The sequence below is a fragment of the Stegodyphus dumicola genome, chromosome 8 (genome assembly GCF_044657685.1).
Source record: "Stegodyphus dumicola isolate Sdum_Otavi_A_Nest chromosome 8, ASM4465768v1".
Lineage (NCBI taxonomy): Eukaryota > Metazoa > Arthropoda > Arachnida > Araneae > Eresidae > Stegodyphus > Stegodyphus dumicola.
In genome coordinates, this window is record NC_140775.1 from 55,441,536 (window position 1) to 55,585,714 (window position 144,179).

Here is a 144,179-nt window from a genome sequence, read left to right on the forward strand (position 1 = left end):
TCATACATTTTTCAGTCTGATGCGATATGGAACCCACATAAAAATTTTCGATAGAAAAATAAGCTAATTCTGTTTCATTATATCAGCAACAATGGCACGCAGTTTTGAATGATTTTTGTTTTTCTTATCAAATAGTCCTAAAAGCTTAATTTCCATTCAATATTTCACCTATAATTAATTTTAGTTGATTAAATGTGGCAAAATCTTGACCTTTATTCATCAGAAATTAATAACATGAACAAACAAACATACATTCTTCTTTATATGTATAGATTTTGTAAAACTTACAAATTTTTATTAAAAAACTCCATGATTTGAAAGCGAGCGGTAGCAACACTTCGAAATAAAGCATTTTTATCTCCAAAGCTCGAGACTGTTGCCACTCGGAAAAATGTGTGCAAAAATCAGCGCTTTCAGAGTTTCTAATTAGTATGTCAGCTGATTAAATTCGAAAGAAGATGGGACCAGTCGAAATGGCTTACCACGGATTTTTGGAATCGGGAATAATGTATTTAATGTTTGGCAATTCTATTTTTATTTCATTGTCAAACTTAGAAATTTTTTATTAATAATCTCTAGGATTTGATTGCGAGAGGGATGCCACTCAGAAATATTAGGGCGAAAATTATTATTTTCCCAAGTTTTTAATTAATATCTCTGATTTTAGCTACTTCATTTTGGAAAAAAGTGGTGGTCGACCTTTGCAAGACCCAGAAAACAATTTTAGAAAGTTTGGTGAGAAACGCACAAATTTTCTTCTTTATATATATAGATGGTGTGAAAACAGAGTTGTTGTGTTATCCAGCTACATTGACCTATGAGCAGCCGTGCAATAATGATGCTGAACACTGGTACTTCGACCTGAGCTCGATTCTAGACAGACGGGCTGATTGCATCGGCGTTTTCATGATTTGTCTACTGTTTAAGGAATATACTAGCTAGTTTCCCTTAAAACTCCTTCCAAGAAGACATTTCCCCTTAGGCAGACAACCCATGCATGCTTTGTCGTAATCAAATAATATACATATTATGTTACACAAATCATTTTGCCAGTGGGTATATTTTTGTCTTAAAGATATAAATTGAACGAATAGAAAACCTCATTACTTGCAACCGTAATGTATAATCAATACATTGTAAATAAAGGTTTCTCTTCGACAGACTTTCTTCAACTACATATAATTAAGTAAATATTTATTTGCTTGTATAATACACTGCTGACAAAAAATTGACAAGAAATGCAATTTTGAACGTTAAATAAGTACTTGAATTTCATTGCCATTGCAGAAAGGAATACTGAAGTATCATACAATATTATCAACGCAACTGGATATTCTTCACAACTACACATCAACAGCATTCAGGGCAGAGATACTTTCTTGATTTGAAAAGATGTGTCAAATAATGTTGCATCTTGAAATTTTCCAAAACAGATAAATACGTCATCTTGAAAGACCCAAATAGAATAAAAGTATTGTTTTAAAGCTGAGAAATGTAAACTTAAAGTACATGGGCATTTGGCATTAAAAACTATAAACGGCGAATCACTTTTCAAATTGTTCCCACCCAATATTATCGCCCTATATTATATTTAAAGAAATTAAATAGTGAAGAATCTGCATAAATGTATGTATATTCCTCGCACTGTAAAATAGCGTAACCTAAAGCCACTGAAATTTGGAATAACGTAATCTTCCATAGAATATGGGCATGTGGAAGCCCTAGTTTGAATTTGAAATTTGTTTTATTATCAATTTCTTGTTCAGAAACACTTCAACGTGTTATTGACCAAAACACTAAACGATTTGAAGCAAGTAGTGACAACACTGTGCGAAAGAAAAACATTTTTATCTCCAGGGCACGAGACTCTGTATCGGAATTTCTAAAGATATACTCATTTAAAAATTATTTTGTGATATTGCTGTTGAACTGAGTTTCATGGTTTGAATACAAAGAACATGATATTTAAAAAATAAGGAAAACGTTAAAAAAGTAATTTAACGCAATTAAATTTTTAATTAATTTAAAATCTGAAACCTTTGAATTTTTTTTCTTACTGCTTTTAACCTTTTTTCCACTTTTCACTTCACCATATTTCTTCATTCGCCTCATATACTGGTGATTATTTTATTGTCGGCACACATATGCAGTTTCCAGTGACATAATAATTGTTACTAACGCTGAATACTGTAATTTTTTTATTTCATTTTACGTAATATTGACTTTCATAGACTAATATGGTCTTTCGTTGTGTTTTGCATCGGAACGCATATATATTATACGAATCACAGCCAACTTATAAGGAGATTTTGAAGTATAGAAGATATTCCTCGTTGAAATCGTCTCTGTTAAAGACAAGTCTGAAAATGCGAATGTTGTCCGTTTTCAGACATACAAAGATAAATTTTGAAACATTTTAGAAAATTATCGAACAGTTTTGAATCGAGCATGAATAGTTATTCCTATAAGTTATTGTACAAAACTAAGCGGAGAGATTCCAGATGAACGTTAAAATAACCAAAGAAATAGTAGAGGAGGTATTAGTGCAATCGCGATGCGCGTGTGAAGGGTCACAGAAATATGGCTCCACACTTAACCATTCCGGTCGCAGTTCAAAGCTGGCTTTCAGCATAATAAACCTCATACAAATGGCAACCACTTCAATCGAAATGAACATTAATTCATTATTTTCTCAAACTTCGAAAGTAACTCAAATTTTATGGGGTCTAATCATTGCCGCTGAATTTATTATAATGTTTTATGTATAAAATGTCAAACAAGTCAGCAAATTAACTCGATGTTGCTGCCATTACTTTAATGTAGGGTTCTTCAACCCGTAGCCCGCTGAAGGTGTTTTAGTGGCCCCACATTTGAATTTGAAGAAACATTGAAGAATTTTTGATTTCAAGAAAACTTGCCTTGTCAGCTTTTTCTCGTAAAAAAAAATCCCTCCTATTCTTGATATTTAAAACATTTTATTGACATGCCTCATATTATTTGAGGTAAAATTTTCTGAAAATGACGAATTTTAGGCAGTTTGCCTTATTTGCAACGGCAGTGTATCTGTGATGAAGGAATACAACATTAAGAGATATGATACTAAGCACAGTGAGACACATTCTGCACTGGAAGGTCATTTTCGAAGTGATAAAGTGAGTGAATTAAAATCAAAACTAAATTTTCAGCAGTCTTTCTTCACCACAGCGAATAAAGAATATGAAAATAGTGTTCGTGTTAGTTACGTAATAGCAGAAAAATTGCTAAGGGTGGAAAACCATTTTCTTATGGAGAATTTCAAAAGAATGTCTTCAGAGTGCAGTTGATGTACTTTGGCTTTCGAGTCATATCGAATATTAGCTTGTCTGGTGTGACAGTAGCCAAGCGCATATAGGATCTCGCAAGAGATATATTCAGAAAATTAAAATGTAAATGCAAAAAATTTGAGTCTTATTCTGTAGTATAGATGAATCGACAGATGCAACAATTTAGATATTGCACAAGTAACCATTTTTATTCATTGCGTTGATAGAGACTTCACAATAGTAGAGGAATAAGCCAGAGTTGTTGCACTTAAAAGTACAATACGAGGAATGGATTTATATTCCAGTCTGACACAAACTTTGGATAAATGTAATGTTGACTTCGGTAATATATCTGCTATAACCACGGATGGTGCTACATCTATGACTGGAGACAAAATGAAATTAAGAACATTACTCATATCTCATATGAAGGCTAGTGGAAATAATACTATGATGATTTTCCACTGCATCATTCTTCAAGAAAATTTGTGCAAGAAGTTATTCTCAAACTTTGAACAATGTGATGAGTGTTGTTGTAAAAGTGGTTAATTTCATTCGGTCTAGAGGACTTAATCACAGGTAATTTGAACAGTTCTTGATTGATTTGGAAGCTGAATATGGTGATGTTGTGTATTATGTGGAAGTACCTTGGTTGAGGCCACTCTTGTTTGATCTTGTCCACTCTTGAAGAAAGATGCTTCAGCGTCTGTTTTGTTTGAAGAGCGAAATTCAACAATTCATGGAATCTAAAGGAAACTCTATTCACGAGTTCAGTGATGAGATATGGTTGAGAGACTTTGCATTTCTTGCAGACATTGCAGGTCATCTCAATGATATGAACTACCGCTTACAGGGAAAAGATCTACCTATATTAATTTAGAAGTCAAACAACGAAAATCAGCGTTATATTTTCAAATATCGCAGGACTAGTTTCGATGGTTTTACCGAACCATCATATTCAGCTGCAAAAGAGCAAATGAACGAGATAAGATATAATGACAACATAAGACAAGAAAAGCCAGGACAAGAAACAAGCTACTGGCGCCATCTGTTGAAGAAACCAGAACTAAAACATAATTTCTTTAAAGGCTGAAGGCAAGTGGATTGGAATCAGGGTCATTAACTAGAACAGAAAGATTTTTTTAATGTGAAATGCCTCTAGAAAATCCAATTCACCAATGGAAGATGCTTTTTGAATAATTTTGGCAGCAGAAACATTTAAATTGTGATTTTCATACCAACAATGTTGGGCAACAGAAGACTTCTGTGTTTCCTTTTTCCTAACATATGCCTCATGTTCTTTAACGCGAAATTTTAAGGCTCTCTTAGTTTGGGCGATGCAATTTAAACCAAACTGGCAAGGAATCCTATAAATACCCCAGGAATTCATATCCGGAATGGGGTCCTTGAGTATAGAACTCGGAATTTTATTGATCGGAGGATAAATGACCCGAAAGTCAATTTTCTGCAAAATACGTGCAACCTTATAGCCAATTGATGGAAAGAAGGGAATGGCAACGGAATTTTTATAATCTCCTAAAACAAGAGTGGGCTTTTTTGTGTGTTGAGATGAGAAGTTTTTAACTGCTTCATTAATAATGTTGGGTGAAAAGCCCCTGTCAATAGCTATCGCTTTTAAATAATTTAGTTCTTCATCAAAGGATAGTTTGGAGGAGCAAACTTGAAGAGCCCGGAAAACATAGGAATAAAATGAAGCTAACTTTTGTTTAGTCGGATGACATGATTTGAAGTGAGGTGGAAGGCTTCAGTAAACCGTAGTACTGAAGATGGATGTGTTTTGCGTGACTAGAGTGTCGAGAAACGGAAGAGATTTTCAAGTCTCAAGTTCAAAAGTGAATTGAATAGCAGGATCAATGGAATTCATTGTTGAAAGAACTTTATTTAAATCATCTTTATTACCTTCAAACAGGGTAAAAGTATCGTCTACTATATTTGTTCGACGTTTTATTGCGTCTTAATTAAAAGATCTACTTGTTCATAATCTTTGTTATATTGTAAAAAGCTTTTAATACAAAATTAATCCTCTGGGAAAGTCAATAGTTAAATAAGAATCCCACTCACTTTTCTAAAATTGGTGGAGTGTGCAAAGAACTCTACAGCGTGGAATACAAATAATTATGTACAATGCATTTCAAATTTCAATTCAAAAGCAGATTTTGTGATTTTCGTAAAAATGAAATTAGATTGTTCTCCTTACCATTTTCAGTAGACGTTGCAAGTGTTTCACCTGAACTTCAATTAGAATTTATAGATTTAGAGTGTGACTGCAGTAAAACACAAGTTTCTTGAAAATCCTACACTAATTAATTTTTATTCGAAGTACGTGACCAAAGACAAGTATCCAGGGAATTTGTAAACATACACACTTCTTGTCTTCTTTCTTTGGCAGTACCTACATATGTGAACAGCTCTGTAGTAAAATTAAAATCCTAAAATCGAAAACAAGAACACGGCTGACAAACAGACATTTGGAGGAAACTCAGCAAGACAGATTAAACCGGATATTGAAGCTCTAATCAAGCAAAAACAACGTCAAATTTTACTTTAAAACTAAAGTATCTACCATATCCCACCAGTAATGTAATTTGTTTTCTTTTTTTATTGTAAATGCATTTTGTAACATCGTTCCGTACAATCATCTTTACGCTTTTTTTTTCATAGTTAAAAAAAAGTTCCAAAACGTTTTAATTCAATTTCCATTTGATGTTTTGGTTCCAAAAAGTCATATATATATATATATATATATATATATATATGCAAATCTGTAACACTATATCTTTGGCTAGAATGAGTTATAGTCTTACAAAACAAAGCTCCCTTTTTTATAAATTTTCAGACTACACTATTTTTTTGTCAGACACGTGGCCCGCGGATCTTTATGAATTTATCCATGTGGCTCTCAGGCGTGAAACGTTGAAAACCCCTACTTTAATGGAAACATGAAATAATACAAAATTTTAATTTCTTAAATAAATGTTTGATTTTTCTTATCAGATATCGTAAGTGACAGGCAGTGGCGGCTTGCCATATGGATCAGGCAAATGACTGATTTGCAAGTTCATCATTAGATGTGGGAATTAAAGCAAATATGTGGAAATATATTAGTAATTAATTTATCTAGCTTAATGAGCTGCATGAGGTCTTCAGGTGGAGAGGTAAAGTGTGATATTCTTTGGGGAGGAAATCCCATCAGTCATGAAGTTCGTAATTTCTTGATCCAGAGGGTTGTTAGCTGGAAAAACGTTTGGCTTGAACTGATTTTTGAGAGAGTTGGCAAAAAGCTCTGCTTTTTCTTAATCAGTGCAAGCAGTATTCTTGTTTCTGGCAAATATTTTAAAATTTAATGGGGACAGCTAAAGGTTTTTCTTTGAAAGGAAATATAAGCAGTATTGATATTTGAAATCACTTTCAAACTTCTATACAGTTAAATGTTTGATATAAACACTCTATTCACTTCTCAACCCGTAGTAAACATGTTTCAGTCAAAGAAAAATAATCTGCGAAATTATTTTAATTGTAGATATTGGAAAAAGTAATTCTTCCATAAAACAAAAAATATTTTAGATTCCCATTTTTAATGACTTTACATGGAAAAGAACATTACCATCTTATAAAAGCATGTCATATATCAGTATAATATAAAAATTCACTTTCCTAGAAGGACATAAAATCTGCAAAAATTTCCAATGCTGTTATTTTATTTATTTTAGATATCATAGACCAAGAAGAAATTGCAGCATCTCAGATGCTCATTTAAATCGTCAAATCGTTTTTCCTAGAGAACTACAGTAGTCCCTGAATACAGTTGCAATACATTTTGCAACTGTATTAAAAAAAAAAAATGGCACTCAAAAGTCAAATTTAGCATCATGTAAAACAAAAAAGTCTGTTTTTAGCATGCAAAAATTCCACAAAAATTCATAAATTCAATTCAACTCAATAGAAAAAGACTTTCATAAAGGATTTAAGAAAAATGTCTTATTTATGCAGTTAGGAAGCATCTTGTGTCAAATCATAGTCCTTTCTCAGCACAAGGGACAAAATTAATTTAATAACAAAGGAATTCTGGAATGCTTGTTGCTAGTTTATGAAAGATTCCCTATTAACGCAATTTGAAATTAACCAGGCCTTTTCTAAAAAGAGTTTGTTATTGAGAAAAGATGGAAAAATTACTATTCCAAACGTTTAGCTTATAAAAGAAAGCTGTTCATGAAAAGTACAAAAAGAAAAAGTTAAAATAAAGTATTAATTTTACCCAGGTCGCTCCTTGGAGGCACATTTTGTGTCTCAGTCCCAACTCGAGGGGACATCGGTGGTGTCTCCTCTGGATCCTCACATCACCTCCTACGCCACCAGGTTTTGAAACGACAGGGAGTCTAACATCCTGCCTGGCCTAAATTACACAGTATTATATTATAATTCGTTTAAACAGAAGAATTTGTAAAGAATACTGTTCAGCAATTGTAAAAACTACAATATGAATTATAATAACATTAATACATACTCTTTTCTTACAGAAATACTCAATGGATCAAGAAAATAGTTAGCATCATAGAAATTAGAGATGAATTTATTAGCCCAAATGGGCCAATAGTCTTGAAATGCAATTTTTATGTTATTTTACTTTAACACATTTACTAGCCTATGGCCATTCGAAAAAATACAAGATAATTATGTTTTAAAGTTATTTGGTCTCCTACTGATGAATAAACTAAGACATTAAGAAACAGATTAATAATATTAATAACAAAGCAATAGATTAATTTTTTTAACTTTTGAATATAATTCAGTTAAATAAAAATTCACAATATAGCTAATTTAAAACATTTAATTCATGCAGATTTATAATATATATTTTCTCCCTTTTTAGGTATAACCATTGTTCCCATGTTAGTCTAAACGCATATTCATCTAGCTGCTAGCACAGACTCTTCATCTAGTAATGCTACCGAATGCCAAAGATTCATGTTACAATCTCGAAGCATAGGTCACTTCCATAACGTTCAATGAATGGTTTCTAAACATATTTGTCCCAGATGTCAAAAATTATTTAAGTAAAAAGGGATTGCCTTTTAAGACTCTTCTTTTAATTGAAAATGCGACTATTCATCTTCAAGATTTACAACACAAAAAATAGAAATTGTCTTTTTACCCAAAAAATACAACTTCCTTATTACAGCCATTGAATCAAGTAATAATTCCGACTTTTATGACATTGTATATCAAACAAACCTTTGGGTACATTTGAGAAAAAATGGAGAATGATGAATCTCTTACACTTATGGATGGCTTGGAAGAAATTTACAATCTTACATTGTGTTAAGCATGTTGGACTGCCATATACTGAGATTAAACAATCAATGCTCAACGCATGCTAGAAAGCAATATGGCTGGATGCTGCTAAAGATGAGAATGATAGATTTCCATTAGAGTATGAATATTCTCAGATCACTAAATTGGCCCAAACTATAGGAGGAGAAGGTTTTTGAGGATTTAGCTCAAGCACATATTGAAGAAAAAATGGTTGACGAAGAACTAAATGAGGATGAGTTAACATGATTCCCGAAACAAATAAACATGACGAAGACCAATTCGTACCAGCTGCATTCACAGCTAGAGTCATCAGCGTAGGACTTGAATTGGGAAGAAAATTAGGTATCATTTTTTGCAATATGACGCGTTGAACGAGCTCTTCGATTCCAATAGCAGCTTAGTAAGAGTTTAAATCAATATGAGGATGTTTACAAAGATTTAGGGGAAAAAATGATAGTATTTGTTTATAAAGCATAATTTTAAGTTTTAATATTTTGGCAACATTGATAGTAAATTGTAAAATGAATAAGTTAAAAATGTATCTGGAAGACGGAGAGTTTCATTATAACTTTCAGAACATTAATGTTGTTTAGGCTTAACAAAATCGCCAATTTCTCTAAGAGAAAAGTTAGACTTGTATTATAATTAGTGAATATAAATCAGAAAATATGGCATATAATATGATAAATTTGAGTCATACAGAAAAATTAAGTGATGATAATTATTTTATTTGGGCCAACAGAATTGAAAGTGAATTAAAAAGTTTAAAAATATGGAGAAGTATGATAGAAGCTGATGAACCACCAAAACCATATAAAAAGGATGATGTTAATTTCGAAAATGAAATAAAAACTTGGGAAATATGGGATGATAATAACGCGATAGCAAGAAATATAATGAATCAAACTATGACAGCTCCACAAGCGTTAAAACATGCGAATGAAAAGAACGCAAAGAAGTTATGGGAGAAAATCAAAAATGAAATGGCGGCAAGAACAGACATTTCATTCATTTGGTGTATTTAATTATGGCAAAGCACACTAGGGCTATCTGCCTAAGAGGAGGGATGCCTTCGTGGAAAACTTTCTAAGGGAAACTGGCTCGTATACATGTTACACATGGGGAAAACCACAAAAACGCCCATGCAGCCAGCCCGTTCGCGGGATTCGAACCTCGGACCGAACTACCAGTGTCCAGCGACTTTACTGCTCGGCTGCTGGTGGGCCCACAGCAAGAACAGAAGATATTCAAATCAAATGTAGAATAGAATTAGTTCAACTGAAAATGACTCAAAATGAATCAGTAGATGATTATATGAATAGAGCTGTAATTCTAAAGTAAAAGTATTCAAGTTGGAGATGAAATAAGAGATAAAGAATTAATTTACTTCATACTAGAAGGACTTAGAAAGGAATTTGATGTTAAAATTATTAAAAGCAATAAAGAGAAAGATCTAGCTTCAATTAGACAAGCTTTAAAAGAAACAGAAGGAAAAAATAAACAAAGAGGAAAAGAAATAGAAGTAAGTTCTAAGGCAAAAGAAAACTGGATAAAATCGAAATATGAAAGAAGATGCTTTAATTGTGGAAAATTAGGACAATTAATAAAAGAATGTCGAAATAATAATAATATTATAAAATGCTTTTGCTGTGGAAAATTCAGCCACAAATCAACTGAATGTAAAATGAAAACTAAACAAGAACACCGACAGCAGAGAAATGTAACAAATAAAACTTATAGAATGTCAAGGAAAGAGAATATGAATCAGCTACATGCTTATTTGAAGTACCTAAGAAAATAGAAAGCACATATCTTAATCAAGATAGAAATGATGGAAAGAATAAAATAAATGAACAACAGAATAGAAAAATTAAATGGATTATTGATTCAGGAGCCACATCTCACATGGCAACTAATAAAGAAATATTTACTCATTTTAAAGATGAAGAATGACAAATAATGACGGCTGAAAAAGGGGCCATGATCAAATAGAGTTGTATTGGTAACATTAAAATGCAAACTGATAGAAATAAGAACTGATAGAAAATGTTCTGCAAGTACCGAATTTAAGGGAAAATCTGCTGTCAGTATCAAAAATTGTAGATCATGATTTAAAAGTAATTTTTATCAAGAATAAAGCAGAAGTGATCATAAACAGGGAAACATTCTATATATAGCTAACAGAAATGGAAATAAATTTGAAGTTGAAGGAAATATTGTTGAAGAAGCTAAAATTAGTTATGTTAATGATGTACTATGGCATCAGAGACTAGGTCATATAAATTATCAAAGGCTGATAGAAATGAAAAAACACTCATCGGTCATTGGGTTAGAAAATGTAAAAATTTCTGAAAACAATTGTCAACCTTATACATTAGGTAAAATAACACAAACATCTTATAAAAGTGTGAAATTTAAGCAATCTGAAGATATTTTAGAATTATGGCACATAGATTTAGTTGGACCAATTAAGAAATCAATAGATGGAAGCTGTTATTTTTTAACAGTGGTAGATGATTACAGTAATTTCATATTTGTGATAACAATTGAGAAGAAGAGTGAAACTTGAGAAGCTCTAATCAAACTTATCATTCAAGTAGAAAGACATACAGGAAACAAACTAAAAAGAATTCGTAGTGATAATGGTAGTGAGTTTTTAGCTAAAAATATAAGTTTTTTTTTTTTTTTTTTTTTTTTTTTGAAAAAATGGGAATTAAACATGAACTTACAACGCCTTATACTCTGGAAAGTAACGAAAAAGCTGAAGGTTTTAATCGTACTATAATTGAATCTGCTAGAACTATGTTAATTGATGCAGAATTACCGATAAAATTTTGGTCTGAAAGCGTTAAGGTAGCTGTACATGTGAATAACAGGAGTCACAAAAATGATAAAAGGTTTACACCATATGAACTATATAAAGAACGCAAGCCTAACATTACTTATCTTACAAGATTTGGATGTGAAGCATATGTTCATATAAGACGAGAGAAACATAGAAAGATGGATCTAAAAGCTAAAAAAGGAATTATGATAGGCTATAGCATGAAGAGAAAAGCATACAAAATTTATAGCCCTGAACTAAATAAAATTCAAGAAGTGAGGGATGTAAAATTTGATGAACAGAAACATAGATCACCTTTACTAAAAGAAAATTATTTAAAATTCGATAAAAATCAAATATTAGAAGAACTTATTATTTTTTATAAGGAACAAACTAATGGAAATGTAAATAATTCAGAAATAACTGACAGATACTATAGAGAAGATAATACAACAAATGAAGAAGCTGAGAAAATTTTGCCATCCAACAGTGATGATGAACACGATGATAACAATTCATTGGAAAAGCCAACCGAGTATCCACAAATAAATGAAGAACCTGGAAATGATAGTCATGGAAATTCTGTACAGAAAAGACCAGCACGAACTATGAAGCCCCCAGAAAAATTAAAAGATTCGTGAGAAAAAGTCGGGAGAAATATATTGTAAATCGGATTGGCGGGAGAGCGGTCGAAAATCGGGAGTCTCCCGCCTAAATCGGGAGAGTTGGCAACTCTGCATTTCACAAGTGATTTCAATATACACATTCCAAAATTTTCCAAAAAGTTAATGTGCATTGGATGTACACGTATTATGATGTGTATTTTATAAACTATTTGTTATTCTTACTTATTCATTGCATTAAACAACAGTCTGTTTCTTATTCTATCTTACTGACACACACAGTTATACTTTATATTAGATAATTTTTATTTTTTGCCATTTACTGTTATGTTTAATGTTTATCAAAAGAAGCTTTAATGATATGCATGGACTGGTTAACAGACAAAAGCCCACAAAAAAAAGGCCCACTATGATAATTGACCATGCGACAAATACCCACAGCGATGAAAGCGCACATTGATAAAAGTCCACACAGATATAAGCACACGCCGATAAAAGGGGCTTATTTTTTTATTACTAAATCGTGTATTTATAATTTTAATTATAATAAATGGAGTACTCAAATCTGAATTTCAATGTTTCAAATATATGTCTAGTTTGTATTTTATCACTTCTTTATTTGTTTAATTTATTACATTGAAAGCAAACTTTATACTCTCTGATTAAGTGATTAGCTATAACGTTTGGATGATAAATCTGAAATTGCATTTTATTATTTATTTACTTATTTAACTTTGGTATGAGTATGTGAAAATGAAAAATATCATTGCGGAGTTTCTCACATGCCATTTTTAAGGTAATATGACTGAGATTAAATATAATTATGTTTCATTATTAAAACCATTAACTTTTTAATTAAAAACACTTGAATTTTATTTTTAGTCCAAAGGGATTTGAATCCCGAAGGACTATTAGTTTCGTTTTGGCATTTTGCGTCGGACTCATAAACGTCGGTTCACTTTTCAAACTGTTGCCACAAAATGTTAGAGTCCTGCATTATATTTGAAGAAATTAAATAATGAAAAATCTGCATAAATGTATGTATATTTCTCGTATTGTGATAAAACAATGGTACATAGAGTCATCGAATTTTGAATAACGTAATCCTCCAACGAATATGAGCATGTGGAAGACCAAATTTGAAATTTGAAATTTGTTTTATGATCGATTTCCTATTTTTTAAAACTTTGACGAATTTTTGATTAACAAACTCAAGGATTTCAAAGCGAGCAATGGCAACGTTGTGCAGAAAAAACATTTTTATCTCCAGCGCGTGAGTCTCTGTATCGGAAATTCTAAAGATATGCTCGTTTTAAAACTACGAGTATTTTGCGATATTGCTGTTGCACTGGATCTTATGGTTTAAGTGCGAGGAACATAATATTTGATAAAGAAAGGTAACACACAAAATGTTAAAAAACGCCCCTTCGGACGTAATTTAAAATCTGAAACATTTCAGATTTTTTTTTTTTTTTTAAATTTCTTTTTAGTTTTTCCTTTAGTTCATTTTAGTTCCTTTTTAGTTTAGGAATATTAAAACAGTTAAGCACAATGAAAACTTGGCTAAGAGATACTTTATTCTTTACTTTAGACTGAGCTTATTATCAAAGTTTAAACATATTTCTCACTGAAAGCTTTTTTGAATGTAACAATTATAATTTGGTGATTTTCTAGAAATAGTTTCTTTTGGACTTCAGAATAAATTAAAATTGTCAGCTGACACCCTGTCAAAAAAATGAATTCCAAATGTAACCTCTTAATCTTTAAACTACAGCAATTCGGAATAGTGTTTTTAATTTTTATTTTATTTATTTATTTATTTTGGGTGGGGATGGAACAACTCTCAGAAGTCAGCATATCTACAAATTTAAGTAAAATCATCTCAAACTGTAGTAATAAATATGTAACATTTCATTAGAGATTGGGAAGATTATAAAGAACTATGCATATAATAACATCTAATAAAATTTTGTAACTACATAAATATATATTTATAGAGTCATCAAAGTTCATCGCTTTTAGATTCTAAGTATACATATTATATAAATTCATCATTCATTAATAGTATTATATATAGTAATAGAAAAATAGTATTAATGTTTCAAATTGTAATTTTTTAATAATTTCTCTTGCATTTGCTGTATATTTGTTCAAGATTTATGGATATCAGTTACATAACATGAAAAATACACAGAAACCAGCTAATCTTATATTACAGCTGATTGTGAAGGAACAATTACAGTGCTCTTAATTACAGTTATAGTGCTTTTAAATCTCCCTACGGTAAATAGCTGTTTTCTAGTCATTAGATTAAATTAATTCCATTATCCATTAGAAAATAATTACAGTGAATTATATCTATTGACGACATTTCTAAGAGGTCACCTTTTGAAAGAAACCTGTATTTTTTGTGAACATAAACAAACATTGCCAGTGAATATCACATTTCTAAGATCACCATATCTACAACCAAAATCCTTTAAAACCATGAACAGTTGCGTTATAGAGGGCTCGCTATATTTTTAATAAAACATGTACATCTTCGTTATACACTTGCTACATTTTGATTTTCTGTCAAAGCAGAGGAACAGGCGTTCTATTTTTATTTAGAAGTATGTGAAATTGAAAAAAAAGACACTATATGACAAAAATGGAATTACATTCAAACACACACCTCTTGAACATGTCTGAAATTCATTATTCTGCTCAGAATAAATTTATCCAAAGAAAATGTTTAATAAATATTAGAACACAAAGGCTAACTTAGGTCAAAGTAGTAAGGGTCAGTTCGTTTGAATAATATCTTTTCTTAATCATAATGTGACTTTTCGAACATCGAATGAAATGGGAAAGACAGAATAAGTGCGAATGGCAGCAGACGAACGACACTATTTCAAACTCGGCATGAAAAGAGAACGGACGAAATGACACTAAGCCAAGGGAAGGCATGCCTTCGTGGAGGACATTTTAAAGGAAACTCGCTCGTATACATGTTACGCAAGGGGAAAACCACGAAAGTGCCCATGCTGTCAGCCTTTCCATCGGAATTTAAACCCCGGACCGAGCTACCAGTGTTCAGCGTTTTTTAGCATGGAGGTAGGAAAGGGAGGAGGGGCCATTCCGCGGTAGAAGTGAAGCACTGCTTTGAAGCTTGGGTCACCAGACGGGGTGTTCTTTGTTTACATTCAGAAGCTCGCTTGACAAGATTCTGATAGTATTTCGACACACGACAGTTCCATAGAAATCGAAAAAGGGACACTTTCGCATGAAAGAAACATTCATAGTGTGATGGATAATAGCAATTTGTATAGTTTACTGACATTTACGCAAAAATCGCATCTTGGTTATTTTTCGATAACTAACAACAGCGATTTTGATTATGAATTTGTTTTATAAAATTCTAAGCTGTTGCACTACAAAAATATAGATTTTAAGAAAATTGTTAAAAGAGATCTGCCAAAATTTATTTTCTAGAAGATTTGAAAAGTTTGAAACTTGATGGCTAAATGTAAATATAAAATTATGTATGTTAAAATATTTGTAATTAGGCACATAGGTCAGATTAAGTTTTTATTAAATAGAGTAACGCATGCAAGGGCTATCTGCCTAAAGAGATAGATGCCATCGTGGAGGAATTTTGAAGAAAAACTGACCTTTGAGTGGGTATTAAAAATAATTCTTATAATTTTCATTCAAATTATATTCATATATATTTTTTATGTAAAACTTTCGGGTGTATGCTAAATTAGTGTAAATTACTTTACACGAAAAATATAGTGAATGCACAGAAATTAAAGATTTGCACATGCCGGAAATGATAAATAGGAAATATGTATGGGTATTTATGCACGTGCTTGCAAAAAGCATATATCTGCCTTTGACAAAATACTTAAATATTCATTAAATTATTTATAAATGTATTTGAAATGAAGAATTTATTCACTTATAAACAACTGTGAAAGTACTGTGAAGAAATCTAATGATTAAATGTATCTAATTTATAATGATTATAAATGTTATCTAAATATATAATAACTTTAATATTGAATTGTAAACATAAATTGAAATCCTGTTGACAAATACGTTATAAAACTATTTAAGCAAGAATTGTTCGTATTGGAAAGCAATCTGCTAAAAGGTATTGTAAAGCAAATGCTATGAGATGTGCACTTAAGAACGTAATAAAGAGTTTTGGAATATGTATTGTTGAAATGAAGGGTAAAAAAAAAAAAAAAAATCTGATAAGTATAATTAAAAGAATTATTCCCTTTTCGCTAATTCCTAATAATTCTCTAATTTAAAATGAACCGAATAGAGCATTAATTATAAATTGACATAGAATTTTATGTTTTCGATTTAAAAGAAGCCAAAAAACCATGTCATATTTAAGAAAGAATTTTAGGAAGAAGCTCTATAAATAGAAAAGAAATAATGCATAATTTTAATATTAATAATACAATAAACTTTGATCTTAATTTTTGTACCTTAACCGAATAAAATCGAATTACCTTAATTTTTTTTCCTAATGTAATTAACGAAAACTTGTGAAAATATTTCATTCAAATTAAACCGTCCTGTGAAAAGTATAGCATTTAATTCAGTTCAGAATGAAATGCTGTTTAAAAATATGTTGTTTTCACATACTTAGGACTCTGAAGTGTTGTAGAAAAAGAAAATATATACATTTATATGTATATTTGCGACGTAATTACAAAATATTTACACCAGAACGCGTCAAATCCCATAGAACTCAATGGTAAATGACCCAATTTTTTGGTCACCACGTAGGGATCGCCGGTGCTTCAGAGCAGGGTACGGAGAAACTTGTTTAGGGCGACTCCATCTTACTTCCTACCTCCATGTTTTTTACCGCTTAGCCGCTGTTGAGCCTTGTGCCTACATGAAAAGCTTGAGAATTGGATGACTGACGCTTGCTTAATGTACAGCTTTTACTCCATTATTTATTAATTTTTATTTGTCTAACTAATTATTTATTTTTTCTGATATTTGAACTTTTTCTCAGATTTATTTTCAAAGGAACAATGTCTAGAAAGTTTTGCGAATCCAAAATAAATGATTAAGTCTTAGATGAGATACGTTCTACCAATCAAAAAATTTTTTTTCACGTTTAGAATGTAACATATGTAAGTTGTTATGCATACTGCTTATCTCAACTATTCTTATCTCAAAAAATGCTAAATTTTTTTTTCTCTTTTGAAATCAATAGAATTTTTTTTTATGAAACTAACCCCAGTAGAACATAGAATTTTATGTTTGAATGTTAGCTTCAAGAATGGAGCTAACAAACAAGTTATAATCCTTCACAGGAGCATGCAAACTGTCAATGACCTTCTGTAAGATTGCTGGTGACTTCTCACTAGTCAAAAGAGCCCGCCAAGCGGTAAAGTCGTGGAACACTGGAAGTTCAGTCAGAGTTTCCAATCCCGCAGACGGGCTGACTGCATGGGCCTTTTCGTAGTTTTCCCCATGTGTAATTTGTACATGAGCCAGTATCTCTTAGAAAGACTTCCACGAAGGCATCCCTCTACTCAGGCAGATAGCCCTCGAGGCTTTGCTGTGCTCACATACACTAAACCAAACCAAACTCACTAATCAACTTGATGTTCAGTAACAATAGAATAAGGTTAAAGGTTGAAACCTTTTATCCAAGAGTACACCTTGTGCTTAACATATAGACTACTGCTTGTGATGTTATGTTACATAGAAGTAAAGGAGCCACCTAATATTTACCTGAAGTAAGTACACATTAGCTCTAAACACAAACTAGAAAAACAACAACATTCCGGCGTCTTCGAGTCACAATGAAATTGTGACTCCAGCCAACACCGCAAGTTCTGCACCGTCGAGCGTTAAATTAAAATGCATTACATTACATGATATATATAGCGATACATAGTTGTACATGTATATGTTTTATGGCATTATTTATTGTAATGGTACAGGCATCATCTTTCAGGACATTGCATATTGCAGTAGATAAAGGCATGATGTTGATGATGTTCTTTTAGGGCGTGTTTGCAAATATGATCTGTTTACATGAGTGTTTGCTATCAAAATTAAGTTAGCTATAAAATTGTTTACAAAGCTTACTTCATTCTGCATATTTATGCTTACTGCTTACATTTAAATATTGTTGTACAGATGTGCTGATACTTTAGCTACTCAATATTGACGAATGAGTTGCTAAAGTTTCAGCACAACCATACAACAATACTTAAATTGTTGTGTTGATATTTTAACAACTCAATCGACAAAATATTGAGTTGCTAAAGCATCAGCACAACCAATAAACCTAAATTTTCAAGGTAATAAATAGAGGATTTCAAGATTAGCCTAACAGGCCTTTTCAGAAAATTAACTTACTGGTCCACTTAATGCAACGGCTAAACCCTGACAGCAAAAGTTGACATAGCCAATTCTCGCAATTCCTTTCAATCGCAAAAGCTTCGCCATAAATACTCTTCACTCATTTGCATTCTAAACATGTTTACTTACTAACTTATTTACATCCGGGTGAGGAAGCGGAAAGTAGAATTGACAGTACAGGCTGAAATAATACATAACAGGATAGTATTTTCTCCCTCCTTCCAGCATGCCTTCGCGGTGTAATGGTTAGCACACTCGGCGCGTATTCGAGAGGTTCAAGTTAAGAGTCCAGGCAAGCACATTGCTAAATTTTCATATCTCCTGCATGATGCCTGAACTAAAAAAAAGGTGGTGGATGATGATTCTTCTCCACCAAGATTTGACGACTGGGTCCCCTAATACCCAGTGGCCTTTAAAAGGGGGAGTAAATAAGGTATTTTCTCCCTCCTTCTAGAATGCCTTCATGGTGTAACGGTTAGTACAATTGGCTCGTATTCGAAAGATCCAGGCTCGAGTCTCGAAGAGGGCATTGCTTATTTTTCCTTTCTCCCGCATATATATATATATATATATATAATAATTTATTTCCTAAACAGTATTGATTAATTGATTATATTATCTCCTAAGTTTAATTAAAGTAGAATTATTTTAAAAGCGTGCATCCATACTGGTAAGTTATATTTTGAAAGATGTTTTGAAGTAATTTGAAAGCAAAATGTTAATAATGTTTTAACGGGGACTGGAGTTAAATCATCATGAAGAATAAAATTTCAATTGTAAAAGGAAAAATTAAAACATGTAATCATTGTCATTGATCGGAAATTAGTTGACTTTCAAGGGGAACAAACCAACTCCCGTTCAATGAACAATAATTGATAAAAATACGTAAATACGAAAGTGTTCCGTCTTTACTCGAGTTATAAGTTAAAGCCAAACCGGCAATTCTAGTCAGGCCAAATATTTCCGCGAATTCAAGGGGAACAAACCAACTCCCGTTCAATGAACAATAATTGATAAAAATACGTAAATATGAAAGTGTTCCGTCTTTACTCGAGTTATAAGTTAAAGCCAAACCGGCAATTCTAGTCAGGCCAAATATTTCCGCGAATAGAAGGAATTATGAACCAATGCTGATATTCAAAGAACTTATTCTTATGAAGCATTTTAGTCAATTCAATTTGGAGTAAAAATCAATTACTGTAGAGAAATCCTATTTAACTCGAGTAATCGTCCCCGACACTTTGATGTTTATGCATTTGAGTACTATATTATTTGTAGAAATTAAACATTGGAAATTGTCATTATGAAATCGAATTCAAAGTAAAGTTGAAATAAACATAGAAGATTATAAAAAAAGATAAATAATGCAAAATTTGTAAAAACAAATCAAAGACAATATAAAAATAATATAAAAAATAATATAGAAAATAATATATAATAAGAACAGTGAATGTACAGGACGATATAAAGGCCAGAAAAGGTATTAAGTAACTTACATTCTTTCTAGTGGGGGAGTTGGCAAAGTGTTCTCTTCGTGTCTGACTCAGAAGTGTAGGGTGTCCGAAAATTCTTAACGGCAGTAGGGGCTTTGAATAATATCAGTCGGTAAAACTTGAAGCAATTTATGGTAGTGGGTGGGACTTGGAATTCTTGAGGGATGTATTTTGTGGAGTTCTTATCTGAAAGACACCATCTGTTAAGATTTTTTTGAAAATACTAGTGAATGGAAATTAATTAATTTCTGGCTAATTGTCGTGTCGCAATGATTAAGAATTTAAGAAAGGAAAAAAGCATTTTCACTGTCCAAGAGCTAATAGACAGTTACTTAATACCTTTTCTGGCCTTTATATCTTCATGTACATTCACTGATCTTATTTATATTATTTTCTATATTATTTTTTATATTATTTTTATATTGTCTTTGATTTGTTTTTACAAATTTTGCATTATTTATCTTTTTTTATAATCTTCTATGTTTATTTCAACTTTACTTTGAATTCGATTTCATAATGACAATTTCCAATGTTTAATTTCTACAAATAATATAGTACTCAAATGCATAAACATCAAAGTGTCGGGGACGATTACTCGAGTTAAATAGGATTTCTCTACAGTAATTGATTTTTACTCCAAATTGAATTGACTAAAATGCTTCATAAGAATAAGTTCTTTCAATATCAGCATTGGTTCATAATTCCTTCTATTCGCGGAAATATTTGGCCTGACTAGAATTGCCGGTTTGGCTTTAACTTATAACTCGAGTAAAGACGAAAACATCGCGGAGAAAACAACGCAAGGCGAAAACATCGTGGGAGAAAACATCGCAGTTCTAAAACATCGTGGTACAAAACATCGTCGTCGAAAATAAAGCGGTTCAAAAACTTCGCAGTTTAAAAATATCGCCGTCGAAAATATCGTGGTAAAAAATAAAGTATCTATTAATCATCGCATGACGATAACATCGCAGACATGCTTTTTTCAGGCTTTAATAACTGTAAATGGATATTCCCATAATGATTTGTGAGCGCAAGTGATGTAAGGAAGGATAATTTTTACTTTCACATTTTTTTATTAACTAATAAATTTTTGCTGAAAAAATAAGAAGGAAACTTAAGCATAGAAAATTAAATGCAACTTAATAGATTATACTTTTTATGAAAAATTACCTGTAAAATCTTTATGAAAAATAATTTATTATGGTCTTTGTTAGTTAACTATGTCGATTTAAAATTCTATTAAGTGCTATAAGTTGCATTAATTTTCTATGCTTAAGTTTCCTTTTTATTTTCTCAGCAAAAATGTATTAATAAAAAATATGAAAGTAAAAATTATCCTTCTTACCCTCTTGCGCTCACGAATCATTATGGGAATATCCATTTACAGTTATTAAAGCATGTCTGCGATGTTATCGTCATGCGATGATTTGTAGATACTTTATTTTTTATCACGATATTTTCGACGACTATGTTTTTAAATTGCGAAGTTTTTGAACCGTTTTATTTTCGACGACGATATTTTGTACCACGATGTTTTAGAACTGCGATCTTTTTCTCTTTGCGATGTGTCTCCCACGATGTTTTGTAGCACGACGTTTTCGCCTTGCGTTGTTTTCTCCGCGACGTTTTCCTCCGCGATGTTTTTGCCGCGATGTTGTCGGCGGACACCAGACGAAACTTTCGTATTTACGTATTTTTATCAATTATTGTTCATTGAACGGGAGTTGGTTTGATTCCCTTGAAAAGTCAACTAATTTTCGATCAATGACAATGATTACATGTTTTAATTTTCCTTTTACAATTGAAATTTTATTCTTCGTGATGATTTAACTCCAGTCCCCGTTAAAACATTATTAACATTTTGCTTTCAAATTACTTCAAAACATCTTTCAAAATATAACTTACCAGTATTAACCAGTAACTTACCAGTTATAACTTACCAGTTTTTAGAATTAAAATAAGCAGTGTGGCCAGTATTCCCTTTCACCTCCCTTTGTCACACTGATACAAAGGCACTTCCATTTCTTGCGTAAATATAAAAACAAAGATACACATACATGTATATGTATGTGTATCTTTGTATACCTATATACAGTATAGATTCACACTTTTAAAATAATTCTACTTTAATTAAACTCGGGAGATAATATAATCAATTAATCAATACTGTTTAGGAAATAAATTATTATTAACTAACTTTGCAGCAATTGCGCAAGTAATAATAACTTGTATTCGCACTAAATGGATTTAAGATCATACAACATTATATATATATATATATAAAACCTAATGACTCTACAGTAAGAACTAAAGATTCGTATAAAATTCTATATAGAGTATAAAATTCTATATTTAAATCAAGTTGGCTCAGTCTAGACCAGTGATTCTCACCAGCTTTTTCCCCATATACCCTTTCCACCATTGCTAAATGATCATTCAACCTCTCCTTCCCAAAACTTGAAAAGTAGATATGTGTTTGTTTAAATACGGATTATTTTTTAAGTAAATTAAACAAGTATCAAACATGTTGGTAAATACCAAAATTTGAATAAATGTTCTATTTTGTATTCATAAACTAAATCTAAATACTTAATACGTAAAGAAAAGGTGGACTAAATTACTCTCTGAAACTTTGAAATTCCCCTTAGGGCTATTCCTCCTGATTGAGGACCCATAGTCTAGCCAGAATTCGTTTTTAATAGTGACTAAATATACAGATAATTTAATTTGTCCCACTTTTCTTATACTAACTTTTGTCACAGAAACTTCGGATTACGTGCATGTTTTTTGAAAATAAAAAACACAAATTTAAAAAAAAATATATGTTTAAAATTTGATGTTGAATTCAAAAACAGTTATTTGGTAGCCAGACCTAATAAACCTAAGAGATCAAATTTGAAGTACACCTTACTTGTTCTTACTAACTTCTGCTTAATGAATTAGAATTATTCTTAGAAAAGAACCTTAAAAACTGGTGAAACATTTCATGCTAGAAAACAAGATATTAGAAACTTTGAACTCATTCAATAGAAGAAAAAAGTTATTCAAAACGTAACTCCATAACAAAACATTTTTTTTCTACTTGATCGTCAACACATGAGGCTTTTAAGAAATACCTCCTACAAGATATGTGGCCACTATTTCTGTGCTGTCAGAATATGAAATTCGTATAAGGAAATCAATGCACTTCGAGGAGAAGAAAATGACCTTAATTTGATAGTTTTTCTACCTAATAAATTTTTACATGTTATGAGTTTCTTTTTCTTAATCTAGGCGAAATAATATTCAACACGTAATAACAGCATAAAACCCACAAAAGAAGTGTTCCAGTGAATTTTCAGTTTCTAAATGCTGTTTAAATTTGCTTCAATCAAAGTTTTTGTATATAAATAATTATGGTAAATTGAAATGAACTGTTTTTTAAGCGTTTACAGTTAATCGAGTAATATAATATTTTTATTGAAATAAAAATTATTTTTAATGTGCAAGATTACTTTTCTTACAACGCTGGGCTCATGGTTCTTAAATCCTCTTGTTGCTAAGTTCAGAAACCTGTGTTATTAAAATTATTCGAATAGTTTAACTTTTATTACGGTTTCATATTTTTCATTTTAACTTTCACATGGTTGCGTTTTCAACCATATGAAAGTTAAAATAAAAAATATTACTTGTACGTAAATTTTAATATATGTAATAATTTAATGTTTTTAGAAATAGTTCAGTAGTTTTACTTTTAAACAATGGCTTTGATATAACAAGCATGTTTAATTAGTTCATCAAAAAGTTGTTAGAGACACTATCAAATCAGGAACTAGCATATTTTTCCACTCTGCAGTTTTACTGCAAAAACAGTGAATTATCCCTTTAAAAATGGTTAAAAAATATTTAATTCCTTTCATTTTCCAATTATTGAAATTTTTAAAATAATTGAAATTCTAACTAAATCCTTAGACAAAAGGTTATTCAAGAACTATACTAAAGAAATGTAAGAAAGGGGTTAACTTCAGTTACAAGCGGAATTTCAGATAATGTTATTTTCTAGTAGGTAACTAACAAAAAACATTTAAAATCCTCTTTAATTGTTCTCCTGCCACACCCTCCCTTCTGAGGCCTTCTTTGGCGCCCCAGGTTCCATAGGGAATAAAGCAATTAAGCAAGGCTCTCCTCTCTTTAACTGCTTTTTCACACAGCTGGGGGCAAAAGAAAAGGAAGGCAATGGTTTCCTGCCTGAATAGCCAGCGGCCAGTTAGAAAACTACATGACAAAAGCCCACAAGACGAATGCCCACTTAAAACCAGCACACATTTTCAGGAAATCCAAAATAACTATGACTTCCTGAAAAATTTTACGAGTAATTATTATGATTAAAAAAATTAAATTTCAAGTGGGAATGAAATTAATTTATGTAAAATCCAAGTTGTCAAAATTTAACTGGATTATTTGAAACCATGCTTTTTATTCACCATTAAAACGGTGTTTGTGCTTAATCATAATAGAATACTGTACTTTTATTTTTTTTCGTTAAAATGAAAGTTCGGCTTTAATTCTCCATATTAAATTCATATAATGCAAAATTTTCTGTAGTGTTAAATTATTCATAAATTATTCTCTGTATATGATGAAAATTTACATACATATTATACTCCTTATAATTTTGTAGAATTAAAATAAGCAGTGTGGCCAGTATTCCCTTTCACCTCCCTTTGTCACACTTATACAAAGGCACTTCCATTTCTTGCGTAAATATAAAAACAAAGATACATACATGTATATGTTTTTAATTATATTATTTTGATTGACTCTCTGTACTATATATATATATATATATATAGGAATTTAATTCAGCCGGAGACGAAAATGAAATGTGTTCCGCTACTTAAATTTATTGTTCAATTATTTCTTATTCATTTATTTTTTATTTTATCTCTATTCATGACGTATATATCGGTGTGGGTTTTTGTTAGTGTGGACTCTTATCAGCGTGCGCTTTCATCGGTGTGGGTATTAGTCGCGTGGGCAATTATCCCAGTGGGGTCATTTTTGTGGGCTTTTGTCGTGTGCACTTTCGTCCTTTTGTCTGGTCACCGCATGGACTTTATGTATTTCCTTCACAATGCATTTTGCTGTGAAATGACAAACATTGTACAGTTAATAATTAAAAATAAAAGTATGTTTTGACTAACAAAACTAAAGAAAGGAATATTTATACATGATTAATAAAAATTAATTATTCATGTAATATTATATCTAGAGTAAGGTACCATCCTTATACTCATTATTGGAATTGTCGTATATTGATACTTTGATACCCCCCTTACTTTGTTTAAAAATTTGAAATTAGATTCCATTTACTCAAAAACCAGTATTATATTTATTTGTTCCATCTGCTTAGTTACACTTAAGTGCTTAAAGTTCTAGTCATTGTACAAGGCATATATAATAAATATGTTTTTCTCCTATCTAAAATATCTATTTGTAAAATATCTTTTGAAGTAAATCTTTTAATTATAATAATGATTAATCTTTTATGTGGTAAGATTATGTAAATTATGTATGGATATTAGATTTAAGTGACTGAAATTTAAAAATTTCAATGGGAAAGTGGTGTTTACTTGGAATATTCCCATGATTCTCGAGTTACCTGGAGTCTTGTTAGACAACAATGCTGCATAAATGTACTAGACCGTTTGGCAGATGAAGCTACTATGTATTTTTCTGCATTGCATGGAAAATAGAGGTGTGTTCTTATACCTGTTACCCATCATCTGGCTCGTAAGTATGAATAAAATATTAAGATACTTATTTATTGATCTATTATTTATTGAAAAATATTTTTATGATATAAATCCAGATGTATTGCATAGTTACAAGAACTATCTATTAGTTTTCATGTTAGTTCTAAGCTTTATTGTAAATTTTATTTTTTTACTTTGAAAAAGAATAATTGTGATGAAATATTATATTCTGGACGATTATATATCTCTAAACCACAGAATTTCTAGCAGCAATTTGCCATCAGTGTCAACATTAAAAAATCATTATACTGAATAATTCACCTTATAGCTGTAAACTGCTAATATTTTGATACAATTGGACATATTATTTTAGGATATGTCTCTTAATCTTCTCTTAACTCGTTCCATACTCAAATCATCCCCTTAGAAGCTAAGATTGAGAATACTCGTCTCCTCAAGCAACAATTGGATGCTGTACGAGTCGCATCGGACATGGACCAGCATACACCTCTTACGGCAAAAGCAAACTGTGATACATTGAAAGTACTGGAGCCCCTTAAGGGTAAGTGTGTTTTTAAATATCTCAGTATGCTAAAAAAACCCTTAGATAGCCTTGCTAATGCTTTTAATGATAATTTTAAGTTAAATATAAAAAGAAAACAACATGAAATCTCGGATAATTCAAACGCTAATTCTAACCACGAGGATGGTAAGCCTATAAGGCATACATACGTATAGTATATTTTTCAGTTGCAATACCTTATTACCACTGAGAATTTTTTGCGATTCCCAGGACGCCATAATACAGTCAAAAAGTCATTAATTCAGACACCCATAATCCGGAATGATCTATAATCCGGACCTCAAAGCTACAAACTTTCTGCGCATGCGTCGCGTTTACGTGTGCTCGTAAGACCTTTACGGCTGTGACTTTGCCTGTGCACATGCGCATAATACGTTTACGCATGCGCGTTTAACGTATAACGGACGGTATAAGCTGAGCTAAAATTATCTAATTCAGTTAATGTTGCAGATTGCGTTGTTCCTTAATCTTCGAATTGGATCAGGCTTATTATTTTTTGCAGACTGTTAGAGCAATTTTATAAAAGTAAGCTTGAACTTTCGATTATGTCAAACAAAATTTCCGATATATATTTACTAATATGTACAGGATCTACAAAGCAAAAGTATGTTTCGAAGTCCATTAAACAAAAAGTGGAATTGCTGCAAAAAATGGAAAAAGGCATATCCTTTGTTTCTTAACCATTCCGAAATCTGTTTATCAATTTCATGCTGCTCTGCGGGGGGGACATCGCAGCGCGCAATGAACTGGAAGTTGATTTGTCAGCACTATCCTTATCTTCAGGGCAAATGTTTTTATTTTATTCGGCTTATAATTCCTTACTAAATGTAGTATTTCATCTCGATGTATTCCGTCTTTGATATGATTTAAATCAAATTCCTTGTCATTATAAATATCACAAGTACACATCAAATAGTTTTCTGGTTGCAATTTTCTAATTTCGACTATGCTTAATGTATGCTTTACGCATGTGCTTGTTGAAAGAAATGTTTAATAAAGTAAACAAATAAATATTAAGCTTTTTTTTGTAAATTTTGATACCCTTTAGATCATAATTGTTCTTTATTTCATAAATAACGGTTTCATATTTTTAATTTTAGAATTTCTGCATGCCATCTTACGAGATTTAAACTGATGATCTATAATCCGGAATCGCCAAAGTCCAGACGAGTCCGGATTAACTACTTTTGACTGTATTTACAAAAATTCTGTGGAACCCAATAAGTACTGCGCAAATCCGACACATGCGTGAGTGAAACTGTCAATTTTTTCTTTTGTACACTTGCAGTTTTAGGTCACTACATTTAATTTCTAATTTTAAGACATAGAACAATGTGAACATTTTAAATAAGTAACAGATGAAATGACAGCGTCACGTGCAAAGCAAGAAAAATGAACGTTTCTATTATAAAATGAAGGCGTCGAAACGGATTCATTTTTTTTTTTTTGTCTGTATTGCCATATCTATTTTAAGATGTATTGTATTATGTAAAAATATTTGGTAATTGTAAAAGTATTATAATAAATTAAAGAAATATCAAAACTGCTAAAATTCTAGGCAACCCCCTGCTGCAAGTCCAGCGACTCCAGTTTAAGAAACCCTGGTATAGACAGACAACCCGGCGAAATTACGCCCTAATTGAGATACAGACATAAAACTTATATCAAAATGATGGGGCATGCATTTGCAGTTGAAAGCAGCAAAACGCATCAAAATGGATCATTAACTTTCGAGTCGTGTGATTTTGATGCGGCTTGCTGCTTTCAAAAGCATTTTCCCACAACTTGCATCCTATTTGAGATGCAGATATAAAATTTGTGGAGCATGAAATTGCTATTGAATGCAGGAAACCGCATCAAAATCGGACAATCGGTTCCCGTGTAAAACAGATTTTAAAAAACTGTAATTCTTAGAGATGCATCAAATTTCATTGCCATGAAAAATATATTTCGTCCTCTGGACCCTGAAAACGATACTAATTATGTCCAGAATGCAGTTAACACTGTAAATCAACGAAGCACTTCAAGTCAAAATTTACCTACACCACCACAACCAAAAGTTGTTCCTCCAGTCAAAAATTCTACAATGATACAACCAGGGCAAACAAGTCCACAATACCAATTTTAAATCATATCAAATCTGAAGAACACAGGAAAAGGCCTAAAACCATCCTCAGAGACATACAATAAAGGTTTTTGATAAACGTTTAATTACTGTAAAGGCCCTTATTTTTGCAGGCCGTAATTTTCACAAAAATGAATATATCAGTGATTTCGCGAGTTGAAAATTTCACGAATTTTATATGAACAGAACAGAAAGTTGAAAAATTTTAAAAGTACTTAAGTAAAGTTGGGGGGAAAAAAAAGTATTTCGCAAAGCTTTGATTTTTGCGATTACGACGGGCTCACGAAAATAAGGGCCTTTACACCAGTTTAAAAAAGACCCAAAAAACTAATTAATTATTCTTTAACTAATTATTGTAATATACCTAATTGCCTAGCTTAGCACCAAAAATTGGGAAAATTAAAATTTTTATTCCTATCAGATCACTAATTAATATTGAAGCAGGCTTAATTTAATTTTTCCATCATGTCCTCTACCCCCTCATTCACTCAGCCACCCCTTTAAATTAGTATGGATTGAAGACAAGAAAGAATTTCAACCAATCACAAAAATGCTGGTGGAAAAAATTGAAATAAGTGAGAGATGGAGCGCTTAACGAGGATCCTTAAGCGCTCCATCTCTCACTTTGTAATCACAGTTCAACAGCTTTCGGCCATGAAGGCGGTAGCTATCATAATCATACCACACACGCTACAACCAATCACGTTCGTCTCGATCTAGTTACTCAACCGTAAACCACAGAAGGATTTTTCGCCGATTTAATGGCTATATCCAAACTAAGCAATAAAATTATCATAGGTAGAGACTTTAACTCACACCACAAAAATCGGAACTGCAGAAATGATAATTCAAATGGTCACATTGTTAATCAATTTGCCTCAACGGCCAACTTTACTGTTGTAGCTCCCTCCTACCCAACATGCTATAGATCTGCAAGCATTATTGAATTTTTCCTGCTAAAAAATATTTATCAACCATCAAGGATAGAAAGATTACGTGAACTATTCTCTGATTATAACCCTGTTTTAATGGAGGTGAATATCAGTAGCTATAGTACATCACACAAAAGAGCCTTTATTATGAACTGGGTAGCTCTAAACAACACTCAGTACCCGTTACCCGCGATACACAGTGAAGACAAGTTAGACGCAGTTATCGAAGATTTTACTAGCAGACTTAACCGTGCTCTGAAAAATAGCAAGGCGGTCCCGTTGACTGGTAGGGCCAGAGATCCTGCTATTAGAGAACTTTTAGCTAACAGAAAGAGAGCTAGAAAAATATGGCAGAGGACCAGATGCCCAGAAGTTAAGAGAATTTTAAATCGGCTGAATCAGGAAGTCAGTACACGCACAAAACAAATGGTCTAGATATTTAGAATCACTCTCTACTGATGATCATGTATATGGAAAGCTGCTTCTAGATATAATAGATGCTACACAAATATTCTGCCCCTTAATGGCCCCTCTGGGATCACATACACAGAAACTGAGAAAGCTGAGTCACTAGCTGATCACTACGCTACTCAGTTTTACATTAACATCTCACACCCAGACACAGAACGCACAGTTAGTTACACTAACAATTTATACTTTTCATAACCAAAAACAGACAACATCCGTCTTGCTAAACCTTCGGAAGTTAACACCGCCACCTCCATACCTGTCCCTTTCAATGATGTTCGATCGATTATTGCGGCTTCCCCGCTCTCTCCAGATGAGTATGCGATGAGAATCGCTACTCAGACTGAATCTGCTCTCATCTGTAAAGAGTACTCGTCCCCATTCATTGTCTCTCCAATTCCGGTGTTCCCGGCACCACAGAGAACGCCTTCTCCGATGGGCAGGCGTTAGAGGTACACACCGTACAGGGCGTCGTGCAAACAGACCACCACCCTGCAGTCTTCTGGCCACGGTAAAATGCGATATCTGTCGTCCAGTCGCCTGCGTCGTGTGTCTAGCGATTTCTCCCGCTGTCTGCCGCCTGTTTCTTCTGGCCTGTAAGGCAATATACCGGTCATCTGCAGGTGTGGTTCCTCGTGAACGACCACTACTGAACCCCCGGATAGCTGTTCCTGTAGTTTTAAATTGTCTCCAAAGTCGTGAAACGATGCTGTGAGCAATTCTGATCTCTGCAGCCACACTTGTCACACGGCGGCCTTCCTCCAACTTCCCAATGACCTCGGATAAAAGCATCCAGATGTCATCTAACAGATTGATTATTCGCCATTTCTCGCCGAAGCAGCAACTCAGTGTGATTTTAACTGCTATACGGTGTGCAATCTCTTTGCCAGAAATACTGATCTTTCACCGACAACATGCTTTATACAACTCAGACACTCCCCCATTATGTCTACCTGCATATCTGCGCAAGTGCTACCGTAGATCACCTTACTTAATCTCGGGATTGGTCTTTCTGTCCGCTCTGCCTCTTCGTTCAGCTGATATGCTAATTTTTCGACTTCGTCCTTAATTTTTGCACACCAGTGTATTTCACGTGCTATACACAGGATAAGGTACAACCCAGGAACCTGGAAATGATGTGTGTCTTTGTACCCTTCTAAAGGTGTATGGATTGAAAACAGCCTAGGCCTTCCCCGTAGCACACTGTAAATCACACTTCACCCAATAGGATTACTCCTCTGCCAGCCAACAGAAGTTCAACAAGCTCCCGCCTACCACCTGACTACTGAACCATTCAGCCTTGAATACTCGAGGAGAGGGGGAAGAAAAAAGAAGAAAAGGGCTTTTTCTTCTCTCTCCGCCCCCGATTGCCTCTGCTGCTCACACTCCAACTAGCTCTAGGTTTTACCTTCAAAACTCATCATCTTATATTTGCTGCAAACTCTGCCATTACTACTGATTATAATGTCACAATTGCTTTCATTTCATTTCACTGCCATAACTGCTCTTCGAATTTTTATTTTTACGAACTTCAGCAACATTATTTCTTTAACATTCGTAAAAGTATTAACTTACTACACTGGGATAAGGCTATGCCCAGGAACCCACTACAACTGAACATTAGTTCATCGAGGAAGGGCATACTCTAAATGAAGCTGCAGATGTCCAAATAAAAAAGGAAAAGAAAACCTATTCACAATAAATTGTTTCAACAAAGGAAACGATTGTGTGATTTTAGATGACAGTCGGAGAGTATTAGTATCAAATATTTTATTTCATCATACCACCAACAAATATTTTCTTTTGTTTCAGAAGCCCATCAAAAACTTACATGACAGCAAATGCAAATCTAGTATAAATAACGTTTATGTTGCTAAAATAAATTCTGATTTCCAAAGATGGCCTGTTTCTCGCATTGTTGGTAAATCATGGTTGATGGGCATTAAGAATGGTCTTTCCTCTAATTCACTGGACACACACAAATTAGCAGCACGTTGGTGTTAATTCTTTTTAATTCTGTATTAAAATATACAACTTTAAACTTAGTTGACATATGCGGCATTTGAAGTGCAAATAATAAAAATTTTTCTTAAATACTATGCTTTGTTGCTTATCTTTTAGAAATTTAAAGACCTGGAATTCTGCAATTCTGAGTAAAAAATGAAAATAAAAAACAATTAACACCAACAAAAACTTGTGGTAACATGACAGACAAATTATTACAAATACTACAAAAGATCATGCCTTTTCATTTTATTTAACCATATGTTAAAGCAGTATTCTTTATTAGACCTGGAAAAGTTAGAAACAGGAATATATTTTACTACAAAAACTACACGACAATTTTGAAATTAGAAGCTTTTCTGTATGAATTCCACTCTAAAACAATGCAAGTGCAGTCTTGACGATAAGAAAGTCAAATTTATTGAAATTTAAATTTGTATTTCCATTTTAATTTTCATTTTCCTAAAAACATTTGTCAACTTTGCAGGATTTCATCTTCAAGTATATATGTACAGACATTTAAAGTTCTGATGTATTAACATCTCGTGGAAATACACCTATCCCTCGATTTATACAGTACTTACCTGTTTTACATGATTTCAGTTTTACACAGTTTAAAAATTAACAGATTTCAAAAACTTAGTAAAATAGTATTTGCTGCATAAATGCAAATACATACATTTGAAGTCATTTTTTAATCTCATTTCTTTGGTAACACTGGTGGCAACAACAAGGATGGGGATTCCCCGTGTTAGGGGAATCTCAATAGTATGTATATGTATTTCATAACAGTAAAATTTTAAATTATATGGTTCACGCGAACTAATGCAGTATCAGTATTTTAGCAGCAAGGATTACATCATTTTTATCTACATATCTGAATGTTTACTAGCAAGTTTTCAACATTTATAGTTTTTGTGGCATTTTTTATAAATTATGTAAATTTTTTAAAGTATTATAATGCCAAAACGATTTTTAAAAAAAAATCAAAAATGAAATTAGAAGCAAAAATTAAAATATTAGATCATCTATGTAATAGAGAAGGAGTAACAAATGTTGCTAAATTTTACTCCATGAATGAAGCCACAATAAGGACAATTAAAAAAAAAAAAATGAAGACTCTACTAGAAAAAGAATTAGATATGGGTAGAAGACGAAAATTTAAAATGGATTCCAATTGATACTGATGCTATTAGAAACAAGGCTTTAAAAATTTATAAAGCACTTAAGAATCGGTCACTATCGACTTTGTCAGATGAAAAAAAGGTATCTTTTTCCACAAGTCATGGTTGGTTTGAGAGATTTAATAATATTTAAACAAAGGCATTCTTTACATAATCTAAGATTGAAAGGAGAAAGTGCATCTGCTGATTCGAATGTAACAACAATATCCAGCAAAATTTGCTGAAATCAATTGCCACGATCTCCTACATTTCTGATCAGATCTTCAATGCTGACGTGTCTACGTTGTTCTGAAAAAAAAAAAAAAAATACAGTCAAAAGTCGTTAATCCGGACTCGTCGGGACTTCGGCGATTCCGGATTATCGATTTTTCCGGATTATAGATCATCAGTTTAAATCTCGTAAGATGGCATGCAGAAATTCTAAAATTAAAAATATGAAACCGTAATTTATGAAATAAAGAACAATTATGATCTAAAGGGTATCAAAATTTACAAAAAAAAAAAGCTTAATATTTATTTGTTTACTTTATTAAACATTTCTTTCAATGTAAGTTGTTTAAGTTGCTTCATTTTATGTGATACTAATACTTTCTCTTTAATTCTATAAACAGACATAATTTCTTTTCAGTTAAAAAGTTCTGCTGTAAGTCCCGTTAATTGCTGTGCCGAGAATACCGACTAACTGGTCAATGGAAATTTTTTCGTTTTCACTAACCTCTCTGTCACATTCTTCATGTCTTTATCCATTTTTTTCAGCAATTTCACTTTTTGCTTGTTGGACATTGAAACATACTTTCGTTTTGTAGATCCTTTGGAAGTTCCAGCATCGGAAATTCTATTTGACATAATCGAAAGTTCAAGTTTACTTTTATAAAATTGCTCTTACAGTCTGCAAAAAATAATAAGCGGGATCCTATTCGAAGATTAAGGAACAACGCAATCATTAACATTAACTGAAATAGATAATTAGATAATTTTAGCCTACACCGTCCGTTATACATTAAACGCGCAGGCGAAAACGTATTCTGCGCTTGCTCACACGCATATGCGCAGTAGTCAAGTTCTTACGCGCTCGCGTAAAACGCCTGTGCGCATGTGCTAACGCGGCACATGCGCAGAAAGTTTTTAGCTTTGAGGTCCGGATTATAGGTGTCCGAATTAACGACTTTTGACTGTACCTTGCAAATCAGCTAGTGGTCATAAGGTAGTGAAAAGTCATACAATTTTTTTCTGTTGCAATGCTTCAGGCAATTATATAATGAAACCATTGGTTATTAACAAATCAAAAACACCATGTTCATTTAAAGGAACAAATATAAATAACCTTCCCTTTTATTGGATGCCTAACAGGAAAGCACGGGTCACTGCCATAAGGTTCAATGAATGATTTCTTACCATGTTTGTCCCAGATGTCAAAAATTATTTAGGTAAAAAAGGATTGCCTTTTAAGACTCTTCTTTTAATAGATAATGCACCTGGTCATCTTCAAAATTTACAACACAAAAAAGTAGAAATAGTCTTTTTGCCCAAAAAATACAACTTCTTTATTACAGCCATTGAATCAAGTAATATTTTCTGGCTTTTACAACATTGTGTATATCAAACAAACCTTTAGGTATATTTTAGAAAAAATGGAGAATAATGAATCTTACTCTTATGGATGCTTGGAAGAAATTTACAATCTTAGATTGTGTTGGACTGTCATATACTCAGATTAAACAATCAATGCTCAACGCATGCTGGAAAGCAATACGCTGGATGTTGCTAAAGATGAGAATGATAGATTACCATTAGAGTGTGAATATTCTCAGATCACTAAATTGGCTCAAACTGTAGTAGGAGAAGGTTTTGAGGATTTAGCTCAAGCATATATTAAAGGAATAATGGTTGATGAAGAACTAAATGAGGATGAGTTAGTTAACATGATTCATGAAACAAATAAACATGATGAAGACCAATCTGAACCAGCTGCATTCACAGCTAAAGTCATCAGTGTAGGACTCGAATTGGGAAGAAAATTAGGTAATCATTTTTTACAATATGACACAAATGTCGAATGAAATCTCCGATTCCAAGGGGAGCTTAGTAAGTGTTTAAATCTATATACGGATGTTTAAAAAGATTTAGGGGGACAAAAAAACAACAGGCAATTGTTAATTATGGATTTCATCATGAAGTCTAGTCGATGTGAGATCTCCCCTAATTTATCATCTATTGAAGCAGAATCGTATCACGAATACTCAAGTGATGAAAGAGACATCATACCAATCAAGAAGAAAAAACTAATAATTCATGAAAGTGATGTCAGTCCAAAATCAACTCTAAATATGAGAATATTTGTAGAAATTTCCTGTTCTTTCAATTCGAGCCACAATTTTTCATAAATGCTACATACTTTCATTACATTATCAGGTTGCATACTTCTGATGTCTGTGTAATTTATTTAATTGATGATGTAATTTATTTAATTGATAACTAAATATACTCGATTATGTTTTCACAAGGCTTGCTAATGTTTTTTTTAAATAACACGAAAATAATCATGCAATGCAATAAAAATAGAACATCACTTTCCTGCCTCAGAATATACTACTAATAACAGGTTGTTTAAAGAGCAAAATATACAAAATTTAAATTAAATAATTATTTCCTTTTACTCAGTTGAATATACATTTAATTCATAAACATGTATATGCAGATAAAATTAGCTAAGTCAATAAAGTTCTGCAAAGAATAATGAACGTGATCCTATTAGTTAAGTGTTGCAACTTTATTTCATATGAAATATTTTCTATATAGTCATTCCTTAAAAGTAGTCTCTGAATAATTAAACCAATTAAATTTGTTTCTAAATGTACTTGGGTTAATTGATAAAAGCAAGGCTTTTTTTTAAATGGCAAGCTGATTTTTAATTGATTTCATACTTAGATACATCATTATACATACATTAATAAAATAAATAAAATTCTAATTATGTTAGGGCAGTTTCCATTTTGCTGGTGTTTACTAAAGAAAATTTTACAGATAGCATTTTTAACAAAAACGCTGTTTATGATCATTTAAGATTTAAAAATAAATAAATAAATAAATAAAGAGAGAGAGAGATTATTTTGTAAGTATTCATCAAGAATATTTCTTCCAATTTATGTTTTCGAAGAAACGCCTTTATTACACCAAAGTAAAAAAAAAATTATCCCTCTACCAAAACTTAAATCTGTATCGATTAAAAAAGAACAGTAATGCGTATTTAATAAGAACACAGGAATAAATTGTATTAAAACTCAAATCTATTTGTAAATTGTTCTTCTCTAAACTTATGCTTTGAACCTGAAATATTTTGAATGAAATAGTGCTTTTTTATTTATTTTAAGACTTGATCTATTTTAAATTTACCTAAAATACCTAAAATAATTATTTTAGCTTTTCAAGAGTTTCTTTTACATTGCTGAATTTGATGAAGGTGTACAAACGGTGCCAAATTCTTGGTTTTGGGCTGATATGGATAAATGACATATGTAATATGAAAAAATGAATCAAACTGAACAAAATGATTGCATCACATCAAGCCCCAGATTATTGAGAACTTTGGCAATTTCACCGGGTTCTCTAAATTTTTGCATCGACAAGTATGATATTTTCTATAATTATGTGTTCTTGTTGCTCATTTTTCTCACTGTATAATTTAGAAAGCTGAATAGAACATGGAAAATGCTGTTATGAATGACATCAGTACCAAAATATTTTTAAAATATAGTAACATCTCCATTTTTAGTACTTTTATCCATAAATTATTAGTACGAGTTGGTAGTTTGGTTTTTGAATCTTAACATTATTTTAATTACCAGACTAGTTGTTTAAAAATAGGAATGCATGTATTAAAAAATTCAAAAATTAACAATCATATCAGGATATAATATATATTTGCTTTAACATTTAACTGCATTTTTTTTATACAAATTTGATGCTCTCAAAATCTATTCGGTCACCTTAATTTTGCAGTGGAAAAATAATGAAATAGTATAATCCTACAATTAGAAACCATAAAAATTCTATTTGATTTATTTATTGAATAAATTGTTGCAAAATATCTGAAATTTGCAGAATTTTATAAAATAATGTAGCCATGACTGTTAATTTAATTTTACATCAAATATTTCGATAATTATACATGAGCAAATAAATGCTGCTAGAACATTTAGATGTTTAATCTAACATTAAACGATTATTTAATTCATTCTTTTTGCTTTATGTTAAATTATTGTTTATGAGTGATAACGGAAATTTAAAATTTTCAGTGAAAAAGGCATAGAAAAGTTAAAGTTGGCTGTGAAGCTTTCAGACATCGAAAAGTGCAGAATTTGGTGCGGAAACAAAAAAAAAAAAAAAAAAACACCAGCGATTTAAATTCTCCAATTCTTCAGATGAGTAAAAAAAGTAAACAAGTAAAAAACAGTAAAAAAGTACTATAGTAAAAAAGCTAGCAGAGCTGTGCTTGCCATTGCTACCAGAGTGCACACAAGGAAAATATTTTCAACCAGAATTTTCTGCATCTGTTTTAGCTAGTCCTCACTGCAAATCTGAGGACTAATACTCCAAAAGCAGGCTCATCAGAAAGACCCAATAAAGGTTTCGTACTGTTGCATTCCTGTACAGGTTCATGCAATTTGGAGTGATTAACGATGACACTTAATAAACACACAATGTATTTGCCAGTATTATTCAGGACATCTCCAAAAACATGTTTACAGTCGTCCAAAAACTGCGACAAGCACATTGAAACAATCAGCAACAGAGCCTTTAGGCTATAACAGTGAAGACAGCTTCACAGCAAAGTGCTAGAGTACAGCTCCCGACTAGGTTCAGTCTTCACAGAACTCGACGTACTGTCGAGGTTCTCGACGCTACAACTCGCGATGCACTCCACAATAAGCACTAGAATACAGCTTCTGACTCAGTTCAATCGTTCTTGGAGCTCAACACACTCCAAGATAAGACTCGATGATGCACTAACTCGCGATACATTAAGAGACTCTCTCTACGCACTCCCCAATCAACTCAATACTAGACTGAAAATCAACTCGATAGACTCGAGATACTACTGCTACTCCGCATACAGGCAGGGTTTATATAGCTTTTAGCATGCATTCGAGAACATTCTAAGTCAAACCAGTAAGAACTCGTTCTAAATGGTTCTCCATCCGTCTACGGCATATTGCCAATTTCGCTGAAAGATGTTGCCAAATGGGTGATTTCTTGCCAAATCTAGCAAATCCTAAACCTGCTTTGTGGGAAATCTATCTTACCGCAGCTGGAAATTTTTTAACAGTAACTTTCTGAATTTGCCAATAGTCAATTTTTTAAAAGTGTTCTGTTTTCAGGTTTTTAGAATAATTATGTAATAAAGACACAATAACACGCCGAATAAATACTAATTCAGAAGTCAAACAACAAAAATCAGCGTTATATTTACAAAATTTTCACAGTGACTGTTTACTGTGAAAATTTTGTAAATATAACGCTGATTTTTGTTGTTTGACTTCTGAATTAAATATGTAATACCCTGACCTTTTCTCTTCCGCAGAACTTCAACATCTAATCTTAAAAAATTTAAATTCTTTATCAAGTAGATTACAAATATTGCAAGAAAAGGTGGAGTTGCTGAAAACTCCTAACTGTGCAATCAACCGAAAAATTCAGAATTAAATATATTCCAATTAAAAACTGAATTAGAACTTCAATTTTTAGAGAGAATGTTTCTCAACAACATAGCTCCTGTGGTATTGTAAAATAATATTTTACATTAATCCTAATAGTTTTTTTTTTTTTTATTTTATTTTGTTTACTTTTTGCACACATTTTCATTTTATAAAGTAATTTCTGTTACGTTTTTGCTTAAATGAAATTTTCTATTTCAGTATTATCTTATTTTCTTTATATAAAAACTAACTGCATAAAATGTACTAAAATACAAATATGGAACTCAAAGCAATGAAAACGTTATGATTTTATAAATAAGTTTCCATTACATTTGCATTTTATTTTGAGGAAAGTTAGATTTCTTGAGTGTTCTGTGAAGTTGAAATAATTTTCTTAAATGATAGAATAAGAAATCTTATTGGTTATGCATTTATAGATTAAAGTCAATTTTTATTTATATATTTATTTATTTAGGTCAATGAATTGAAACATATTAATGTTAAAGGAGACTAACGTAAACATATTAATAGTAATCGTAACAAATATTTTGAAGTGATGTCGGACACGCTAGCCGAAGAGTACAGTTGGGTAAGTGAAAAAAAAAGGGGGGCATTTAAATCCCTGAAGTTATCATAGGTTATTTTACATAAGTCAACATTTATAAATATATTTTTATGTACATCATCATTTACAAAATATCTTGATAATTTACATTACGTATAATATGAAATCTGCCAAATTAAGTCACACCCAGCACCCGTAGCTCTCAGCCTGAGTCAAATCTTAATTATTCAAAAAATCGAATAAAATAAGACCAGACTTCCATGAATAGTGCATAGTGCTACTAAATGCATATGTGACCATCCCAGAAGAAATAAAGCAGGTAGATATTAGCATCTGGAAAGATATCCCAATGCATGAAGGAAGAGTAATATATTTAGTGTATGAACCTGTTATGTCAAGAAGACTTTAAATGAATTAGAAGACAACATAAAATAGCAGTTTTATCTGATCGCAAATGTTTAAAATGTTATTTAAAATGTCTAACTTTTTTTTATTCTTAAAATGATGTTTAATCCTCATTTGTTCTGCTATTTAATTTTTATGATGTATTGTTACTTAGTTTGTTATCTATCCGTGTGATCTCGTCCTCCGTGTGATAGTTGCATCGCAAAAATGTTATGGTTTTTAATTAATTGACTTTCTGTTTAAATATGCAGTAATTATAATTAAAAATTCACAAGTAAATTTTCCATTTAATGTATTTTTTAGAGATAGTGCAAACTCATCTCCCTGCAACAATTGAAAAGAAAGGTGCTACTATAACAGTTAATCTCAAAAAGGTTGGTGGGTGGTAAATGTATAGTGTCTGTGCAGCATGGGGGCACCCAAAATATGCTGCAACAAAGTTGCTACTACACTCATGTCCATAAATTAAGGATAATTCGGACTCACGCGGAAATCGAACTCTAAAATATACTAAAATATCACCTGTAACATCACTACACACATCTTCAAAAATCATATGCAAATTTTAGGAAATAACCAGATGACACCGATGGTACTTCACAATGACGAGAATGTAAGAAAGTGATATATAACGAATACAGGCAAAGAAGTAAAATTGTTCGCAGGCACTTTATAAGCATTTCAGTGCAATAACCAAATAGTTCGCAGGGGCTTTATAAGCATTTCAGTGCAATAACCGACAAAGGACGCATTTGGATGATTTTTTACGTGGTAGAATTATCGGCCGTCTGGAATGTGGGCGTACCCAACTGGAAGTATCAGACAAACTTGGAATTGCCCAGAGTGTCATCTCCAGGCTTTGGCAACGATTCCCAGATGATGGTAATGTGAGTAGACGTTACAGCACAGGTCGCCCCAGAGTTACAGCGCCGAATAAGGACCGGTATTTGGCAGTTACTGCCAAAACAAACAGGTGGAGCACAGCCTGAGACCTGCCTCGTCAGCTCTCTTCAGCCACTGGTACGACAATTTCAAGGCAGACCGTGTACAGACGCTTAGGGCAGATTGGTTTATATGTTCGTAGACCTGTCAGATGCGTTCCACTTACTGCAACTCACTGTCGCCTGCGGTTAGCCTGGAGTAGAGAGCATGCACTGTGGACACCGCAACAGTGGGCTTGTGTGATGTTTTCCGACGAGTCCAGGTTTAGCTTGCAGTCTGATTCTCGCCGGACTTTCATATGGAGAGCTCCAGGTACTCGTTACCACCAAGAAAGCATCATTGAACGACACCGTTACGGTGGTGTAGGAGTGCTCGTTTGGGGTGGAATTATTCTGGGTTCCAGAACTGACCTTCATGTTCAAATTGGAATCATGACAAGCCATATCTATCGGGACGTCATTCTGGAACAACATGTACATTTGTTTCGGGGTGCCATGGGCACACAATTTGTTTATGGATGACAACGCCAGTCCTCACCGTGCAAATATCGTAAGCGAATGCCTTCAATCGGAGGATATCACCCGTACAGACTGGCCAGCATTCTCACCAGACTTGAACCAGTAGAACACGTGTGGGACATGCTTGGCCGACGAGTTGCAGCCCGTCAACCTCCTTCTACATGTCTACCGGAACTTCGGAGTGCATTGCTTTTTGAGTGATGTAATATCCCCCAAGATCAGATCGATAATTTGATACTCAGATGCCTAGGCGTTGTACGGACTGTATTGCATCGTCTGGGAGACATACAATGTATTAACAATCAAACCAACCATGTAATATTGGTTTTTTGTAAATAAGTTTTTTTTTTTTTTTTTTTTTTTTTTTTTTGGTAATTTGCTCCAGGGAGAAAAAAAATCGCTAATTTTTTTAATAATATCAAACATATAGCATCTGTTTTTGCTCTTTACCTTTTGTTTAATAAATAAGCTTTACAAATAAGTCAAATTTGTTTTGCTTCTAACTTTTCCTTTGCCTGATTTTGCATTATCCTTAATTTATGGACATGAGTGTATAACAGCGAGTACTTTTGTGTACAGAAGCTGTCTTGAAAGCTTAGAATCTAAAATTTTAAGTTTGTATTTGTTTTTACTGAATTGTAAGTATTATAAATTCATATGTTTGGAAGCGTCTGAGTTTCAAAAATAATAAAAGTATAAATGATAAATAATAAAGCTTCAAAATAGTAAATCAAACAATCATCAAAATGTTTAGTACCTATTTAAAAATTTGGAGCTTTCTTTCAATTTTAAAGTAATTTAAAATTTAATAAATAGCTTTAAAACTCTTGCCAGTCACTGCTCATCTCAATGCATATAATAGCATTATAATTTTTTATAATAATAATGCATATTTTGTTTAATTTCATGAGGCTGAAGGAGACATTGTAAACTTATATTATGAATACGAGTCATATTTTGTAAAATTCGATGAAAGGCCATTCGAAAAACATGTATACATTGACAGAATTGCCGATATAAATAAAATATGTTATTAACAATATTAACTTCTTATTAATTAAGAAAAGGCTGCATTAAATATATTAAAAGGATCTTTTAAAATTTTTGCAGGAAATGAATTTAAGTTTCTCTTAAGTGAATGGATATTTTTATATCTTTATTACCGTATTTGCAGGCGCATAAGGCACATCCCCCTTTTTTTATACACATTTCATTATAATGAATTTACAGTATTTTGAATATAAATACAAAGTAATACTTTATACCCACAATTCATCTGGGGAAGAGCTTTTAATTTTCTTCATCAAAACCTAAACACTCATCACCATAGCTAAATGAAAAGTCACTTGAAACCTCTCCTAAATCAGCATTCGAGTCCTCATACAACAGATTGTCCTCTGTACCATCCAGTGTATTAATAATGCCACACTTCATACATGATTTAACCTCTGCCTCTGTTTTCACAGCATCCCAAGATGCTTTGACCCATTCACAAACTTTCCAAATGTTAGGCCTTCCCCTTCTTCTTGATGGTGTAACCTCAAAATTTGAAGCCTGCATCCAGCTTGCATGCTTTGTTACAGCAATTTCAACGTTGTTTTTGAACCATAATTTGCCAACAAACTTAAGAAACACCAAACAGTTGAAATTTCCCACACTTAAAAGTCGTTCACAAAAATTGCAGTTTTCATGCCAGATGCACATTTACTAAGCTCTCCGTAACTGTAATATTCCCACACATCGCAAGGAAACAAGAAAAAAATCACATAACTCCAAAAAAAGAGGAAATTTCCAGAAATTAATGCAATCAAAAACTGAGTATCGACATACAAGATGCACCTCCTTTTTTTCCCCGACTTATTTTCAAAGAAAAAAAGTGCGTCTTATACACTAGAAAATTTGCTATTTAAAACTTTCTTACATTTATTGGAAAACAAATTGTTTTATATGCTTAATTTCATTCACATAACTATGCTCACTGTAGTTATTGGCTATACTAAATATTTGAATGAAGAAATGTAAGTTTTATTTGCACAAAAACTATTAGCATATGTTTTATAGCAATACACGCAAGTACACAAAAGTGATACACAAAAACTATGAGCATATAGTTTTATAGCAATTTATGAGAGCAAAGTTTTACATAAAAATGTAAATTAATCATAAACGCATCTGTTATATAATTTCAATACAATGAGATATAACAATCACTGAGGAAATCTGATATGATTGTGATGACTATATTCAATAATTAAAAAATTCCAAAGATTCCAGTAAGATTTTAATAACTGGAAGAGTAACTTCTTACTGGATCAATAAAACGCTTTTCTGCTGTTATCAGTTTTACTGGAGGAGATGTCTGAAATACTGCTATTGCGACATTATACTGATTAAACTAATGTAACACTGTGCGACACCCACACAGATCTTTAAAGCAGCAATTCTCAACAGGTGGTACACAAGATAAAAAATAGGTAGTAGGCAAAGAAACAAAGTTCAAAAATTCTATGAAGAAAAAAAGAACAATTGTTAGAAAATTCCTGTGATTGCACTTCCACTGAAGATTTCATAAATAATAACTTTTGGCTACACCGAAAAAAAGAATTTAAAGGCATTTCAAATAAAGCTAAATTTTTATTGCCTTTTCGCACAACCTATTTGTGTGAACAAGGATTTTCTTCCATGTCTTATTTGAAAAATAAATACAGAATAAAATTAAAAGTGGATCACACTTAAAGCTAAGTGAAATAAGGCCAGACAAAGAAATTGATCTCTCTTAAACAGGCCCAAATTTTACACTAAATTTAAGTATATAACTTAAATTTTGATAATTAAAATGGTAACCAATTCTTAATTAATATTTTTTATGTGTGCCTATTTAATACAGATAGCCAATAGCTTGTGCAAATGGCAAAACGTTTATTTTTTCTATTTATATTGAGAAACTGAATAAGTATTATAAAATGTACAATAATTATACTGGTTGTACTAAGGTTTTTAAATTTTTGTTTAGATGGTATGTGTTAGTCAAAAGGTTGAGAACCGCTGCTTTAAAGCAATTAAATTTATGTCACTTTGTGAAGTTATACAAAAGTCGCAGTGTGACATTAACATCATTATCGCAGCATGACTTTACTACCATACTCAAAGACAAAGAAGCAACAATAACAAAAAAAAGAAGCCAAGAGAAAAAATTGGTATCTTACCTCTCAGCCTCCACATCCACAGGGCTTGTTTGCTCACATCCTCTTCTTGGGCGCTTCGCATTCCTATAATAAACAAAAATAGGTACAATTTTATTACCGAGACCATAATAAACCACAGTGACAGTACATGCATAAAAGCACCAAACCTGGCACACACATCCATTTAAATCATAAATTGACATCACATAAATTTAGATACTTTTAAATGCAAGTGAATTATGACTGCACATAAATTTAGATAGCTCTAAATTTTAATTTACCACTGAAATACTGGTATACTTTTTAAACTTTTTAAAAGTGCATCGAATCTATCTATTTAGAAATTGCCAGAGATGAAAAATTTGCAATAAAATTTTGACAAAGAAAAGGCATCATTCATGATTGTGTGTGATTATGACAAAGCCTCAAGGGCTATCTGCCTGTGCCTTTGTGGAGCACTTTCTAAGGGAAACTGGCTCGTATACACGTTACACATGGGGAAAACCACGAAAATGCCCAGCCCGTTCCTGGGATTCGAACCTCGGACCGACTACCAGCGTTCGGCGACTTCACCGCTCAGCCGCTGGTGGGCCTCATTCGTGATAGAAAATTAGGCTTAAACTATAGTCCAAGAACCATGAAAGGAAACCATTTCATCGATAACTCAACAACTAAATGGCACCTTTAATCTTCTAGGTGTATCTACGGATTATTTCGTATTGAAAGATGGCTTTCCAAATCACGACACACAGAATATTCTTGTCAGATTTTGATAAATACGAAATGGTTTCGAATGAATGCGGCAACTGGCAGTAGGGAAATAGCAATCAATAGAGAAAGATGTTACAGCGCGAGGTTCATAAATAAAAACCTCGTATCCAGCCACACTATCTGCCGACCTGTAGGCGATTTTCGTGCCGAAACCGAAAATTACTAAGAAGCCTTCGACCGAAAGCTTTGCGTATGCAAAAAGTTTGTGAAACAAAATTTCTTCTATAAAATAAAATGCAATTTGCACTGAACCCATGAATTACTTTTAAAGAAATTAATATCACCTAATTTACAAATAATTTCTTTTAGCATGGAATAAATACTTAAACAGGTATCTTACAATTACATGAAATAACGTAATCTTTAAAGGCATTGATGTATACAATATAAATATTTGCTTGTTATTTTATGAAATAACAGTGTCTGGGAAGCCCACTCAAATATCCTGTAGAATTTTAACAAATTATTTTATAGGATACAAATATGCATCTCTTTTTTTTATGAAATATGTGAAATTCATGCAAATAAAATTAAGGATTATGAAATTTATTTTAATATAAATAACTCTGCAAAAAGAAATATTCAGGAGACTTTATTCCCCTTATTTTCCTATTATTGTCATCATAAAAAAATAATAGCATTTATCTTAAAGATAATTAGCTTATTTAAAAAATACAATCTGTAAGCACTTTCTTTAACTCGATATAAGATCCATTTATTTTAAATACTTTTCTAAAACTTTTTATAAAAAATAAGTGTGTGTGTGTATTGAGAATACGGCAAAGCACATTAGGGCTATCTGCCTAAGGGGAGGGATGCCTTTCGTGGAGGACTTTCTAAGGGAAACTGGCTCGTATACACGTTACACATGGGGAAAACCACGAAAACGCCCATGCAGCCAGCCCGTTCGCGGGATTCGAACCTCGGACCGAACTACCAGTGTTCAGCGATTTTACCGCTCGGCCGCTGGTGGGCTATAAAAAATAAGAAAATAATGTAAGCACAAACCTTGTGGTTGAAAAGTTATGCAAACCTTGGGTTCAGTACCCCTCAAATAAATAATGAAAACAATCTCAGATTTTATAGGATAAAAATTAGGTCCAAACGGGCAATTTTTTTCATTTACAGACAATCATTAGATGTTTGGGCTAATGCTACTTTGGACTAAAAGTATTTAAAAGCTACAATTTCAGACAGACTGTCTTGCACACTTAAAATACAAATGTTTTATTAATTACACTGCTTGCCTTAAAAATATGTTTCTTAATCAAAAATTTGCTAAATTTTTATAAAACATAAACTAATACTTATAAAAGAGCCTGAGGCAATTTGTTACAATTAATTAAATTGTTCAACGTTGTTTAATTAATTGTTTAGGCGGTCAGAGCCGGAACAGCTAATGAAGTTTATGAGACTGTGATATTACTTTCGGTTTTGTGAAATGAAGAATTACATAGGATACTTTCAGATTGAAGTTCTGTAGAAACAAAAAAGTAAGTACCATCTCTCTTTCTGAAGCTCTTTATTTGTTTATTGACTTTTGGTAATTAAAAGGTCACTAAAGGAGATATCAGCGAGAAAACATACATTGAAAACAAAGTTAAAACAAAACGTTGCCGACAAAAATATCCAAAGAAGTGATTTGGAAGTGCTGAAGAATAAGTTTAAAGTGTTCGAGACAAAGATAAATTCCAATTTCGATTCTTTGTTCGGGTTATGTATTGAAGAAAGTGCAGTCAAAAGTCTTTAATCCGGACATCCATAATCCGGAATGATCTATAATCCGGACCTCAAAGCTACAAATTTTCCGCGCATGTGTTTACGCATATGCATAACACGTTTACGCATGCGCGTTTAATGTATAACGGACAGTATAAGCTAAGCTAAAATAATCTATTTCAGTTAATGTTGCAGATTGTGTTGTTCCTTAATCTTCTAATTGGATACGGCTTATTATTTTCTTTTAGACTATTAGAGCAATTTAATAAAAGTAAGTTGGAACTTTCGATTATGTCAAACACAATTTCCGATACTGGAGCTGCAAAGAATCTACAAAGGGAAAGCATGTTTCGATGTCCATCAAACAAAAAGTGGAATTGCTGCAAAAAATGGATAAAGGCATATCCTTTGTTTCTCTAACCATTCCAAAATCTGTTTATCAATTTCAAACTGCTCTGCGGGGAAGGGGGGACGTCACGGCGTGCAATGAACTGGAAATTGATCTCTCAGCACTATCCTCATCTTCATGACAGATGTTTTTATTTTAATCGGCTTATAATTCCTTATTAAATGTAGTATTTCATCTCGATTTGCTCCCTCTTTGATATGATTTAAATCAAATTCCTCGTCATTATAAATATCACAAATACACATCAAATAGTTTTCTGGTTGCAATTTTCTAATTTCTATGCATAATGTATGCTTTACGCATGCGCGGGTTGAAAGAAATGTTTAATAAAGTAAACAAATAAATATTAAGATTTTTTTGTAAATTTTGATACCCTTTAGATCATAATTGCTCTTTATTTCATAAATTATGGTTTTATATTTTTAATTTTATAATTTATGCATGCCATTTTACCAGATTTAAACTGATGATCTATAATTCAGGAAAACCGATAATCTGGAATCGCTGAAGTCCTGACTAGTCCGGATTAAAGACTTTTGATTGTATTGATGCTTATGTAAAAGAGAAAGAAGAGATTGACGATATTGTCTTAGATGTAGAAGTCGAATTAAATCGTAAATTAGCTAAGCTTTCCAAAGAAATTGAATAGGAACCTTTGGTTTTCACGAATGCTTAGGTCAATGTTAAATTATCCAAAATTATTTTGCCAACGTTTTCGGGTAACTTACACGAGTAGCTTTCACTTAAAGATATTTTTTAGCCAGTGTTGATTCAAATCCTTATTTAACAGATGTGGTCAAATTACAGTACTTAAAATCTGCGCTAAGAGGAGATGCTAATCGTATTGTTCAGTCAATATCCATAGTTGACTCTAATTATAAATTAGCCTTTTCATTACTAGAAGAAAGGTTCTCTAATCACCACGAACAAGTGTATGTTCATCTGAAACGATTTATGAATATGCATCCTACGCAAAATGAGTCTGCGTCAGCAACATTAAATGTAATTGACATTTAGAGACTCTTTCACTGAACTGTGTTATCTTCAGTACAGTGGCTTTGTTTTGTATTAGCTGAGAAATACTTGGCGACAAAGCAGAATCTTGTCTAATAGCGCATGCGCCACTAGAATCGCCGCTGAAATATATTTTCGATAAACTTGATTCTTGTTGTACACATTCAGAGTTGCGAATCATATGTTACTCTGTAAGAAAGAAAGCTAGCGCTAGACTGTCGCCATGGAAAATAAATGTATTGAAAGTAAAAGTGTTATTTTCTGTAATGTGTGTGTGGTGTTATTTTATTGCGATATATAGCTATTGACGAGAAATAGAATAATTCAATTCACCAAACACACTTGAATTGAATTATTCTATTTCTCATGAATAGCTATATATCACAATAAAATAACACCACACACATTACAGAAAATAACACTTTTACTTTCAATACATTTATTTACCATAGTGACACTCTGGCACTACGTTTCTTTCTTACAGCGTAACTTACGAATCGCAACTCCGAATGTACGTTTTTCTGCTCATATCTCCTTTAGTGACATTTTAATAAGCAAAAGTCAATAAACAAATAAAGAGATTCAGAAAGGGGGAGGGTACTTAAACTTTTGTTTCTACAGAACTTCAATCTGAAAGTATCCTAGTAATCCTTCGTTTCACAAAACCAAAAGTAATATCACAGTCTCATAACCTTCATTAGCTGTTCCGGCTCTGACTTACTGAGTTGGATCTTTTAGTTTCTTATTTAACTACTTTTATTAAATTTCAGTTTACAATATAAAATTAGTTAAATTTTTACAAAATGTAAAATAATTACACTGCTCACTTTAAAACTATGATTTTTAATCGAAAATTTGTTAAATTTCTACAAAGTATAAAATAGATAATAAAAATATGTTAATTCCAAATTCAGGCTTCCAAGTGCCTATATGTTCGGGTGGAGGACTATGTTATCCAAAATTTAATGACTATAGGCAACATTGTTTTTCAACAATGCGTAAACATACATATGTTCATGCAAATTATCATTATTTAGTTTCATGAAATATGATACAGGGTGATAATATTTGGTGACAACAATTAGAAAAGTGCTTCGGACATTTAAAGTGATTTGACACAAAATGCCATTTTGAAACTAATAGCCCTTCTGGGGTAATTCACATTTGTGCTTTAGAAAAAAATATAAAATTAAAAATATTAAAATAAAAGCTGAAAGATTTCAAATTTTATATTACACCCAAAGGGAATTCTTTTAATGTTTTGTGTGTTACCTTTAATTCTCAAATAGCCTGTTCTTTGTACATAAATCACATAAAATTCAAGTAAACAGCTATATAAAAAAAATGTTTAAAAAAGGCCTATCTTCAAAATTTCCAATAGCCTTGCGTGCTAGCAGTAAAGAAATTTTTTTCCCATACAGCAATACCATTGCTCACTTTTATTCCATTATAACTGATGAAGTCACTTCAAATAATAAGGAAACTTTATGATGGTGTACAAGATGATTTGTGAACAGTCAAAAAATATTAGATAAGAAAGACATCCTACATTTTCTCAGACTAGCTAAGATTACAGGTCCACTCAATAATAATTCTATAATCTCAATAATTTCAAAATCCGGGTTAGATGGTAGCAACATTAGCTATGAGTTATGATGGAGCAGGTAACGTGATTAAAAAAGGGAATTGGAGCTCAGATTAAAGCTTTTGCTCCAAAAGCAATCCATATGCACTGCACTTCTCATTACATGAATCTTGTGTTCATATACTCATGCAACATTTCTGAAATTCACAATATGCTGAACAAACTTTAAAAAAAATATTCAAATCGGCAAAAAATATTAGACCTTTTCCGGACAAGATAGATAGCCTATACGGCATTGAGGCGTACCGCCACTTCTATCACAGCTTTTCCGATATCACCGAATTTAAAGGATCCGAAATTCGATCGAAAGCAAGTCTATCGAAATACTGTTCATTGTGATTCTGTGTTTTGTTAATACAAAGCTGCATTTTAGCAGTACCTTAACTTGTCTAGCTCATTTTCCAACTAAAATCTCAGTTTTCAAATTTAGAAAAGATTGTATATCACCGTTTTGCATCAGTTTGCGCTGATCATGTAAATGAAATTTGTGACATATAAAGATGATTTACCCTATCCGGTAACACATCGACGTATTTTCACTTAAAAAAACATCAGAGAATTGCACAATATCGGCAATGTGCATCTTCCTTTGTTCAAGTACACATTGATGTAAAAAAGTCAAAGGAAATTGACAAAAATCCAGTTTTTCTTACTCTTGTAAAAAGCGCCAAATAAGTGGGCGATTCTGCACTTCACACCCTAATTTTATATTTGCTGCGTTGTTTCAAACAGAGAATAAAAAGGATTAAACCAATTGTTTCCTTTTCCTAATATACTGTGAAAGCATCGATTTATCCGTTTATAGTTATATTTATAGTAAATTAATTGAATTCTGCTGCTATGCTCAACGATATATATAGTTAACAAAATAGCTCTAGACAAACGTTACGCAAATCAAACGACGCCAACTGTACTTTTAAATACGATGAAAATAAAATTAATAATCATGTACATACTAATGAGTGGATGAACTTTCGTTAAGTAACAATTACTGATGTAAAAAATTAAACACAAATATTAAGACTTAATTAAATAGATAACCAATAGAATAGACTGATGCAATACATTAAAAGAATTTAACTACAGTTTATTATGAAAAACTTAATGCAGATAATTTAATTTTCATCAACAAAGATTTAACCGGGACATTGGTAGTACCGACAAACCGAGTGAAGTGCTAAAAAAAATAAATAAAACAATATAAATACGCAAATATACATTACCTGGAGCTGAAAGCCTCGGACTCCATTTCAGAAATTTTTATTTTTATTACACAAGTAAATTACAATATATATACTACAATACAAAAATTTTAATAGCAAGAAAAAGTATTTATTACAAAGATTATTTACAAAAATATTATATACAAATGTTAATAGTTAGTAAGAAAAATTAGTATTTATATACAAAGATATTATATACAAATGTTAGTAAGGTTAGAATAAATATTTATGTACGAAGATATTAAAGCTTAAATATCTGAAAAAGAATTAGAAAATTATATAAAAAAAATATATCAAATACAAAGATAAAATATCTGAAAAAGGAATTAGAAAATTTATAAAAAATATTAAAGATTCTTAAAAAGAATTAGAAAATTATATTAAAAAAAATCAAAAATACAAAGATATTTAAGATTAAATATCTTAAAAAGAATTAGAAAATTATACAAAAAATATATCAAACAGAAAGCTATTAAAGATCTTAAAAAGAATTAGAAAATTAGATCAAATTAGACAATGAAAAATATATAGAGAATTTATAATCGCAAGAATAGCACCTAGATCCAACAAAGTTAAAGTCTAGTATGAGCTAAGGCTCCTCTAAACCTTAGTATAGCCTTAGTATGAGCCGTAAAGCTTTTGCACTTCGTCGCGAAGTCAGTGGCGAACGGTCATGTGCCCTTTCTAGCCAATCAGAAAAATCAGTTAAAAATTACACTAAAATTTCATTGGATGGATTTGCACCGTTTGCTAATTGTAAATTTCGGCCCCCTCCCAGACCCGAAGCACTTGGCGACATAAAGTTCGAGCGTTTTCACTCTGCTCTTGTTAACAACCACTGATCAAGGAAACGTCGATGCTTGTCAAAATTCATGATGTAACCCCTCACAAAATTGATTCTGGCCCTTTTTTGACACAAAAAAATTTACTAAATTAAGTCCTTCAGTGTTTTTACCTTTTTTTCACTGTAGAAGGCAGTTACTCTTGTTAAATTTAACATTTGGCACTAAATTTTACCTCTTTGCGGAACCCTCTTTTTGGCGATAAAAATAATTCTTTGATGATGTGGGGATAAAGGCATTGGTCATTGCAAATTCGAATCCTTTGTTACCATTTCAATTAATGCTGGTGATTTTTTTAGTCTAAAACAAACACTTCGCTTCCGAAAACTGTCAAATTTAAATTGAAATGAGTTTCACTTCAGTTTTAGACAAACGAAATAATTTGACTAGCTACTCGGGAGAGGCGGAATATCTTATTGTAGCAAGTACGGTTATATAAATGGCAGGGAAAACTTTCTACTACCACCTTGCAATAAACTTTCATTTAAACCTCAGGACCCCGTAATATTTACACAAATTTTGTGGGACTCCATAAGTATTGCGCAAATAAGACACACGCGTGAGTGAAACTCTCAATTTTTTTCACTTGTACTGTAATATACTATTGCAGTTTCAGGTCATTCCCTTTAATTTCTAATTTTAAGACATAGAACGATGTGAAATTTTTAAATATGTAACAAACGAAATGACAGCTTCACGTGCAAAGCAAGGAAAATGAACGTTTATATTATAAAAAGAATGCGTCGAAACGTTTTCGTTTTTCCCTTTGTCTGTATTGTCTAGCTTTTTTTATTTTCAGATACATTGTGTAAAAATATTTGATAACTGTAAAATTATTATATTAAGTTAAAGAAATATCAAAACTGCTAAAATTTTGGCAACATCCTACTGCAGGTCCCGCGACCAACACGGGAGTCGTGACCTACAGTTTAAGAAACCCTGTTCTAGGTAAAATCCTAGTATACGGAACAGCATTTGACGCGACTTTAAAAATCGTCGCCAACACCAAAATGACACGTTTACTGCTCATCATAATGCCGCCGAATCCCGTATGTACTGCAAACTAGAATTAAAACGTGTTCTCTCTCTCACACACACACATACCATATCCATATATATATATATATATATATAATTTATTTACTAAATAATATTGATTATATTTATCTTCTAAGATTAATTATAGTAGATTTATCTGAAAAGAGTGAATCCATACTTAGTAAGTTCTATTTCGAAAGATGTTTTTAAGCAACTTGAATGAAAATTGTTAAAAATGTTTAACGGGGACTGGAATTAAATCATGAATAACAAAATTTCAATTGTAAAAGGAATAAATTAGATACAAATATACATATAAATTATATGCGTTGCTCTAGTTATTTCGTGCACTATTTAGGAATTTTTTACTTGTTGTAGAAGGGTTAAGGCGACTGTGCCTGGCCACCCTGTTGTGTCCAAACACCGTTCCATCGTGATACACCAAGACTCCATTAAATGTGATCACATTTTTCCAACCGGGATAGTGATTAGTGACTCTGAGTACCGTACCGAAAGACTCGCGCTCGAATCCCGGAGACTGCATGGATGTTTGTAAATGTATAGTGTCTGTGCGGCATGGGGGGGCACTCTAAATACGCGGCGGGCCGAAAGTCTTTTTTCGTTTTGGAATATATGAAAGATGTTATATTATATGTTAGTCTAAACGCATATTCATCTAATATCCTGTAGAATGTGTCGCTATTCCACTTGACCCATGTCCATCCATAAACTCTATTGATATACCATATTAAAATTTAAAAGAAACCTTGTTTAAAAAAATGTATTTGTAATATTTGGATCGTATTAACCGAACTGTTGATCACAATAAGCGATGTATTTTCCATGTTTTCGTATACAAACTGAAGGGCGTTCTGCAATTCGATAACAATATCCAAATGATAACATTATTTTTCACATTGGACAGCTGATGTTTATCCATTTTCACAGTCGCACTTTCCCGTAATTCTGATAATACTCTGTTACATGCAGTTGAAAACAAGTCTGAAATCATTTTTTCCAAATGCAATTGAAAAATAGATCACTTGTACTGTTTCTGACAGAATTTAAACCACTTCAGAATTAATCAGGTTTACATGAATACAAAGCGTTATTATGGCAATGGTACGCAAGTCGCGAAGAAATTTTGGGGGGTCGCTAAATTCAAAAAAAATTTATTTGACAACAAAAAATATAACGGCATTTGAAAAGAATTTTGGATGTTTAACATTTACTAGGAATTTTAAATTAATCATTTCCATATATTAATTTTGATTGTATTGTTTTCCCCTTGATTCAGGCGTTATGCTTGAACAATTCGAGAATCGAATTTCAAAGCGCGCAGCGATAATTGTAATATGCATAGTTTACACACTTGTGTTCCCTATTTCTAACCAAATTTGTTGTCAAGCAAGCATATAACATTTTCGAAGTATTGGAAAATTCGATTGCGTGCTTGAAAGATGATAAAAAAAAAAAAAAAAAAAATTCAGTTTTATTCGATGGATAAATGGCTACACAAAGAGGGTACAATCCTAGAACGCGGTATGGTCTTGGCGCGAGTTTGAAAATTTTCGCCAACACCAAAATGACCCGTTTACTGCTTATAATAATGTCGCCAAATTCACCCAATCCCGTGTGTAACGTATACTGGGATTAAATCGGCAAGGGGAATGATGGCCAGACATCTAATAAACATTTTTCTTTCTACTTCTAATAAAAAATCAAGTAAATATCAAGAAGAGTTTATTAGATACTGTTTTACATGTTGCATTATCAGTGGAAAATGAATATCCGTTGTGTGTTAAATGCAATGAAAAATCAATGCATGAAACCTGTTAAATTAAAACTATATTTGGAAACTAAACATAACGATTTAGTAAATAAATCTGATTAATTTTTAAGAAATTAACTAACAGCGTGAAATATCAAAATGTATTTTTGAGAAAATATACAACAGTTCCTGAGGTTTCATCGGCATCCTTACAAATTTCATATTTAATTACGAAAAATCTAAAACCTCATCATACAATTGGAGAATCGCTCAATCTTCCTTTTCGGCAATAAAAATGACATCAATTATCCATGGAGAAAAATACAATAACGACTTAAATGATACGAAACAGTCACGATTTTATTTGAATTCGAAAAGGGGGTGGGATAGAATTCGGAAATATGCAACCGGGAAAAACCGGCAACTATGAAAAAACGAAATAAATAGGCGTAAAATGGACGAAATACGTTAGTCTAAACGCATAATTCATCTAATATCCTGTAAAATGTGTCGCTATTCCACTTGAGCCATGTTTATACATAAACTCAAACTGATAAACCATATTAAACTTTAAAAGAAACCTTTGTTTAAAAAATGTATTTGTAATATTTGGATCGTATTAACCGAACTGTTAATCGCAATGAGTGATGTATTTTTCATGTTTTCATATACAAATTAGAGGAATTTCTGCAGTTCGATAACAATATCCAAATGATAACATTAAGGGGCATTTACTGTATTTTACAATTTCTGATTAACAGGGGGGGGGATTCAAACTCTTGGTTGACAGAATGACAGTTTGCATGATTTTCCTTTCAAGAAAATATGATTTTTTTTTTTTCATCTGGAATTGGATCATTATCCATTTTTTGGCGCATGGCTGTAATATTCTGTCACTAAATTCCAAATTCTTTAGAAGCAAATCTGGCTCCACTGTACCCGAGTAGTTAAAACTGTTGACTACTGCGTTGGCTTTTGTGATTTTTACTATGCAATCAGTTTTCCTTAGAAATTACTCCACGAAATCAAACCTACGTTATTTGGCCAACGTGCTTGGCCAAATAACCTAACCTAACATTTGAAGGAAATCAGCGTGAAACCAATTTTGAAAAATACATAAACAAATAAGTAAGTAAAATTTTAAAAAAATTCTGAAAGTTTTCAGATTTTATATGACATTCAAAACTGCGTCTTTTAACGTTTTGTGTGTTCACACTCAGGCCACATAATATTCAATTCAACAGCAATATCGCAAAATGTTTAAAAACAGAACATCTGTAGACAGTGTCGCGCGCAGGAGATAAAAACACTTTTTTTCTGTACGGTGTTGCCACTACTGGCTTTAAAATCGTTGAGTTTGTTAATCAAAAATTCCTTAAAATTTTCCAAAATATGGAAAAAATTCGAAATTCAAAATTCGGGGGTCCAGGTGCTCATGTTCGGGTGGAGGATTACGTTATTAAAAATTGGATGACTGTAGGTACCGTACTTTCTTCACAGTGCTAGAAACATGCATACATTCATGCAGCTTCTTCATTATTTAATTTCTTTAAATATAATACAGGTCGGTAATATTTGGTGGCAACAATTTAAAGAGTGATTCGCCGTTTATAGTGAAACGCCATAAAATGCCGTTTTGAGACTAATAGCCCTTCTGGCTCACCGCCCGCTCGGGTTAAAAAATTAGGTTATGTTAACTGAATACACACAGTACTGTAGGGGTATCACCTTCAGGGATGGGACGCCTTTGTGGAGGTCTTTCTCAGGAAACTAGATTATACTCATGTTACAGACAAGTGAAAAACCAAGAGAAGTACTCATGTAGCCCACTAGTTCGAAGAGGTTTGCAATTTTAGTCGAACTACCGGTATTGAGTGGTCACTCGTGGGGTTTTGGAAAAGCTAAGATTGATTTTTTAAAAAAAAATATTTTTATTTATTTATTTAACCAAGATTAAACTAAATGTGTACCACATTTTCAAAGCAACTGAATATGATTCTTACTTCGTTACTTGTTTACAGATCGTTACAGCTAGCTCAAGACAGGGATAAAAACTAAAGATAACTAAAGACAGCTTTAGTTTAGAAACTAAAGATAACTTCAGTAACTAATTAAAATAGAGATTTCTAAACTAAACTTTAGTTTAGTTTAGAAATCAAGGTTAATCAAGGTTAGATCAAGGTTAAAAATTAACCTTGATCGAAACTTAGTCTAGAGAAAATTGTTTGGCGCGTGTTGTCTTGCCTCTGTCGTCCCCCCCCCCGCTTGAAACAAGATTTTTTGTTGTTTCACTTTTCATGCGAGCCAGTTGCCTTTCGGAAAAACGGAAGATATAATTCTTTCGTTTGTCCAGTATTAACAACTAAGCTATTTAAAAGAAATAGATGCAATTCTAAAGAATATTATCTATTTACATTTTAATATGTTTAAGTAAAAATGCACTTAATTCATGATACATCTAATTATATAGAATTGCATTTTATATTTCCTTCAGTTTTTAAGTACACAAGAGATACAGAACATTCCTGTGTTACCCTAAATGTATTATGTACCTGTATTATCCTTTAAAATATTCCGTTATTCCACCTGGGACGTCTCTGCCCATAATCTCCACTTTCAAAGGGAAAAAAAGGCCCTTCTGGACGATCGGTAAAATCAACCCTTTCAGATTTTTCATTATTATTTTTTAAATTGGCGATGTTGGCGACATAAACAATTTCGAAAAAAATTAAAAACTGAAGACCATTTTGACACTAAATCCAGGTAGTCGTAAATTCTAATAAAAACTAGCTGAAGTGGACTGAAGTTTAGCTTTCCTATTTTTTTTAGCCCAAAGGGCGTTGGCTCAGCAGGGCTATTAATTTCGTTTTGGCATTTTGCGTGGATTCACTATAAACAGCGAATCACTTTTTAAATTGTTGCCCCCAAATATTAGAGCCTGTATTATATTTAAAGAAATTAAATAATGCAGAATCTGCATGAATGCATGTATGGTTCTCGCATCGTGCGGGAAAAAAAAAGGGGGGGGGTTACTTAGAGACGTTAAACTCTGAATATCGTAGTTCTCTACCCGAATATGGATACCCGGAAACCCGAATTTAGAATTTCTTTTATTGTCTATTTCATATTTTGTAAAACTTGTCAAAACGAATTTTTGATTAGCAAACTCAACGATTTCAAATCAAGTAACGGTAACATTGTATTGAAAAAACACTTTTATCTCCAGCGCGCAAGACTATCTGTCGGAAATTCTAAAGATATGCTGTTTTTAAATATTTTTAGCCCAAATGCTCTCGAAATGTGTATGTGTAACTTAATGTAATATATACGAGTGTACTGCAACCCTCCTGGCCGATAATAATAGGCCTCATGGTTAACGCAGCACAAGCAACACAAACGTGTATATGTACGTAATTAAAAAAAAAAAAAAAAAGCCCCTTTGAGAGTAATATAACACGTGAAAGCCTTTCTATTTTATTTTATTTATTTATTTTTTTTTTTTTAAATTATGGCGGGCACTAACCGATTATAGGCGTTGCCCCCTACTAAGGTCAGAAAAGGAGGTCGTTTTATTATGGGGCCGGCGGCCACCGTTACGTCCTATGAAGGCACAGACAATTTACATACATGCCTTCTCCGGGATTCGAAATCAGGCTCTTCGGTAACGGTTACGTTCCCGTCTGGACGGCAGGTTTCCTAAATTAATGTTTTGTTAAATTACTGCAAAGTACACGAGGACTATCTGCCTGAGAGAAGGGATGCCTTCGTGGAGGAGTTCCTAAGTGAAGTTGGCTCAAACTGGGGAAAACTAAGAAAACACCCATGCCAGCCCGTTAGCCAGGACTCGAACTACCAGTGTTCAGCGACTTTAGCGCTCGGCAGCTGGTGGACCTCCTACGTTAAAATTTAACTGCTATGAATAGGAATGGCATAACTGTTAAGCATTGATAGGGGATGTTTACAGGCTACATTTAAAATGGTTTATTTTACTCTGACAAAAAATGAATAAAGTTTTTGGAACCTAAACAATGAGTAATAAAAAAGATGTAAAACCAATCCTTTTTATGCCAGTCATATTTTATGTTGATTTTACTTTCTTACTTATATCATTTTCTTCTTTCACATAATTTCAAAATTGAGCGTGAGTCATTGTAATGACAAATCAGAATTGCTTCAACTGCCTCCACTGCAAACTTGTTACTTTTATCCGATTCCTGAGGACCATTAATGAAAATATTCTCTGGAAATTTGCATCGTGGGCTAGAATGACAATTAGCTTAGCTTTCTTGGATATGATTTCCGATCAGTATGCTTTGTATCTGTAAGAAATTTAGCCATTTTCAAAGTAATCACACAGTTTTAAATAGTATTCTTTTTTTTTTTTTTCCCCTAATTAATCTTAGTTACCTTATGGCAACCCTAGCTACTATACGAAAACGTTGGAAACGAAAAGGTAGATGTAAGGAAATTCATGAATCACGAAGTTAGTTCACTTCAACTGCAGTGTTTTAAAAGGCAGATGCAAAGCTCATAAACAGTATCTATTTTTCCGCTTTGGCGCGTATCGAAAGATGCAAAGTCAACAGAATTTTATTCGTATTTTCTGTTATTATATTCAGACATGTCCTTTAGTTACTCGCTGGGAATTTAACTTTGCTCTTGCTGTTGCCTTTCACCCTAAAGAACTCGGATATATCTCTAACGAAATGAAAGAACTTTGTTTCTTTCTTCTTTTTTCCGGTTGGCTAGGTACAGTGGCTCCCAAAAGTGTTCGAACACTTATGATTTTCATTGAAATAGGGCTCTATCCATTAATCAAAAGTAAACTTTTTCAATGAGATTTTAATAATAAGATCTATAACATATTCATAACAAAATTACATGATTTTTAAAATATAGCGAAACTTTATTTTTAAGAAATTAATAATAAAAAAATGACAAACATTTTATCTCACAAAAGTCTTTGTACACTGAAATATTTTTAGATAAAATCAAAATTAGAATTACAGTTCGCCGCTTTTTTTAACTTTTGCAATGTGGTGACATTTAAAAAATCGCTTGCTTTAATTTTTTATTGTTTACTTCATAATATTCTATTTATTATTGAAAAATGGGTTGCAGTCGTAAAGAAATTACAAACAGCATTCGAATATTGATAATTTGTCACCACAGTAGAGTTAAATCAATTCGAAATATCGCTAAATTAGTTAACGTATCACATTCTACAGTGCAGTATGTGATAAAACGCTTTAAAGAAGAAAATCGGATTGAAAACAAGGTAAAAAAAGGTCGACCGAGAAAGTTAACTAAACGTGATGAGACTATTTAAACGTGATATACGAACTATTTAAACGTGATGAGAGATTTATTATTAGAAAATTTGTGAAAAACCCACATTTGAGTGCTGTAAAAGTTTCTGCAGAAATTAATGCAAAGTTTTCTACTTCAATTTCACCTTAAACTGTTCGACAAGTTCTCAGAGAAGCTGGATTACATGGGCGTTCACCCCGTAAAAAAATTTTGTTAGTGAGAAAAACAGAAAGCTTAGGCATTCATTCGCAAAATCAGAGATAAATACACCCGAAACGTACTGGAATAATGTCCTATTCGCTGAGGAAAGCAAATTTAACATTTTTGGTTCCGATGGTCGAATAACTGTATGGAGAAGAAAAAATGAGGAACTTTATTCTAAGAACTTAGTTGGAACAGTTAAGCAAAGCGGTGGAGGTGTACTTGTGTGGGGGGAGGGCATAACAGCATCAGGACTAGGTAATTTGGTATTAATTGATGCATAATGAATCATTCTCTTTATTTAAATATTTTAAGAGACAATTTAAAATTATCAGCCCAAAATTTGGATATTGGAAACAACTTTATTTTTATTCATGATAACGATTCTAAGTTCTCTCAACGTTCGCCTGTAGTGTCTCTACAATTGTCCACAGGTTTTGAAAACACCAACTCAGTCGCCAGATTTAAACCTCATAGAACACATTTGGAAAGAGCTAGAGGTTAAAGTACAAAAACACGACATCAAAACGAAAAGCGAACTCAAAACAGCCATGATGGAAGAATGGATGAACATTGATACAGAAATTACAAAAAAAAATTAAAATCTATTCCCAGACATTTAAAAGCTGTTGTGGATGCTAAAGGATATCCTACTAATATTAATTGAACGAAAAATGAAAATATTTAATAATATGTCAAGATTTTTTTGAAGTGTACGAAGACTTTTGTGAGATAAAATGTTTGTCATTTTTTGATTATTATTTCCTTAAAAATAAAGTTTCGCTTATTTTAAATATATTACATGTCATTTTGTTACGAATAGATTATAGTTTCTTATTATTAAAATCTGATTCAGAAAGTTTACTTTTAATTAATGGATAGAGCCCTATTTCAATGAAAATCATAAGTGTAAGAACACTTTTGGGAGCCACTTTTGGGATCAAGAGAAACAAAGTATTTTTAAATATTAAATTCAAAAATCTCGTTGTGATAGCCCTCGAGGCTTTGCCATAATCACACACACACACAAAAATCTCGTGAAGAAAACTGGCTAACTAGCGGCTCAACCGGGGAAAAAAATTAAAGGCATTTCAAATAAAGTTATTAAAATTTTATTGCCTTTTTGCAAAACCTATTTGTGTGAATAAGGATTTTCTTCCATGCTGTATTTTAAAAATAAATACAGAACTAAATTAAAAGTGGATCCTAATTTACGGTTAAAACTAAGTGAAATAAAACCAGAAATAATGAAAATTATCTCTCTTAAATGGGCCCCAATTTCGCACTCAATTTTAGAATTTAATTATTATAACTTAAATTTTGATAATTAAAATGGAAACCCATTTTTAATCGAATATTTTTTATGCGTGCATATTTAATGCAAATAGCCAACAGGTTGTGCAAATGGCAAACTTTTTTTTCCTCCATTTGAGAAATTGAAAAATAATCAATGTAAAATGTAGTGGTGGAACTAAAGTTTTTCAATTTTTGTTTAGGGCCTACCAGCGGCCGAGCGGTAAAGACGCTGAACACTGGTAGTTCGGTCCGAGATTCGAATCCCACGAACGGGCTGGCTGCATAGGCGTTTTCGTGGTTTTCCCCATGTGTAACGTGTATACGAGCCAGTTTCCCTTAAGTCCTCCACAAAGGCATCCCTACCTTTAGGCAGATAGCCCTCGTGTGCTTTGTCATAATTAAATAATCCAATCCAATCAATTTTTGTTTAGATGGTACGCGTTAGACAAAAGGTTGAAAACTGCTGTTCTAACGTTTCACACAGGGCTTTAATTTCTAAGATTAGGAGAGCCGAAGCCCTACCGTAGACCCTCAGGAAAGAGGAACAAGAAGAAATAAATAAATAAAATAATTAATAAAATTGTTAATCATTAAAATAATTAATGATCAAAGTGATAAATAATAAAAGAAATATATTAAAATTTATTTCTTTGGTGATTTTAAATATAACTTAATCTAATAACTTTATTATTAGATAATAATTTAATCTAATAATTTATTATTCGATTAAATATACGATACTATATATTAGATTATTAGTCCAAAGGGGCTTTGTATCTGAAAGACTATTGTTTTCGTTTGCGATTTTGTGTCGAATCACTCTGAATGCCCGCTTCACTTTTCAAACTGTAGTCACCTAATATTATCGCCCTGTATTATATTTGAAGAAATTAAATAATGAAGAATCTGCATAAATGTAAGTATGTGTTTCGCATTGTGATAAAAGAACGATACCTAGAGCCATCCAATTTTGAATGACGTAATCCTACTGCGAATATGGGCATCTGAAAGCACAGATTTGAAATTTGTTTCATTATCGATTTCATATTTTGTAAAACTTTAACGAATTTTTGATTTACAAACTCTACGATTTCAAAGCGAGCTATGGCAACGTTGTACAGAAAAAACATTTTTATCTCCAGCGCGTGAGACTGTGTCTCGGAAACAAAGATATGTTCAATTTAAAATTATTTTGCGATATTTATCTTGAACTGAATTTTATGGTTTAAGTGCAAAGAACAGGATATTAAATAAGTAAAGGTAACACACAAAATGTTTAAAAAAACGCCTCTTTGGACGTACTTTAGAATCTGAAACCTTTCAGATTTTCTTTTTTGTCTTTTTTTTTAAATTTATCTCTAATTTTAATAAATCTAATAAGTAATTTTTAATATAATTTTATTGCTTAAAATAAAATTTTCGATATCAAATTTCCACTGAAATTGTTGTTCAGTTCCATAGAAGAAGTACCGAAGCCTTCTTTTTTAGGGCTCCGGCTAGCATTATTATTTATCCTAAAAACTAAGAAGTACCGGAACCCGGTACTTAATAGCCGAGTTCCGGTAATTAAGTACCAGAACCCGTGCAATTTAAGCTCTGATTTCGCAACAATATAAAGGTATGTGAGACAGCGGCCAGCCGCTACCCGACTTTTTTCGTATCCTCTAAAGAAGCGGCCTACCAGCGGCCGAGCGGTAAAGTCGCTGACACTGGTAGTTCGGTCCGAGGTTCGAATCCCGCGAACGGGCTGGCTGCATGGGTGTTTTCGTGGTTTTTACCCATGTGTAACGTGTATACGAGCCAGTTTTCCTTAGAACGTCCTCCACGAAGGTATCCCTCCCCTTAGGCAGATAGCCCTAGTGTGCTTTGCCATAATTAATTACACCACCACCACCTCTAAAGAAGCAAACAGCGTTGCCATGTATTACAACATACCTTGAAATTTGTTAGACAGTTCCAAGAATTAATGGCAAAATGCAAAAACGGCAAAAATTACGGAAAAAGAACACTCAAATCCTTGAAGAGAACAGGAAAGATAAACAATAATTATATGTACTGTACGTAATATTTGCTCTGTTTGGCCTAGAAATATCTTAAAAAGGTTGTCGAGTTATACGGAATGTCTGGATATGGGGAGTCATGTTTGCGGGATTCTACTGTATTTAATTTTAATTAGATTTATACGCATTTTCGCAATCCATTTTGTTATCACACATTTAGAACATGGGTGTCTAAAGTGCGGCCCAAACGCAAATTGTGAAAGTATTTAAATTTATACTTTTTTATTAAAAAATAAATGTTTGAACTCGATTCGTTGGCATTTATTTTAAAATAAAAATTTAAATAAAAACATCTTAGTATGTCATGTTGATATGCAAAGTGACATTCAACTGAAAGAAAAATTTGAAATTTTTTTTTTACTGGAGTTTTATAAAGATTACCTACCCCGCGATAAATATCCTAATTTTAACAATCATACTTTATTAATGTCTTCACTTATATTCGTGAACAATTATTTTCAAGAATGAAGTATACAAATATAGAACAAAGATCACTGACAAACATCCTGAAAATGCATTAAGAATTGCTATCTCGTCTATTGAACCCGATATCGATTTGCTTGTTCAACAAAAGCAAATTCAACCATCTTCATTAATTCGAACTTTTTCCATTTGTATGAAATCCGAACTAAATGAAATGAAACTTTTACTAATTAATAATAACATAAATATCTAATTCAAATATTAATAAATTAATAATAAAAAGAAATTAATTTATTTTAATAAAACAACATAGAGCTAATTTTTATTTCAATTTGTTAAAAATATTGTACGTGTGGCCCAGCAAATTTTTCTTTCTTTGCAATGCGGCCTCGCAAATTTTTATCCTTTACAAAGTGGCCCTCAAACGGTCATAGTTTAGATACCCATGATTTAGAACAAGGAAGAGAAATTGAGCCATGTGGATTTATGTGTCGTCGACATCGTACCAAAAATCAAGAATATTTAAAAATGTTTGCTTCAAGAGACTGAAAACCGAACAAGTTATCGTTCCTAGAAAAAATATCTCTTCTAATACTATCACAAAATATGCGTGTTCCCTTCTGATACAATGCGAAGCATTGAAAATAATACAAGAAATGCGTTTAAGTGAAAATAGTAAAAGTACAGATTAGGCGACTTTGGCGTGATGTTGGCGAAGTACACTGCGCAAAAACACAAAATGGGACACTTCCCGTATCTGCCGTTCTACTGAGCCGATTAACAAAATTCAAATTGCGTTTTTCATGTCTCGAAAGCGCGACTTAGGATACGTACAGTGGGTACAAAAAGTATTTGCACACATACATTTTTGTTCACAATTTATAAGAAAATGCATTAAGAAATACAAAAATTGGCATTTAAAAATAGAATAAGCTTATTTATATAAATTAATTAAAAAATACAATAATATTAATAAAAAAACATTTTTTGCATCAATATTAAAATAGCTTATGTCAAAAAAGTATTTGCACACTCAACTCAACTTTAGCAAATTTGCATTTTTATGCTATTATTTGACAGTTATCCCGCAGTAAATAATGTACGTAAGACGACTAGGTGTTGTCGAAACGTTATCAGTTGATTGTCGATTCAAATTGTAATGGCACCTAAGAAATCTGAATTGCCGATTTCGTTGCGAGAAAAAATTGTGTCTCTACGTGAAAATGGCCTAAGTTATCGAGAAATAGGTAAAAAAGTAAATGTTTGCTTCTCTACTGTTCGGTATATTATAAAACGTTATAAAGAAAGAGGATCTACATCAAATAACTTGCGCTCTGGACGCCCAAAGAAACTTTCACTGCGAATGAAGCGAAAATTCATAAGAGAAGCATCAAAAAGTCCATTTGTTAGTGCAATTACTTTAGCCAATGATGTCGCTTCAACATCTGGAGTTCAAACCTGTGCCCAAAGTGTTCGAAATGTCCTGCATGAAGCACACATTTATGGGAGATCACCAAGGAAAAAAAACCTCTCATAACTGAACGAAATAGTCTGAAGAGACTTGAATTCGCTAAGGAATATAACAATAAGCCAATTCATTTCTGGAAAAATGTCATATTCTCCGACGAGAGTAAGTTCAATATCTTTAAATCAGATGGCAGGAAAATAATTTGGAGAAAACCTTGTACTGCTTTTCATACCCAAAATGTGTTACCTACAGTTAAACATGGAGGAGGTTATGTTATGATTTGGGGGTGCATGGCTAGCAAAGGAGTTGGTAATTTGTGTTTTATTGATGGGAATATGATAGCTCGAACCTATATTGATGTGTTGCGAGATAATTTGCCACAAAGTGCAATAAAATTGGTATCAGTAATTCGTACTATTTTCAGCAAGACAATGATCCCAAGAACACTGCCGGTATAACACGTATGTGGTTGCTTTATAATGTACCCAGAAAACTTGCCACTTCACCACAATCACCAGACTTAAATCCTTTGGAAAATTTGTGGAATTCTTTGGATTTAAAAATAAGAAAAAGGAAGATTTCAAGCAAATCTGCTCTTAAGCCCTTATTGAAGAGTGGTCGAATACTGACCCTACTGTTACAGAAAATTTAATTAAATCAATGCCAGCAAGATTACAAGCAGTAATAGATGCTAAAGGAATGCATACTAAATATTAGTTATTTGAAATTTGCTTATATATTTTATTTCTTTTGTATTCATGCAGGTGTGCAAATATTTTTTGATATGAGATATTTTAATTTTGTTACAAAAAAGCATTGTTATTTATATTATTGTAATAATAATTTTTCTGTTTGTTTCGGATGATTAAACTTATTCTGATTTGGAAATACCAATTTTTTTATTTCTTAATGCTTCTTTTTATGAATTGCAAACAAAAATGTAGGTGTGCAAATACTTTTTTTTACCCACAGTATGTTACTTCTTTCCATATTTCGATTCTACGACTCAAATGATGCCAGATTGCCAAGTTTTGTAAAAACTCGCACGGGAATTTTTAAAAAATTCGCTCTCAAAATTTTAGCTCCTCCATGTTAATTGAATTTAATATATATATTTATTAATATCTCTTTTTTATTAAACTTTTTGTATTTTTCCTTCCACATTTCGAAATTTAAGTTCATTCCATATCAAATTCACCCATTTTTTATGATTTATTTGTTAATTTGTATTTTTAAACAAATTTTATCAATTTTTCGAAACAAATTTTGAATTCTGACCTATAAAATTTTTACCATCATCTTAAAGTAGTTGTATTTCTAAGCATATCTACGAAAATTCGAGTTTTTTTTATCCAGAATTTCCTAAGATATACGTGAATTTACACATTGGGGCGTTTTGAAATTTGGCATATTTGCTATAAGCGATAATAACGCCAAATCTCATTTACGCACTTTGTTAAAATTAGTTGAAAGTAAGAACGATGACTTTTTCCCGCTCCTGTATAATTAAAAAAAAAGGAACGGAAAATAGATTGCAATAAATTAAGAGGTACTTACGTATTATCGCAACCAGGCCAAAATTCGCATAAATTGCCAAATTTGGCTACCCTACTTACGGCACCCCTACGTGTTATACGTAGTTTTGTAAAAAGAGCATGTGGAAATTCACAAAATTTTCCTGCATTTTCGTGCAAATTTTTGTAATTTATGAGAAAATAGCAGTGTACATGGATAAAGTCAACAGTGTGCGCAGTGCCATTTTTGTGCAATTCTGGGATGTTTTTTTAAGTAAAAATAAGTCGACGTGTACATGGTTATGGCGAATACGGTTTTCAATCAGTGCTAAAAGCAATAGCCAAAAGATTTCCGCCGAAAAAATAATTCTGCAACTTATTCAAATTCGAAACCGGGAGGGTTTAATTGCTATTTTATATTTTAAAACAAAATAATATAAAAAACTGTATTAAAAATTATCTGTAATTAATAAATGTACATTTTCTTTCTATTCATACTTTTTTACTCAAACTTACAAATAGCGCCAACCTGGTTGCGATAATACGTAAGTACCAATTAAGAAGTTCGCTGAGTGAATTAATCTTGGCTCAAACTGGGAAAAAAAAAAAAAAAAAAAAAAAAAAATGCTCCAAGGTGGATTTTTGAAATTTCTCCATAAATTTTTCACCAAAAATTAGAAAATTTAATATTAACTCGTAGAATAAATTAGAAAATTTAATATTAACTCGTAGAATCGAAATATAGAGGGGAAAAAAATTGGTACGTTATTTCAGAAAAAGTCCGATTTTGTGTCAAAATGCCTATGTTAGAGCAATGCTATATATAACTCTAATACATATCCTAAGTCGCGCTTTCGAGACATGAAAAACGCAAGTTGAATTTTGTCAATCGGCCCAGTAGAACAAGGTATAAAGAACTCCCCCCCCCCGCTTTTCGCGCAGTGTAAAAACGTATGCATGTCTGTGTATACACGCACACATACAGGCACCTACATACAGTTAGTCACGAAAGTCTGCATACAGACTAAATTTTAAATTAAAAAAACACTTAAAGCATAGAAAAATGTATTTTAATCATTGCATTTTTTTTCTTCTATTATCTAAAATTGTAAGCTTAAATAAAAAGTAAATAATATCAGTGTAATACTTTTTACATTTTTTCAAAAATATATTTTGTCAAAAAAACTCAGAAATTCCCTCCAGTTAAGTCTGCGTACACTTTAAAAAAAAAGCAAAATATAAGTATTTTACATTACTTCAATACTTTGTAGGATATCCTTTATTCTTCAAAACAGCTTGCAGACGTCTGGGCATTGACTGAACTAGTTTTTCAGTGTCATCCGACGTAAATTTCGCCCATTCTTCCTGCAATTTACTAATTAGCTTATTTCGCGACGTAATATTGTGTTTTCGAATTCATTTCTCCAATTTTGCCCACAAATATTCGATTGGATTGAGGTCTGGTGACTGTGGTGGAGTACGCAACTGTTTTGGAGTGTGATAGAGGAGATATTCCTTCACAATTTTAGCTGTATGTTTCGGGTCGTTGTCTTGTTGGAAAATAAAGGTATTAGAAAGGTTTAAATTTCGGGCACTGTCTCGTAGATTTTTCTTCAGAATATCCAGATAAACATACTTATCCATGACTTCATCAATAATGTGAAAATTTCCTACTCCTTTCGACGACATACACCACCATACTACCACACCGCCAACTCCATGTTTGACAGTTGGATTTAAATTTCTCAGATTCAGTTCTGTTCCTGGTTTTCTCCATACAATAGGGTGGTCATTAACTTTAAATATTGTAAATTTACTTTCATCTGACCAAATTACATTGTTCCAGAAGTCCTGCGAAGAGTTTAAATATGTTTTGGCAAAAGCAATTCTTTTCTTTCTATTTGTCTCGGAAATGTATGGCTTAGACCTAGGTTTGCGTCTATGATATTTGGACTTTCGCAGCACTTTTCGTACAGTTTCAGTAGAAATTTCCTTGTTGCTAGTTAAAAAAATGTCTTTTGCAATGCTTGCAGAAGAAAGTTTAGGATTTTGTTTAATTCGTAAAAGAATTTTTCTTTCTTCTGTCTGCGTTAGCTTCTTCGGTCTCCCACATCTTGGTTTTACAGCAAGACTACCAGTGTCAAGATAGTTTTGAATAACTCTTTGCACACTAGAAAATGGTTTTCTAATGGTTTTACCAATATAACGAAGAGTTTTACCTTCATCTCTCAATTTGATAATTAGTTGTCTCGTAACTAAAGGAATTTCTTTATTGGTTGTCATTTTCGTCAAAGAAAATAGAAATAGCAACTTCCAATCAACGTGAAATTTGCTTCGGAAGTCAATGACCTTCAAAGTGTAACCTTCTTTGCATTCTGAAGTTTGAAGTTTAAAAGTTAGATAAGAAATCCCCTGCCTCCTTCGCGTTGTACGCAAACTTTATAGGCTTTAATTTCTGGCCACTTATCTTTTAAAAATTAGTGTGCATAAATTATTAGATATGAAAATATTACAGTTAAATAATTTCAAAGTCCCTTATTGAAACTAAATATTTAAAAAATAAAACTTTAAGAAACTACCCTTTTCGCACCTTAAAATTTGGATTTGATATTACTTTTCTTGATGTACGCAGACTTTATTGACTAACTGTAAGTCCGCACATACATATACACATATAAGCACATACATAGTATGTATGCCTCTTAAAGAGGAGAATGAAATTCCGACTTTTCCAGATTTTCCAGGTGTGTTTTGAGAAAATTCCAGTCTATTCGCATAGTGCGTGTTGGCTGCGCTGAGAAGTAAATTAATTATAGTACCATTTGTAAACACAAAAGTTTGTCAATTGCATCAGAGGCATTATATAATAAAATCCTGAAAGAATTACTATTATAGCTATAATAGGAGCTGTTTTCTCCACTGAAGATTGAGATTAGAATCTGCCCGATCTGGATTAAAAAACGAGTTTTTTTGCAGACATTTTGCAGCTAAACGAAATAAATAAATCTATTTAATGATATTTTAAAATAAATTCAGGTATTTTATATTTATTTAGCAGCATACATAAACAAAAATATGTGCATTAAATTTCGTGATAGTATGTCATCATACTGCTAGATTTAGTTTCAGAATTATGCCAGAGAAATTTGCCTAAATTTGAAAGTATTGTTAACTAATAATAAATAAATTTAGAGGATTTAAACATTAAATGCTATAAATAACATTAAAATGAAGTTAATTACTTAAAAATTGAATTACCATAATCAATGATATTTTGGCGAATATAGTCAGATTAAACGATTACTATTTTTACTGACTGATTACGATTTTTTATTTTACTGCAAAATGAAAAATAAGGCATTTATTAAAATGAAAAAAAAAAAAAAGTTTAAAAGATTTTGCGATAAAATCCTAGTCTTTGCTACGGCCTTGGTAGAATTTTGAAAACTGCCGCCAACACCAAAATGACCGGTTTACTGCCCAACATCTTCTTAAACAGAGACTAAGAGACAGAAAAAGGTAACTGTTGTTACTGCTCATCATAATATCACCAAATTCTGTGTGTACCGTACATGGAGGTTAGAATAAACTAAATATGTATTGTTAAGATAAAAAAAACTTCTCTGCAACAGAAATGGCTCCGTCTCAACGTTGAGGGAAACAGCTCCGTATGCGCGAAATATCTGTCGCCGGAGCTCGCGAAATTCAAAGGTCAAGTTTATCAAGAGTACATAAAACGAATATCGTTTTAAATTTCCTTTAAAGGAAAAGAAAATAATTTTTGTGCGAGTAAATTAATTAATAGATTAGCTATTTTGAGCAAAAAAAAGTACGAAAATCCGAGTATAAATTATCACGAAAGTCTAAGAACATCGCGGAAAGGGAAATTCTGGCCGTCAGGTTCCGTCGCCAAATCCCCTTGGCATTCTTTGGCCTTGGCGAGTTTTTCCCTCCGCTTTCTACCGACACTCTAGCAAACTGATTTACATTACGTCTATGGAACCTTTCTTTCTTTACATAGACATTCTTACATTAGATCAGAGTCCATGGTACCGTATATTAGGATTAAACCGATTTTGTTGCATACGAGAATGGAAAGGTATTTTCTTCAGTTCAACATAATCTGCACAAGCGAGTCTTTAGGATTCTCGCGGTTCGAAAACTTGCTTTGCCTTTCTAAAAGACAATGCGAAAATTGGCTCTACGCCAGCTGGCCGAATGACACTCATCCGATACATAAGTCGCCAACAAAGTGATCGTTTCCAACATTGGCGCAAAACTCGCTTTTTGGAGGATCACCGTATGACATAGCAAGCCCCGGCACTGCGACCTGCATCACAGCCAGCACCACCGGCCCAGGCTCTAGCCCCAACTCCTGAGGACTGCAGCTGTACCGACACTCTCTGTTGAGTATTCCAGATCTCATCTGAGTTCGGAATCGACCACAAAACCTTACTACAAGCCTTCAGAAATGCCCTGCCTCAGCTACGGACAGTCTCCACCGGACCTGAGCGAGCATTTTTTATCTACGAGGCCTACGTTGGACTCCTCAACTAAACCAGCACGTTCAACGATCCAAATAGAGATGAAGAGCTACTGATTTCGTTCTGGAATGCCAACGGAATAAAGAACAAGATCCACGAAGTCCGGGATTTTATTAATGAGCACCACATGGACCTCTTCCTCGTACAGGATTGTACATCTGGTTGAGGGACTTAGCGCGAACATCGCGAATTATGTTATGCTACCGAAATGATAGAGAGGTATGCATCAGTGACACTGTTCGTGCTAGTGGCGGTACTAGCATATATGTAAAACGCTCATTAAAGCATTCTAGAATACCCACGCCACCACTGGAGGCCCTAGAAGCGACAATTATTCAAATTCATATTCAAAATTCCCCCCCCCCCAATAGCAGTAGCGTCCTGCTATATGCCTCCGAGACAGGGACCTGCCTTTCTCTCTGATCTCAGAAAATTAAGTGGTGTAGCAAGTAACCTGATTATCGCAGGAGACTTAAATGCCCGTCATAGAAGTTGGGATTGTGTCAATGCCAACAACTATGGCGATAAACTCAAAATTTGGGCTCAGGACGCCCGTACCCAAATTATAGCGCCGAACTCACCTACCCATTACCAGTTTCCTGGGGGGTTAGGTGCTCCTTCCATTATTGATTTGGCTTTATTTAAAAATATTCCATTAGATTATTCGATCAAAGTGATTCCGGAATTGTCCTCTGACCATTATCCGGTTCACCTCACCCTTAAAACTACCAAAATCAATCAAAATTTACCGGCGCAAGTCTCGACTAACTGGGACAACTTTCGGTATGTTTTGGAAAATGGTATTCTCCCCCCTATCAAAATTAACGATAATCAGGAGGTTGACTTAGCCATTGACAGGCTCAACCAAACCCTGGGAAGTGCGTTCACGGCTGCTTCCAAACCCAAATTCAGGCCTAATCACTATAAATTACCTGACTTCATTAAGGATAAAATCAAAATTAAAAACCGTCTTCGCAGAGATTGGCAAAACACACTTTTAGAATCCTTTCGAGTACAACTGCGAAGAATCCAGAATGAGATCAAGTCTGACATTAAAAAGTACGCAGATGATAAATACTCAAATTATCTTAAGTCCTTAAAGACTTCTGACAATAGCCTTTGGGTTGCTAGCGCACGGCTTCGCAAACCTAAACATGACATTCCCCCCCTAATGAGCACGGTCAATGACCGGATGGCATTAACAGATACTGAGAAGGCTGAACGCATAGCGGACAGTCTTCAAACACAATTCTCATTAAACACTGGACTCATGTTCGATACCTGTGCAACGCACACGCATGAAGTCCAACACCAAGTTGAACAATTTCTCTCCTCAGATACACATTCTGAGGAACCCATTACCACAACCATGACTGAGATTTCTGCAATTGTCAAAAATCTCACCCCTGCAAAAGCACCTGGCCTTGATAGGATTTCTAATCGCATGATTAAAAATTTGCCTATTAAATTCATATTTTACCTAGCAGTTTTGATTAACTCAATGCTAAGGTTAAAATATTATCCTAATAGCTGGAAGAATGCTTTAGTCATTCCTATTCTAAAACCTGGTATGGACCCAAAGTCCCTCAAAATTACAGACCGATCAGCCTCCTGTCTTCACTTAGTAAAATCTACGAAGCTTAGATACCTGAATGATTTCTGCCGAAACCGAAATATTATTATTCCTCAACAATTCGGTTTTCGCGCGAAACACTCAACTCAGACCCAGCTACTGAGGGTAGTAGAAATCATTCACACAGGATCTCGCAGTGGAAAGCCTACAACTATAGTCTATTTAGACGTAGCAAAGGCTTTCGAGAGGTGTTGGCATATCGGAATTTTATTCAAGCTCATGCGACTTGAAATTTCGGCTAATTTCGTGCACATAATGCACTCTTACCTCAATAATCGTACCTTTTCTGTCAAAGTTAAATATTCTGTTTCTTCTCCTCGGCCTATCCTGGCGGGGGTGCCTCAGGGAGGAATTCTTAGCGCTACGCTCTTCAACTTGTATGTAAATGACATACCACAATCACCAAGTGTCGATCTAGCCCTTTGTGCGGACGACACAGCCATCATTTCTCAGCAGCCAACACTTAACGCCACTCTCAATCACCTTCAACTTTATTTAACAGACTTGGGAGTCCTGGCTCATTACCTGGAAAATCAAAATTAACGTCGCAAAAAGTGCCGCCACCGTTTTCTTTTCCAGAAAGAGGAACGTCCATAGTCAACTCCAACCACTCAGGTTATTTGAAGAGGAGATACCCTGGGTGGATTCCTATAAATATCTGGGAGTTTATCTAGATGCGAAGCTGCTCTGGAGTACCCATATCAACTATACAATAGCCAAAGCAAGAACTGTCAGAACCCAACTAATGTCACTTATCAACCGAACCAGCAACCTCTCTCTCAGCAACAAGATCCTCCTTTATCGCAGTACCATCCTTCCCATCCTCACCTATGCAGCTATCATCTGGTCAACCGCAGCCAACAGCCACCTAAAGAAACTCCAAGTATTCCAGAGCGTCACGCTTCGCATACTCACCAATGCTCATTATTTCGTCCGGAATGAAGTGCTCCATAACGATCTCAAAATTTTACCCCTAGATGCCTTTTTTCGGCAAAATTCGGCCAAGTTTTTCAATAGACTTTCTCAGATTGAAAACCCAGTCTTGCATTCACTTCCTGCCTATAATCCAGCAGAGTCCAGCTCTGCTAAGCGACCTAAGAGCGTTCTTGAAAGAACATTTAACATCTTTCCTAGGAAGCCAAAGCGGAGGTGCTTGCTTGACTAGGAATTCTTTCTAATCTTAAACTTTAAACTTTAACCAGCACTTCACGGGCCTAACCCGGCGACCCTTAACTAACTCTCCTTTTTACATCACTGCCCGCCGGATCTAATCTGGCCTCGTTCATCGCGACCTACACCTGTACCACTAAACATGACCTCCCCCCATTTATCAGGACCTCACCTTTTCATTTTTCACGGACCACACTTATAGCATTAAAGTTAACTTTAAAAATAAGCAATATTAAACATCAACTTATTAAACTAATTTAACTTCTAGTAAAATTTCGTTAAATTTGAGACTTAAATAATCCTGCAATAAATTATCTTTAATTTAATCATTCCTGCAGACCACCTTTTACTTAAATTTAAGTTCCAATTCCTTATTTTTTCACAGGTATTACAAGCTTGCATTTCATCACTTCACGACCCTTTTCCATAATTAAATTTAATATAATTTCTCTTTTTAATCCTTCCTTTATTTTCCCTGCTTTCCTTCTTTTGCTCAATACCAGTCCCTTTAAATCCTCTTCTAAAAATTTCTCCGTCTTTTTCGCAGTTAACTTTCTTCACGGTTCTCTTCCGCTCGAAAAATTGCTCCCATTCTCTACTCGCCACGGGCGGTCGGAGAACTTTTCGCCTTCCTGAATAGGCTATCCCCTCCCTCCTCTTCGCATGGAGGTAGGAAGTTCCTTTCCTACCTCCATGCCTCTTCGCTCCTTCTTCCCTGGATTCCAGTTTAGTCGCAAGACTCTTCCCCCCCCCGCTCATCCCCAAGGCATCAGCCATCACTGCGGCTGTCCGTATTACCTAATATTACCTTTCCCAAGCCCTGGAACAACATGTTTCCCGGCTGTTCTCTTCCAATCTTTCCGATTCCATTAATGCAATGCGTTCTGGAATTCGCCTCAATCAACACCTCTCTCTCTTTCAATCTTGGATTACAAGTTGAAAGCAGAGAGAATTACTCGTCCCTTGCGCGGACTCCTTATTCATTTCTTTCATAGTAAACCCTTAACGGTTTGTTCATTTTTCTTTAGCCATTGCTTTTTCTTATTCAACTCAGTTTTCCTTATCGAAGTTGTGGAGGTAATTGCATTAAGTTGCGAAGGTACTCCGGAAGTCAAACGCCTTGGGCCTTGGGCCGTATGACATTCCCTGACTTTTCCCGATTTTGACTAAAATATTTAAATTCCCTGACTTTTCCCCGACTTTTTTGGTCAATTTTCGAATGCCCTGACTTTTTCCGGTTTTTCCGATTTTGCAGGTAGCGTGGCAACTCTAACATATATACGTCCATACATACATACATACATAGTATGTATGGACGTATATATGTTACATACACACACATACATTTCTGAATACATACATTTCTTACATGCATACATACACACACATACATACATTTCTGAATCCAGTCCCGATAACAGAAGAGTGCCGTTATTGTTTGATATTTTAACACTTTTATCAGTATTTTTAATTAATATTCCTGTACACCTGAAAAAAAAAATTCTCAGAATTTAAAATTTGAGTTTCCCTTGAAGATTTACTACGCTGGAAGAGCATAATCTGCAGAAAACTCTGGTCAGTGATGGTATCAGCGGAAAACTAGTGATGCACCTCCTTTTACGTCAGAAGCAGCGAATCTTCTGTAAAAACTAACTACGTCGGGAAAAACAAAGCTTATGTGGGTCCAAGCTTTGTGTTTCCCAACCTCGGAAGTGAATAATTTATGAGGTGGGGTGAATTTCTCTTTCGGTCAAGAAGAGCAATTTTAACTAAGGATAAGAAACAACTGCAGGATAAAAAATACAGTAAGACCCCGCTTAACGCGGGGGATACGTTCCATCAAAGTAGAGCGTAATGCGAAACAACGCTAAACGAGGCTATCTTTACATGTAAATATTGGGGTTAGGGGAAGATGGCTAGGAAATTGGTTAGGTATTAAATTTAAAAAGTATGTTTTTTTTAATAAAAATAAAACCAAACATTTATTTCTTAAAGCCCAAATTAATACCACATTATTATTTCTTGCAAAAATAAAAACAAAATATAAATAACAAAACGAATATTCTTAAAAAAAACAAATAAAATTCTCAGTCAGTCATATTTAGTTAGCCTTCCGCGTTTTCAGTGTTCTGCCTTTTTGTGACAAAAGCATCTAATGTTGTTTGCTTTTTTCTTTTGCGTTGTTCTCTTAAAAGTTCTTCATAAACGGATAGAGCATCTCTAACACCACGCCTTACTTTTGAGCTCCTGTCAAAATTCGGATCATTTTCAATGAATTGATCCATTATTTCAGTTATGGTAGACAAACTCCTTTTTACAAACGCCATCGAAAGTTCTTTTTGCTCTTCTTCTGAATCACTGCTGTCAACATTTTTGTTTTCTTCTTGTTCAGTTAATTCCTTGAGCTCATCATTAGAAAGACTAGCCGCTGCTTCTTGAATTATTTCTACGACATCTTCCACATTTACCCCTTCAAAACCGGTTTGCTTCGTTAATTTCACTATCTCTTCCACTATTTCATCCACATCGACAGAGTGTCCAACGTCATCGCTCTTACTTAAATCCGGCCAAATATTCTTCCATACTCCTTTCAAAGATCTTTCTGTTACCTCATTCCAAGAAAGGCCTATGTTTTCTACAGCATCCACGATGTTGTAGTTTTTCCAAAATTCTCTTATGGACTGGTTCTCTTCTCCGTCTGTTTTTTCAAACATTTGCTTAAAGGTTCGCCGCAAGTAATAAGCCTTAAAATTTGATATAACGCCTTGGTCCATTGGTTGAATTAAGGCAGTTGTGTTAGGCGGCAAGAAAACCACTTCGACTGGAATGCATGTTGTTAAGTCTGATAAATTTGTTGGGTGGCTTGGAGCATTATCAATTAACAGAAGTGCTTTTTGTTCAAGTTTTTTAATTTTGCAATAACGTTTAACAGACGGGCAGAAATGTTCAGTGAACCAATCCTGGAAAATTTTCGCAGTTATCCATGATTTTTTATTAGACTCCCAAATTACAAGTAAAGTTGATTTAGATATGCCTTTCATCGCTCTTGGGTTTTTGGAATGGTAAATTAGTAATGGTTTTAATTTAAAATCTCCGCTTGCGTTACCACCTAGTAGAAGGGTTAAGCGATCTTTTGCAGCTTTAAATCCTGGTGCCCGTTTCTCTTCACGGGATAGAAATGTTCGTTTCGGCATTCTTTTCCAAAACAAGCCTGTTTCATCAACATTAAAAACCAATTCTGGAGGATAGTTTCCTTCTTCAATTATTTTTTTTTTTAATATCGCTGGAAATTCAGCCGCCGCTTTTGTATCACCACTTGCTGCTTCTCCTGTAATCTTTATGTTGTGAAGGTTATTTCGATGTTTAAATCTATTAAACCATCTTCGACTAGCAACGAAAGTTTCACTTTTGTCAATTGTCTCAGCCTGAATGTAATAAAAAATTCTTCTAGCTTTTTCCATTATGATAGATTGGCTTAATGGCATATTGCGGTCAATTTCGTCGTCAATCCATATAGACAGTCGTTTTTCCATTTCCTCTATGATATTATTTCTAGAACGGGTAATTTTAGTTGCAGAGCTTGACGTAGTTGCAGTTGCCGATGACAGTATTTTTTCTTTATTCTTCATGATGGTCCTTATTGTTGAAGTTGGCAAATTCAATGAAGCACTAATTAGAGTTTGACGTTCACCAGAATCTAATCTTCTAATCACTTCCATTTTAGTTTTGAGTGAAATGCTTTTTCTGGTTGCTTTCTTTTCTTTTTCATTATCACCCATAGTAAAAAACTAAAGATCAAAATATTTGACACTGTAATATAGTATTAAATATGTAAATTAATACTTACAATAATGTCAACAAATGTTTTCAATAATAAAAATATGTCTGTACAATACCGCACCAAACAAGAAATACAAGTACACTCTTTCGGATATGTATTTGAAACCTATCGCTGCATAATATTTCGGGGAATCCTCTTATGCTGCGAGCGATTTCGTGGAATCCCCTTATGCTGCGAGCGATTTCGTGGAATCCCCGGGTTGAAATAAAAGAGCGCTAAACCGAAACAGCGCTAAACGAAACAGCGTTAAGCGGTGTCTTACTGTGTATATATATATATATATATATATTTTATTTTTTATTTTTTTTTTCTTTTCTTTCCCTGTACAACGTTGCCATTGCTCGCTTTGAAATCGTAGAGTTTGTTAATCAAATTCGTAAAAGTTTTACAAAATATGAAATCGATAATGAAACAAATTTCAAATCTGGGCTTTCAGATGTCCATATTCGCAGTAGGATTACGTCATTCAAAACTGGATGGCCCTAGGTCTCGTTGTTTTATCACAATGCGAAAAACATACTTATATTTATGCAGATTCTTCATTATTTAATTTCTTCAAATATAATGCAGGTCTCTAACATTTGGTGGCAACAGTTTGAAAAGTGAAACGGACATTTATAGTGATCCAACGCAAAATCGCAAAGCGAAAACAATAGTTCTTCAGGGACAAAGCCCCTGTGGGCTAATTGTCTCCAGCGCGCGAGACTGTATATCGGAAATTCTAAAGATCGGCTCATTTTAAAAATTATTTTGCGATAGTGCCGTTGAATTGAATTTTATGGTTAAGTGCGAAGAATATGATATTTAATAAATAAAGGTAACACACAAAACGTTAAAAAAAAACGGCTGTGTGGCCGTAATGTAAAATCTGAATTTTTTATTACAGTCTCTCTTTCTTACGGAATTAAAAATCTGATGTGTACACCATGACTTCCTTGTATTGGAATATTAAATTATACGCATTTTTTCTTGCATTTCATTTAAACTTATTGGATTGAATTAAATCTACTTCGCCGACAGCGCATAAACCACAATAGAATAAATGCATTCTTTAAAATTAACTCTAGTATTTGTATACCATAGCGACACTCTGGCGCTAGGTTCACTTAACAGTATTAATAATTATATAACAGTTAACTTATATAATAATTTTATAACGGAAACTGAGTTAACTGTTATATAATCCAATAATTATATAACAGTTAACTCATATATTTCGTTCATATTATAACTCATAATGCACAAAATTTATATCATTTAAAGAATAGAATTATCTAATCGTTGCCACATGTTCTATTCAAATACTATAATAAAGCTAGAATGATGTATAAAAGAAATTAAGCAAAAAAAAAAAAAAAAAAAGAAAAGAAAAAGAAATAGTTTTTCACAGATGATTGAGTGTTTCTCATTTAATTAATTCAGTTCTCACTTCGCGAGAAGGCAAAAATACATAAAAACTCAAAATATCTATATTAAAAATTACGAAGTAAATTTTAAACGCTTATTTCCTCGAAAAAATTCCAGAAAGGATTAAACATGATTTAAATAATAAATGAAGGCGTTATCTTTGTTGTTGCGAAGCTAAGTTTCTCTAGATAGGCAACAAATCCACTAGTCTCCTGTTTCAAATGTAAACATCAAATGGCCGCCATTAAAAAAAGCTTAGCGGCAATTAAATAACTTTAAAATTGCTGATAATTCTAAAAATATTGCACACAGATTTACTAAAGGCATAAAATCCTTAACCGGAAGATAAAAACAACATAATTCAATTATTTTTAAAGCAAAAAATGTACAATTTACAAACATATAAGAGTAAAGAAACTGAGATTACTGAGCCGGGTAACATAGTGGATATATATATAAATATACGTTTGGTGCGGCCGATTGCACCAAAATACGAGGTGCACATCTAAATGTTATAGCAGTCCTATATACAAGATTTCAACGTTCTGAGGCTACTCGTTTTTGAGTTATGCGAGATACGTACGTACATACGTTCGTACAGACGCGACGAAAAATTCTCTTCAGAATTAATTTTAAAGCAGTTTTATAATTTTTTTGAAGGAAAAGAGTATTTTATTCTGTCCTCACGTACAGATATCGCGCAAAAACATCGTTAAATTGCATTCGATAGCGGTCAAAATGGATATTTTCGTTGAAATATGCTGCCTGAAACTTTTCGCGATTACAATACTTCCTTTTTACTTCGTACAAGGAAGTAAAAAGGGCTTGCAAAAAATTCTTACACAGTATTTTATTATTAATACTCTAACATGTTTTACTTCATCAGAAGCATTTAAGCCTTATACATTGACGAGAGAATATAGCCTCTGAACATAAACAACGTGTTCCAAAATTGTATTTCTAGAACTTTTTTTTGTTTCTCACTCCAGTCTGATAAAGGAAATGGCAATTTGTTATCATTATATTCCTAAAATATTTTCTAAATTTATTAGTTCTTGAGAATAAATAACGCTAAGTGCGGTGATTTTAATGAACTAAACAATTACATTCTGCTTGACATCATCCTTTTTAACGGAGCTTTTACCTTATAAAACTATTTGAAAATCTGTAGCATCAATAACGTTTAACTTTTTAAATTACAATTTATTGTTTTTAGATAAGATAAATGTAAACGATTTCGTAAAAGGAAAACAGAATTTCCAAGTAAGAGTGATTATTACTCCTGATTTTATTTCTAGGAATCAGGCAAACAAAAATATTTATGGGAAAAAAGATGTTTTTTTTAATTATAAATCTGAAAGCTTTTAGATTTTACATTACGCCCTAAGGTGCGCTTTTTTAAAGTTTTGTGTGTCACCGTTATTTATTAAATAAATTTTCTTCGCACTTAAACCATAAATTCAACAACAATAACGCAAAATAATTTTAAAATGAGCATATCTTTAGAATTTCCGATACACAGTCTCGCGCGCTGGAGATGAAAGTGCTCCCCCCTCTCCCTATAGTGTTGCCATTGCTCGCTTTGAAATCGTTCAGTTATTAATCAAAAATTCGTTAAAGTGTTGTAAAATATGAAATCGATAATAAAATGAATTCTAAATCCCAAATTAGGGCTTCTAGATGCCCATATTCGAGGGAGGATTACGTTATTCAAAATTAGATGGCTCTAGGTACCGTTGTTTGAAGACAGAGCGAGAAACATACACACATTTATGTAAATTCTTTATTATATAATTTATTTAAATGTAACGCAGGGTGATAATATTTGGTGCCAAAAATTTGAAAAGTCAAACGAACATTTAAAGTTTTCGACGCAAAATGCCAAACGAAATTAATAGCCCTTCTGGGCTAACGCCCTTTGGGCTCAAAAAAAAAAAAAAAAAAAAAAAAAAAAAAAAAAAAAAAAAACAGATTTTTATATTACGTCCAGAGGGGCGTTTTTTAACGTTTTGTGTGTTACCTTTATTCTTTATTAAATATCATGTTCTTACTTAAACCATAAAAATCTGTTCAATAGCAGTATCACAAAATGTTTTAAAGAGCATATTGTTGGAATTTCCGATAGAGTCTCGTGCGCTGGAATTTTTTTTTTTTTTTTTTTTTTTTTTTTTTTGTAATAGTTTTCAGTTATGTGATTATAGTTTAGATTTCTATCATAAATTATTTGAGATAGACCGAGTTCTTCTCTTAAAAAATTAACTTTTCTCAAATGCGAATTAAATGAAAAAAAAAATCATCTGAATTGTAAAGAGCGATTAACGATTTTCAAGAAGTAAAGCTGGGATATTACAGCCACAAACACTTGTATGAATATAATAAACATGATCTTAATGCAAATTTTTGCAGAAAATTTCGCTGAATAAAATTTGTTTAAAGACATATACCATTAATTTCATGTTCAATAGACTAGCCTGTTCAAATTCATCGAATTTCTAAACCTAATTTACGTAGAAGGAAAGATTTATTTGCAGAAGTAAAAAGATAATAAAAATAATATCTATCTGTAGTTTAGAACAGTGTTTCTCTACTAGATTTACTCCAAAAACCGGTAAAATATTTCGGTACGTTCTAGCGGACCGGTAAGTTTAATAATTCGACCCATTGGCACAATTTTTGGACACATAGCTGGATATTTCGCGGACGGCAAATATTTTTTTGCGGACCGGCGGTTGAGAAACATTGGTTTAGAACACATTTTGTGTCTTGTGCTAATTAACATACGATGTCATTTTTTTTTTTCCTTTTGTAGTATGAAGTATATTAGCAACTGGGTGCGTAATCTAGAGGTCCAGGTTCGAGTCCCGGCGACGGCAGTGGCGGGAGACATCTGTCACCGGGCGCAGCAACGAGGGAGCGCCAAATTGATGTTACCGAATTTTAAAATGAAATGTTTTCCATTCTTGCACACAGAAATGGGCGCAAAATCTTCAGTTGTCCCCGAGCGCTCAAAACCTTAGCTACGTCTCCGGGAGAGGGCACTGCTCATTTTTCATGTCTCCTTCAAAAATCCCAAGAACTCTACACCGTTATGCAGCGAATATACCTAAAAATTAAAAAATGCAATTTGAAATTACAGGTGCCTGTTATGCGCGGGAATATGGTATGTATTCCTGGTAAAAAGGGAGTAAAATAAATATGTACACTGGGAAAAAAAAAGAGACAGTTCTAAAGCTCCCATTTCTATCTAATATATATCATAAGTCGCACTTTCGAGACATGAAAAATACAGTTTGAATTTCGTCAATAGGCCCATTAGAATGGGAGATTTAGAATTAGAGATTGTCCTTGTATTTTTATTTATTTATTTATTTGCGCAGTGTACAAAGGGACCAAAATAAGCAAATTTTATAATAGAATACGCTCGCGGAAATCGCGCGCTAAGGTGGTACAGGACTCTTTTTAATCGGTAGATAGAGCATTTTGCTGGCGTAAATCCTGAACTCCATGCGCATATCGAGCCAGTTTACCTTACAATATCCTCAATGAAGGCATCTCTCCCCTTGGACAAGTGCGCTTTACCATATTTATAACCTAACCTGTAGAGACATTAGGTATTTCTTGGAAGCCGGAGAGATAAAAAATGAGCAATCGCCTTCGCCGGGAATCGAACCAGGACCTCTGGAATACCGGCCCAGCGTGCAGAACCACTACACCACGAAGGCAAGCTAGGAAGCTGGGAGAAATACCTTATACACTCCCTTTTTAAGGGCGACTGGGGTTTTTGGAGGGCCCAATCGCCAAATCCTGGGTGTGGAGAATCCTCATCCAACACCCTTTTAGTTCCGGCGCCACTGTAGAAACATTAGGCAGTTTTGGAAGCAGGCAAGATGAAAAATGAGCAATGCCTTCGCCGGGAATCGAACCACAGACGTCTGGAATACCGGCCCAGCGTGCAGAACCACTACACCACGAAGGCACGCTAGGAAGGCGGGAGAAATACCTTATAAATGTAAAATTTTCATTTGAAGTTCAATATGGGGTTTTTTTTTTTCCATACCTCACACCATTCGATTTCTATCACTCCCAAAAATGCTGACTTCATTTTTACCTACAAATATCATAGGGTTTTACTTACATAGAAGCTTATGTTAACTCAATGTGAAAAGCTTCACTTGTAAGACAATAACAAACTTGTAAGACCTATCCCAGATCCTATTATAATGACAATAAGTTATCGCTCCAGCTTGAATTCAAATGACAGAATTTTTTTTAAGGTTTCTTAAAAAGGTCTTTTTTAAAGTTTTTTTTTTTTTTTTTTTTTTTTTTTTTTTAAGGCAATAACGTTTTTATTGAACTGTTGAAATTAACAGGAAATTAACAGGAGGCACTGCTTGTGTACAGATGAAACTCTACCACCTCCGGTACTTAAAATAACATAGAACTGAGCGTTTAAATTCAAGTAAAGAAGGCTGATACTACACACAAAATAGTTTACTTAAGTAAATAACGGCGCGCTTTTTCAAAAGTCGGCTAGCAAAATATCTGAAGCCGGATTAAATTCTGGCAGAGCTGGCGATAATATGTAACTGTAAGCGAGCTCTAATTCTGAAACATTCAAAACATCAACTTAAATAATCATCAAGTTTCATTTTGATAAAGATTAATAGTAAAATTTCAAATCATAACCGGTTAATTTTACCATAAAATCCTACAATTTGACTGAATACGAAGAACCTTGAAGGTTTTCAAAACATCTTAACGAAGTGTAAATTTGCCTTTCAATTCGCTTCAACGAGAAATGGTTATTTCAAGTTATTTGGTCATGAAAATTATTTTTTCTTAAAATAGGCCCAACGGTTTCTTAATTAGCGGATTTTCTAAATATTCGTTCAGTTTAACTGCTATCGTTTTAAAAGATTACTAATATTATTTTTAATGATCCAGCTTCCACGGCTATTGAAATGCCTTGGACGCTTTGTTCGCAATTTATTTTTTTAAAAAAAATTTCTGCTGTATTTCGAAGTAAATATTTTGAATTAGTAGATTTCATGCACGCTTACTTTACACTTATTTTTCTCTTCAATTTTCCACGATTATAAAAAGCAAGTTGTATATTTTCTCTCGTCAAAAAAATATCTCAGAATTTTTTCGACGCATTTTAACAAAGAAAAACTAGAACCTTATATTTTCAAAAGTTTAAAATTCTTCCAGCTCTTTTACAAGAAAAGCCTATCAGAACTGGTTCTTTATCATACCTATTACCGCAATGTTCCAAGACATTTTTAACTTTAATTTTCCAACGATAAAATAAATAAAATAAACAAAATACTTAAATACACAAAATAACTAATTCCTTTATTAGTTTTATTTAATTTCATCCTTTATTAGTTTTATCAATTTCATCGTAAAAGATTTAATACAGTATTACCTACAAAAAACATTTTTTTTAATAATAGTTGAATTTTTAATTACTAAATGTCCTGTACCCAGTTACCTTTCTCTTTTTTTACTTAAAAGGGCTATTGGTCTCGAAAAGAGATTTTGCGTCGTTTCTATTTATTTCGAGTCTGTTCCCGTTCGCAAACGTGACATTCTTATTTCATATTTAATCTATCTATTATTCATGAACAAACTAAACTGTTTAAGAGAAATATTATTTTCCTCCCTTTTTAATCCGACTTATTTAAAAAAATAAGCATATTTCGTTCATGATATATATAATAAAAAACATTCAGTACTTTTATAGAATTACTTTCCACACCTTGTCATTTTTTAAATATAGAGAAGATACATAACGTCCCCATGTTATCCATGGACATCTCGATCGATAATTCCTACTGTTAAAAAATATTAACTTTAAAATAGTCCATCTGGGCAATCATTAAAATCTGAACTTTTTTTTAACTTTTTTTTTTACTTACTCTATTCAAACGCGCTTATTCCTACAGATAAACACATTTTTAGCCCAAAGGGCGTTAGCCAAGAAGGGTTGTTAGTTTCGTTTTTATATTTTGCGTTTATTCACTATAAACGGCGAATCACTTTTTATATTGTTCCCACCAAATATTAGAGCCCTGTATTATATTTAAAGAAATTAAATAGTGAAGAATCTGCATAAATGTATGCTTGTTTCTCGCATTGTGATAAAACAACGGTACGTAGTGCCATCCAATTTTGAATAACGCACGTCTCCATCCGAATATAGGCAACTGGAAGCCCAAATTGGGAATCTGGAATTTGCTTTATTATCTGTTTCATATTTTGTAAAACATTTATGAGTTTTTTGATTAAGAAACTCAACGATTTCAAAGCGAGAATTGGCAACAACAACAAAACAAAAACAAAAAACAAAAAAAAAAAACACTCCAGCACACGAGACTGTGTTTTGGAAATTCTAAAAATATGCTGATTTTAAAATTATTTTGGATATTGCTGTTGAACTGAATTTTATGGTTTAAGTGCGAAGAACACGATATTTAATAAATAAAGGCAACACACAAAATGTTAAAAAAACGCCCCTTAAATTACTTAAAAGTTGCATCTGCATGTGTGGAAGAGTGAATCATGAGAAAAGAAGTGAAATATTTGTTTATATTTGGTGAAAAATCGTCCACTGCAGCAACTATGCTTTAAATGAGAAGAGTGAAAACGCGAAAAATTATCACTATGATTGTATCGTTGACAGTTGTACCGCTGGGTAGGCCCAGGTTTAGATTTGTATTTAATAATGCGGACCCATAGTCCTCGAAAAAATCATAAGACTATGGGTCCGCATTATTAAATACAAATCTAAACCTGGGCCTACCCGGTGTTATAACTGTCAACGATACAATCATACACAGCGAGCGTGTCATAATACACCTCGCTGTGTTCAGGCGCGGCAGGAATCATATGGTACTATAGTGCCTGTTCTTTGTAAGATGTGCTGAAAATCACAGATCCCATCTCTGTTCTTTTAAGGGCACCCAAAATTATAATGCAAAGTGTATCCTATGCCTGGGACCGCACCTAGCATCCTCTATCTCTTGCCCACGCAGACCAGGAAATCTAAATAGTAACGATAACCACAATGAAGAAATAAAAAAATATTAAATATTCTGAAATGGAAAATATTCAAAGCAATGCTACCTCAGAAAACTCTCAAAAAAGTTATGACAGGTCACGTGATACTGCTAACCAATCTGAAAACACTAACTCATATGCAACTGAAGTTTAAAATAAAATAAATCCCATCAAAAATTCCAATTCTAATGCCAAAAAGGAACAATCCCGAGAAAAAATATAAATAACAGGCATGAACGTACAGGGGAAAACCTAGACAAATTCATAGCTTTCATGGCTTCAATATATGATCTTTATGATGACTTCTGTAATGCTAAATTTGTCACTGACAAAATGACTGTAGGATTTGAAGCACTCAGGATCTACAAAAATATCAATAATGACTAATACAAACGATTTCCAAAATTATTCAAATTTTAATAGACTAAACTACACCAAGATAATTTTCTACAATTGTGATGGTTTACTAAGGCAGCATTTACAAAATACTAAATTTTTGTTTGAAAACAACCTAGATATGATGTTACTCAATGAAACATCTCAAGCCCAATAAAAAATTCAAAGTTGCAAATTATGGAGTCTATAGAAATGATAAAATGCACAAAAGTGGAGGAGGTACAGCTATCATTGTAAAAAATTCTGTCAAACATACTGAATATCTTCTGCCAAATTTTTCTACAATAGAAGCTTGTGCCTGCCTAATCTAAAGCAATAATTATACTCCATATCTAATTGTTTCAGTGCACAAACCACCTCAAAAAATTATCAATACTGCCGAAATTGACTATATCTCCAACTTGGGATACCCTATCATCATTGCAGGTGATCTAAATTGCAAACACCCAGCATGGCACTCCAGACTTACTAACAGTAATGGAGTTAGATTGTATAATTATATGCAAAACTCTCCTATCAATATTCTAGCTACCACAGAGCCAACACACATTTCGGCTAATAATAACTACATCTCTTATGTTATAGACATACTTATTACCTGCAATATCCCTCAAATTCCAGACCTTATCAATATCACAGACCTGGACTCTGATCATAATCCCATTATGTTCATTTTGAATAATATTAAGCATTATATGCCCCCACAGCCTACTCAAGTAAACTCGACTGACTTTAAATATACTAGTTTAATATCTTATACAACAATATCTCTGCTGCAGCTAAAATGACTACTCCAGACTTAATAGAAGAAGCAACTACTAAATTTAACAATAAAATTCTGGATGCCATCAATAAAGCAACTAGAAATTCATCCAAAAAAGACTACTCCCTTCCTATCAATATTGTAGAAGAAATTAGAAACAAGAACAGATTAAGGAAGATCTGGCAGAGAACTAGAGACCAGAGAGATCATAATAATTATAAAAGATGTGACTACACAGTCAAAAAATTATGCTTTGAATTTAAAAAAGACAGCTGGAACGACTCTGTAGAAAACTTATCTCATACAGATCATTCTATCTTTGAATTTAAAAAAGACAGCTGGAACGACTCTGTAGAAAACTTATCTCATACAGATCATTCTATTTGAAAATTAGCCAGAAAACTAAGAAATACCAACCAGAAAATTGGACCTATTGAGAACAACAACACAGTTATTTATCATCCTGTAGATATTGCCAATGAATTTGCAGATGTCTATGAAGAACAATTCAAAAATAACTTTTCGCATCCGGAAGACAACAACATTAAAGAACAAGTTCATAACTTTATTAATTCCAATAGGAGCACAGCTAATCCTCCTAACACTCCCTCTGAAGTATTCTATCTGATTAAGCATTTAAATCCTAAAAAAGCCAGCGGTTATGACAAAATTTCAAATACTGCCATACAGAATCTTCCTAAAAAAGCTATGATCTTTCTTGTCAACTTATTCAATGACAGCCTGAGGAATAATTACATCCCTAATGTCTGGAAAATTGCTACTATTATTGTCATTAAAAAACCTGGAAAGGACAAAAAATTAACCACAAGTTACACCATTTTCTCTTTTACCTACTATTTCCAAATTATTTGAAAAAATCATTCAAAAAAGATTGCAACAATATGCTCAAGATAATAGCATAATTTCTCCTTATCAGTTTGGCTTCAGGAAAAATTACTCCACCACTCACCAAGTCTCCCGCATCGTTGAAAAGATCAGTGAAGCCTTTAATAAAAAGGAAACAGTAGCTGCTCTTTTCCTCGATGTGGAAAAAGCATTTGACAAAGTTTGGCATACTGGCCTTATATTCAAACTTATTACCTACAATTTCCCTCCTGCTCTAATCATCATTATCTTCAATTATCTGCAAAACAGATACTTCCAAGTTAGAATCAACTCTGACTACTCAAACAAAAGAAAAATTAATGCTGGCGTCCCTCAGGGAGCAAATTTGGCTCCTTATCTCTACATTATTTATATAAATGATTTCCCAAATTATCCAGGTACTGAGTTAGCTCAGTATGCTGATAGTACTGCTATCTTTTCTACATCCATCAACCTTACCTATGCTCAACACAAATTGCAAAATGCTGTTAATAATATCCAAGATTGACTCCAAAAATGGAAGATTAAAATTAATTCACAGGAAAGTACTAATATCATCTTCAAACGCACTAATAGAAGACCTGTATGCGATCATCTGTACATTAATAATCAACCGGTCAATACAGATAACTCAGTCAAATATCTTGGCATTAACCTAGATTCCAAACTTAATTTTAAAATTCATCCACAAGCTACCAAAGCCAAAACTATGCAAGCTTTTATGAGTGTATATTCAATAATCAATAGACACTCGAAACTGAGCATAAATACAAAAAAAATTATCTATTTACAACTCATAAGTCCTGTAATGCTTTACGGTTCGCCAGTGGGCAGCAGCAGCACGCACGAACAGAAAGCCTCTGCAAACATTGCAAAATAAAATCATAAGAACCATGCTGGGTGCTCCGTGGTTCGTAAGAAATGAAGTCCTACATAGACATATGAAAATTAACACAACTAACGAAGAAATACTAAAGACCGTCTATAAATTCTACAATAAAATCGAAAATCATCCCTCCAATCTCGTCAAAAACATGGGCAATTACGATTACATTATAGAACAGCCGTACAAAAGACCAAGGACAATTCATCACAATGTTCGTTGGTAACATATGTATATACTCATCATCGTATTTTATTATTTTATTATTCAGTATTTACTCAAGATTTTTGCTATACTTCAATTCTTTTGAACCTTGAATGAACTTTTATTGAAGGAATTACCTTATTTATCTGCAACTGTATTGGCCGATTAGCAGCTACACCTCTATATTCAAGTTATATTTTTCTTTAATCATCATGCATCAGCATCATCATACTGATATTTTTCTAAGTTTACTGATAATGTTAGAATACAATTCTATTCATCAGATTTGTAAATAGTCTATTATTTATTTTAATATAAAGCAAAATATGTCATCTTGAGCATCTCTCGACTCTGCCAATCAACATCACGGAAATAGCACACGTGACCAGCACCTCTGACTTACGTTAGTAAATTGAAATTACATCCCTGGCATAGATGTCACTTTTGTAATCAACATCTCGAATTAACACTGTGATTCAGGAATCTATTTTACTACTTACATGCATCCTTATGAGACAAGCACCAATACATTTCTAAGGCCTTTAATGGATAATATAACAGGTCAAGTAATGTACTTTTATTAGTACAAAACTTGAAGTATAACGTTATGACCTGACCTGACCTGAAAGGTCAGATCACACTCCAACATTCAGAATAATCAATTCGGCTTTCGTCAAGGACATTCAACAACTAATTCTCAATTTTAGCAGAAAAAAATTGCAGAAGCTTTTAATAATAAATCTTGTTTCGTTGCCTGCTTCCTGGACATCGCATTTGACAAAATTTGGCCTAATGGTTTACTCTACAAAATCATCTAAATTAAAAGCGACATTAATAAAGCATGTAGAATCATTAGGATTTTTTGGAAGCCAGAGAGATGAAAAATTAACAACCGCCTTCGCCGGGAATCGAACCACGGATCTCTGGAATACCGGCCCAACGTGCAGAACCACTACACCCGAAGAACGCTAGGAAAGTCGGAGAAATACATTATATACTCCCCTTTTTGAAAGGGTGACTAGGGTTTTAGGGGACCTAGTCGCCAAATCCTGGGTGTGGAGAATCTTCATCCACAACCCTTTTAATTTGGGTGTCACTTGTAGAGTCATTAGGTTAATTAGAAGCAGAAAAGATGAAAAATATGCAACCGCCTTCACTTGGAATCGAACCACGGACCTCTGGAATACCGGCCCAGCGTACTACCATTACACCACGAAGGCACGCTAGGGAAGTGGGAGAAATACCTTATAAGCATTTCTGAATAAATTAATGTCCCAATATTCCGCTTTTCGTTCCCATCATTGTAATAAATTGTATTTTTATTTTTCCAAAGAGGCGATTTGCCCAGAAGGACTATTAATTTCGTTTCAGCATTCTACGTTGGCTCACTATAAATGTCGGTTCACTTTTTAAATTGTTGCCGCCGAATATTAGAGCCCCGTTGTGTTATATTTAATGAAGAGTCTGCATGAATGTTATGTACAGTGGATGTACAAAAATATGGAAACACCTTGTGAAATGCACGTTTGAAACGAAAGATTGATTTTAATGAAATATGTAGGTGGCGCTGGCATTTTTGACTACTGACGCCACCTATACAACTTCGTAAATGTGGTAAACAGTTCAGTTGTTGTCGGAGTACAGTTATGTGAGGTTGTCATTGCATTATGTCAGAGTTAAGAGACTTCGAACGTGGGCAAAGTGTTGGAGCACGTATGGTAGGTGCTTCCGTAAGCAAGGTAGCCGAGGTGTTTAGTGTTTCAAGAGGTACTGTATCAAAGATTTATTCCGCATATTTGAAAAGCGGAAAAACATCATCTGCTAAATCACAGCGCGGACGAAAGTGTGTCCTGAGTGATCGTGACAGACGATCATTAAGGGCCATTGTCACGAAAAATAAGAAGACCACAGCTGCAAAAGTTACTGCTGAAATGAATGTTGTGTTATTAAACCCTGTGAGTACCAAAACAATTAGAAGGGAGCTTCATAAACAGGGAATTGCTGGCCGTGCTGCAATTGAGAAGCCACTCATCAGTGATGCTAATGCCCGTAACAGGAAAAGGTGGTGTTTAAGTCATAAAGCCTGGACTACAGAGCAGTGGAAGCGAGTAATATGGTCTGACGAGTCTTCTTTCACATTGTTTCCCACTTCTGGCCGAGTTTACGTCTGAAGAACGCCATCTCAAGCCTATAATACAGACTGCTTGTTGCCAAGAGTGAAACATGGCAGGGGTTCTGTTATGGTTTGGGCAGCCATATCGTGGTTCTCTGCTAGCCCCATGATAACTGTGTCAGAGCACATGACTGCCAAGACTTATGTGAACATTTTGGCCGATCAAGTTCATCCCATGGTACAAACTTTGTTCCCCGATGGTGATGGTGTCTTCCAAGATGACAAAGCCCCTGTTCACACAGCTCACATTGTCCAGGACTGGTTTTCTGAGCACGAGGATGAGTTGTCCCATCTCCCCTGGCCACCACAGTCACCAGACCTGAATATTATCGAACCTTTGTGGTCTACATTGGAACGGAAAGTGCGTTCTCGTTATCCACCGCCATGCAAGCTGCTTTGGATGCCAACGGGTTTCCTACCTCATATTAAGCAAAGAAACATGTTTTTTTAAAGGTGTTTCCATATTTTTGTCCAACTCCTGTATGTTTCTCGCATTGTGATAAAACAACAATACCTAGAGTCATCAAACTTTGAATACTGAACATTTCCACCCAAATATGGGCATTTGGAAGCCGAAATTTAGAATTTGTTTAATTCTCGATTTTATATTTTGTAAAACTTTAACAAATTTTTTATTAACAAACTCCACGATTTCAAAGCGAACAACGGCAAGACTGTAAGGAAAAATCATTTTTATCTCCAGAGCGCGAGACTGTGTATTGGAAATTCTAAAGCTATGCCCCGTTTAACATTATTTTGCAATATTGCTGACGAACTGAATTTTATGGTTTAAATGCGAAGAACATGATATTTAATAAGTAAAGGTAACATACAAAATGTTAAAAAAGCGCCCTTTTCGGCGTAATGTAAAATCTGAATGCTTTCAAAATTTTTTTTATTTATATTTATTTGATTTTTTCCCTCACAATTATTATTTGAAAACAATGCTACTACTTAGTAATTTTCTTTCAAATAATAAACAAAAGCAAAAGATCAGATTTTCACTTTGAAGGTAGGCAGTTAAAAATACGACACAAATTTTGCAATCGACTTTTTTTACAACTTGCTAGAAAGAAACCTTCCTTATGGGTGATACTCGTAGGATAAAATAACACTCACTGTAAAAGTTAAATGATACTACCAGATAAAATGAATTTTAAACCATCAATTTACACTGTATTAAGACACACACTTCTTTAATAGCATATATAAGTAAAAGATATTTTTTTGCCCTTATAACACAGAAAAGAGACTTTTCTTCGCGATTTTTTAACCTTTTTCCAATTTGATTCTTTATAGTGAAAGCATATAAACCGTATCCCAAATGATCTAGTTTTCGAAATATTTCTGTTAATTCCCAACAAAAAGTGAATGGTTAATTAAGTGTAATCGCCTTGAATGAGAAGAAATTAATACATTCCAATCAAACATTTTTTTAATGCAGTATTTTATCTGGTCTTTAAAAAATTCTGTATTAAAATGCTGCACAATTAGCTTTCTCTCACACAGAATTTCCCTTTGTTCGCTCTAAGCTTGATCTTTCGACCTGCGAGGAGAGGCCCACTAGCGGCCGAGCGGTAAAAGTTGCTGAAGACTGGCAGTTCGGGCGAGGTTCGAATCCTCTAGCTGCATGCACGTTCTCGTGGTTTTCCGCACGTGTAATGTGTATACGAGCCAGTTTCCCTTAGAAAGACCTCCACAAAGGCATCCCTTTCCTTAGGCAGATAGTGTGCTTTACCGTAATCTCAATACATCAATCAAAATGAACACCCTGCGGGAAGAAAGACTTCTGTCTGTCTTAGGTTGAAGCATAAACAGAAAACTTGCTGCTTAATATGTTGTGCGACTTTTAAAAAGTTCATACATGGACGATTAAATAATTATAATTTCCGTCTAATCACTTATTTAAGTAAATTACTAATCGAACGTAATCAACTTTTAGCTAACAGTTTATAATTTAATATTTCAAAGACCTTAGCGGGGACAAAGAGCTCTTTACGTTCAAACATAAAGAAAAGGTTTGCTTGTTACGACATGAACCTTTAAAAAGTCTAAACGTAATTTAGTTATTAATTCTACAAACTGGAAAGGAACTAGATCGAAAGAAAACGCAGCCGATTTTTGTTTTATTCAGGGAGAATTGTTTATTTTTATTGCTTACAAATCTTGAGATATATCATATAAAGTCAAATAATTTCTTACATGGCTTTACCGCTTCTATCATGTTTAGCAACATTCAGTCATATAATCTTAAAAGTCTTCAATTCTGCCAGTTCCTTAATACAATTCATTTCAAATTGTATTTAGCTCACCAGAGGCAAAGCGGAAAAATAGGTGAAAACAGGTAGTTCGAACAGGGTTCATATCCTAGCTGCATCGCAGTTTCGTCGTTTTCTTCACATTTTTGGCTTGGTTTATTTGATTACGGCATAGCACACTACCTCAGTAAGGGCAGTGATACTTTCCTGGAGAAATGTCTAAGGAAAACTGACTCATACCCACGTTATGTATGGGGGAAAAGACGATAACGCCGATGCAGCCAGCCCGTTCGCCCAAAATTGAGTCCAGGTCAAACTACCAGCGTTCAGCGACTTTACTGCTGTACTGCTATGACCCGTTTTTCTCAACTATAAAGTGGCCGGGAGCCAGGAAAGGGGTATTGTCGTGACTTGCGATGTGGCGAATTTTGGTACTTAGTTATTACTTTTGTAACAGACAGCGCCACCACTTTTTCAAGTCATTTCATCACACAGTTGCCATTCGCCAATGTAACAGCCAATTAAAAAATATTCAGAACTACCTTTCAAATTTGCATAATAAGATTTATTCTTATTAAATATTTATATATATATATATATATATATATTTTGTCTGTTTTGCAAAATATTTATTTCTTGTGCTGTGTTTTATATTACGGATAAGAAAATTTTCAGTGTACGAAAATACAAGTGTGAATTTTTTTTATTAAATTAGCTGGTTTAAGTATTTCACTGAATTATTTGGTATTAATATAACTGAAAGTGAGCTCCTAAATGTGATGGATATAGATAATATCAAGAACTTTACGCATATAGTGAATGAAACACACCCAATTTTGTACTGCTATATTTACTTGTCAAAATCTATTTCAAACGATTTGTTGTAAGCACAGCATTAAAAAGTCTGATATGTAGACCACGACTTCCCTTGCGCGGAATATTAAATTATACGCACATTTTTTTTCTGCATTTCATTGAAACTTATTTCCTCTCTCATTAGAGATAGTTTTCTCTTTCAATTAATTCAATTCTCACTTTGCGACAAGACAAAAATACATAAAACCTCAAAATAGCTTTATTAAAAATTGCAAAATATAGAGACTTGAAACACCAAATACAATTAAAACAATTAAAAAAAACAATTTTTACAATTAAAATTATTGTTTCTACGCAAAAACAAGTAGTTATGCCAGCGACAAGAAGGCAGATTTTTCGGTGCACAAAACTTTTACTTTGGGTCCCACTTGGCAAAAAGACACTAAAAGTGCAGAAACTGAATTCACTATTTCGCTAAGTTTCAAATGCAAACAAATATGGCAGCTATAGTAAAAAAAAATTGGCTTAGCCGCACTTAAAAAACTTTTAAATAGCTAATAATTCTACAACTATTGCATGCAGATTAACTAAAGGCATAAGAACTTTAACTGGGAGATAAGAACAACATAATTCAATCATTTTTAAAGCAAAACATGCACAATTTACCAATATATAAAAATTATTTTTAAAAAAAACTGAGCTCACGCAGCTGAGTTACAAAGTGGGTATATTTGCTTATTTATACACTTTTGGTGCAGCCGAATCCAACCAAAAAGGTAGGTGCACAACTACATGTTATATCATATACAAAATTTCAACGTTTTGAGTCTACTCGTTTTTGATTTATGCGAGCTACATACTTACATACGTACATCTAGACATCACAAAAAAATCTGTCCTGAATCCATTTTAAATCCTTTTTGCAAACCGTTTTGGGAAAAAGAGTCCTTTATTCTGTTCTTACCTACAGATGTCATGCAAAAACATCGTTCATTGTATCTGATAGCAGTTAATATATGGGTATTTTCATTGAAATATGATACCCGAAAATTTTAATGGCTGCGACACTTCTTACAAAAGTACAACTTACTTCGTTTGATTTACTTACAACTTACTTCGTTCACTGTCTGTCTCATTATTTACAACTTACTTCGTACAAGGATGTAAAAAAGTGAGTTCTCAAATATCAGTAAATAATTAATTTTATTCCTTTTGTTCTTTCATATTATAATAGTTTATCATTTATCAGTACAAAAACTGAGGTAATTAAAAAATTAACTTTTTAGATATTTTTAGTATTTTTTCATTAACGTTATAAGGTATTTTCTCCCTCCTTTCTGCATGCCTTCGTGGTGTAACCGTAGCACACTCGGCGCGTATTCGAGAGGTGCAGGTTCAAGTTCCGGCGACTCCTTTGCACATTTTTCACAGCTCCTTTAAAATAACCTAATGACTCTACAGTGGCGCTCGAACTAAAATGTTGTGAACGATGATTCTTCACAACCAGGATTTAACGATCGGGTTTCCTAATTTCCATTTGCCCTTTAAAAGGGATAATGTATTTTCTCTCTCCTTCCAGTATGCCTTTGTGGTGTGACGGTTAGCACACTAGGCGCGTATTCGAGAGGTTCAGGTTCGAGTCCTGGCAAAAGGCATTGCTCATTTTCAAAAATACCTCTTGGCGTATTATAAAAAAATAACCTAATAGATTCTAAAACGTAATTAATGAAAATCATTTCAACCCAAAATAGGATTTGCGTTAGTGAATTTTAGTTAAGAATAGTGGCTCCCCACTATTCTGAATATTATTGGAATAATTTAAAGATTAAATCCGATAGTATCTTAAGATGGTTTTGCAATCAGAAAACAAACTCATATTGATTCATCCTTATTTTCTTTACAAATGCCGAATATCTGTTTGCAAGTCTAATCTGTTTTCAAATCAAATGCCGAATATCTGTTTTCTATTTGAACTTGATCAAATAGTGTGTTAGTGTTTAATTCAAAAGATAATATTATGCATTGATTAACATTTCCTCTAACTTCTTTTTAACTAAGGTTGCCTATGAGCAACCCCTTTAATTCTGACTCGCAGCTTTTATTTTTAGGTCAGGATATGAATGTAATGTTAAGGCCAGGATATGAACGTCGGAAGGTTAAGGATATGAACCTTTAAACAATAGGATTTCTTTTGAAGCACAGCGGCATGACAATGATCAATAATCTTAGCATCACTAAGAATAATTTTCTGGGTTCTCATACTGAAATTTTCCCAGAGTATTAAAAACTGTAAATGAAAACGTAAGCATATTATAAAGGAAAATGTAGCCGAAAAATGCTGTGACTGCTATTTAACTCTAAAGAGGGGTTATCAAAGAGAAAATGAGAATTAATATTGATTAAAATTGCATTTTAGGTAATTATTACTGATTATAATAGACTGCAATGTTTGAATATGAATTCTTTGAATATTTTTTTAAAAAATTATGATTGCGAAAATAGAAAAATAGTTTCTTGGATTGATTCCTTTCTCACAGAAGCCAGATGAATTCTGTTTTACTTAATGAAAACTAAAATTTATTTGCATATTAATCTGTCCTCTATGAGCACTTTATTTCAGTGATCTCTATTAATCTGCCATTTGTTTTTCTTAATTTAAATGCTTCAAGAATAATTAGAAAAGGACCTAATTCTCTTCTTGCCTTTAAATTCTTCATTTGTAAAACTGCATTTTCAGCTATAATCATGTGAAATAATTCTCTAAATATAATTCAGTGCAGAAAAAATAAGATATATAAACAGCTTGCAAATGGGATCACCACTTAGATTCTGTTTTAGAAATATGATGAAGCTTACGAAAAATCTAGGAAGCGAAGTAATTCCGTACAATATTTTATAATTTTTTATCAATGATCAACCTGTAAATATAATTTATCGACATGCAAATATAATTTAATAATTTAATGTGTGCGTATATGTTACCGTGAAACACCGAAATTGGAGAATATCGACTTTCACCGGAGAATGACAACATTTACCACATACATCGGTGAAAGATCGAATATTGCATTACATTCTTGTACATTCGGACCCTCACCGGTGTTATGTCGACAATCACAGATATGCTCTGGTGTAGGTCGAAAAGAGAGTTCATAAGAAGTCATAATAGTTTAAGTTGTTGCAATAAATAAGATTTGAGTCACATAATTTAGTAAGCTTTTTATTACTATTATTTTATTTTCTCATTTAGAACGCACTGTATAATTAAGTAAGTTTTTAACTTCTATTATTTTCCTTTCTCATTTTCAATGTACTGTGTGTTTTAAGTTCTTATTTTAAGTCTCAAGTGCTTTTTTTCGTGACTGAATTACGGAGAAGAAATATATTCTTATATGTTCAACATTCACCGGTGAAAGTCGACATTCTCCAGATTTCGGTATTTCACCATAACATATGTTCTACATGTAAATATTATAATATATATATGCATGTATATGTGAGGAGAAGGTTCATTAGCGTCTGAGTGGTAAAGCCGCTAAACAGTGATAGTTCGGTCCGGAGTTCGCATTCCAGTGAACGGAATGGCTGTATGGGCGTTTACGCTCCCCGGGGAAAGCGATTAGAAATATGATTTGTATGCGATTGAAATGCGATATTAATGTGCAAAATTGATATAATTTTGAATATTTGTTTCACCTGTTCATTCGTGCTTTCCCAGTGCTCGGGTACCTTGGCAAGGTCGGGGGGCTCCCTCTCCAAGGAGGGTCGAAAGCCTGAGCAAAAGTGCCTACTACTTACTGACTTGGTGTGAACCCCAGGGTACCAGGTCAGTCTACAGACCCAGTGCATCTTATTTAGTTAAGCGTTGAATAACTCTACCTACATCAAAATGAGTTCTAAAGACATTCTCAAAGAAGGACAGGCATATATTGCCACCTTAGAGACAATATTGACAAATAAAGCTTCTGGCATAAACAAGGCAGTAGCCGCTGATATTCGACATCAATTTCAATTGATGTTCAACCTTCTAACTGAACAGTGTGTCGAGATGGCACACATGGAAGGACAAATTCATCAAACGCCAAACATTAAAGACTCTTATGCGGACGTACTTAAACGTCCAGCTCGTGATCGATCCAAAACATGGAGAAAACCAGATAAACGACATGTCACTATTTTATACCCGACAAATGAAGGGGATAAACCAGACAACATCAGAAAGAAGCTCTTAAAAACTATTGATCCCACAAAGCTCCACATTGGAGTGAAAAGACTTAAAAATGAGGCAAAAGGTGGTCTCTTAATAGAGACCAATAAAGCGGAAGACATAGAGACGCTAGAAAATGAAATAAATACTGTACCAGAACTTAAAAAGGACCTACAAATTGTTCGTCCTACACGTAGGCTTCCTAAAATTATAATATATGATATTCCAAGGGACTTGACTAAGGAAGAAGTTAAGGAAGCCATTTTAGCCCAAAACGAAGGCATCGATGGTGATGGCCTACAGGTTAAATTTCCTATCAAGCATAAGAACGGAAATCATTGGGTTTGTGAAACCTCACCGGAGGTTTTCAAACACTTACTAAGTTACGCAAACTGTGCGTTAATTGGGAATGTTTCAATTTAAGAGAATACATCAGACCAACGCAGTGTTTTAAATGCTGCCAATACCGACATATTTCTAAACAATGCCAAACAGAAGAGGCATGTGGACATTGTGGAGAAGTGGGACATTCCCACAAAAATTGTGACAATAACTACCAAAGATGTATTCATTGTGCAGAAAGAAATGCGAATAGTGATAAGCACCTTGACGAGCAGCACTCAAGTTTCTCAAAAGACTGTCCTAGCAGACAGCTAGAAATTGAAGATCTTCGAAGAAAAATCAATTATGGCTAGAGAACTTATTCAAAATATAAAAGCGTTGCAAATTAATTTAGCGAGATCACATGTCGCAACAGCACAACTAAAGACTTGTATCTTTGAATACGACTTGATTTTTATTCAAGAACCATACTGTATCAATGACAAGCCGTCTGGCTTTCCGACTCAAACATTTTTTCTCCAAATGACCACCCCAAAACAGCCACAGTGGTGGTTAACCCACGACTTACGGTTCTGAATACTTACGCTTCTTCTACTTTAAATGTTATTACATTAAAGATTGAACATAGGACAATAACCATTTTTAACTGTTATACTCAACCTATAACGGACTTAACAGATTTAACTACTCTGTTAAACTTAGCTGAACGTTACTTTGACGATCAACATGATCTTCTTCTCCTTGGCGACTTAAACGCGAAAAGTGTGCTCTGGGGCTCCCCCTTCAAGGATCCCAGAAAACGCACACTTAGAGAATTCTTAACAATGCATAGACTGGCTGTTGAAAACGATCCGGATGGTCCCCCTACCTACAACTGCACAAGGGGAAAGAGCTGGATTGATATTACAGCTTCCAGATCAATCTCTTCCACGTCTTTCATTCATAATTGGAAAGTTATGGACTGTATCACTTTAAGTGATCATTGTTATATCTCTTTTGAAATTACGTATCAACATTCTAGCTCAACTCAAAGAGTCAAATATAAACTTACACAAATGGATTGGCTCTTACTGAAGGCAAAAATTGGTCACTTTTTTGGTTCAATGGAATCTTACTTGCCTAAAGATAAAAGATATGATCTTAATCAACTTATAATTAAGTGGACTCAGAAAATACAGGAATACTGTGACTTGGCAACCCACGCCAAGGGAAAATATGTTAAAACTCAACACAAAGGTGTCCCTTGGTGGACCCCGGAACTCTCAATATTACGAAAAAGAATCCTCGCTTTGAGAAAGCGTTATCACAAATGTATTCATGATGACGAACTAAGGGCACACTATAAGCAAGTCTATGAAAAAGACCTTGCTCTCTATAAAAGAAAGCTTATGCAAGCCAAAAGAACAACCTGGAAAAGATATCTGGAGCGTCTAAGTCCTAGTTCACCCTTCGGGGTACACTATGACATTGCTAAGGGGACTATGCAATCCCCTCTACAATTAAAAGCGTTACTCAAACCAGATAAAACCAAGACTTCCACAATAGAAGAAACTATACGTTTCCTAATGGATTACCACTTTCCTAAAGATATAATCAGCGAAGACACGGAGTTTCATACGACAATTCGTAACAACTTAAGGAATCCATATAATTCAATAAATGATGTTCCGTTTACGATTCCAGAAGTGGAAAATGCTATCAAATCCCTCAATCCAGGCAAAGCACCTGGAATGGACAATATACCTAAAGAAATTATAGCTGAAGTTTTCTATGCTAACCCACAATTACAAGTAGCGTTACTTAATGAACTCTTCCGTCGAGGAATATTTCCTAACTGCTGGAAGACAGCGAAATTAGTATTATTCTCAAAAGAAGGAAAAAATGGTGAGCTTCCTGATGCTTACCGCCCTATTTGCTTGCTTAACGCATGGAGTAAAGTCTATGATAAATTAATCACTAACAGATTGACTTATTTCTTAGTATCGAATTCCAAATTAAGTGAACAACAATATGGCTTCACAACAATATGGAAACAATATGGAAAATGCTCAGCAGATGCCATCAAGGACATAGTCTCACAAATAGAAGCAAACCAACGTAATAATAATTACACCAATGTTATCTCTTTGGATATCAAGAGTGCATTCAACAATATTTGGTGGCCGTTCCTACTACAGGAACTCCGCAATCTGGGATGTCCTCTAAATATTTATAAAGTTATTGAAAGTTTATTGGATAATAGACATATAATCTATGAAATAAATAATGTTCAATACTCCATAAAACAAGAAAAAGGATGTGTACAAGGATCCAACTCTGGACCACTATTCTGGAATATAGTAATGAATATAGCTTTAAAACTCGAATTTGAAGATGGAATCCACATCCAAGCTTATGCGGACGACGTTTCACTCCTAGTAACAGGATCTATGCATATGCAAATTCAAACCAAGGCAAAGTTGGCGCTTCAAAAACTATCAGAATGGGCACTCAAGTGCAAACTTCAATTCTCTCCCGAAAAGTCAAAGTCTATGTTTATAGCAATCAAAAAGCGTGGTGCAGCCTATTCAGCACCGACAATAAAGATGAACGATCATACCATTAAGCAACAAAAATCCATTCAATATCTTGGAATAGTCATAGATGAATGCCTTACCTGGCTACCTCATCTAGATTATATTAAATCTAAAGTTTGTAAAATAATGAACAATCTTCTTAGATTACTTGGGATGCCCAAACCAGTTCTGAAAGAACTTTATAAACGTGCAATAGAGCGTACCACGCATGTCCTGCCTGGTGGTACCCACCTACGGTAAAAATGCGAAACAAAACAAACTCTATACAACGCATAGCACTTCTTGCAATGACCAAAAGCTATAAGACTGCCCCTACTGCAGCTCTTCAAGTGATTGCTGGAATTATGCCGCTTGATCTTAAATTGGACATGGAAAGCATCATCCAACGTACCAAACGAGGATGGACTGACTTTAAATATGAGGACTTAGAACTTTCACGGGATCAGATTGAATTCCCAGTACCTAAATGGCATTCTCATCCAGCTCATATTCAAGTCTTCGGATGGGACAACAAGCCTCCAATCAATAAAGGTTTAGAAATTTATACGGACGGTTCAAAAAGTGAAGACGGCACTGGAGCTGGCTTCTGTTCCTTCATGAATGGAGTTTGTCACGATCAATTTATGTTTAAACTGGATAAGACAGTATATCAAGCTGAAACTTTAGCATTAAAGTCGGCATTACTATGGTTAAAATCACACCCCAGTCCTGCGCATATATATTCGGATAGCCAGGCTGTTTTAAAGTCTATCCATAAATACAATATCTATAATCAGAACATTATCGCCATAAAGAAATTACTGGCTTTTACAAAAGCAAAGCTTCATTGGATAAGAGGACACCAAGGCACTGCCGGCAATGAAAAAGCCGACGAGCTAGCCAAACAAGGGATTTACTCGAACACGTACCTAGACTGCAAGATCCCTATGAGTAATAGCATCAGGACGACAAAGATGAAAGCTCTCGATCTATGGCAAAGACAATGGAGCGATGAAGAAACAGGACGACATACGTTCACACTTCTACCGAATGTTTCGGAGAAACGGCATTTCAGTGATTTTTTTTAAATCAAGTTATCACTAATCACGGAGCCTTTCCGATTTATATTAACAGATTCAAACTAAAGGAATCTACATGCAAGTGTCAAAGTGGTAGTGAATCCGCAGATGCACTTCATATGATTATAGACTGTTCCAGTGTATCAACAAAACGTAGAGAAATTTTCAAACAAAATATAACTTTAGAAACTCTAAAACAACTAATTAAGAACGACAAGGGACGATCTTTGTTATCAAGTTTTATGGAATACATATACCATAATGAATCAGATCTGTACTTATAAATTGATTGTATTATATAATATTATTGTACTTATATTGGAATACTCATATCACAATGAATTAGATCTGTACTTGTAAATTCAATCGTATCATGTAATATCTTTGTACTTTTATTTGCCATGTTATTAATCATTTAATTATTGTAATACTTAATATTGATTCTTTACTTTGTTCTTCCTATCATTCTATGTTGCACTGTATAACTCAATTTATGTTCAAAAAATAATTTGTTTTGTAAATATAAAAACATGCTATGTAATGTATTTTTTCAATAAAGACGTTGGCGAGGCCAACACATCTCCTAGTCAGAAGACCTCAAAATTCTAACTAGGTCTTTCAAAAATTCTAATTGGCATTATTTGATCTTTGAGCTCTTGCTCCAAAATTGAAAATTTCCTTAGCCTATTGGCTCTGGTGATACTTCTGCTTAAGAAGTGCGGACCAGACAATCCATTTTCATGTTGTATGGGCGTTTACGTGGTTTTCCCCATGTATAACGCATATACGATCCAGTTTTGCTTAGAAAGTCCTCTACAGAGGCATCCTTACCCTTAGGCAGATAGCCGTCGAGTGCTTTGCTATATTTAAATAAACCACAACAAACCATATAAGTAATTTAAAAATCGCTTTATTTTATATATGCTTATAAAATGTATATATATATGTGTGTGTATGTGTAATTAAAAATTTTCTAATTGCTTCAGAACCTAACATTTATATTGATATTATATACATATACATACATTAATGAACATTGTATATTTAAGATTTTTTTCTTTGATATTTTATACCTGGTAGAGACATTAGGTATTTTTTTCCGGAATCAGGCAAAATGAAAATTAACAGAGCCTTCGCCGGGAATCGAACCACGGACCTCTGACAATACCGGCTCAGCATGCAGAACCACTACACCATGAAGGGATGCTAGGAAGGCACGAGAAATACCTTACATACTCCCCTTTTGAAAGGGCGACTGAGGTTTTTAGGGGACCCAATCGCCAAATCCTGGGCGCAGAGAATCCTCATGAAACACCCTTTTAGTTCGGGCGCCACTTTAGAGACATTAGGTATTTTTTTCTGGAAGCAGGCAAGATGAAAAATTAACAACGCCTTTGCTGGGAATCGAACCACGGACCTCTGACAATACCGGCTCAGCATGCAGAACCACTATACCACGAAGGGATGCTAGGAAGGCGGGAGAAATACCTTATAACCTTGTTCTTTATTTTGTTGCATTTATTTATGCCTATATACATACATATAAAAAAACATAATAATAGGCTAAAAATTAAAAGCAAAATTTTTAAACCCGTCCTGCACTATAGATATGTGTGTATTGGACGGCAGAATTTAGGGAAGTTGAAATTTTTGGAATTTGGGAAAGCACCGAGTGTCAAAATTAAGGGATGAGAAGTATTTATGATTTAGGGAAAGCACTGGGATCCAAAGTTTAGGCATGGTTAAAATTTAGAACTTACAAAAGCGCTTTGCAGCAGAATTTAGGACCTGTAGAGGCGATACCAGGCGGTTTCAAGCGCCAGCCCTAGATAAAGCCTTAAGTATATATGTGGGAGTTTATTTATTCAGGACTCATATTAGTTTGAAGCATGTGCAAGAAATAAACGTAGGTATAGTAAAAAACTAAACTATTACAATTCAGGCTTAATTCAGAACGCTATAGGAGCAAGACAAAATTTAGTGAAACCACTTGGGTTTCGTTGCCAATCTTGTGATACATAGCCAATAACGTATAACACACGCTATTAAGTTAGGCTAAAATTATCATTACTGATTCTAAGGCATTTTAAATTAATGTAGCAGACTGCGCTGCTCCCTGACCTTCTAATTTGACCCAGTTTATTAATTTTCGCAGACTGTTATTATTACAGAAATTTTATAAAAACTAAGCTTGAACTTTCGATTATGTCGAAAAGAGTTTCCAATTCTGGAGTTACAAAAGGGATCTACAAAGCGAAACCATGTTTAGAAGTCCATTAAACAAAATGTGGAATTGCTGCAAAAAATGCATACAGGCATATTCGTCTTAAAATTATGTGAGGAGTATGGCATTGGAAAGTCCACTGTATATGACACAAGAAAAAAGAAAAAGGAATTTTTTGTGGGAGCATCTTAAACAACTTGCATTGAACGAAATGTTTAATAAAGTAAACAAATATTAAGCTTTCTTTTGTAAATTTTGATACCCTTTAGATCATAATTGTTCTTTATTTCATAAATTACAATTTCATAATTTTAATTGTATAATTTCTGCATGCCATCTTACCAGATTTAAATTGATGATCTATTATTAGGGGGACCAAAAAGTAATGTCGTTTCTACGCATGTCGACAACAACGATAGACAACAACATGCTAAGGGCAGAAGTGGACGCAAATCAATGTCAAACAATCGAGGAACTGTCAAACACTCTTAACCAACCTTGGTCGACCAAAAACATTTAAAGCAGAATGGAAAAATAAGCAAAGCAGGTGTTTGAGTCCCCCATAATCTGTCCGAAGAGAACAAAGCCAACCTATCCATCACACGCAATGTATTGCTTCAACGGCACCATACAGAACCATTTTTTGATCGCTTGATTAGTGGAGACAGAAAAATAAGTCCTATATGATAATCCAAAACTCAAAAGGCAGTTTTAATAGGGGTTACAAAGGGTTTACATCCCGAAAAGGCACTTCTGGGTATTTGGTGGAGTATTCGTGGAATTGTGCATTTTGAATTGCTGAAATCTGGAAAAACTGTTAATGTAGACCTTTATTCTGAACAATTGGATCTAGTGAACCAATCTTTAATTGGAAAATATCCGGCGATTGTCAACGGAAAAGGCGTCATTCTGCAACACGACTGTGCAAGACGAACACTGGAAAAACATAATGAATTGGGGTGGGAGGTACTGCCTCACCCACCATATTCGCCCGATATCGCACCCTCGGATTTCCATTTATTCCAATCCCTACAACATTTTCTTAGTAACAAAAAATTTCAAAATTTTGATGATGTCCAAAATGCCATCTTGAGATATTTTACTCAAAAACCAATTGATTTTTATTGATCTGGGATTGAAATCTGCATACTAGATGGCAAAAGGTTGCTGATAACGAGGGTGATTATATTATTGCTTAAAAATAAAAACTTGTTACAAATTTATTTGTTTGAATTTAATGTAAGAAAGCAACATTACTTTACAGCCCCCCACAGGATTTGGAAATATCCCAAATCCGGAATCGGCTAGTGCGGATTTCGAACTTTGTACTGTATTTATTAATACTATATGAAGAGATACTTTTTTAAATTATAAAAAATATTGCTTAAATTTTTAATGCATTTTATTCTCACTTTTTTGAAGTGTTTGTAAGAGTAAATTTTTAATTTTGCAATGTTATTGTCTGTTATTTTACTTCAATATTTATAATTAAATTTTATATACAACAAAATTTATTTTGTAGATTTCAAAATTGTGCATCATATACATATTTAATACTTCTAAATATGTCAAACAATACATAAAAAGTATTATAAATTAAACATGCTTATCTTCTACTACAGAAATGTTTAACAGCAACAAAATTTAATTATAAGATTTTTCTTTTCTTTCATGTTTGCAGCAAATGCAAGAAATAAAAATAATTCTGAAGATGTTTTTTATGTTGAAAGGTATCTAGTGGCATTAACTGCATAAGATACTTTTAAGCAAGTTGTAGCTTATATTTAAAAGAGTCGCTGATATTATCATCCAAGACTCATATTTTCAAACTACAGTAAATTTTTTTATAAACATGAGGTTTAGAATAATCACTTTCCTAAAAATCAAATAATGACACAAACATCAAGTTCTTAGGAGCCTGAATTAATCAGAATCACAGAAATTCAGTGGTTATGTAGAAATTATCCACAGCAGGACAACTCAGAAAGTTCTGGGGACAAGTAAAACATGCACCAAAAATTTTGGAATCATTTGCCATGATCTTTATTAAATAAATTTAAGATGATTTCTGAAAATAAAAATTCAACTTTTTTTAAAATTAAATACTGGAAAGCACTTTCCTGTTTTCTCACATGTGCTTAAAATTCTAATTTAGAATGCAGTTGTCAAGAACTGAATTTATTGCCTATGAAAAAATATTTCATTTTCAGATTAGATATAAAAGAATTTTTTTACCTCAGTAGTACATAGAGACTTCAAACTGCAAAATGTCCTGCAAAAAAGAAATAAAAATGCATTTCAATAGTCAGTACATAACAGAATATGCTATACAATATTTACATATAAGTTGCTTCAAAGGACTAAACTGGGAAGTAAATTTCTTCTGAAATTTAAGATGAATATGAAGAAGGTATACAATAAATAATTATGAAACTAAATTGAAGACCTTTAACTAAGAATTTAAACATGCTGCTAATTAATGTATACAGAATCATAGCCTTTAGTGCAGTAATAAGGAATAGCAAATGTAATAAACAGTAACTCTTTAATCAACACTAAGAAAACTGCTGAAACTGAACATAAAACACTAAGTTAATAATTTCAGAAACAGTTACAAAAAAATAATTGTTTAAAATCTTTACATATAACAACATAACACTGTTGGGCATAATAACAATTCAGCCTTTTAGGGCATAGTACATGCAGCAGAAAAGGTTTGAGATGGCACACAATTTGCTCTCAGTTCAGTTTTATATCCCTTTGGCCAGTGAAGGCAAACTCATTAGTCAACAGAGTCAATTATCAACAGTTCAGCACTGTATTTATTAATACTTGTATTCTCTTTTCAAGTATCTTCTTCCATTCATTCTCTGCATATGTCCAAACCATCTTATACCTTTCTCAACACTACATCTTTTTTCGCTCCACAACACTCCCTAAAATTAACTCAATATTTCAGTTTTTAAGTCTTAGTTAAACTATATATATATGTCGAATAAAACTTGATATTATACTTAATAACGATACTATTTTATTGATAAAAGAGAATTGCAATATATTGAAAAACTTGAATCGCAATAATGACTAACAAAACACTAATGTAAACAATGGCCTTGCATCTTCTTGAAAAGTTTGCATTTTGTATGTTGTTTTTCATTTTAAGCCTTATTACAAGTTTTCATGAATAAGATGACTTCTCTATTTACTCTTGACAAAAAGTTCATGCTTGAAAATTATTGATCGTATGAATATGTAGACTCGAATAAGAAAAACATCAAACGTTAGTTTTTTAAGCTGATTACATGAGTCGGGAATAATATTATTCCACATGTTTTCCTTCTCCAGATTACTTGTGCTGTGAACTAAGCACACATTTATTTTTCTCCAATGTTTCTACATCAGCACTTAAAATGTTCAAATTTCAAGTTTCATAATTTTTTTTTTTTTAAATTCAGCAATTGATTTCAGAGTTGCCAATGTGAATATTAAACAGAGAAATGCAATTCCGTTGCACTAGTATTAAGAGGTTTTTTAACAAAGGCTAATGTTGCTTTGCTGATTCAGAATTCCTGAAACCTGCTGAGAAAAACTTCTGTCATAAAACTGTTGTTTTGAAATGGCAAATGTCAATATTAGATCTATTTTCTTGAGAATGTTTCAACAGGCTTGGAAAGTGAACCAAAGTTTCTGTTTCAAAAATCTTGAGCAGAAAGAGATAATTTGCTTTCAAATGAAATAACTTCTTCCAACATCAGAAAAATTGTGTTTCCTCTTCCCTATAGGAGGTTCGAATCCCGCGAACGGGCTGGCTGCATGGGCGTTTTCGTGGTTTTCCCCATGTGTAACGTGTTAAAAACGAGCCAGTTTCCCTTAGAAAGTCCTCCACGAAGGCATCCCTCCTCTTAGGCAGATAGCCCTCGAGGCTTTGCCATAATCACACACACACACACACACCTCTTCCCTATAGTTTTTTGATTAAGCTGATTTAGATGAGATGTAACGTCTACCATAAAATAAAATTTTTGGATCTACTGATCATTCATTAGTTCTGGATTATAAACACTCATTTCAAGGAGTAATGCTTTAACTTCTGTTAATAAGGATGCAAAACATTTCAAAACATTTCCTCTTGATAACCAACGCACTTTATTATTCAGCAGAAGATCTGAGTACTCGCTCTCCATTTCAACTAAAAATTCTTTAAACTGGCGATGATTAAAAGCTGTAGTAATAATGAGGTTAACAATAATATAATTATGAATTCCATAACTTTGCAAATTTCTTCTGGAAATGTCGAGCACAAAGCGCTTCTTGATGAATGATACAATGGTAAGTAAGATCTTGTCACTGATTTTTCCTTTCAAAATAATAACAAAAACGTTTCTTACCCCGGTCATTCTTTTCGCCCTGTTTGTTGCAACTGAGACAAGTTTATCGAGATTTGGTGATCTACCAGGAGACCAGAAGAAAAAGCAGAGTTGGCAGCTGTGGTTTATAAATATAAAAAACTATTTTTATTCGAATCCTGGTATATACCAACATTTTCTGTACTTTTTTTGGTTTAATTTATAAAGTAAGTTCAAAAGCAATCTAAATAAATATATATATATGCATTTTTCAAGTACTGAAAAGGAAGGGCATGATGGGAATGATCTTCTAGCAATGGTGAAAGGGGTGGAATAGGGCAAAATAGGTTGAGAACCACAATGTTAGATCTTTTAAGTATTAGTTAAAAAAAAAAATAAGTTTGAAGCTTTACACGGCATTTAATTATTATTAAATGAAATTTGTTTACATCTAATTAGAATTTCGGAACACTTCCGCAAAGAACCCGGCAAATGTAAACATCGCCAACTTTGGCGATAATAGTTCAAACCTGGTAATCCGGCAGATTCAACCTATTCGCTTGTAAGAAGGTTGCAACCATTCCTCTAACGTTTATTTTGTTGAATTATCACCGTCATTGTTCGCATTTGCCAATTTAAATTATTCTTCACTTATTTATTATTATTTTTTTGTATTTTCACGTTATTATTTATGAACTTTTAACAAATAGATAGAAATATTTTCATATAATAAAGGAAGTTTTCGGTGACAGATGCTAGTTTGTGGAAGAAAATATGGCGGGAGAGGGGTTAATGATAATTGGTAACATGGCTGTTAACGTAGCGTTAAGCACACAGAATCATGAGGTTTCCAACCGATAAAATATTTTGACTTCATCACCTGCCAAAATATGCATTTTAAATAATTAATTAAGTAATGTTTTTATTATTGGTATGGTCATCTAAAATTATGAGAAAAACAATATTTATGGCTTAAAACTTTAACCAGATAATATATTGTTAATGCTTTTCCAACAATAACATTTGAGAAGATTTCAGGTGTGACACACAAAGAGATGATTAAACTGAAACAAAAAGTATTATTGATTCTCTAAAATGACAGAATAGTTTTATGGATACTCAAAGTCATCAAAATTAGCAAGCCACTACTTGTGTAATGAATCCAAGTGCAAATGACTCTTCAAAAGTTTTATTAACAATGCTACTGAATAGAATTTCAATACTGAAAATTATTGGCACTGTCAAATATACTATGAAAGACAAGCAGTTGTTTCAACATAAAATGCTTTAAACTGTTTACAAGTAAATTGATAAAAATAACATTGAAAAACTGTTTATGTAAAATGGATGTATTAAAAGTCATGCATTCATTAATTTATTACAGGCACATGGCTCTTATTGAACTAAGACTGTCACTGAATGATTGTTTGGAATCGACATTTCTTGCTGTCTGAAACCTACTTCACCTATGATGTAAATATGCAGTTGTGGTTCTCACTGACATAAAGTTTAGCCACTCCTGATCGATTATATATGTCTACTGTATTTATACCTATTATACTAATTATCAGATACAATTTTGAGAATATCAACAAGCAAAACACTTAAAAATTTAAAAAAGACACTTGTAGTAGAAATATTAATATTCTATATGAATTATGGAAAGTACATGTAATGAATAATACCATGACCAAACACTTAAAAAAAAGAATAGATTAAGTATTTCCTACCTCGATACTTGAGAAAGCAATCCTGTTACACAACACATAGTTAACTTTTGATTACATGATATTACATATTACATATTTAGTCCTACGAGTGGTTAAGAAGGCTGAATAGTGGTAGTTCAATCTCGGCTCAAATCCTGAAAAACGAGCTGGTTGTGCAGGTTATTTTTTTCGTATGTGTTTTGTGAATTTTGTGACATTTTCGTGGTTTTCCATGAGCCTATTTACCCTAGAAAATATTCACAAAAGCATGCCTTTTTCAGCTAGCTCTCACATGCTTTGTATATTGAATTAAGTACACACAAACCCTTCTTATTTTTAAAATGATAAAGTTATTAAGTTCACATTACATGCAACGAAGCTTTTTACAAGCCAGGATACTTTCTTTAACAATTACAGTGCTAATTAGTGCTGTACTTCTCAGTTATATGTGAAATAACATCTCAGTGTCACTGCTTGTGACACATTTGTTTCACTTAAGTCTTCTTATGCAGTCATAAGCATGAAATAAACAAAACAATAACATTTGAGAAGATTTCAGGTGTGACACACAAAGAGATGATTAAACTGAAATAAAAAGTATTATTGATTCTCTAAAATGACAGAATAGTTTTATGGATACTCAAAAACTCATGGTTATGCATGAAAAACCTAATCCATACATCCTTGGTGACTGATATTAACATAGATTTTATGCTGCATTTGTGAACTACGCGGTTAAATTGAGTGAAATTGTGACTAAATTTCAGAAGACTTATAAAATTATGGTGTGAAAATTTAAATGTGAAATTAAAATCAAGGATACATTGGACAGAACAATCAAAAAAGAAATGTTGTCCATAAATATATTAATAATAATTAATGATAAAATGGACATTTAAAATATTCATATAATAAATATATACAATTAGTGTAATTAAAATAAATATATGCATTTAAAAATGATCTAACTTGGACCATATTTGCAATTTTTGTAATGTTATTAAATATGGACTTTAAATAAAATTTTTAGCAGCATACATCATTTGGGTTTGTTTAAATTATGGAAAAGCATGGGAGAGATATCTGCCTAAAAGAAAAGATGCCTTCAAGGAGGTCTTTCTGAAGGACACTGGTTTGAATCCACGTTACATATTGGGAATACCATGAAAACAATCATACAACTTGCCCATTAGCTTGGCTAACTAAACTACCAGAGTTCAGTCACTTTACTGTTTAGCTGCTGATGAGCTGTATATCAGTTACAAAGCAGTGCACAAAAAATGATATATTCCTTGGTTCTCGTTATGAGTTACACAGGGTTCAAAGCCACATTTTAGTTAAAAAAATAAGCACTTTTCAAGCACATTTTAAGAAAAAAAATAAGCACCTGTCTAATGACATTATACACAACTGCATAACCTTAATTAGACTTGCAATTTAAAATATGAGAAATGCAGTATTTATTAAGAGAGAATAAGCATTACCTCAACCATGGAAAATAATTACTTTTTTTTTTTCCTTTAAATTTTAAATAACAGTTCAATTTACAGAACTAGTTTACAATGAGAGAAAAAAAAAAAAAACTATGCAGAACTAAACTATATTACAAGATTTAATGATGAAATTTCAGTTCAAAATAGAGAAAATAAATAATAATAAGGCATATTTATTGTATTTGCTTGGAACCTAATAATAAATACAATTTATTTTTCCACTCATATTAATATTTAAATAATTTAAATCTAAATTCTGAATATTTTCTAAATTTTCATTGTATATCAGTTTTCTCTTAACAGATATTGCAAGCAAAGTAATTTAAGTAAAAAAGAGGAACATTTCTGAAATCAGAAGACAGAAATTTGCTTCATGCAGTCATCCTTTAACAGTAAAAGCTTAACTAAGCCGCATACTTGGAAACTGGCGAATATTCGGACAGTTGAGCGTAACTTGAAAAAGAGGAGCGGAGGAGGGGGGTTGACTGTAGCCACTTTTTAGATTTTTCCGCTAAATAAATGCTTTTGACATTTTGATATGTGAATCATATAAAAATAAACCAATGGAACTGAAAAATATTCTGCTTAGCAAGCACAGTAAAACTCTTTTAAGTGTTCATAAACAAATCTCAAACAGAACATCAAAATTAATTAATTAATTATCTCTGCGAAATATCGCAAACGTAATTGCACAATACGTGTGCCATAATTCTTCCCTACGTGATATTATGCAATCGGAATCAACAGCTGCTGAAATTGGGAGAATAAAGAACTAAATATGAGTAACTGGGGTGTTTTTCATTCTAATTTTCAACAGACGGCGTTAAATTTCCGCAATAGAATCATTCTTCGCTTGGGTTGGTAGACCGCAGAACTTTTAGTCCTATTCAATCCAGATTGGAAAGTGACAAAAAAAAAAAAAAAAGTCCGTTGCTTGTTTTGCAGCGAACTTGTAACAGTTTCAATATTTGAGATTTTGCGGAGAAAGGGGAGAACCTCCCAATCTTCGCACTATATAATGTATTGGCCAAAAAAAATTAAATTATTTTGACTATTCGATTACTTTCCCTTTATTTAAGCCATTCCGAGTATTATTCCTAAAACGCTGTGTTAAAATACAACCATTTTTGGAAGTTTACTATACTTCAGCAGTTACTGCAACTGTTATTATAAACATTCATACATATACTCGTAATATAAGCATAATGATCATAATAAACACAAATATGAACTGACCAAGCGGAACGAGAATGCAAATTATTAAGATCTGGATAGAAATTTAAACGTGTATAGTATTTGGGTGGGAGGAAAAGAATGCCGAATGTACCGAAATTTTCTACTGCTTTCGCAATTCTTTGACCAATATAACGACGGGCACCTGTCTGTACTCTTTGTGCGCACCAAAGGTTATGTTAATGCAGAGAAAGGGGGAAAAGCTATTTCCGGGAGTATGATTCACCACCTGACATTCAATATTAAGAAAAGTTGTTTATTTAGTTTTGGCTTTGGTAGGGGGAAAATAGCGCGTTCATTAAAAAAAAAGCACTAAAAGCAAAAAATAAGCACTAAAAACAAAAAAATAAGGGCTTTAAAGAAAAAGTAAGCACCTATAAGGGCTTTTATATTTTATTTTCAAATATAAGGACTTATAAGCACTTATAAGGACCGCTATGAACCCTGGTTACATGCAAAAAAGCAAGTCTTAATAAAAATCGATATGCCAAATGTAAAGTTAATATGTTGGTTTTTTCGTGCAATACATGAACATATACATAAAATTTAAAAAAATAAGTCAGAGCAGAATATAATTTATTACTAAAAAAACTTTTATGTAATCAGTTGCAATTAAGTTTCTATTTAAATGAGAATATCTATTCATTTCATTTATGCGATCACAATGGATTTTCAATCGTAGTTTTGGAAGTACTTTAAAATTATGCAATGAAGATATTAATCGTAAATTCACAATTTCTTTAGAAACTGCACTGTTAAAAACATAAATATTTTGGAATTTTATAATACTGAAAGATATTCAAAGACAGATCTCAATTTTCCCAAGAAATTGCCAAGAAAAAGGGTCATTATTACAAAGCTCAATATTACATGATTTTTCTACTTCCATTAAGCTTTACATATTGTTTTCTGTGCTAACTTGAATTAAATACAAATTTATTTTCGTGCATCGTGTTTAACCAGTTAATTTTGAATTTTCACTTTCATATGCTTAATATATTGTTTTCTCTGCTAACGTGAATTTATGTTACTTATTCTTTAATTACTTTGATTATATTCTTTAAATATCATGTTTACGCGGCTTACTTCCATGTGTTTTAATATCTCATAACCAACGCCCATCAACCATAGGTGAACTTGGCGAGTAAAACAGCAACGGCGCCAACGGGTTCTCTGTTGATGAAAATTCAGAATTTCTAAATCAATCAAACACATTCATGAAAACAAGCAATTTCAAAAGTCATTATAATAACAGTAGTCAAGAAAGCATAAAGTTACCAGCAAGAAATCTCTAACAAAGTTAAAGATCATCCATATAATCCAATTGCTATATTAATCAAAATAAATAAGAAATTCAGTACAAAGTCTGAAATCCAGACGTCCATTATCCGAAATGATCTAAAATCCGGACCTCAAAACCACCAACAACATTTTTCTCCTAGGTTTTACGCATGCACATTTGATTCCACCCCCCTCCGAGCATAATAAAACATCTGGAGTGTGCCAATTCTTAATTTCACTTTGACACTAAATGAAATACATTGTTATTGAAGAAACAAATCTTTTAGCATAAATATGTACGATCAGGATCAGTAACTTGGTTTCATTCCTGCGTATCCGCTTTATGGTACACATCTCAAACTGAAACATTCCACATAGATACATCATTGATCTGACACCAACCTTGGGAATCATTATTTATTATACTTTCCTTTCATCACCGCATGTTTATCAAAACATGACAACTTCAGTAATGACTCATGTAGCGATGCCTAAACAATTTTTGGTACTTTTCCGTTTTGCCGGCGCAAGCGATAAAGTCGCCAATAATGGTACAATCGATGCCAAAAGGAATATTCTCGCTGGTAACCTTTTACGCCTCATTTTCAAAACAAGTCGCAGCTTTTTCTTATCAGATTGATTGTTTTTTTCAATACTGGCATATAATTACATAAAATTTTTATCAGATAGTTCAGTTTTATGTCTAAGGCCATTTTCAGTAGTTAAGTCAATTAGGATGCAATCACAGCTCTTACCCGAAGCCGAAAATATAGAAAAGGTAAAGTCAAGGGTTAAATTCATCAATTCTAATAAGGATACATTAGCGAAGTAAAGCACTGCAGTTTTACATAATTTCTAAGTAAGCTATTCGTACGAATTGAAATATTTCTTGCATTTAAACTTGTGTTCCAAATTAAGATTTAACTTGAAATTAATGTAGATAATTACTGAGAGCATTAGATTTTTGTAGAGTAGTTTACGTGAGATGAGATAGCTTGGGGTCACGTGATATAAACCGGCGAATTAGGATTTTGAACCATGAAAGCATAGTAAATTCTTAAATTAATGTCTTTTTACAAATTTATTGTCTTTATTTATCGGCTTTTTATAAAGTTTTAAGCGATATTAAAATGTTTATGCCTTCAAAAAATGAATTCTTAGAACTAAGATTTTTTTAATATTTTTTATGTGTATACTGTCTGTTGTCGCCAATAAAGTCTGCTTGGCGAGATTTGCGCCGGCGAAACGGAAAAGTACCCAATTTTTCTTGTTAGTAATTGAATAATAAAGGTGTATGGTAACCTTATATGTTGACATTACGCTTGGCGATGATTACAGATTTAAGTTAAATGTGCTAAAAAAATGTTTACGAGGAAACATTTACCAAACATTTCTTTCCATGTGATAAAAATAGATTTTGTTGATGATACTCATAGACTCAAAGATTAAATTTATGGCTATTTGAATTAAGAATAATTGATTTGTTATTCACATAAACCCAGAACCAGCACCAGGGCTCGTATGGCTGCAGAGACTCGGAGAATTTAGGACCCACAGAGACTGCATCAGGCGGTAAGATATCTAGCGCCGGCCTTCAATAAGGCTGAAATATATGTGGGAATTTATTTATTCAGAACTCTAATAAGCCTTAAGCACGTGAAAGAAATAGACATAAGTATGATAAATAACAAAACTAATATAATTCAGGCATAATTGTCTCAGTGCGTGATAGAAGCAAGATAAAATTTAACAGAACAACTTGTCGTTAGTCGCCAAGCTCATGATGCATAGCCAAATATGTACAGTGAAGGATAGCTAAATTTGATGATGATAGCCACTAATTTTAAAGGTTTTCGGATATAGCAAAACAAAGGCGAAATTTTCCAATTAACGGATTTTGTAAAGAAATGTGGACAAGCTGTAATAAATGAGGATGATATAAAAGAAGTTTTCATTGTGATGACAATCCTTCTCAATCATCAATCAATTAATGAATGGCGAAATCTGTAGTATAGTTCTAGATCCAGAAAATACGCTACTGATAGTAAAGAAAGTGACAGAGAAGTTACTGACAACGAGAAAATTTTGATTGACAAATTAATCGGAATTCTCGAAACAGCAGTTACAGGACTTCAACAATGTAACTAAGCAAAGGATTATGCCTGTCTACAGAATTAAAGAGAATGTATTAGCGCAACAAACGGAGCAACTTAAACAACTTGCATTGAGAGAAATGTTTAATAAGGCAAACAAATCAATATTAAGCTTCTTTTTTTTTTTTTTTTTTTTTTTTTGTAAATTTTGATACCCTTTAGGTCATAAATACTTCATTATTTCACAAACTTTATCCATGTACACGTCGATCTATTTTCACTTAAAAAAAAAAATCCCCGAATTTCACAAAAATGGCATTGTGCACTCTTTTAACTTTATCCATGTACACGTCGACCTATTTTCACTAAAAAAAAAATCCCAGAATTGCACAAACTTGCATTGCACACTCCCTTTACTTTGTCCATGTACACATTGATATATTTACACTTAAAAAGTCAAAGGAGCACAAAATTCTACAATATAGGGGACAAAAATGCAAAATCTCAATAAAATACATTTTAAACCAATAAATAAAATAACATAGAAAAGAAAAAACATGTTATATATTTAAGCACTACCAAAAGCAAATATTCACTTACCATGATTTTCGAGTTCGCTTCGTACACCCCGAGCCACGTAAAAATCAAAATATCAATCATACTCAAATGACTTTTTTCAAACCAGGTACTCTTTCTGATCGAACACTTCACATAGTGACCATCTGAACTTTTCTTCCTACAAACCCATTCAAATCCATCTAAACGATTTTTACGTTCGACTAGACGCATATCCTTCCTACACACAGAACACTTATAATGGCTACTAAGTAAACCTACATTTACACACCAGTCAATTAAAGCTCTTTTCCCCTTTTGCTCCAAATTGTACAGAAACTTCAAATTAATCTTACTACATTCGGCCATTCTACTGTCTAAAGAATCAAACCAACACACACCACAAAAACGCTTACAAAACATCCCATGATTCAAAATTTTCCAGAATCATGCACCCGATTATGTCACAATAGGGTTTCCATAACATTCAACTACTCAGGCTACCATAAATGAAACAACAACTTGGTGATAAATCAAACAACAACTTCACCATAATACAAGGGGTACCTTAAAGTCTACTCTATCCCAATTTTTTTACTTGCTATTTTCAAGTTGGCAATTTTGAGAAACGTGCGGAGCAGTGGGTGATTCTGCACTCTCCCAGTTTGTCGCCAAGGGCTCTTATAGGATTTTACCCAAATTTTAATTAACATAATCTAATATTTTAAAGTTGCAATTGCATAACATTATGGGAAGAAACGTATTCATGGAAAGGTTGTTTCACATTACGGAAAGCTTCTATCAATCTACAACTTTTATTTATTTTTAATTAAAACAAATTTTAAGACTATTTAACAGGAAGAAAGAAATAAAATAGAATGGAAATATCCCCATTATAAATAATCAATAAAGATCCTGAATTATTAAAAAAAAGTGTGGAAATTTTTCTCTTCCTAAATATTTAACATTACTGGATAAATAGTAGCATTTAGGCTGATTAGCATATTTCAGCTAAATATCCACTGTATCCTTAATTCTTACTCATCTATTACAATATAAATATACCAAAGTTTGAAAAATAATATTAGGTACTTTTCCGTTTTGCCGGCACAAACGATAAAGTCGCCAATAATGGTACAACTGATGCCAAACGGAATATCTTCGCTGGCAAACTTTTACCCTTCATTTTCAAAACAAGTTGCAGCCATTTCTTATCAGATTGATTGTTTCTTTCAATACTGACATACAATTACATAGAATTTTTACAAGATAGTTAAATTTTTTGCCCTAAGACCATTCGCGGTAATTAATTACGATGCAATCACACCACTCACCTGAACGCAAAGATATAGAAAAGGAAAATCAAGGGTTAAATTCATTAAATCTAATGAGAATGCACTAGCGAAGTAAAGCACTGCGGTTTTACATAATTTCTGAGTAAGCTATTCGTACGAATTAAAATAATTCTTGCATTTGAACTTGTATTCCATAAGATTTAACTTGAAATTAATGTAGATAATTACTGAGAGAATTATATTTTTGTAGCGTAGTTTACATGAGATAAGATCACTTGGGGTCACGTGATATGAACCGGCGAATCAGGATGAAAGCAAAGTAAATTCTTAAATTAATGTCTTTTTACAAATTTATTGTCTTTATTTATTGGTTTTTTACAAAATTTTAAACCATACTAAAATGCTTATGCCTTCAAAATAAAAAATTCTTAAAACTAACATTGGTTAAATTTTTTATGTGTATACTGTATGTTGCTGCCAATAAAGTCTGCTTGGCGAGATTTGCGCTGGCGAAACGGAAAAGTACCCAATATTATAATTAAATTGTCTTGGACTAAATATCTCACAAGATTAGTAAAGTTCTGCTTCAAGTAAGAGAAAAGCAGTTATGTAATTAATTGATAATACTGTATTATATTCTACAAGACATCTTTGTGTGTTTTCCAAGAGGTTTCACCTTTCAAATTCTGCCCTGCTTCAGAAAATATGTTATAGTGTCAAAAGCTGTTAAATACATGATTTTAGAAATTTTCAGAAAGATCATTTCAAAAATTTGGTTAATCTTTGGAACATGGTAACAGGTAGTTTGGTGACATTTTGGTAAGGTGATAAAGGTTACTAGCTAGGATTTTAGCAATAATCTGAGAAGTACACAGTTCGAATCACAGATTATTTTGTCTCAGAGAAATGAGAGATCATGAGACATGTCATGTGACATTTTCCGGAAAATTCCAAACAGGATTTTAGCTAATAAGCACTTAGAAACAATTTCGCTGCTAAAGTGCAGAATCGCCCATTTATTTGTTTGGTGCTTTTTACAAGAGTAAGAAGAATTGGATTTTTGTAATTTTTTTTTTTTTTTTTTTTTTAATTTTTATTTTTTAAGTGAAAATAGGTCAATGTGTACATGGATAAAGTCATTTTTGTGTGCGCAATACCAAAGTGTGCACAATGCCATTTTTGTGCAATTCTGGGATTTTTTTTAAGTTATAATAGGTTGATGTGTACATAGATATCGTGTATATGCAATTCTTAAAAACGCAGCAAGCAGTGGGCGATTCTACACTTCCTCCCAATTTCGCACCTAATCTTCATCATGATTAAGCACTTTTGTTCCATAAAAGTTCTAGCATAAGCGTAATTCGGCTAGCAGATTGTTGGAAAAAATTTTGAGTAAAAAAAAAAAATAAAATAAAACATGGCTTTACTTCGTGAAAACAAAATGGCATCCAAAAAAAAAAAAAAACTACCAGGTTGCTGTAGCAGGGATGGTCGCCAAAGTTTCGCCAAGTTACCATAATCCGAAGATTCACCAAAAATTTTACTAAAAAATTCCCTTTTTCTACTTGCAAACTAATAACAAATTTAAGAGTTTCTAGTTTATTTACAGTGTGAGCTCCATCTAAGGTATTTTGTGCGTTATGGCATTTTGTCCCATTTTTAACGAGCATTTTAAGCTAAACATACGGTTCTGAAGAATAATGGTCAACTTAATATAACATGTGACATGACGAAAATATAGTCAGCCTATTTTTGAACTTATACTTAACATCTGGATTTATTGTAAAATGAAGACTAAGAAAACGCATAATTCAAGGAAACTAACATTTTATACTTTTAGTTTCGCACATTTAAATATTCTGGCACTTTTTTAGGAAACTACACATATTCGATTACATTTGGATATCAAACATTTTACTTTAATTGTATATTGAATTCCTACATACAAACAGATCACGAATATAAATATTTTCGCTCTAGTGTAGAACTGAGTGCCCCTTCGCTTCACGACAACTTTTTTAAATTTTGGCGATGAAACCTTACTTCTGGTTACCATGATAGTTTTAACTCTGTTTTAGCTTCCTGATTTTATTTAAATGAAAATAGATTGATGTGTACATGGGCAAATTTAAGGCAGTGCGCAATGCCTAGTTTGTGCAATTCTAGGATTTTTTTTTAAGTGAAAACAGATCAATGTGTTCATGGACACAGAGTCTGTACAATTCTTTGACTTCTTATTTTTGTTTTGTGTAGCGACCATCAAGAAATTGTACCTTCCTGGTGCCGATGTTGGCATCAAAAAAAGAATCGCCAAAAAACAAGGGGCACCCAATTGTAAACTTTTACCAATATTTTGTGTATTTGAAAAAATATATATATAAGTGAATACATACACAGCAAGCCTTTTGAAGCGTTCTTCTTCATCACCCGCATCAATATCCATTGAAGTCTCGGAACTTTTAAAAAGAAAAGCACACGGTAAATAACACATTTGTTCATTGGCGCAAACACAACCAGCGAATCAGCTTTACGTTTCAACGTTGCCAAATCGCGCAATTTTCGACAAAACTATGCTGCCAAAATTCATGTGCTTGCGTTTTTGGGAAATTTTCGCTGCTCTTTTTTCTTAAACGCACATATGTTAAAATAACTTTTCTATTAAAATTAATTTATAATAAAAAGATCTTGCCCCCCAGATAGTATAGTGTTTAGGAGCTACTCTAATTTTTCATTATTTAATTTCTTCAAATATAATGCAAGACTCTAACATTTGGTGGCAACAGTTTGAAAAGTAAAACGAACATTTATAATAGTGATTCAACGGGGAGATCAGAGATCATTATTCGTTAAGTAGTGTTCGACCCGAGGGCCTTTACCACTGCATGTTTATCAATCACCTAAGGACCTGTAAAAGTTCGTTAAATTCCATAAACTGGAAAAGTCGTATGCATTTGTAATAAAAGTGCAAAGTCTTCAGTAGTGAAGAAGTTGATCAGGGGTGACGCTGTAGCCTTGGCTACTAATGTTTAAAATTAATTTATGACTAGTAACAGCATGAATTATAAACAAATAGCTAAGTTATTGCATTTTATTTTCCAGCTATCGAAATGCGACGCTACGAGCAACGTTTTGAAACCAAAACCTAGCAATCATGAATCAGAACTAGAACTAGTTGCCATTCAGCATAAAGAAATTTAAATATAAATATGAATATTAACAAAATATTAAAGTTAATTTTATAAAATAATTAAACACATGAACAAATATATGAAATAAAAAATAATTATTTCTCATGCAATAACTGGGCCACTACAACGCCATATATCGGCCACAGATGAAGTTTTCGTTGGATAAGCTATAATAGCAACTAATAATTTTGGCATATCTTTTACACATTATCGTAGATTTGACACAGTATCGTACAGTAAAAATGGAAAATAATATATACAAGTCCCAGAATTTTTTTTTTCTTTCGTCTGAGGCGAAAGTACCTATATCTTAATACTCATAGGGAAGGAGACGCGTATTTCCAAACCCTACCCCACTTGTCAAATTTTTGACGTCACGGAAATATCGACTAGTTTGGCAAGACGCCTACCCCACTTTTGACTACTACGGTGCGCTTTCGAAAGAATTGTGCTCCTGAATAGTGTGTTTAGGTGCTAATTGTGAGATTTTCGCAATTTAAATTATTATGAGTGGAAATTTACGCAAAATCTTTAGTGAATGGTTATTGTTTAACGCCGTAGTGTATTTGAGGAAAGAGGAGAATAATTCACTGCTGATGTATACATTAACAGTATGAAAAGTCTGGAAGGTGATACTCGGCAATAAATGTGCTGCATTTCATCGCAAAATTCAGCGACGCCAGTAAAATAAACGAAAGTGTTTGAAAAACTTATCCACATCTGAAGCCACTATACAAAAATTATATGTGTGCCAATACAGCAATTTAAATAAATAAAAAAAAAATTGCAGAAAACTTCAGATCAAGGAATAAGAATTGCAGTGCCTCTATGTGCTTAAAAACTACGAAGCATTCTGCAGACTTTCGTGCCAAAATCAAGTTTGACAAATAGATTAATACATTTTATTGTTTCTTTTAGTGTATATATTTCAAAATTATTAAAATAACTTGAACAGTTGTTTAATTGCTTAAAACAGCAATAAAGTTCATTTATAAAGATACACAAGGAACTTCATAATTCATTGCTTTGATGAACAACTGAAATTTACTAAATTACCTAACTTTATAACATTAAATATCTTTGTAACTGTGTTATTATGCTCTGTTTTATAAAAGCTTAACTACTTCTAAAAGCTAACTACTAACTAAAAGCTTAGTTACTTACTATTCATTTGTTATACATTAAAATATTTTCTGATTTATTTACTAAATGTATTAAGAATTTCCATACATGCTTGTGCAGTGTGAATGCATGTTTGTGTAATGAACTTTGATTTTCATGAACGAAAAAGAAATACAATCTCCGAATAAGTACTTTTTGTTTTCCAGTTCCTGTGTTTAGCTGTAAAAGTAAATTCACTTCAGGTATGTGTCTGTGTAATTTTGACGATGTAAATGCTGAAATGTATGTATAGTAAAAACTCGACAAAAAAAATATCCGGAAAGCTCTTGAAATTTTGGATAGCCGAGCATATAAAAAATGAAATATTGTAATAAGTGAATGTAAGAATAAACTTAGTCTAAAATCATAAAAACAGTTCATCTTATTTGTATCAACTTGACTATCAAAAGCCAATATTTAATATTATGCACGATTTTGAAAAAAATGTATGCTGCTGATCTTTGGAATATGATAACGGGTGATTTTTACAATGGTTGTTATGTGGATTAAGACTGCAAGTTGAGACTTTAAATATGAACAATAGTAATCTGAAAATTTGAAGTAGTAATTTCATATCCAACAATCTCTGCCAAATAACTTCTATGTTTTAAGTAATTAAAAAATATATTTTAACCACTTATTATTAATTTTATAAAGTATATTCTATAATTTAAATTTTATTTACTTTCATCTATTTTTAATGTTTGCCATTATAAATTTCATACTATGTACTTTTTTAAGATTTCATAGTTGCTAATTAAACTTCCTTTACAATTTATTTAGTTATTCTATACTTACAGTTATATTTTATGTAAGAAAGGGATTTATGTGCAAGAGATATACAGTGAAAATCATTTAACACAAAACTGAGGGGACTGAAATATTTTTTCGTGTTAAAGAATATTGAAAAGAAAAAAAAAGCATATATTCAACAAAATTAAGCTTAGCTAAATTAAGCTAATCCGATCCCTAAAGATCCTTCACCTTCGGACTTATCCAAAATAAAAACTGCGATCAAATCTTCGCAAATCATTTCAAGCAACTTAAAACATTCGCTTATCCCATCTGTTGCGAATTGTGCCAGATTATATGTTCTTCCCAAAACTCATAAAAGTGGTATTCCTTTCCGCCCTATTGTATCAAACTTAGGTACTGCCTCGTATCCATTAGCTAAATATTTAGTTTCTAGATTTTCCACTCTATTAGACAATAACATTTACACCATAAAAAATTCAATAGAGTTTGTAAAAAAGGTTAAAAACATTTCTCCTCGTAATTTACTCATGGTTTCTTTTGATGTAAAATCATTATTCACCAATGTCCCAGTGGAGGGTGCATTAAGATGTCTAGAAACCAGACCAGATTATAGCTGAAAACAGAAATTTCCGGTAAGGCATTATGAAATATGCTAAGAACGTTAAGAGCACGAAATGAGTACTAATAATATGTTCTTTCGTTAATTATCTAGGCCGTCATTCCGGTGAAGGTTGAAACGTAAGTGCCAAAGCTAAAGTCATTGGGGAATGCGAAGTGGTTGCATCACGTTCTCCATTGAACTACGTTAAGGGGTCTCGTACACCTTAAAACCCTCAAAATCTCTGAATATGATCCTGTTGTAAGAATTGGGATAACATATTTATTTTTAAAGCTATTACTTCCAGTTTTTTACAGCTGACTACATAGCACAGCTGAATTAGTAAGCAAATAGTTTGTGTTGCCACAAATGTTTTTATAATTTAATCTTCTTTGTGAGGTAATTTTTTATATGTTCACGTAATACTCCCACTTTGCGTGCACAATTTAAAACATTCTGTTATATATTTTAACTTCATAGTTAATATACAGCTTGTATAGCATCTAAAGACTACTGTGAACCAAAAACCTTAAGAATTTCATGTTAAATTCTCATTTTATTTAGAACTAAATTTATACAATGCATTTTAATAAAATTTTTTAATATTTCCATACGTAAAATTTTTGACTATTAAAATATTCAATATAATTTTGGTTCAGTTAGATGATAATACTCATATAAAGAAGTCCATTAAATTTAAAGTGTGTACCAAGAACCGTTTTTATAATATCATGCGCGCAACAGTGAAAATTTATGTTTTGAGATAATCAAGTTTTAATGTAAATATTTTTTTAAATACTTCTCTTGTTATAAAATATATAAAATGCTTATTTTCTGAGAGATATTTTAATATTATACAATTTCCAATAGTTGGTATAAGCATAATTAATGTAAAATAAGCTGCCATCATCAAAGTATAACATATCAACTAAAAATGATTTGAAACTTCTACGCTATCAATGATACAACTAAAATTTTTCTTACAAATTGGAACTTACTTATAGGCAAATGTTTCAGGTAAAGTTCTCTGTAATGTATTATTGTATATCAAACATATAAATCATTTAATAGTTCTTCCACAGGTTAACGTTAGCATACTCTAAATGCTATGTATACAACTGGGAAAAATGCATTTTAAGAAAATCGAGTTTTGAAGCAAATATTTCAGTATACAACTTTCTAATAATAAAGTGCATAGTATATTTATTTTCAAAATGATATATTTAAAAAGTATAAATCCTAATAAATTGCATAAGCTTTTGTCAATAGGAAACACATTAAAATTACCATACTATATAAAATACCATGACAGAATGATAGCCGTGTATTAAAATACGTGTAGCTTATTTGAACAAATAATTTATTTTTACATAACTACATCACTTAAGTGCTTTCAAGCATTTAAGCATATGATATGTATCATATTATGCAATATTATTTAAACATAGGTGGGAAAAAACCTTTACGACTTATTTGAAATTGTATGCTAAACTGCTACATTCATTGAAGTATAACATATCGACTAAGAATGATAAAACTAAAACTTCCTTACAAATAAGAATTTACTTATAGCCAAATGTCTTAAAGTTCTCTGTAATATATTACTGTATATCAAACATATAAAACATTTAATAGTTCTTCCACAATGTAACTTTAGCATACTTTAAATGCTATGTATACAACTGTAAAAAACCATATTTTAAGAAATTTGAGTTTTAATGCCAATACTTAAGTATATAACTTTCTAATAATAAAGTGCATAGTATATTTATTTTCAAAATATATTTAGAAAGTATAAATCCTAATAAATTGCAGAAGCTTTTGTTAGTATGAAACACGTTAAATTTACCTTGCTATATACATTACCATGACAGAATGATAGCCGTATATTAAAATACATGTGGCATATTTGCACAAAAATTTATTTTTACATAACCACTTTAGTTAAATAAACTCAAGCATTTAAGCATATGATATGTATTATATTGTATAATATACATATTATTTAACATGTGTGAAAAAATCTTTTACGACTTACTTCAAATTGTATGCTAAACTGCTAAAATTTTATTTACAAATTAAAACGCACCAGCACAATAAACATCCCCATCATTTTTATGGAGGCCTGCACTTCTTACATTTTTTGCTGCCTTTCAAGGTTACGCTGTTGTTTTGTTTCTGACAAGCCTTTCTTTTCTGCGTTATCTATTCTCTTGTTATCAAGTTGTAAAAATCCTTCAATAGAAAACTTAATTCTAAAAAGCTGTAGCTCATTCATTACAGAATGTCTACCAACAGACCTTTCGTTAAAAGCAATTACTGCTTCATTTCCAGCAATTTGAACTATCCTGTTACCAGCACGACATGTCTTTGGACAAAATTTCCAAATTAAGGAATTAAATGATTCATTATTATTTTGTGTTTTGCCGCCAAGGCAACGTCTCAATTACGAAGGTTGTGACAAATCTATAAAAACTGGCTTTATTGCCTCCATTACAGCGACTGGTTCAGAATTTATATGCTTATAATCAGCTTTATTTTGCTTAGATTTATTGTATTTGCACCATGTGGTTTCATTTGTAGGACAAACGTCATGAATCGGCTTTTCATCACTCGATATTTTGTGGTAGTAAATTGCCCAAATGGCTTTTCTGATATCACTAACAGACTCATTATATTCTCTAATCGCATTACCATAATACGAAGTTATTTCATTTATTAACTTATCTGTTCGTCTCCCTTTCCCAGGCAGATTTTACCGTCATTTAATTTTACTTTTTTTCTTTCAAGTTTTAATTTGCGTAGCCATATTCCCATTCGTTTTTGAATATGTCCAACACGCTCAATTTTTTCTATATTTAATGAACCATATGGTTTGGCGTCAGTGATACCTGCAAATGGTTTTGCATCACCTATGTAAGGATCTTAAGTTTTACTAACGTTTATTTTATTTTAAATCTTTACTATCACTTCTTATTTTCTACTTCCGGCCAGAATTAAAAGCGTTAACTTATTTATGCAAAATTTGTCTGTCGAACGCCAAGTACTTAAGTTGTGGCTTTTTGCCAAGCGAGAGAGAGGATGGAGTTAGTCGAAGCAGGCCGCTTACCTTAGAAGTTTTACTCAGTTGCTGGTTGCCTTTCAGGCCAGAGGTTTAATCCTCGTGATAATTTTTAAACGTATTGTAGTGTTAACAGTTTTCTGTACTACATACGGCTTCCTGTTAATATAAGGCCAATCTTCCACGTTTATTATTCCAAAGTTAAGTTAGAGTTTAGTTAAATATTTTTATATTGTTACGTTTAGACCACAAGTAGTGGGTCTTTGTACTCCGAAGTACGGAAATTATTGTAAAGAGAGAAAAACAAAGGGTTTTGTATACCCTTCTTGTGTATCCTGTCTACTTCCCACAGTTATTGAACATAGCTTTAGTAAGCTCTCTGTTCCGAGTCAGGTCCTTGCATGTTCCCGAAGAAAGTAAGACAGAACATTGAACCTGATACCGTCACCAATATAAGAAGTATACTTTACACCTCTTTTTTCCGTGGAACATGAAAAATTGTTTATCTTTCCTTTCATTTCCATTTTTCCTGAAGAACCAGCATGATTCTCCAAACAGGCCTTTTGTTCACTTACGCCATTTCCTAGAAATGACTCGCAACCTTTGTAATATAAAGACAATATTTCTGTATCGATTACTGTGTTGCTTTCTGACCCTATTACGGAACAGACTCCAACCAAAGACGTATGTCCTCGAGTCTTCCATGTACCGTCTCCACTTACAGTCACATTTAACGACGAATTTGAAAGAACGATGTGCAATCACAGGAGGGAGATCCATAACGCAGCAGAATTTCTGCATAGCAGCTTTCCCTTGACCAAGAGTTCGCATTGCATACGTAAATCTTCTGTTTAGCTCTGATATATTTTTTCGGACACCCATCATATTAGAGTTTCTGAAAGTTCTTTTACATGAACACTTTGAGCATAGTAACTCAAATTTTGAGCTTAAACCATGATGAAATAGTTCACTTAAATGAACATTACAAATTTTACAACATAAATTATTTTCAATACATTGAAATAGGATATCCAAATCAAATAGTCTACAACCACTAAAATTAGGCTCTAAAGTTATCTTTATCTCTTGGTGGCAAAACAGTGTCACTATTTAATTTTTTAAACGAAGAACTGACACCACACTTCTTATTCATTGTATCATTATGCTGATTTCCCTGGAACTTTCTTTTCTTTGGTCGATGAATAAAAGATCTTTTATTTTTTACATCTTCCTCACAATTTTCCATAATTATCAGGTGATAAAAATACTAAACAAAAACTGCAATGTTATAATAAAAACACCTTCAAAAAAGTCAAAAGAAATTTAGAAATCGCAAAAGAGCTTGTAAACAATCACGTTTCACGCTAATCCAAAGCTGGAGTAAGATTTCAACACATGCCTATGTTAGATGCCTATGTTAGAATAGTGCTATGTGTAAATCTAATATATTCCTAAGTCGCGCTTTCGAGACATGAAAAACGCAGTTTGAATTTTGTCAATCGGCCCAGTAGAACGGGAGATATAGCACAGTCCTCCCCTTTTCTTTTTTTTTTTTTTTAGCTTGATAGCACATCAGCACTGTTTTTCCACCATCTCAAAATAAATTATGAAGATTTGTGCTTATGCAACTAGTTGAATTTCAACAGAAATACACGTTCATATGAAAACGTTGAAGCTCTTTTAAAGGGCCGGTTTTATACCTTTATGCAAATGTAATTCTACCGCATATAGCAGTACTTCCCTGTTAGCTGAATTACTTTCACACTGAGTCTTCCGATGAGAATTTTCCTAATTAAATACCAAAGGATGAATGATTATAAATCTACTATCTTAACGATCCTTTCACTCAAAATCAAATATTCGAAAAGTGAGCAGAAAGGCAAAATAGACAATAGCTAAACATGGGAACATTGAATGTGAATAGCACTTTATTGTTGGTCTGCTGCCTTTTACCAGCTAAGATAGTACTTGCCAGAAACCGTAGATTATCCAACTGTGGGCATAGTGGTAAGAAGTCCTTTACTGAGTTCTCCAGCCGAGTAAACGTAAATGCGATCAACCTCTCGAAGCCGGCTGGTACAGCAGTTGTACAAGGAGAATGACTTTCTCAGACGCCGGCATTGGTACAACTGTCGTACCATCCATGCCCTCCCCATTTTAGAGAATCGCCTATCTGTAGATCTTTGGGTGGTCCATTGTCGCTGCTCAGAGTAGCCGCTGGCTACGCATTATTTCCCTCTTCTTATCAGTTTAGCTACATTTTGGCAAAAACCGCAGGTTTCGTCTCGCGCCAATATACTTGAAAATTAAATAGAGGACATCTCTTTCTCAATCTGTCTCATAATTTTAATGCTATTTTTTTTAGTACTCACTTTTGCTATGATTAAAACGTCAGCGATTTTGCACGCTCTTTAAGCTTACCATATTTAATGTTCTTTAATCATAACAAATAAGAATAGATTAATATTTTAGATTTAATGCCCTTCTAGAAAATAGGTAAAACCGTTTTTATCGTTTACTCGTTTACTTCCTTTTCATACTTATGAATAATAAGATTTTATTTTGACATTGTTTTGTGGAGTGCATAAAACCCTTAAGAACTGTCAACTCTTTCAAAGTGCTTCTATTATGCAGGCAATTTTGTCTGATTTATCAGGAGATAAATAAGAGACAATTGTATGCATAATAGTTTTTCTGATTTTCATTCATTCAGTGATTGCTTTCAATGATTTTCATTGATTGTAAATTAAATAAAATCAATTTATCTTTTTTCACCCTCTTTTAGGATGAGATCTGCCAAAAAATATTTAAATATCAGTAAAGCTCACGTTACTTCTAAACTGAATCAAAACATCAGTTAAATGTTATAAAATTTTGGCCAGTTTTATTTGCTGAAATTCTTATACTCTTCAAGAGATAGAGAGAATTCAGACAAGTTGATAAAAAAATATCTTAAAAAAGTTGTTATTTTGTCTTTAATAAGGTGTATGTCAACTTACTACTAAATGTATGAAAATTAGGATTGGATTACGGAAAAGCACGCGAACGCTATCTGCTTAAGGGAATGGATGCTTTCGTGTAAACCTTTTTAAGAGAAAATTGCTCGCATTTACATTCCTGGTGGAAAACTCCACATGTAATCAACCCATTCTTCCGTATTGATTGGATTAATTTGTTCGCTTACTGAATTACATCATAGCACCCAACGATTACCTGTATAAGGGGAGTTATGTCTTCGCGGAGGACTTTCTAAGAGAAGCTGGCTTGCATTTACGTTACACAAAAACCATGACTCCAACTATTTATCCGGGATTCAAATCCAAGCGAGCTATAAGTGTTCAGCGACCTTTACGGCTTTACTGAAGAGCAGGTAAAAATATTGATAAAGGAAAAGTATTGAATTAACCGGTTTAATTTACTAACCTATATTTCTCAATCGACAGTACATAAATTACGCATATGAGGGGGATTATTTGTGAATAAATAAACTGTATTGCACTTTTATCCACTATGTCATATTACAATGGAATTATTGCATTTCAAAGTTATTTCTCATGAATTAATTTTGCTCTTCATTATTTTTGATATTTTCAAAGAGAAAATTCCACACTTTAAATAAAAATATACACGAGAAGATACTTTATGCAAAATTTGGCGTAAACGGTTTTCTTAATTTTGCTTTGAAAATATTGCAGGGTAATCGTTTTCATTACTGGAAGAAATATAAAAAACAAATTTACTACATGGTATTAACACCCAATATTTCCTTATTCTTTAAAAACGTGAAAGATTACTCTTTCTAAAATAAATTAGAAAATATATTATGTGCAAATAGAATATTCGTTGAAAATGAAATAGACTTCAACTTTTGGATATAACGATAGTTTTAGACGAAATTTCTACCTATGGAAAGAAATTGACGTATAATTAATGTTTCATGAACATTTAAAACTGTTCTCAAAATTCTTTTGATGATTGCATGTATAAGTCACGAATTTTTTTCTCGGCTAACATAAACAAAAGCCAATTTTACAAAGAAAAATTCTCGTTAAAGATATACCTTCTTTGCCTGATAGTCCAATGTAATATTTGTTAAAATTAATTATTAAACGCAACCAATGTATCTCGGATTTTGATTTTTATATTATAATAACAAAATTATCGAAAAAAGCAGATTTAAAACTCTGTTATTGTTATGTAAAGCTTTATTATTGCTGTAAGTTCATCTCAAAATCTATTTGTATTGAATCTCATTCTAATCATCTAATGGTAATAAATATTATTATTATTATTTCATTAAATTAGTCATTACCATTATTTTATTAATGAAAATATGTTATTAAAAATCGCATTCCGGCCTGCAGACTTACAGATCTAGTCTGTATTTACTATATTTTGTTAAATTTTGTTCTCGCTTGCTAATTTCTAATACGAAAATACGCGAATATAAATAAAGAGTGAAAACAAAGTTAAAAAATTCACAAATTATTTACGAGATTGATTAGAAATAGTGAATGAAATATAAACATTGCATACATTTTGTTCTAAATAAAGTGTGCACTGGATATGCATCCAGTACTGCACATTTATTTATGCACTACTTATTTAGAATTTTGCTTTCACTTAAATATGAAAGCAAAATAATCATCGAAAAAATTGCAAATCTAGCAACTCCTCTACTATGGGACGTAGGCGTCCGACAAACATGTAAATTTTACTTCATCCATGGAGGGGAACTGACGACTTTTCTCATTAGGAAAATGTCAAAGAGGGGGCAAAACTGTTTCGGATTGCGCTGGTCTGAAAGCTATAATATGAGAATTTCGGCCCGGTTTTAGAAGGTTAAGAGGGTAATGCTTGAGAACCTATTGTAATAATTTTGTGGAAACATTTATTTGGAAGAACGTTTATAAAAGTATAAAAAACATTACAATGAGAGAGAAAATATAAATTCAGGTTTTAGTCAAATTATCTGTATATGAAACGTCGAAATGGTAATATGAGGAGTATTTTATTCATTTGTGTAAGCATTTTATTTACTTGCATACCAACGAGTTCTGACGAAAAGTCTGCATAGATTTATTACCTAATTATTGGCACTTCTTGCAGACGCAAATGAGATCTAATCAGAAAATAATCAAGCATCTGAATCAGTCAATCATCAACACGCACATTCTAAATCAGATTTCTGAATTACTTTCTTGAAGCGTTTACGGTCCAAATAAAACTGAAGAAACATTTTAAACACAAAACAAAGCAGCAGAAGTGTGAGAAGTATATATTACTATAAAGCCAACACTCTGTCAGTTAAAGACAAAGTAGTTTGATTAAATAAACAAGGTGAACAGAGACACAGTTGTAGCCGTTTGTAATTTTAAAGTACATAAAGCGCAGGAGTATATCAGAAAACTAGTGAGTAGCACATTGGTTACAATTTTTATTATAAACATGCTGAAACTGTGAATAAAATTTCAAGCATCGGTGGCATCATCGAATGGAGACATGCTTCAGTGTCAGATGTATTTCATTAAAAGATATGAAATATTTTTAAACGTTTAAGAACACAGTTTCTGAAGTACTTGACAGCTCACCCTGTATAAGCTTCATTCCTTTGTTTAAACGTCGGTAAAGAGTTATCACAGATTTTCTTAAAAATTATCGGTGATCAATACTGGTATTGATCAATCATAACGACAATAACATACATTGTTATGGAAAGAGAGAAAGTACTTGTGAGGCTTTCTGAAAGACCGAGTCTCAGTTTTAATATTTTAATATTAATCTCTACAAGTCTGAATTAACTGACATTACTGAAATATTTACGAAAAATTGATTCCCACTGTTAAAAAATTGATCTGCATTTTTTTTCGTAAATTTTATTTTTTTAAACAACATGTCTGTAATCAATATGCGCAACCGCTTTGATGCTGGAAAAACACTAAAATTTGAGTCATCGTTGTACAAGCTAAAAAAAAAAAAAAAAAAAAAACAGTATTTAATTGTGAGAATAAAATATTCTAACGACTATAATGATAAATCATGAATAAAATCAAATCTGTAGCTGCAAGCCTTTTTTTAGCGTTATGGTGGTTAGGGAAACCTGAGTGCCATACCGTAGGGCTCAGGTTCGAATCCCGGAGAAGGCATGGATGTAAAATTGTCTGTCCCTTCATAGGAGGCAATGATGTCCCGCCTACTAGGCGCCTCCATGATAAAGAGACTACCGATCTGCCCTTAGGGCAGGACGATGCCGACATAGGCAAGTGCCAACCATAAGAAAAAAAAAATTGATTGTAATCTTATTCAAAAATTCCTAAGTATAAGACGCAAATTTTTAGACACCTTTCTCATGTTCGTTTTTAATGGTAATCAAACTAATATGAAAGTGGACTGAAAAGTCATTTTTAAATGAACCCCATAATCTTATACGTCTCTGTACATTTGCATTAATCCATAATGGGCCAGGTATTATTTTGTCGAAGGACAAGAGTCTAAATGGAACGATTATTTCGCTTGCTTGCGAGTGAATTCTAGGAGGTCCGACGAAGACATCGCGGACGAAAACGTAGCGGAGAAAACAACGTAAGAGGGAAACTTCGTTGTAGAAAACATGTGGGAGAAAAGAAGGCAGGAAAACATATCGTAAGTCTAAAACATCATCGAAGAAAACAGTCGTGGTACAAAACATCGACGAAGAACAGAAAGAGGTTCCAAAACTTCGCAGTTTAAAAATATCGTCGTGGAAAATATATTCCTATAAAAGAGAGTAAATAAAATAATCGCATGACGATTATTCTGCAGATATATCTTTTCTACATTTAAAAGGTGCTGGTGCGTATTCGAGTAATGAATTATAGGTGCGAGTAAGAATGAGGAATATTTTTACCTCTATATTTCATATATTTCCTTTCATTAATAATTTTTTGCTAAAAATCCAAGAATGAACTCTTGCATTGAAAAGTTGAAAGGAAGTAGAAAATTAATGATACGTATGGGAGTACTACGCAGTATTTAATTTTTATTTTAAGAGAATTTTAAATTTATTTACTTAACTATTAAACGTTATTATTTAATTAAGTCATTTCATAAAGTTGTATTGGCAGTTCTTCATGAACAATATATTTTTAAAAAATTAAAAAAGGGAAAAGGAGCATTTATTTTAGATTAAATGTATTTAAAAGTTTTATGCATGTCTGAAATTTCTAATATTATGTTCTTTGAATAAAATTAAGACTTCTTTTGTTCTTTTTCCTTCAGCTTCTTCAAAGTAATCCTTTTATATAAGTATCCTTTGCATGTTGCGATTCGTTAGTTGTGATGACACAAGTCAGGATGAACTACGTAATATTTCAGTACCGTATTTATATTTATTGGATTATTGGAAGAGCACGTTAGGGCTCTTTTCCTAAGGGGAGGGAAGCGTTTGGGGAGGACTTTCTCAGGAAAAGTTTCGTACGCACATTACACATTAGAAAAACCACAAAATTCTCAAGCAGCGTGTTTTTGTGCTGGGTCTAGCTACCAGCGTTCAACGACTTTACCTCTGGACCCCTAAAGCCAGATAGAGTTATTAACGGAATAGATTATTAACGGAAATGCATTCATTTTCACACTATTTTTTTGAGAAAGATCAAATTTAAATTTAGATCTAGAAAATGTAAACGCAGAATTTTACAAAAAGAAAATATAGGTACAATAAATCCTCTTGTCGATTACCATCCTAAGATGACCGATGTTTCTGAGAAAATAAGTAAATATAGTTTTTCACAATGTCTCTCTAAGATGACCGCATCAACGGAAGACTAAAGAGATATGGAATCGTCAACGATCGCTTTGAAACGAATATTTTATATTTAACTTTACATTTATATATTTTTATAAATGATTCTAAAATATGGTTAAGCTTTTGTGTCTCAGTGTGCCACTACATGGAACACCCAAATTGAATCACTTCGAAAGCCTCTAAATTCAACCGTAAATAGATAAAAATGCTTTTATAATATACTTTGAACTTTTCTTTTTAAACCGTAGATAGCAGCATATCACAAGGAGACACATAACGTTAATTTATTATGTGTTATTAAAATCCATTTTTTTCAAGTAATTTTCTCTATTTTTTTAATGATATAAAAATTTTATTTGGAGAAAAATAGGCATAATTTTGCTGGCTGTACTCCAAATTATTTTTTTAATCTTTCATACAAAAATCATACGCAGAATCATTGAATAAAACCAGGTGTTCCATTAGCGGGAACACTGCGCCTTTAGCAATCTCATGCTGTTACTAATCAGAACATCTGTGCTCTTAGGAGAGAACATCCGTTGTTTTCGTTTTCTGTTTCTGTTGATTTTTTTTGGGGAGGGAATGAATTCAAACAAAGCAGCATTGAGGGGCGAGGTGGTTTTTGTGTTATGAAAGCATTAATATTGGCATCTCGAAATTTTTGGGGGTAGTTTTTAGGCGGGAATTTCATTAGTAGCTTGACTCATCTTTACTTAGACCTACGCGAAATTTTTGCTGCCTTTTTAGTCTCATTCCCGTTTATTTTCAATAATTGTGTAGATATTTTTCGTGTATCTATATATTATAAGCTTATTTTTCTTTTTTGTTAATATTAATCGTAGTTAATTATTTTAATCTTAGTTGGTTTGTGCTTCCATCAAAAACGTGTGACTTGCTTTGAACAATTTCACGAAGCTAAGAAATAGGAAAATTTATAAACATTTTTGTATATAGGACTTGTGTATGTAGATATGTATCTCATTTATCCGTATATATTCAAGAATATTGTGTATATCCAGGAAACCATGTATACAGCCATAATACAGAGTTTTTTCATTCTTATGCAAACGCTTCTACTCATTTTCGTGCTTCACTGCAATGCTCGCTTAGTCGCACTTTTCAAAGCTCTGGCGGCGCAGTGTTCCACCTCATGGAACACCCACAGAATTAAAACGGTAAGTGCAATTTTTACAAAATTTTACCTGTATACTTATTTAGGACTAAATAGACTGAATACAACGTTTCTTGCTGAAATTCCGACTTTAACGTACAGTGCGCCGCAAAGGATTAAATATTTCAGTTCTATGTTACGCAAATTGTATTTCTCTCTTTGTACCGGGGAGAGGCGCAGACACAAATTTGTTAGGATCGTAAAGCTCGGGTTTAGAGCTTTTAATTTGCTGTGAGTTTCAACTAAGCAGAGGTTCTCCCGAGTTTACTTGGTGAGCCGCTACTGAAGTCAGAGGTGTCAAAGTGTTCTTCGCCGTTCCTCAGCCAACTTAATGTTTGAAAGCCAATAAAGTAGTTTCGGTCAACATTATGACTCTGAGGTTTCTTGGGTTCTAGACTGAGGGAACATCAAGTGAATTTACAGTCCACTACTTTTGAACGACGGGACATACAGTTTTCACACACAATTTATTCGAAAATGTTTTAGTTATTGCTTGAACTTTTAGAACGAAGTTCTCAGCGAACCACTTTTTTTTACGACCACTTCTTAAAAGTATAGCTGTGGAATTCTGGTACTAATTCTCATCTATTTAAGATTTCTCATTTAGGTAATATTTTATTACTGCATTTTACAATATAAAGGAAGTATTATAATTACGAAAATTTTCAAGTATCACATTTCAGTGGAAATATCCATTTTGTCCATATCTGAATCCATTTGGATGATTTTTGTGCGACATCTCATACGGACAGAATAAAGACTTCTTCCTTTTCATAGTATATTTTATAATGCATTTAAAAGGGATTTTTTCGTGTTCTCTGTATGTATGTAGATATAATATATGTGTGTATGTATCTCGCATAACTCAAAAACGATTAGCCGAAGAATATTGAAATTTTCTAAAGAGTAGGCTTGCTTCTCTCTTTATATTGCAGGTTAGCTGTACCAACCGTATATGTATATGCTCACGTATATGTACACCAACATCCTTTATCCGGCTTAGAAGTCCCTACACGACCTTTATTTTTGCAATCGTTGCTTGTAGTAATATACTTCCAGTTATGGAAATGTTTTTAAATCACGAAAATATTCATGTTTTGGCGATGTCAAATTTTTAAAAAAATTCTTTTTTGACAAATAAGTAAATCCAAATTTTAATACAGTCTCGCGGTTCGTATACTTACATTTGGGAAAGTTTCATACTTGTTATCTATATAGTATATAAAGAAGAAAGTTTGTGTGTTTGTCCTCTCATAACTCGGTCACTACTATAGCTATCACCACCAAACATTCTACAATTAGGTCGACGTCACGTTTCTCAAAAAAAAAAAAAAAAAAAAAAAAAAAAAAGTAGCTAAAATCAGAGCTATAAATAAAAACTCGGAAAAACGATAATTTTCTTTCTCATTTTTCGAGTGGCAACAGTCTCGCAAGCTGGAGACGAAAATCTGCTTTATTTCGAAAGTTGTTACCATTGCTCTCTTTCAAATCCTAGAGTTTGTTAAAATACGAAAATAGATAAAAGATGAAATAAAAATTGCTTTCCCAAACATTAAATACGTTATTCCCGATTCCGAAAATTCGAGGGAAGCCATTTCGACTATTCTCATCTTAACCACTTTCATGAGCGAAAATACTAATTAAAAATTTTGAAAGTTCTAATTTTCGCACTCATTTTTCCTAGTGGTAACAGTCTCGGGCGTTGGAGATAGAATTGTTTTATTTCGAAAAGTGTTGCTACTGCTCGCTTGCAAATCTTACATTTTGTTAATAAAAAAAATTGTCAATTTTACATAATCTATATATATAAAGAAGAATGTCTGTTTGTGTGTTTGTTTGTTTGTTTGCGTTATTGATTTCTCATCAATTATGATAAATATTTTGCGACATTGAATCGACTAAAGTTGAATATAGGTGAAATATTGGATGGAACTTGAGCTGTTATGGCCATTTGATTAGAAAGACGAAAATCACTAAAAGCTGAGTGACATTGCTTCTGATACAATGAGAGAGAATTATATTTTTCTATCGAAATTTTTTATGTGGGGTTGCATATCGCACCAGACTGAAAAATGTATAACTATGAATCGTATTTTTTACATCGTTAGAGAAGGATTACAACGGTATCGTTCTCTCTGTTGTTAGATACATTGCTTTCAATCTAACTTAATTGACATCGGGTACTTCCGCTAATAAAGAAATAAAATTAGAAAAAATTCATAAACGCACGACCAAAATTAAGCAGTATACATTATTTCAAAATCAGCAACTTTCTTTTAGGAATCGGGTATTCAAGTTTGAAAGAGCAATTCGAAGAAATAAATTTAAATGATCAGCAGCAAAAAGTGTGTATAATTTAATAGGCCTTATAAGGAAATTTACATAACATATAAGGAACAATACATAAGGCCTTATTTGTTGTTCGCCTGAGATTTTTGATTTTAGTAAGCACATAATTTTTCGATTTTTTTCATTCGAAAAAATATGCGTCTGTTTCTCGTACTTTTCTAATATACAGTGAATTATTTCATAAGAGCATTACGCGGAAGTTTCTAATTATTCGTTTATATATAGTATATAGACATTGTCAAAAATTCGTTTCCTCCAGATGTAAACCACCTGTTTCTCGACCTGGCCCAAACAGCTTTTTACATATTGTTAACTGCAAACAATCATTCGATTTACTGCATAGTTAAATGGAATGTACTCTGAGAGCTGAAAAATGTCAACTAAGCAATTTGCAATTTGATTCATTACTAGTAAATCTGAAATCAGTTTCGTTATTTTAACAAGAAAGGGCATTTTTATGCATAGTGCTGGAAATAGATTAAAGATTTAATAAAAATTAAATTTTAGGTTCGAGTTTCATTTGACGAATATCAAAATGTTTACCTTGAAATATTAATAAAAGTATTTTGAAAATAGGAATGTAATTTTTAATTAATTTAAATCTATTTACTCTAAAGCAAAATGCCGTTACATTAAATATCAGAGGCACAAGTAGAAGATATAGAACTGGATATAGATGGCTAGAAGTAAGAAACAAACAGAAAAGAAAGAGAGAGATCAGAGTAAAATTATACATGTTAAATTCAAATGGAAAGAATTTGAAAATGCTATATTTCAATAGCTAAGATTTAGTTAACTCTAACAGGGAGAAGTACCTCATATGGGCATAGTCTACATCATAAGTGAAGTGGTGAAAGCATACGGTATCGTGTTTTTACTATTTGAACACTTTCGAAGATCTGAATGATGAGTTTATATATGTCAAATACTCTATTAATTACTTATCTCTATCTATCTGTAATTATACACGTACTGTCCAGCAATGAATGCTCGATGTATAGGTCACAGCCACTATCCCACCAAAAGAGAAAACTTTCATTTATGAAACTTCCTAGTACGTCTGCCAGGGAAACGAAAACAGGCTTTACATCTAACATTATCCTGCACATTTTTATGAAACATTAACATTTTGATTCGACCCTTTTGTTTTATTTTGTTTTGAGTTTAAGCAAACGTTTCGAAAATCATTCCTACTTGTAAATACCTGTTTGTTTCTTGTATGTTTGGGGCACCATTGGTCATGTGGTTAGGATTGCAGAATACTGAGAGTTTTATGGAACTGATCATCCCAATTGTAATTTCCATTATTTATATACAAAAACAATATAGGAGCATGAAAAACACCAATATGGATAGTTTAATAAGACGAAACTTCAGCTCGTAAGTGCTGATAAAAAACAATGTACAATAACTAAATGTTACTGTAGGATGTTTATTATAGCTTAAATAAACAATATTCTGTTTTTGCTCAAACACAGCGTTAAAAATACCAAGTGGTTGACACGAAGCCACATAAATTTCATTTGACTAATTATTAATATATTATTATATCATAATATTAGTTAGCAGTGGTAAATCTAGGTATTAAAAAACCGTAAACACGAATTTTTGAAAATTTTAATATTTCTCTTTTCGCCACGTTTGAATTATCCATTTGAAATTAGGCATCAAGAAGGTGGCAAGGGGCCTTCATTTTCAAGGAATGATTTCTACCGGCAGTAATTTTACAATAATATTATAAGATTAGACATAATAAATCTGACAGCATGAATGCATTATATGAAAAAAGCACGGAATTTGCAATGTTTTGCTGTAGAATGTTATACTAATTCTCGATTATCCGTGTGTGGAATACCCGTCTTGCAATTTGGAACTAGGTACCGTTGAAGCAATTTTAAGCGACCAGCGAATATATTTTTCATTTAGTCAATTTGTCGAAATTTTAATCTTTTTAATTGCAGTTTTACATTATTTTGATTACCTTTAAAAACGAACGTGAGTAACTCATCTGAAAATGTATAAGCTGTGAGAGAAATCATATTGAATGATCTGAGCATACAGAGGAGACTAGTTATATGCCTTTGGCTTTACAATCCTTGTTAGAATATTTCATTTTCAGAGTTGTGTTTTTGTGTTTATTGCAGCTTGTAGGATGATGAGTGAAACTGCTTGGAACTCCGTGCATTAAATAAGTGCAAACATTGGTTACAGACCTTGTTAATTAAAAAAAATTAAACTTTACAAAAAATAATGTTACAGAATACATATATTTCTTTTACATTCCGAATCAATTTTTCGTACCTAGTTGAGTCACATAAATTATGACAAACTTTGAGAAATTAATTTAAAAGAATTAAATATGAAAAAAAAGAAATAACAAAACAATTATAATTTGGCTGTGCGAGAAATCTCACAAATACTACGTTTATGTTTCTGAACAAATGCATAATATTCCCTCCATTTCTATCTATCAATTTTATCAATTATCTCTCACACCCTTTTTTATGAAAATCTGTGATAACACTTTACAAACATTTAAACAAATAAATGAAACTTATACAGATTGGACTGTCAAATACCTCGAAAAATTAGTTGTTAAATTTCAAAAAATATCAGATTTCATTACGAGATATATCTGACATCGAAACAGGTCTCAATTCGATAATGTCATGGATTTTTAGAATTATGATTACAGTTTGAAATTATCCTTATTATATGAAAAATATTAAATAAATTTGTTATATATCAGTTTCCTTGCACACTCTTGTGCTATATGTACTTTAACGTACAAAGAACGTTATAGAATAATACGTTATAGAACGTTATAGAAAGAACGTTATAGAATAATACGTTATAGAACGTTATAGAAAGAACGTTATAGAATAGTGTTATCAATGGTTATTTAAACCAAACTGCTGTGCGTTTTTAAGGCCAAGCGGTAGCTTTCTAATTAACACGCTGAATTCGGCGCCGAATTTGCTGTCCTTTCCGTTCAGCCGGCAGCGAGCTAAGCCTTAAAGCTAAGCCGTGTTTTTGTTTAGAATGTTTCAATACATTTCATTAATGCTAAATTTGATCACATTTCATTGAGACTATATTTATTTTTTAACTTATACTGTCGGTTCCGTGGAACGACGCCAGGCAAACGAAAATTCCAGTGCCGGTTTCCAGGGACCGACGCCGGCCACACGGAAAGTTCACTGTCAATCCCCAGAGACCGGCGCCGCGCTCAACGTGTTAAGAAAGTTTCGGGCCGGTAAGTAAATATGTATTTAATTCAAATATATGAATTGATATGTAATCTATATATATGATTGATTGTATTTGAGTTCCATTTCGAATACTCAAAACTTAAACACAAAGAACTAGAGGCAGCAGATACATAAATCAGTTTATTGAACGCAATTTAACAGAATCGTTACAGGTGATGAGATGTGGGTAGCTCACTTCACCACAGAAAACAGCAACTCACAACTGATTGGCGTCACAGGGATCCACGCGCCGGACGATCCTCAGTCTATGCACGGAAATTGAAGTCCACGGTATTCTGGGATAGTAAAGGCATTCTGCTCATTGACGTATTGGCGAGTGGTGCTCCGGTGAAAGCTGATCTTTATTGCGCTTTACTAGAGAACATCTGAAGAGCCATTCAGAACAAATGGTTTGGGATGCTCAGTGCTGGTGTTGTGGTGTCCTACGACAACATCGGACGCATACGGGGAATTCCACAAAATATATGTTGCAGACGTTTTCTGGGAGATGTCTGACCATCCATTCTATGGCTTCGATCTTGCTGTTAAGTACTTCCACGTGTTATTGCACCTGAAGACGTTCTTGTCTGGGCACACTTTCCTACAGGTGAAATGTTGCAGACAAATGTGACGGGCTGCCTTTCTTCCCAGGCGACAGACTTCTATGACACTCTAATGGAAATAGGTAACCGACGCTATGACAATTTGTATAGTTCCGATGTTTCTTATGCTGAGAAGTAGCAGAAATATAGCTGTATCTTTTGAAATAGGTTTTTCCAGGTAATAAGACTTTGTTTTTTATGGTTTACGGCAAAGTAATTTTTCGGACGACCCTCTTATTGTTTAAATAATCATTATCAAATGAATATACCTTCATCTAAATCAATATCTAACTCATTGAAATCATCATCTATATAAATTTCCTTCTAAATCCAATCAACTTCATCTGCTAATCTAAGACATCTAACTAAGCATAACTACCCAAAACACATCTTCATGTTAAACCATCATATATATATATATATTATCATCATCATCGTCATTGAAAATATCGCCAAATTAAGATAAATCATTATAGCTCAAATCAACTAAATAAAAAGCAGTATCATCTAAATCACCACCATCAACAATATGATTCTCATTTGATCATCGTCTTCATCACCTCAAACTTCTAAATCACCATCAAAATTGTTATCTGAATAACCAAGAAAGAAATTATAAAATTATCACCAGATAATTCAAAACCATCATTTAAATAATCATCATCATCGAAATCATACCTTCAGTTTAAACCGTCGTATATGTCATCATCACCATTATCATCGTCGAGATAGATAAATCATAATCTTCCAGATCATCTAAATAGAAAGCAATATCAACCAAATCACCATCTTCTTCATCC

General features: G+C 32.8%; 1 long non-coding RNA gene across 8 annotated transcripts; it reads left to right on the plus strand.

Annotated features, from left to right (window-relative positions):
- Nucleotides 1–13,289: 13,289 nt before the first annotated feature.
- Nucleotides 13,290–112,546, plus strand: LOC146995853 (uncharacterized). 8 transcript variants are annotated; one of them, XR_015042573.1, is made up of 4 exons: nt 13,290–13,480; nt 26,075–26,263; nt 36,418–36,623; nt 111,185–112,546. It is a non-coding gene; the product is annotated as an uncharacterized LOC146995853 (long non-coding RNA). The 8 variants fall into 8 exon arrangements; XR_015042574.1 differs by lacking the exon at nt 111,185–112,546 and adding an exon at nt 105,825–106,964; XR_015042578.1 differs by lacking the exon at nt 111,185–112,546 and adding an exon at nt 105,825–106,964 and having other exon boundaries at nt 26,129–26,263.
- The last annotated feature ends 31,633 nt before the right edge of the window (nt 112,547–144,179 follow it).